Below are 128,623 nucleotides of genomic sequence, written 5' to 3' on the forward strand. Positions count from 1 at the left end.
ACCTCCACAGTCTCTACCCACTTCCCAGAGACCCCTGGGGGAGCCTTCTGGTCTACCAGGGGACCCTCTACCCTTGTGAACCTGAGACTGAATTTAATATCCAGTGAAAGGTGAAACATTTAACCTCTTGGTACCATTCTCTTTTAATCCACTAAAATCCAAAATAATATGGGACACCTGCTTCCCTCACAGGAGAGTGGTAAGAATGAACAGTATTTAGTTAGTGCTGTTAGCTTTCCGATGCACTTGGGAAATTTGGAACAAGGGACCCTGCATGGATATCAAAGGACTTTGGGGCTGTTCATTTATCTCTAGAACCAGGGGCACTGGAACACCAGCTTTTCTATTTGATACTTGAACTGGTGCCCAAAAGGGAAGAGGGCAAGACATGACTGAAGGATATAACCGAGGCAACCCTTCTGCTGACTGTCCATTCAACATCTGCCTGAGCGGAGGTGATTGCCGGGCCTCAGACTGTCGAGTCCATTATCATTAGTGCATTATTTGGTACCCAGTGCTTTGAAAGGACAGGTCAAGACACAAATGCCTTTGTTAACTGTGGAGAACCAACCGCCCAGCGCCCCCATTCCAGGCCATTGGGAAGTGAGTTGTGGGCACCTTGCTCTCTTCCCTACCCTGCCCCTAACACCGCACCCCTGATTCCCCCCGTCCCTCACTGAGGAATTCACAAACTGTTCCTGCTAGTTTAAGCAAAAAATGTTCCAGGAGGTACCAGGGCCATGGTCATTAATTTTGCTCCTTGACTAGAAGGTGAAAAGCTTTTTATTATGTAAATTATAAATGTCCTGAAGGGAAACTTTATCTCCCTCTCACCAATGAGCCCATCAGGCTGCCTGAATCAGGATTTTTTTTTATGTTTATTAGTCTAGGGGGGCCAGTTAGGATGTTTCATAGCTTCTAAGTGCTGACATTTATCTATTGCTTCCAAATAAGCCTAGTGGCAGGGAGCCACCAGCGGGTCACTAAATAGGGGGAGGGGCACCGTGTCCACAGACAGGCAGAGAGCAAAGGGAGAAAGACCTCAGGCAGAAGGCAGTGCGGGCCCCTGCCCTCCCCCGTGGCGCCCAACCCGTGCTGAGGGCTTTGTCTCTTTCTCCCAGGAGTTCCTGCATCTTCCTCCGGGGTAATTCCTTCTCTCCTGCCTCCTGGCTCTCTTGAGTAATGACACCCTGGGCCTTTGGGCACAGGGGACCCTCCCTGGGGCTGAGGACACCCAGCTCCCCCCCCCCACACCCACCAGTATTCGCAGCCACAGTACTTTGGTTCTTTGTTTGGGGGCCATTTAGACTGTTATAAGAACCCTGCAACTTTTTATTTGCCAGAAGAACAAGTCTACGCACCTTAATGGTACATTTTTATGTCATCTTGGTTGGACCATGATCCTCAGATATGTAGTCAAACATTATTCTGGATGTTTCTGTGAGGGTGCTTTCAGATGAGATTAACATTTAAATTGGTGGGCTTTGAGTAAAGCACACGGCCCTCCTGAGTGTGGGTGGGCCTCGCCCGGTCAGTCACCGGCCTGAAGACAATGAAAGACTGCCCTCCCCTGAGTGGGAACCCTGCAGCAGCCGGCCTTCTGGCTTGACCCGACCGCCATGCTGGCTCTGTTCTGGGTCCCCAGCCTGTGGGTCCAGTCTGCAGATTCGGGACTTGCAGCCTTCATAATCACATGAGCCAATTCCGCAGAATCCACGTCTCTGTCTGTGGAGATAAATGTAGATATAGATGTAGATGTGGGGGGTAGAGACACAGATGCAGACACAGACATAGATACACACAGAGATACAGTAGATAGAGATGCATACATATGGATGCAGACACAGACATAGGTGCACACAGGGATACAGTAGATAGAGATGCAGACATATGGATGCAGACACAGACATAGGTACACACAGAGATACAGTAGATAGAGATGCAGACATATGGATGCAGACACAGACATAGGTGCACACAGGGATACAGTAGATAGAGATGCAGACATATAGCTGTACACACAGATAGAGATGCACACAGAGATACAGTAGACAGAGATTCATACATATGGATGCAGACACAGACATAGGTGCACACAGAGATACAGTACAGAGAGATGGAGACACAGACCACCCTGTGGGTTCTGTTTTCTCTGTAAAACCCCAATGCACATGCCAACAATAGTGCCGATGATGAAAACCACTTGACTTCAAAAGACTAGGATGAAATGGTGATTGGGGCCTAAAAAACCTTGAGAAAGGGTAAACTTTGGCTTTCTTTCTTAATACAGCAACATCTTTTGATGTTCTGGGCTACAGAGTAAAGCAGAAAGCGGATGGAAAAGAAGCAAGGAGAGGGGAGACAGGCATTTCTTAAGTGCTTGAGATTCGAGGGCTGGCTCTGCATCCTCCAATGGCACAGAGGCCTGGCGCCAGGTGCAGGTGCAGCTGCCTGCTTTCCTGGGGCTCGCAGTCCAGCGAAGGCTTCAGCCATAACAAATAAAGTTGCCTACAAGTGTATGCTACAATGTCTGCTGAATCCATTACAGGAAACAAACCTGTTTTGTTTTCAAATGAAAGGTCAGTAAAGGCATCTCTGAGAAGACAGGATTTTATAGAAACTGAAAAACCAGTGACAGTTGCCAGAGTTGGGGGACAGCATTTGAGGTCAGGGGGCAGCTGAGGTGGGCCCATCGGCAGGAAGGACCTGGAGGAGGAGCGGAGGGGAGAGGGCTAGAGGGCCGGGCACGGAGGGAGGTGGCTGGTCACGCAGGCCTGGAAGAGGCACTTGTGTGTTCCCCTAGTCCAGTGAGAAGCCAGTGAAGTACTTTAAGCAGAGAAGTGACACTACACTAAATGATGTGTGTAAAAGTTATTTTGGCTGCCTCTGTGTGGAGAATGGACTGGGGAATACAGCTGTCAAGACCACATGATGGGCATTCTCTTTCTCCTCTCCTCTCTACCTGGACACCAGAAAACCCGCACCCACCTTCTCCCCCTTGGGGTGTTGCCTTTAGAGCTGGGAGATTCTTGCTTACAGGGAGATTTAAATGAAATACATAATTTAAAATGGGGAGATGGGAGAGAGAGAAAAGCCATTTGGCGCTGAATATCCATAGGATTTTGGGGGGCGGGGGAGTTATTGCTAATAAGTAAGAAGCTTACTTGGGGCTGCTTTTGTGTGTGTGTGTGGGAAGAGCTTTTGAGGATAAGAGAGCCAGAGAGATAGGAAAGGAGAATTTAACACTATTTCTGTGGATTATGACAGAATCTTGCCATATGCATCAAGAAAAGAAAGTTAAGGATGAACCGTTCCTTTACTACTGCTGGTTGCTGGACCATGCTTCCTTAGACCGGCCGTTCCTCTGATGTCGGCCTTTCGAGAACTGCTGTCACTTTACAAAGGGGAAGCGTCAGCACCCAACAGGCAAGAGCAACACTGGCCTGGACTTGGTTGTAGAAAAGCAGGGCCTCGGGACCTTCTCGTGGTGGTGGAGACAGAAAGCAGGGGAGGTGGCAGAGCTGATATGGTCCCCAAATATCTGTTCCCCCTTCTTCCATAGTAGTAATGTTTTTATCTCTGCATGTGGACACCCAGAACACAGACTCTCATTCTCAGGCTCTTCTGGAGTTGACAGTGACCATGTGACCACATCATGGCTAATGGGATGAGCGGAGGGAATAAAGGTAACTCCCAGAACACGCTCCAAAAGGAAATGGTGTGCTGGCCCCCGTTCCCCATCCCCACGGGCGGAACCCCGGGGACGGCAGTAAGGCGCCCAAGCGATCAGAGGAAGGCAGCACAGCGGGGTGTGAGCTGGATGTGGAAGGCACCAGGATCTTAGACGCTGTGGGCCCCCACACAGCTCCAGACCGCCGTGGTTCACGCCTGACTCATACATAAGAAAGGAAGAACTTCCATCTTATTTAAGCCATTATTTAAAACTATACTCTAAATCATACAGGTTGTTTCCTACACAGCCTCCAGCACCTTAAAATTCTCCCGTCCCCGCCCACCCCAGAGCTTCGGGGATAACAGAACAAAGGAAGCAGCTTCCTGCAGCCCTGTTCACAGTTCTGGGGGTCCGGGGTGTGGGGGTATGGGGGGTGTGGGGGGTGTGGGGGGGTGGGGGGCGGGGGCTCCGACTCGGGCTGTGCCCTGAAGTCCCAGGGAGCAGTGATTCTCAGAGCGAGCCCCTGTCCTGTAACTGCTCGGCTGCCATTCATTAAAAATTAAAACACACACATGCAACTTTTAAATATTTCCCCCCACTATTTGTTGTCAGAAAACAGTTTCAGCACTTTTTAGTGGCAGAAAGTTCCACTCAGCTCTGGAAACCTCTGCAAAAGACATTCCCACACAGTCCGCACTGTGAAATCCATCACACAGAACATGATACCTGAGGAAAAGGACCCCGGTTTTACTGCCAGCCCCACAAGTGACAGCACCGTCAGGCTGCCAAGCACTTTAATGCTCTGCACTTCTATTTTACATTTGGAAACGAGCAACTCTCCTAAAGAAATATTGTGAGGATTACAGCATCACGGAGAGTTAGGGTGAAAAAAGAAATCCAGGGCACCTGGTCCAAACTCCCACCCGATGCCTGTCTCCCCTTCTCCACTCCCTGGATAAGACGGTTGCCGTCTATTCTGCTCAGAGGCTACATTTCCAGGTGGAAAAGTCCTACTATTATTCAACTTAGTCTATCTGATACATAAAGCAGTAAACATTTGCTAAAAACAGCATCTTCATTCTGTCCCACTGCTTTTATGTGGAGAGGACATGAAAAGAAAATGCAGCATGGCCAAGTGAAGGGAGGACAGACTTAGAAGTCAGACAGATCTGGCTTTGAACTTCAGGTTCACCATTTATGTGACTTTGGGCAAGTCACTTAATGTCTTTAAGCCTCTGCTTCCTAAATTACTATAATACCTATTTTAGGGATCACGAATCAACATGAAGATACATAGCACTCGCACTTACCAATTAGTTCATAACTACATGGTTGTTGTTGCTGCCCTGGTCCTGTCACCTTAACATTGTCAGTGTTACAGTCATCCTAGGAATGGTATAGCTAGACTGCCTATCAGGGGTGTCAAACTCATTTTCACCGGGGGACACATCAGCCTTGCGGTTGTCCTAAAAGGGCCAATGTAGTTTTAGGACTGTATAAATGTAACTACTCCTTAACAGTTAAGCATGAGCTCAGCACTGCCACTGACTAGAAACAAGGTGCCAGGCTGGGTAAAACAAGGTGGAGGGCCGGATTCGGCCGTGGGCCTTGTGTTTGCCACCCGTGGCCTAGGTGCAAATCCCAGCTTTGCCACTCACTGTGTGACCTTGGATAAGTTACTTAACTTTTCTGTGCCTCCATTTTCTCCTCTGTAAATGAGGAATAATAATAATACATCATACGTTTGCTGTGAGGACTAAGTATATAAAAAAATATAAACTGCTTTGAACAGCGTGTTAGTAATAGTAAGCATCATGTAGATATCAACTCTGCTAGTATTGAGGAGTAACTACTTACAAAGTAGGAAGACCTGTTATCCAGGAAGGGAGTAGAACCCTTCACATGTTCTAAAATAAAATTAGACATGACTGCTTTAGAAAAACAGTTGCACAGTCAATTCTTAGCTACATGGTAAAGTGAAGAGAATCGTGACTGGATATTTGGGAACAATCCCTAAAAGAAAAGTCTCTTATACTTGTCCCGTGTAGTGAATTTGCTTCTCTAAACACGCATTTCATTTCCATAACACGAATTGTCCTCAGCGTGAGGCAGTAGCATAGGGAATGGGAGACGGTCTGGGGTGTAAAGTGGGTACCTGGAAGTTTAATGAGCTTAAGACTTTCAGAAATATTATTTTAAAGATTTAATTTATTTATTTATAGAGAAAGGATAAGGGAGAGAGAGAGGGAATGAAGCATCAATGTGACAGTGAAATATCAATTGCTTACCTCATGTTCATGCTCTGGCCAGGGACTAAACCTGCAACACCTGACCAGGAATTGAACTGGTGACCTTTTGCCTTGAGGGATGATGCCCAGCCAACTGAGCCACATTCACCAGGGAAAGATTTTCAGAAATATCTTAAATAAAAATGGTAGCAAATATTTATGTAAGGATCTGTCTGCTCCCCAGTGCCAAGTGAGCTGAAACCCTTGGGAGAAGGCATGGTTGATGGAGCACGGGAGTGGGAGCCTGGCTTCCTCCAGTCTGGGCCACATTCTCCCACCACCCGGCTGGCTAACTTCAGGTGTGTCCCTGAGCATCTCTGAGCCCCAGTCTCCTTAGGTGCAGACAACAAGGCTTAATTAGAAGAACTCTAAGATCCCTGCAGTTTCACACATCCCAAGATCCCATGTTAACCTGGCCAGACACACGATGGAAGGCAAGCAGCACTGCCTGGTCTTAGGGATAACTTTCTAGACTTCCATGTTCTACTGAGTAATCTCAACATGTTATTTTATGTAGAGATCTGTAAATGAAAGGATATGGTATCAGTCACGATAGGTCTGGTTATGCTGCAGTAACAAGTAATCCCAAATATCTGTGGCTCTTAAGGACTCAGTTTTGTTTTCATTTGCATGGCATGTCCATCTGGGGTCAGCTGCTGTACTGTTCCATGTCTTCAATCCAGGACCCAGGCTGATGGAGCAGTTTCTATCTGAGCATTGCTATTCTTCCAGCAGAGGGAAGAGAAACATCTCAAACAGGCTGGCTCTTAAAACTACTGGAAGAAGTTACACACATCAATTCTGTCCATCCACATTTTATTGGCCAAAGATCACATGGTTTCTCCTGACTTCAATAAAGACAGGATGAATTATCAATCCACCCCACAGGGAAAAACAGGATGGAGAAAGAAAATGGAATATATGGCAAACACTGGTACAATCTATTGCAATTGTCAGAACAGGAAAACAATTTGCTCCTAAAAGGAAGAAGAAACCCCTCTTGTTGAGAGGAAATAGCCTTCCAAGAGTGCTTGCAACCCAAGTGCCCAAATATAAGAATACTTCTATGAAAACACTAGCTAAGGAAGCAGTTTCTCCTTGTTACTTTGTGAGAAAATAAATGCCAAACAAATAAGGAAAAAAACAAGGAGAGGGGTGCCATTAGGGATGGGTAGAGAGAGAAGGAGCTGGGGAAACCCAGTCTTGGAGAGATGGCACCCTTTTCTGCAGCTCCAGGCGGTTCCAGCTAATGACTGCGTGCAAGCAGAATGTGAGTGCAAAGGATGCCAGCAAGTACATAAAAGGCAGAGAGGAAGAAGGATCAACATGTTTTGCTGCCATTTCCAGGAAAGGGATGGTGTCCCCAGTCGCCTCCCACAGTAGATGACCAGAAAAAAAGCAAACACAAATAACACTCATTGAAAAGCCGAGTCGTGACTACTGTGTTTCACAGCACATCCCCCCTCAAATCCTGGCTGCAAACCAGCCCAGCCACTTGGAGCAGCGCTGGCAGCTTGCTCTCTCTTGGCACGAGGTATGTGTGGCAGCTGGATGGCTTGTAGTCAGTGCAGTTTTGCAGCTGGTGGTAGTAGCAATTGGCAAAAACTGACTGTCCAGATGGGCATTAAATTTTCTTTAATGTTTATAATATGTCAAAAGAGAATAATTCTGTGTCAAAGTGGCTTAGAAGAACTTTTACTCAGGAGCTTACAGAAATTTCTTTTTGACAAGATGGAGGTTGCTTTACTTCAGTCAGATCTGTGGGCTTCTGTGGGCCTCATTCCCTTACGTTAGGTCAGGGCATTCCTCCACAGTGGGAGCTCCTTTAGCCAAAAGGGGTTGGGGAGGCTCCAACCTATTCCCTTTCTCAGGTTCTGTACAATTTGTGGATCATTAGCTGACATTTAGCAGTATGATCACAAGATTTGAACTGAGGGTCTAAAATGAAGATAATGTTTTATTCTGGGATTTTTATGATCCTCAAAGGGAACAGTGCTGTTCAGGTATCATTAAAATTAGGGGTAAAGTCATATAAGAGTGAGCACCAAGCAAGACATTTTCAGACATACAAAACAGGGAAGGGATTAATATCCTAAATATACAACTAGCGATAAATCCATGAGAAGAGCAAACCAACAACCTATTTTAAAAATGTGCTGAGGGTATAATACACACTTCATAGAAGAGAAGGCTCAGATGGCCTGTACATTATGAAAGATCAACCTCATTAATGATCAAGGTAGAACAAGGCACATTTCTCACCAAACATACTGGGGACAAACTAAAGACTGTCAGCATCAAAGGTGGCGAGCATGTGAAGAAACAAGTGCCCTCATACTTGATATACTGTTGGGGGGAGTAGCTAAATACACAAAGCAGTATGGCTGCCTTGGAGGATCATTTCTCAGTATCTTCAAATTAAAACACAAGCCCTATGACCCAGAAAATCCTCTTCATATCCACTGCCTCCTCCTGCCTCTATGCAAGAACACTCACAGATGCACACCAGAAGTCCGTGCACTGACACCCATCACAGCAGAATGGCTGCAGGTATGCTCCTTGGACCACCAGCATTAACATTCCTGAGAGCTTGTTAGATATGTTAGAAATGGGGTGGTTATCCCCTCCCAGCACTGCTGGGTCAGAGTGTGTAGGGTTGTGGCCCAGGTCTCTATTTTAACAAGCCCCTCTGGTGATTCCGATGCTCACTAAACCTTGTGAAGTACTGCATCTAACATTGTTTGTAGTGGAGGAAAAATGCAAATAATCTAAATGCCCATCATGTGTCATGGCTTATTTATATTTTAGAAAATTAGGCCACAGTTTGAAAGAATGGGGCAGATATGTGCTGATCCAAAAAAATATCCAAGATGAACATTACAGAACTAAATGTATAGTATAATTGTATTTGTTTTTTTAAAAACTACAGAACAATGTCATATATTCCATAGACACATATTTCTACATATATGCATATGTATATGCATATGTGGAAACATTAAACAAAATGTGTGCTCAAACCAACTGAGCTAGAGCTTCATCCTGATATGCCAAGGTTGTGGGTTCTATCCTTGGTCAGGGCACATATAAGAAACAACCAATGAATGCATGAATAAGTGAAACAATAAATTGATCTCTCTCTCTCTCAAGTCAATCAATAATTTTTTTTAAAAAGTTGTGTGAAGGATACATATCAGTTGATAACAGTGGTTATGCTGAGAAGGATATCAGGGTTGGGACAGCAGTCAAGGAAAACTTAGGTCTCTGTCTGTCATTCGAATTTTATAGGAAGAGCTTACACATGTACTATGTGCGAAACTATACTTTTGGCTGCAGACCTGGGTTCTAGATACTGCTTGGTCACCATCTACCTGTGTTACTGTGAGGAACTGCCAGCCTTGTGGATTTCCATTTCCTCACCTGGCAAAGGAGGAATAAAGCCTGTTACTCCCAGTGTCCTTTTATGCAGGTTTATCATGTGAAGTCTTGCCAGAGTCATCTGAGTGCAAAAATCAGGCCTCTTAATAAATCTGACCACAGAAATAAAAAGCACCCACATCTCTGTCTCTTGAGGAACTAGTTAATAATTACTTCCATATGTCATCTTAGGACAAATAACTTGCACAGGATTTCCTGTGTTTAAATATCATTGTGAGATAGTTCATCCAACATGGTAGAGGAGTAAGTGGAAGCTACACTAACCTCCCAGTACCAATTTGGAATCACAACTAAATTGTAGAGAAATCATCCAGAATAACCAACTGAATACTAGCTGGAGAGAAGCCTTATAACCATGGACAGACAGAAGAAACCACTTCACCATAACAGGACTGGTAGGGAGTGCAGAGGAGACATGAGAGGCAGGCTGGGCTCCTACAGGTATCAGCTGAAGTACCAGAGGGAAATTTCAGTGGCCAGGGAGTTCCCCCTGAGAAGTATGAAGTCTAAACCCCAAGCTGAGCTCCCCAACCTACAGCACCAGAGCCAGAAAGGAACCCAGATAACATCCAGATGTGAAAAGCAGGGATCCTATGGGCCTGGGAGAGACTGCTAGAGATGCAGAGAGCCTCTTAAAAGGCCAAAGCACAAGATTTTGTTTGCAGCCACTTACCCTGGGTGCCATCAAAAGGAGTGTGGAGTGGACTAGAGACACTTGAGGAGAGTCTGGGGTTGGTGGCTTTGGAGAAAGAACTGAAGGGACAGCTGCCAAGATCCCTGTGCTGAGTCATCCCACATACTGCAGGAGCCATTAGTCTTAGGCAGAGTGCTCCTTTATGAATGGTATCAGGCTGATGGGAAGCAATACCCCACCCACAGGAATTACTCTGACCCACCTGGTGGTGCTTAAGCCAGGCTGCTAATTACAACTTGATTAGATCAGTAAGATCCATTGAAGGCTGATTAGTTTAACAATTAAGGCGGAAAGTACAAAGCAGCCAAAATGAGAAGACAAAAAGAAAAAGAGTCAAATGAAAGAACAAATGCATTTTCCAGAAGAATTAGATGAAATAGAGGCAAGCAATTTATCAGCTAGGAAGTTTAAAGTAATGAATATAAGGATATTCAACAGCATGAAAAAGACATAGAAACCATAAAAAAGACCAGTCAGGAATAAAGAATGCAATATCTGAAATAAATAATAAACTAGAAGGAATAAACAGTAGGTTTGACAAGGTAGAGGACAGAATCAGTGTTTTAGAAGACAAGGTAGAAAAAAACACCCAGGCAGAGCAGCAAAAGAAAAAAAATTTTTAAAAGATGAGGAGAGCTTAAGAGACATTTTGGACAACATGAAGCATAATAATATCTGTATAATGGGAATATGAGGAGAGGAAAGTGAGCAAGGTATTGAGAACCTACTTGAAGAAATAAAGACTGAAAACTTCCCTAATCTGCTGAAGGAGAAAGACACACAAGTCCAGGAAGCTCAGAGAGTCCCAAATAAGTTGGACTCAAAGAGAACTATACCAAGACATATCATAATTAAAATGACAATGCATAAAGATAAGGAGAGGATCCTAAAAGCCACAACAGAAAAGCAGGAAGTTACCTACAAGGCAGTGCCAATTAGACTGGCAGCTGATTACTTAACAGAAACATTTCAGGCCAGAAGGGAATGGCATGAAATATTCAAGGTGATGAAAAACAAGGAACTACAACCAAGGCTACCTTACCCAGCAAGGCTATCATTTAAAACTGAAGGAGAAATAGAGAGCTTCCCAGAGAAAAAAAAGCTAAAAGAGTTTGTTAATACCAAACCAGTACTGTCATAGTTGGGGATTTGGACACCCCATTGACTTCAATGGATAGATCTTGCAGGCAGAAAATCAACAAGGAGACACCAGCCATAAAGGACACACTAGATCAAATGAATTTAATTGATATCTTCAGAATATTTCACCCCAAAGCAGCAGAATATACATACTTTTCAAGTGCACATGGAATGTTTTCTAGGATAGATCACATGTTAGGACATAAAACTAGTCTTAATAAATATAAGAAGACTGAAATCATATCAAGCATCTTCTCTGACAACAATACTATGAAACTAAAAATCAATCACAAGAACACTGAAAAATACACAAAGACATGGAAGCTAAATAACATGTTATTAAACAATAAATACGTTAACAATGAGATCAAGGAAAAAGTCAAAAGATACCATGAAACCAATGAAAATGAGGACCTAATTCAAAATCTGTAGGACACTGGGAAAGCAATCCTAAAAGGGAAATTCGTAGCATTACAGGCCTATCTTAAAAAAACAACAACAACAAAAAAAAAAACAAGAAAAAGCTCAAATAAATTATCTAACTTCATTCTTAAAGGAACTCGAAAAAGAAGAACAAGCAAAGCCCAAAATGAGTAGAAGGAAGGAACTAATAAAGATTAGAGCAGAAATAAAAGAAATAGAGTATAAAAAAATAGAAAAGATCAATGAATCCAAGAGTTCTTTGAAAAGATAAGCAAGATTGACAAACCTTTAAACACACTCAAGAAAAAAAGAGATCTTTTTAATGTATTGCTGGGTGCAGTTTGCCAATATTTTGTTGAGGATTTTAGCATCTACGTTTATCAGTGACATTGGCCTGTTTCTTTCTTTGTTGTGTCTCTATCTGGTTTTGGGATTAGAATGATGCTGGCTTCATAAAAAGAGTTTGGGAATCTTCCCTCTCTTTGGATTTTTTTTGGAATAGTCTGAGAAGGATAGGGGTTAGCTCTTCCTTAAAAGGTTTCTAAAATTCTCCTGTGTAACCATCTGGTCCAAAGCTTTTGTGTGTCGGGAGTTTTTTTATTACTGCTTCGATTTCATCAGCTGGTACTGGTCCATTCAGGTTTTCTGCTTCTTCTTCATTCAGTTTTGGGAGATTATATTTTTCTAGAAATTTTTGTCCATTTCATCTGGGTTTTTAAATCTCTTGGCAGATAGTTTTTGTAGTAATTGGAAGACACAAATAAGTGGAAGCATATACAGAGTTCATGGATTGGAAGAATTAACATCATCAAAATGTCCATATATCCAAAGTAATTTATAGATTTAACACAATCCCTATTAAAATACCAATGACATATTTCACAGATATAGAACCAACATTTCAAAAATTTATATGGAGCCATAAACCACCCCGAATAGCTGCTGCAATTCTGAGAAAGAACAAAGTAGGAGGGATCACACTACCTGATATAAAACTATATTACAAGGCCACTGTAATCACAACAGTCTGGTACTGGCATAAGAACAGACACATAGATCAATGGAACAGAACAGAGAGCCCAGAAATAAACCCAAGTCTCTGTGGTCAATTAATATTTGACAAAGGGTGCAGAAGCATAAAATAAAGTAAAAATAGCCTCTTCAACAAATGGTGTTGGGAGAGCTGGACAGCTACATGCAAAAAATGAAACTCTATCACCAACTTACACCATACGCAAAAATAAATTCAATGTGGATAAAAGACGTAAATATAAGTCATGACACCATTAAAGTCCTAGAGGAGAACATAAGCAGGAAAATCTTAGAGACTCCACGCAGCAATATTTTTACCGGTATGTCCCCTAGAACAAGGGACATAAAGGAAAGAATAAGCAAATGGGCTCTCATAAAAAATCAAAAACTTCTGAATGGCTAAAGAAAACCACATTAAAATGAAAAGAGAACCAACCATATGGGAAAACATATTTGCCAATGATACCTTGGGCAAGGGTTTACCTCCAAAATAAATAAAGAACCCAACACAACTCCACCCCAGGAGGACAAACAACTTAATTAAAAAATGGACAAAGGACTTGAATAGATACTTCTCCAAGGACATACAAAGGGCCCAGAGACATATGAAAAGATGCTCAGCATAACTAGCCATCAGAGAGATGCAAAATAAAACCACAATGAGATAACTTCTCACACCTGTCAAGTGGCAATCATCAATAAATTAACAAGTGTTGGTAAAGATGTGGAGAAAGGGAAAAAGTTTTGCACTGTTGGTGAGAATGCAGACTGGTACAACCACTGTGGAAAGCAGTATGGAAATATTTCAAAAAAATTAAAAATGAATCTGTGTTTTGACCCGGTGGTCCCATTTCTGAGAATATATCCAAAGGAACCCAAACACTAATTTGAAAGAACGCAAGTACCCCTGTGTTCACTGCAACATTGTTTACAATCACCAAGATATGGAAGCAGCCCAAGTGTTTATCAATAAATGAATAGATAAAACACTATGGGGCATTTACACAATGGAATACTACTCAGCCATAAAAAAGAAGAAAATTTTACCCTTTGCAACAGTATGGATGAACCTGGATTACATTATGCTAAGTGAGATAAGCCAGTCAGAGAAAGACAAATACCATATGATTTCACTCATTACATGGAATCTAATGAACAAATTCAACTAACAAGCAAAACAGAGACAGACTCATAGATGGAGAGCAGATGACAGATAGTGGAGGAGGGGAGGCTAGAATGTGGAGGGACTGGGCAAAAATGGAAAAGGACTCATGGACCTGGATAACAGTGTGGTGATTGCTGTGGGGAGGGGAGTATAAGGAAACTAATTGGTAATGGAAAAAATACAGTAGGGTGTCCAAACTTTTGGCATCTCTGCATCACAATGGGAGAAGAGTTACCTTGGGCCATACATTAAATACACTGTGACATGTAATCATAAAAAAAAATCTCATAATGTTTTAAGTAAATACACGATTTGTGTTGGTCTGCATTCACAGCCATCCTGGACTGCATGCATCCCATGGGCCACAGTTTGGGTACCCCTGGATTAAATTTTTAAAAATTTAACCAACAAACAAATAAATATTGTGGCTATAAGAACTCTTTATTTAAAAAAAATTTATTTATTTTTGAGAGAGGGGAAGGGAAGGAGAAAGAGAGGGAGAGAAACATTGATGTGAGAAACATCAATTGGCTGCTCTCATATGCTCCTCAATCAGGTAATGAACCCACAACCCACAAGGCACATACCTTGACAGGGAATCGGACCTGCAATCCTCCGTCAGTTTTTTGGGATGATGCCCAACCAACTGAGCCACATCAGTCAGGGCAAGCAGCTCTTTGTTTTTTTAAGTAAAAGTTTAGAAACTTGATAAAACAAATTGTTCCTCAAAATGTTCCATGAGCTTGGATCTAATTGAATCTTCAGGACCCTGGTTCCAGGATGATGAGTGTGTGAATGTAAATCCTACGACTGCCCCATCAAGTCAGAATGTGTTGCTTCAGATGATAATCACAAATGTGGGGAGTGTGTAATTGCATTGGGCACACAGATGGTGTGAGACTGAAGAACTACAGTGATAGTATCATGGTTTGAAGCCAACAGAGAAACTACATATTTATGTCAATCACTCTGTGTTTCTTCAGTTTTACATATCATCTTAAAAAATTAAGGAATAAACAAATGACTTCTGGTCAAGACAGTGGCATAGGCAGACATGGCTTGTCTCTTCACAGAAATACATCAAAACTACAACTAAAATAGAGAACAATCATCACTTAGAGTCAGCAGAAATCAAGTTGAATGGAAGTCTGACAACTACAGAATTAAAGAAACCACATCCATCCAGACTGGTAGGTGGGGTGCAGATGCAGAACAACCTTGTCTCACATCCACGTTGGTGAATAAAAATTTGGGAGGGATATCTCATTAGCGAGGAGTCCCAGCCCCCTACCAGGTCCCCCAACCCAGGGTTCCAGTGCCAGGAAGCTAAGTCCCCACAACTTCTGGCTGCAAAAACTAGCAAGGATTAGGTTGGTGGAAGAAAATTCTGGAGCCCCAAGAAGTTCCTCTTAAAGAACCCACACATGGACTCACCTACTCAGACTCACTCCCTCTGAGCTCCAGCACTGGGGTAGCAGCTTAAAAGGCTAGAAGTAGCATGAAGGGAGAAACTGAAGAGTCTGGCATCAAGGAGAGCAGAGGCCATTGTCCCTTTTCTAAACCCTCCCCGCAAAGAGTTGGCAAGCTACTGCTATGTCTAAGACTCCATCAACCTGGCTAACACTGTTTGACCTGCCTTGGAGATCCCCAAAGACTCTGTCCCACCCAACTTATGAGCCCACCCAAACTGCTTTTCCATATAAATGGCTGGTCTTGGCTCATGCTTCACAACTTCCTAAATCTTCTCAAACAAGCAACAATTGGCCTCACCCAGCTTCAGGCCTGGCACTAGTAGCAGCCAGCCTAGATTCACAGCTTGGCTTCATCTGGGAATCTCCAAGTCCAGCACAAGTAACAGCCATCTCAGATTACTTTACAGCTCAGGCGGAGTGGCCCCAGGTATAACACAGGTGGGGACTGATCTTAGCCTGCACCACCTGGGAAATCCAGGGTCTGAGTACCCAGTGAACAGTTATAGACCATGTCAGAGCACCAGACCACCCTGCCCCTGCACAGCTGATTCTCCACAGAGGGCAGAGGCTGGTGGTAAGTGGCCACAGCCAGCCCATGCAACTGACTGGCTTGGGTAAACCCCTCCCATTGATCTGCCAACAGCAACCAAGGCTCAACTACAAGAGGAGGGTGTTTTCAGCCTACATGAAGGGTGCAGCTTGGGTGACAGGGGAGGCTGTGCCACTGGACCCTATAGGACACTCAGTACATTAGGCTACACTACCAAGACACAGAGTCAAAGCAGCCCTACCTAGTACATAGAAACAAACACAGGGAGGCTGCCAAAACAAAGAGACAAAGAAACATGACCCAAATGAAAGAGCAAATCAAAAGTCCAAAAAAAGAGCTAAACAAAACGGAGAACAGCAATCTATCAAATTCAGAGTTCAAAACACTGGTTACAAGGATGCTCAAGGAACTTAGTGAGGACCTCAACAGCTTAAAAAAGATCCATTCAGAAATGAGGGATACATTAATTGAAAGAAAGAACAATTTACATGGAAATAGCAATACAGTGGATGAAGCTGAGAACCAAATCAATGATTTGGAACATAAAGAAGCAAAAAAAAAAAAAAAAAAAAACAATCAGAACAAGAAGAATAAAAAAGCATCCAAAAATATAAAGACAGTATAAGCAGACTCTGGGACAACTTCAACAGATCCAGCCTTCACATCATAGGACTGCCAGAAGGAGAAGACAAAGAGCAAGAAATTGGAAATCTATTTTAAAAATAATGAAAGAGAATTTCCCTAATTTGGTGAAGGAAATAGACATGCCAGTCCAGGAAGCAGGCAGTCCCAAACAAGATGGATGCAAAGAGGCCCACTCCATGACACATCATAATTAAAATGCCAAAGCTTAAAGATAAAGAGAGAACCTTAAAAGCAGCAAGAGAAAAGCAGAGAGTTACCTACAAAGGAGTTCCCATAAGACTGTCAGCTGATTTCTCAAAAGAAACTTTGTAGGCTAGAAGGGATTGGCAAGAAATATTCAAAGTCATGAAATGCAGAGACCTATAGCCAAGATTGCTCTACTTAGCAAAGCTATTGTTCAGAATCAAAGGGCAGATAAAGAGCTTCTCAGACAAGAAAAAAACTAAAGGAGTTCATCATCATCACATCATTATTATATGAAATGTTAAAGGGACTTATTTAAGAAAAAGAACAAGATCAAAACTATGAAAAATAAAATGGCAATAAATACATATCTATCAACAATTGAATCTCAAAAACAGACTAAGCAAACAAGAAGAACAGAGACAGAATCATGGATACAGAGAGCATTTTGATGGTTGCCAGATAGGAGTGGGTGTGGGGAGTGGCTGAAGAAGTGAGGGAATCAGGAAGTACAAATAGGTAGTTACAAAATGGTCATGGGGATGCAAAGTGCAGTATAGGAAATGGAGTAGCCAAAGAACTTATACACAGGACCCACGGGCATGAACAATGGTGTGAGGATTGTCTGCAGGAGTGGAGAGTGCTGAGTGGAGGCGGGCAATGGGAGAAAAATCAGGAAACTATAATAGCATAATCAATAAAATATAATTTAAAAAATTAAGAAAGAGTAGTTTGTACCATGTATGAATCTGGATTGGTTTTGACCCAGATATAAAGAAATCTGAATAAACCAGAATTCATCTGGGAATAGATATAAAAACTTTGATTAAATAAGAATTAAAAAGAAAACAAAATTTATACTGTAAAGCAAAGAATATGGCAAAGCTAATTACAAAGTTCAAACAGCTCTGCCCCATAAGAGAAAGTCTGCTTTCTTGATCAAATGCAGTATTCAAACATAGCAGTGAACCAGAAAGTGCTTTCAAGACCATTAACAGCCCTGTCATTTTATAACCAGTTAATGATAAATTTGGGACTAGAATCCAGTTTTCCTGTCTCAGGGCTCCTTCCTGAACGTAAACAGAACAAGCACAGATTCCTTTAGCACCTTTTATACAGTAGATGAGTCAGCCCAATTTTATACAGAAATGATTTTAGAAAAACAGAGTTAAATGCTTTTCATTATATATCTTTAAAATAAATTTTAAAAGGATTCATAAGGAAAACATCCTTTTATAAACATATATACAGTATACCTTTTATTATAATTTAGTAATTTTTGATATGGAATGATTTTCTAATAATCTTTTTTAAAAAATGATGATACAGTATGCTGATTATTCACGCGCCATCTGGATCCATCCTGCACATTGTCCTGCCCTGCTCTGGCCTGGGAAGCTGACCTCCACAGTGGGCCCCCTTGCCTGCAGACTTCTGTTGAGTTTGTCCAGCGGGAATAAAGCAGGAGAGATGAGTGTTTGGAGAAGGAGAGGCTAGGAGAGTGCTACCCATCTCTACCCTGGCTCCCATTCCCACTCTGCCTCCTCACTGTCTTGCTGGCAGTAGTTACCTGGCTGTCCCCTATTCCAAGGCTCCAAGCTCTCTCTGGACTTAGGTAACAGTGATCCCCGACTCCCTTAACACCCCTCCATAATTAGTCATGTCATGAAACCCTTTTCAGTCAATGCCATAAATGTATCATCAGTATCCTGCCAGAACCCTGACAGCTTGCTGCAAAGAGTAATAAGAAATCTGCAGGTTTCTGTGAATACTGGTATAAAGCCACCAACTGGCAAACGGAGTCCCGTGCCATCCTGGAACAGATCCTAGTCAGGGCCAGGTCAGGTCTTGTACTATTTGAGTCTGCCTCTGTGCATGATCTGCCCACCCTGTTGGGAGGGGTTACCTACCGTGGACCTGGGCATCCTGTGACTTCCTGCTGGGTGTGCACAGAATGCAAGGCCCTGGCCACTCTTGAACCAGGTGAGTTGGATGAGATAATATCACTCTCCAGGACAAAGAGCAGCTTTGCTAACCACTGGCTACAAATACAGCAGCGGGTTCCCGAGCTCAGTGTTCCTCACCTGCACACAAACCCACGGGACCGAGGACCCAAGGGGAACTGACACAAACACACCTGTCCTGCTGCTTGCAGGGCTGAGTCTGACCCAGGAGTCTCGCATCTTCTTCAGAATCCATGAAACAGGAACAGGCTCATGTATGAATTTGGAAGTAGGGCAAAATCTCAAATCCCGACATCCTCCTCCACAACACTGCAGCCACACCAGCTTCTTCCTTTCCGTTCCTCAGGTGCCCAGCCAAGTCCTGTCTCCAGGACTTTGTCCTCGCTGCTCCCTTCACACAGCAGGCTCAGGCCCAAGGTCTTCACGCGCACGGGATGCGCTCCCACCTTCTCGAGCCTCAGATGTCTGTCAGCTCCTCAGAGGGGCTTCCCACACACCCCACCCAAACTCGCTCTCTCCCATCACCCATTTTATTTTCTTCTTCACTTTTATTTTATTTTATTTTGTTTTATTTTATTGTTCAAGTGCAGTTTTCTGCCCTTTCCCCCATCCCATTCTTTGCATTTCTTACTATCTCACATTGTCTCTCAGCTGCCTTTAATGACTACCCTTCCTCCACTAAAATGAAAGCTCCAGGAAAAATGGGGCCTTTTTGGTCTGTTCTCTATCTTCCCAGAACTTAGTACAGTTCCTGGTTCAGAGAAGAAGCGGATATTTGATGAATAAGTAAATAACCAAATGAATAAGTGAGTTTTTACAATGATACCCTTTCGTGTGTGATATCACACACTCTTTAATTTTCAAGTGCCCCATCTGTACAATGGGGGTAAGAAAAAATATGCTTGTGTCAGATTTATATATCATATCATATAATTGTGCATTTGTATATAACAGTTTCATCTTATGATGTTATATATAACTAAATGAGAGAACATAAAACTATGAAAACTATAAAGTATAATGTCATTCTTATAAAATGCAAGGTTTCATTGCAACATAAATTAACATATGTGCGGTCCACTTTAATATTTCCTGCTATGTAATATCATTTCAAGAGATCATACAGCAGTCACTAGGTGCAGGCTGAACTCAAAAGGGGGGCGCTGGGAAAGTGAAGACATGAGAGAGGCATTTCTCAGCACATCCAGTCTTAAGTCATAACACATCAGTGTCTTCTAACCAAGAAGCACCGCTAAGGGCCCATCCAGTTCTGAGCCACCACAATTACGGAGACATCCTGCAGAGGTGACAACACTCCTGTGGTTTCCCGGGCTTCACCCTCACTAACGAGGTCGACTCCACCGACCCTGCAGGAAAACCAGGCTCATTGCTGGGTGCTCCATCATCAGCAGCATCAGTTTGGAGGGTTTGCACTCTCCCCTCCCCCAGGCATGACTTGCAGTTTGTACTGAGTTTGCAGAGCCTCCTGCAATGTGGGTGATCTACATCCTTAAAGCTACAAAAGAAATCTAATGAGATCTTATCAGGTGGGAGGGAAAAGGAGGCTTTTTTATGTAGCTCCCCACAAACTGAGGATTTCATCAAGGGTCTTTACAGAAGAAATAATGGCACCTTCCACAGCCTCCTTCCGGCTCCCCCCTCACCTCTCCCCAACCCTCCACTACCCACTTATGTTCCCTGTGTGCAGCTGCCTGGACTCTCACATGTTTTTGGTGAACCTATCCCGGGATGCGGCAGCCTAAAGGTTTGAACAGATAGACCATTCCTTAGGAGCCTCATGCAATGCTGAGAGTAATCTCAAAATTTCCAGCACCAGTGACTTCATGAATACAAGGCTTTATGGTCAGACTGGAGAAATTCCTGTGAAAATCTAAAGTAAATTCTGGCTAAAAAAACCTTTCCTCATTCACTAAATGCCCAGGTTGGAGTATTTATTGAATAAACACTGCCAGGGCACACACTCTGTGCCAGGCCATGTCCAAACGGATAGACACTACTAAAACATCATTAAATTATGAATCATAAACTTTGTTTTATCCTCCCCAAAAACCCCCTCATGCAAGCACTATTGCTTCCCCCTTCTACAAATGAAAAAAACTGAGGCACAATGAAGTTACATAACCTGCCTCAGTTGCAGAGATGACAAAGCAGCAGACCTGGGTTCTGACCCCAGGCACCCCGGCTTCGGGGACTCTCAGCCATCGTGCCACATGCCACTGAGCTTACACCTGAAGTCTCTCACTACGCTGACACTCATGATTCAGCTCCACCAGGGCCTTCGTTTCCTTTAGACACATCCTGGCATGTCTAATATTCGTAACACAGATGGATTGTTTGGCCAGATTCTCTCCACTCTCTATCTCATAAGCTGACTTACTAAGTAAGTGTGGGATGTAGGAGAGGGATTTTATTGCCACTTGATGCTCAGAGGTATTGAAAGCTATCCCTTTCCAGGGCCCAGAGGAGGCTGCCTGCCATTTATTTTTACTGGAAGAAAACTTACTGCGGATGCCTTAAAAAATGTCCCTGGTGGGTCCAGGCACGTGAAACCTGGAATCCAGTGCACCTTCTGTTATGACAGCTCTGTGTCATCATGGGACCTTCAACGACCCTGTGCCACTCGTGTCAGCTCTTCCTTGTCGCTCACCTTCCCCGTTCCCACTCACCAGCACTCAGACCTGCTCAGGCCCCGCCCAAGGCCTCCCTGACCCGGACGCGCAGTCCCGGTGACGCTATCTCCTAAGGACAGCTTTGTGCGTGGTCTGAGGCCCCACCACGTGCCTCAGTGTCACTCCTGGTGAAGCAGCCCACATCCAGAACCTGAATACAGTCAGTTTAGCTTCTCTTCCTGTGCAGCTCCCCTCACGCCTTGATTCCCATCGCTCCACAACGCAGACACAACCTGGGCAGGACCTACATGAAACCCTCCTTAAAATGTCGAGTAGCTGGAAATGCTGTTGATGCGACGCTAGCACTGTAAGTGCAAATTTGAATTTAAAATTTCATGCAGCTAAAAAAAGTGATTCTTGAAACAGCACAATTTTAACAATATTAAGAGCTTCACTTTGTACAAAAATTTTGAAAGAACATACACCCTGCCCCCCACCAAATAAACTTTTTGTGAAGATTACCTAACAAAGTTGACAGGCTGAATAAATTGTAAACAGAACTGCCATGGCCTTACCACATTAGCTTATGGACAGAAACCTCCAGCATCCTTTGGCATGAGTTGTGTGGCCTTGAACTAGGGCAGATCAGAATTCCATAAGGGCATTGGGATGTATCTTTCAATTAAATGAGCAGGATTATTGTTATACTTTAATAGTTTTGTTCCTGCTAACCAATTTAGGTATCATAGCTATATAGGTAATCACAACATACTAAATTGTAGCTTTAATATGAAATTCAGTATTGCATTCTCTACTTCAAGTTTAAGTATTTCTCAGAGAAAGATAATGTGTCCATGTACAAAATGGTGCTTCTGCAGCCTCTGTGGCCCTGTACTTAAGTGTTGACTTGATGGTTAATGACACGTCTGCTAAGTGTGCCGATTGTAAAGAAAGTACTTCCTATTATTCAATAATACGTCCTGTTTAATTGCTCTATTATTGAATAAAAATCCCTAAAGAATTTTCACTTCCAGCAATGGTTTCTGACTTTCTTTTGGTGTCTAGACAATAATGATTGACTGAAATGTATGGGGACCAACATAAGACAAGACCTTTAAAATATTTAATATTTGTAGTTATTGGAGTAGGGGGAGGGAAGAGGAAACAAACCAATATTGCAGGTTGGTACTAAGTTTCCAGATCAATACAATTTTGATGTATATAGGATTTAGTTATCAAAATACCCAATGTATAATAGTTGTATTTGACTGAGATGACAATGCTAGAGCCAGAGGTGAGAAGTGTGTAAAGTCCAAATGATTTTCTACAACAATTAAAAATTAAAATTTTTAATCTTTATGAAACAACAAGTTCTAGAAAATTAGATTTTTTCCACACTGGGTCCCAGCCAGCAGCCCTGGAAACTCAGGGTTCAGAGGCCCTTGGAGCCCGGCCCCTCATTCAGCATCTTTGCTCTCAGATCCTAAATACCAAGAGGGGGGTCAGCCTGCATTTGAATTCCCATGATACAGCCCTACCGCCTCTGACAGAGCTGGGTCAGAAATGTCACCCATTGGTATTCATTCAACCCAACCCTGCAGGACAATGAAAGGACTGTACTCATTAACATTTGCATCATCTAATTTTAAAACCTCCAGGTAAGTATTGCCCAAATTTTATTTTGATGAATTGAAGGGATATTTCCAAAACTAAGGAATTTCTCAATGAATTGACAATATTAAAGTTTTTGTTTAACCTGAAACGTGTACGTGTGTGTGTGTGTGTGCGACATTTGGCCCATTATCCGGCTTGGTAAGCAGATGGTATGTGGTGCATACAGTGGAGAGCCTTGTGTTTCACTCGGTGTATTTGCAATGGAGCTCGACCTCTGAAGGGATGGAAAGAAGTTGTAAAACATCAGGACGAATTATGTCGATTCCAGGATATAGTCTGATAGTTGTGGATTCTTAAAAACCAACATAAGTCCTATATAAAAGATTGCATTGTTATTTGGTTCATATATTTGCATGCAATTCTTAATACCAAGATCTTATGCTGCCATAAGAATACTATATACTCCCCTCCCCCACAAACAATCAGAATTAAATGGGCAGCAGTCTAAAGCGTTCTTCTACATCTTCAGCATCACCAATCCAGTTGAAAATGCACTTTGCGTATATCCTGCGTTGGCTGAGTACTGGGCACCCAGTGACTTCTTCCTTGGACTGCAGACATCATTCCTTCTCTCGATAGAAAGTGTGAGTGTGTATAAACCCGAAATCTTAACAGCATGTCACAGGACCACAGATAGAGTGGGAAGGAATTTAGGAGATAATCTGGTGCAATCTCCCTATTGCAGTGATGCAAACACTGCAGCTTAGAGGAAACGTAACAGCCCAATATCCCACAGTGAGTAGACGGCAAAGCTGAGGCCCAAAGCCAGAAATGGTTTCAGAACATTTTGTGCTGCTACTGACACTACTTTTTAGTGCCTTCGTGTCTGAGTAGCCAAATATACCTGGATCCTCAGTATATTTCTTCCCTTTTAAAAACAGCACATATTCATTCCTCCCAGTGAAATAAAATTCTCCTGAGCCCCAACACAGCTGTGACCTCTTTGTGCAGTATCCCTGCATCCACCACTTTAAAAGCTCACCACCCACACAAAGACAGAGTTCATTCTTCTCTGCATATCTGTGAAGGGGAGGACACAGCCCTGTGTGTCTTTACCTCAATATTCTCAGATAAATTCAGGTTACCACAAAGGGTATTCTGGCCACTGTCTGCAATTTCACTCACAGCTATAGGCTGAATAGAAAAGGGATCAACTACCCACATTTGAAATATTCATAATTATACACTGTGTCCTACAAGGAGCACCTGGCTGGCCCCAGATGCACACACAGGGAAAACCCAGAGGGCTGTGGGCTGCTCCTTGGCTGTGAACCCAACCCCTTAGTGGTGGAACACTGGGGTTCTGAATAGCCAGACCCAATGCAAGCTCGCCATGAGTGTGCAGAGAGAAAGAGCTGACATCCTCTCAACCCTCAGACTACCATGTGCCGGAGATCCTGGACAAGCCTGGACCATGAGTTTATTTCCTGCTCTGAGGTCTGATGGGGAATGAAAGGTGTGTGCATCAGTGACCTGGAATTTAACTGGACACAAATGTCAAGATGAGCACTTGAAGATACTATTGAGTCATACAAGTCAACTTCAGGACACCAGAAATCTGAGGAGGATAGAGACCATGGCCCAGGACCTGACCCGGGCCTCTGCAGTGCGCGCTTCAGACGCACGCCCCACCCCTTCCTACATTAGACATTAGACACGCCGCTGAGTGCAGCGCTGGTTATGACATTATAGGAGGCTCCACACAAAAATGTCAGCAGCACCCAGTTCGCTCATGGAACTGCGAACTGTGCATTAGCTGCCGATTTAAATTAATTTTGCTTCTTGAACCATGAAAAACAGTTCTTTGAACAAGAATTCATGATAAATACACATATGTAAAAGGACTTTAATCAAAATTATTTAAAATACATAAAACATGGGTTAAGACTCTCAGCCTCATTAATTTCTTATGGTAGCAAAGAACACGAACAAATGCTAAATGAGAAAAGTGTAAGTCATAATTTAAATGTATTACGCATGGCCATTTAGCTCACTAAATGACAAGATTCTCTGTGAATTCCAGGCCACAGAACATTTCTGCACTTCCCAGTGATGGAGCAATGGTCATGATATTCTTGTTGGGAAGAAATGTTTTATATCATTTAGATCTTAAAAGAATACCACCTACAATTAAAACAGTAGAATTAGAATAATGAAATCATCATGTAACACTTGGACTTCCGCTTTTAGAGCACTTAGCTCCTGTTTTTCCTGCAGAGTCCCAAAGAGCAGGGGTCACTTTGTCAAGCCATGGCAGCACATGGTAAGGGTTTAGTAAATATCAGTGAGCAAATGGCTATCGGTCCCTTTGGGAAAAATACAGATGAGCCATTGCCATAAACACTTGCCATGGTGTTGTGGGACCCTTTTCCTAGAGACCAAGTCCCTTTCTCCAGGTCTGGAAGTGTAACACAGGGAAGGAAAAAACATTCAATCGTAACAGCAAGAAGAAAACAGAATAAAAAAAAACAAGAATAGGGTAAGCAGCCTCTGGGACAACTTCAAATATACCAATATTTGACTCAAGGGGTATCAGAAGGAGAAGAGAAAGAGTGAGAAACTGGAAATCTATTTGAAAAAACAATGAAAGAAAATTGCCCTAATTTGTTGAAGGAAATAGAGATGCAAGTCCAGGGAGCACAGAGAGTCCCAAACAAGCCAGACCCAAAGAAGCCAACACCAACACACATCATAATTAAAATGCCAGAGGTTAAAGATAAATAGAGAATCTTAGTAGCAGCAAGAGAAAAGCAGATAGTTACCTACAATGGAGTTCCCATAAGACTATCAGTGATTTCTCAAAAGACACTTTGCAGGCTAGACAGGACTGGCAGGAAGTACTCAAAGGGATGAAAAGCAAGGACCTACAACCTACATTGCTCTATCTGGCACAGATCTCACTTAGAATTGAAGGGCAGATAAAGTGCTTCCCAGACAAGGTAGAACTAAAGAAGTTCATCATCACCAAGCCCTTATTATATGAAATGTTACAGGGACTTATTTAAGAAAAAGAAGAATATCAAAACTATGAATATTAAAATGACAATAAATTCACAACTATCAACAATTGAATCTAAAAAACAAACTAAGCAAACAAGCAAAACAGAAACAGCATCATAGATAATGGAGATCACTTGAAGGGTTGTGAGTTGGGAGAAGGAAAGGGGAGAATGGGGGGAGAGGTGCAGGGATTAAGAAGTACAAATAGGTAGTTACAGAATAGATGCAGAATGTAAAGAAGAGTATAGGAAATGGAGAAGCCAAAGATCTTATATACATGAACCATGGACATGAACTAAAGGGGGGATTCCTGGAGGGAAAGTGGGGTACTGGGTGGAAGGAGACAAAGGGGGAAAATTGGGACAACTGCAATAGCAAAATCAATAAAATATTTTTAAAGAGAGCTGCCCTTGCTGAGATTAGCTTGCTGTGTTCCAGTAAGCACCTCCCTGGCTCCAAGTGGGTGATATTTCACTGACTATGACTACAACCTTCAACCTGCCAGGTGGGCTGGCAGGCTGGAGACCTGGGGAAAAGTCGATGGTACAGTGCACGTCTGAAGGTGCTCTTCCGGCAGAATTCCTTCTTTAAGGGAAGGCTTTTTCAGGCTTTTTCTGCTAAAGCTTTCCTTTGATTGGGCAAAGCCCACCCACATTATGCAAGGGAATGTGATTTACTCAAAGCTTACTGACAATCTAATTAAAAAATACTTCATAAAATAAAACATTTAGAATAATGTTTGACAAAATATCTTGATATGGTGGCCTAGCCAAATTGACACCAAAAATTAACTGTCATGCTCACATAAAGTTTTCTGGGAGAGTATGGCAATTCCAAAACAGATGCAAAAATGGCTTAAGAGAGTTTGCAAAAGCACCTGGCTTGGGTGTTTACAGTGGCGAGGGGCTGTGGCCAGGGCAAGGTTCTCACACACAGGCCGCAGTTTGTGTAGTTTGCACCTGCCTCAAGCACCAAAGGAGGCAGCATCAGATTTTCTTCTCACGAGTTCTAGATGTGGGGTGGGAGGGGAAAGGTGGATGGAGCTTGAGAGATGTCAGCAACTTCACATTTAAAAAAAAACAGACTCCGTTATGAAGGAAGTGCAAATTTTACTCATTGAATAGGCAAGGAAATGTAATAGTAGAGGTAGTGAACCATGGGGAAGAAATAGTAACCACAGTTGGTTTAAGTCCTAATGGGCTAAAACTGCAGACACCTGCCTCTTGAACACGAAGTCCGTCTGGAGCCACACCGCCAGGCGCACTGGGGAGGAACCCCAGACATCAGGGCAACTGGCACGTGGCCGGCAGCACATCTCTAGGTCTAGAGAGGAGCTCAGCCTTATTTCCCTAACACATCGGGGCTTCTCGCTCTCTCCACATTGGGAGCAAATTCAAAGGAGCAACCACCTCAAAGGCAGTATATTTATTTCTAGGTGAGGAAGAATAAGAAATAAAAACAGAAGAAACAGAAAAATAATCTCCACCCAGTGGGATTACCCAGAAAGGTCCAAACTAGTCTGTAACTTTGCAGAGAACCGTTTTGCACTAGATGTTACTTAAGGCGAAATACCGGTGTTAAATTTCGGTGTCCTCCCCTCCTGGTGTCTAGGGCACCTGAGAGCACTCGGGGCTCCTTTAAACCATCTCAAGACACTAATTCCGCCTTCGAGGGAGCCAGCAGGGTGGTGAACTCAAACAAGCCTCTAAATTAAGCCATGAGTCTTATTTTCCCAGCAAAGCAAGTTCAGAATGTACCATATAATTCTCCAGGCTTGACATACATCCATTAAAGGGGATGCCCACTGAGTGTGGGATTACAAAAAGAAATTACAGATTTTCTAATAAATGCTTCAAACTGCCAAGGAAATCTGGTTCTCAGGATATTTTTTTCCTTTGTGGCTGAAAATAAACATGTTCATTGCTTTATAGTTTCCTGGAATGATGACATTCTCATGTAATTGCAAATTCTTGTGACAGGCCAACAACTTCTATTGACTGCAGTGATCTAGGAAACGCATTTGTATAATGGCCCGGGGTGGCCCCTGGCAGTGGACACAAGCAATCATCACAAGGTCTTTTTTGCTAAGAGGGAGCCCTTGGTCATGTACTTTTCTATCAGATTACAATTGAAACCTTTGCTCAGTCTTAAAAGGTACCTCTCTGAGTTCACACGAACAGACATTGACAGTAAAACAAAGACTAACACAGCACTGCCTTCCTTCTTATTTAAGAGAAGGCCAACTGAAATATGCACTGCTGTACTGAAGTCATAGTTACACGGGGAATAAATTTTCATAAGTTAGCTAAATTCTCTGAGCAAAAACTTTATTGATGTTCACTCAAGTAAAATTTCAAGACTAGAACTATGAAGTTGAAGTGAAACATTCTGCAAGACATATCAGTATGCCAAAGAATCTAAACTTCCCAAATGTACTGGACAATTCTATAAGGGTTCCTGACAATTATCTGGGCTTTAAGTAATAATTTCACAGAGAAGATGCTTCCATCACCCACATCCGCACACGTAATTCCAACCCATGTTTCTCTCTTGGACCTGACTGATGCTAGAGCCTGGGGCTTTGTTACACATCAGCAGAACTGTTCGAGAGCAGGTTAGCTGGTCCTGCAGCACCTTTGGGATGCAATTCCTCGCCTCTCGTAGCAGGCCCAGCACTTCACTAGCCAGGTCGTGTTGTAAATCACCAAGTTATTGGTCCGGTGGCCTGTGGGCGAGCAGGGTATATGCTCATTGTGCTGCGAAAGACTTTGCACCATGTTCAGCCAGGAAGGCCATGCCCTTGGCAGGGAGGAGTGAAACACTTCTGTGGGCCCCTAGAACTCAGATGAATCTGGGGACTCAAGATCGTTGAGTGCATCTTCCAACGTGTCACCATTCCAAGTCTCAGGGTCCCACTCTTTCCCAGTCAAGGCCCTAACTTCAGTGTAGCCAACCTCCCAAGGTTGAGAACTGAATCTGTGTTGATGCTCCACTGCTTTTATAATTAAGTTCAGGACCTGATCCTTAGCCTCTTCTGCCCTTAATTATAGGATATGAGAGTGTCATTGTATGCTAGCTACCCTGTAGCCTTTGGGGGGCATAATTACCCTCAAACTTGTCTTGCTCCAATGTATCAATGGCTCCCAGCAACAGCTATCTGAATCCCAAATCCTTATAGTTAGGCCTCTCACAGGCCTGAGACACTCCTCCACCAGTGCATTCTGGTCTACACACGCAGATCCCCTGCTTACCACCAGGTAAAGTTTATGAACTGCACCAAAACTGTATACCAGGGACTGTCACTATTCCATCTACTGCCAGTGACAGAAGTCCTCTCTGCCAACCAGCAGCATGTGATTCAACCCCAAAATTCCTGTTGTGGATTGTGTCCTTGGGAAACCAACTCTGAGACTCTGGGATTGCACGTGGAGATCTTTGGAGGAGCACTCTCAGAAACAATACATAAAGGAAGCAGGATTAGGCAGAGGGACTTTAAATGCAATGGAGTTGCAATAGGGGCCTCCACTGGTCCACTGGTGAATGGTGGAGCTGTGAAGCTCCCTCAGAGTTGCCCTGACAGACACACAAGGAGGCCAGGGCTTTTTACTACACATCAACCAGTCCTTGTGCAGGCTCTCTCCCTTTGTCTGGAGGCAAGCCCCTGGACGAAACTCACCTGCGAGCTGTCAGCAACCTGTTGTCCAAGCAGCTGGGAAATGAGGGCTTCTGGAAAGAGGGATGTGAGTGGTTCACCACAGTGTCCACTACAGCATCAGGGAGGGAGTCGTAGCCAGAGCATAATTAGGACACACAGAACTCATATGCCCAGTTGACTAGAATTGCTGGAGAAGTTTGATATTCATTTGAACAAAAACAAGAAAAATTAATACTTAATGCTATTCATTTTAGTTTTCCAACTACATAAAGAAGTGTCAAAGTTCACTGCCCAGCACTACTAATTCTTGCATGTTCCCTAACTTGAGTTCTGCATGCTGCTTCATTCACCACTTAGTTAGAGCATACTCTGGGGTGTTTTCACAGATCTCAAATGAGAATGATTTGCATTATATATCACCAGAGACTTTTCTTTCTGTAAGGGCCTCTGAAATCTTATAGACAAGTTGTAGTGCTTTTACCCATAATCTGTAGATATTATTTCTAATTACATTTTTATGAAGTTTTAGCTATTAACAGCAGCAATCCACATGACTGGAGTTAGTGCTGCCCAGGCACCAACAGTGCAATGGCGACATCCTGAACAGTGCTGTGTGACACCCGACTTCGGGTTGTGTCATGGCCGTGGGTGTGAACACCGTCTCAGTTCTCATCTGGGACGACAGTCCGCCTCCCGCCGTGTTTGAAGTCTACAATGGCGAGTCCAGAACATTGGAAGAGGGTGCTACTTACACCAGGTTCCAGTTGCCGCATCACATTTTTGGCTTTTAAGTTATTTACATATATTCCCACCAGCCCTAAAGATCATTTCCTTTTATATTTTTCTGATTTGGCAGTGATACAGTTTCTCCAGATATTAAAATGCCTAACCAGATTCTGAGGATCACAAAACCATCTGAGCCTACGGTGACAAACCCTAAAATGACCCTCCCCATGACATCTATTTAATACACATTTACCATATTTTATCCATTTAAAGGTACATTTCCAGTGTCTTTGAAATCACGGAATATCTTCCAGTTGGGGTCAGTCAGATGTCAGTCTGAAAACAGTCTTGCTGCTGGAACACTGTACTAGTTTTCTATTGCTGCTGAACAAATTGCAACTAACTTACTGCCTTAAAACAATACAGATTTACCATCTTAGAATCCTGGGGTTCCAAGTCTGAAGTGGATCCCACTGGGCTAACATCAAGGTGTCGCTGGGACTATGTTCGTATGTCGGGGGGAGGGCGCAGTGAGGAACCCGGCCTCGCCTTTTCCAGTTTCCAAAGGCTGCCCTCTTTCCTTGGCTCATGGAAAAGTCACCAGGGCAATATGGCTTTAGCCGCTCTTTAAACCATTACATTTCATTTGCAAATGTATTTAAATGATTCCAGACTACACAACATCCTGCACCTTCAGAGCCAGCAACAACAGGTCAAGTTCTTCTCACACTGCATCACTCTGACCTATTCTGCATTTAAGACCCTTGTGATTAGGCTGTAGCCACACAAATAATCAAAGATAACCTCTATACAGTCTTAAGGTTGGCTGATTGGTGACCTTAATTCCACCTGCAACCATACTTCCCTTTGCATGTAACCTGTGCACAGGCTCCAGGGATTAGGGTGTGGATATCTTGGGGGAGGGGCATTGTTCTGCCTACCACACATATTTTTATCAAACCTTGCAGAACTGGTGGCAAAAGTTTGGGAGGAAATCTCAGAGACAATAGTAAAACATACTTTTAATATATTCTGTCACAGAGGATAGTAATTTACTTAAAAAAGACATTTTGAGTATCAATGGCTATATTTTGAAAGAGACTCAGAAAGGTCAGACTCTGACAGTGAAGAAGTTTGGGGAACACCTCGTCTAATTTATTTCATTCATCCATTCAACTTTACCTAAGCAAAAGAATAGTATATGATTAAAAACTACATCTGAGAAGTCTAAAACTAATCTTTAAGTATAAAATAAAAACTCTAAGTGTTAAGAGGTACTGAATCATTGAGCTATGTAACTGGAAGAAATTTTTCTTTCTTAATGGCAAAAAAAAGTAAGGAAACAGCCCAGAATCAATGGCATCCTCAATGGCTAAAACACAGTACACTGTCACAGTCAATTTAAAATTTTTCATATTTAAATAAACATATAAATTATACAAATATGCAAATACATTTAAATTTTTTCAAGGATATAGTTTTGCTTGTATCATTGTGATGATAGTGCCATTACCACTAATGCAAAACTGGAATTGTAAGCACTGCAAACTTTTATTCCATGCAAGGAATTTGATTCCTGCGTAAGAATAATGGTCAAAACATTATGAAAAGGTAATGTGAACACAAGCCTGCAGATAAGGATCATAAACATAAGGGCTCTCATGATCATCTGTAACAGGGAGAACAAAAACAGTGTCTTGAAGACACTAGCTTAAAGGCTTGTTGATTTTGTCTATCTTTTCAAAGGACCAGCTCCTGGATTTATTGATCCTTAGAATTGTTCTTTTAGTCTCTATGTCATTTAATTCTGCTCTGACCTTGGTTATTTTCTTCCTTCTACTTGCTCTGGGCTGTCTTAGTTGTTGTTCCTCCAGTTCTTGTAGATGTAGGGTTAGGTTGCTCATTTAAAATTTTCTACCTTTTTTAGGTAGGCCTGTATCACTATGAACTTCCCTCTCAGGACTGCCTTCGCTGTGTCCCATAAGTTTTGGATTGTTGTGAGTTCATTTTCATTTGTTTCCAGAAACTTTTAGATTTCTTAACCTATTCATTGGAAAACAGTATGGAATTTCCTCAGAAAACTAAAAATGGAACTGCCTTTTGACCCAGCAATTCCACTGCTGTGATTATATCCTAAGAACCCTGAAACACCAATCCAAAAGAACCTATGCACCCCAATGTTCGTAACAGCACAATTTACAATAGCCAAGTGCTGGAAGCAACCTAGGTGCCCATCAGTAAATGACTGGATCACAAAACTATGGTACATTTACATGATGGAATACTATGCAACAGAAAGAAAAGAAGGAGCTCTTTTTTCTTTGTGACCCGACCCTTTGTGACAGCATGGATGGAACTGGAGAGCATTATGCTAAGTGAAATAAACCAGACAGTGAAAGACAAATACCATACGATCTCACCTATAAGTAGAACCTAATCAACAAAAGAAAAAAGCAAACAAAATATAACCAGAGACATTGAAGTTAAGAACAAACTGACAGAGGGGAGGTGGGAGGGGATAATGGGGAGGGGGGATGGGAGAAGGGTTTTCAGGAACGACTATAAAGGACACATGGACAAAACCAAGGGAGGGAGGTGGGAATGGCTGGGGTTGGGGGGAGTGGTAGGGGGAAAGTAGAGACAACTGTATTTGAACAACAATAAAAAACTAATTTAAAAAGTATTTAAAAACAAAAACAAAAAAACATATATCAGAGTACAAATAAATAAAGTTGGGATACAAAGAAAAGGTTAAATAAAAGACAGTAGCTTATTTTTCTCTCATATAATAGGAAAGGGTCCTGGAAGGAATGTGGCTTTTTTTTTATTCAGGGACCAGGTTCTTTCTAGCTTGTTGCTCAGCCCTCCCCAAGGATCTCTCTGTTTTGGCATGAGGCAGGGGCTATATATTTGTACTCTGGAGGAAGGGAGGGAAAAAGAAGAATTCTTGGGAAAGGGATTTTTTAAGTACAAATTTTAACAGGACATACTCTATGACCAGAATATAATAAAATTAAAAGAAAATAATTAAAGAATGACCAAAATCATCTTAACACCTTGGAAATCTAAAAAATACTCTCTTAAATAAACTCTGAATATTAAAAAGAGAAATTAGGAACTCTTTAGATAACAAAACCCTGTGAGATACAGGAAGATCTTTGCAGAGGAAAATTTGTTGCCTGAAATGTTTTGTTTTTACAGGAAAAAGGCTAAAAATAAAAGAATTAAGTGGTCCTTATTTAAAAAAGCTGGGAAAATAACCATAAAATAAACCTAAAGAAACTAGAAATTATAAAAATACTATATGTAACTTCATCAAAAACAAATTTGAAAATCTAGAGGAAATAGATGATTTCCTAACTGAATACAAATCACTGAAATCAACCTAAAAAGAAGTAAAATTTGAATATGGTAACTACCACAGAAGAGAGGTATCATTTTGAAAAAGTCACCAGAGCAATATGGTTTCATCTCATCTTTAAACAATTATAGTTGCAAACTTATTCAAATTATTCCAGACTATAGCAAAAAATGGAAAGTTGTGGAGTTTATTTCATAAAGAAGCATAACCTTAATATAAAAACCTATTAATAAGAGTAATACAAGATTTTTTAACTATGTGTCAGTTTTACTATGACTATACATACAATTCTAAACATAATATTAGCAAAAATAGAATCAATGTGCCAAAGGAGTAGTTAACATGACTGAAGGTGATATATTTGAGGAATGTGAAGTGGTTTAACAGTAGTAAATCTATCATATTAAAGGAAAATTATTAAAATTATTAATAAATGCCAAATGCTATTGGATATGATTTAGAACTCATCTCCAATTATAAGAACTCTAAGATAATAAAAATAAAAGAAACATACAACACAGAGTGTTTATTAAATAAAAAACAAGAGCATATATTATCCCAAATGGTAAAACATTGCAACCATCTTAACCAAAATTAGAAACTTAGCAGATGTGCTCAGTATCTTCATTATTATTTAATACTGTCTTGGGGATTTTTGAAGAAAATAAAACAGCTGGCATAGAAATGGAAGATATTGTATAAAACTATGTATTTTGTTGGTAATATAAATGTACAACCAGGAAGCTTTTGAGAAATGGAAGTGAAAAAATAGACTTTAGAATTAACAAAATTGGTAAGATGGCTGGATATAAGATAAATATCTAAATATCAGTCTATTTTCTCCATTCAGGTACACAGAAATAAAAAATGTTGTATTTACAGCAGCAATGATACAATACTAAGGATAAATTTTCCAAGAAAGACACAGAACATTAAGACAATGGCAAGATTTCAGATAAGGTCTGACTAGTGGAAGAACATTCTAGTCTCTTTGTTGATAAGACTTAACTTCTTTAAAATGTTAATTATATAAATACATTCCATTCTAACTAGAATTTCAACAGGGCTTTGTTTGGGGGACATAGGAAAAGGGGTTAGATGATTCTATGTTAAAGTATTTTTGAAGGGCTTTGTAAAAAATATTTTTAAGTTGTATATAGCATAAAACACCTGAAAGACAAAAGACAAATGACTGATATAGAAAAACAGGTTTGCATCAGCTCAATATACAAAGATATCTCACAATTTAATTTTTAAAAAGTAAAAATTCTAATAAATGGAAAAGGATATACATAGGCAATACTTAAATATAATTTTTAAATAAACATATTCTCTAAAGTCATCCAAATTGCCAACCAATAGATTCACAAATAGAAAAATGCAAATTAAAATAATAACGATGAGGAAGGTACGCCAGGCAAGTGGAGAGGGAGGAAGATGAGAGAGAGAGGACAGGGCCTGGACAGGAGTAAGTGGATGGAAAGTGAATAAAAAAAATCTTTACAAAAATAGACTTGTGGTCAAGATGGAGGCATAGGTAAATACACTTCAACTCTGCACACAACTATAGCAAAAAAATACAACTAGACTACAAGACAAATATCACCCAGATTGTCAAAAAATCAACCTGTGTGGAAGCACAACAACCAAGGATTTAAAGAAGCCACAATCGTCCAGATGGGTAGGAGGGGCAGAGACACTGAAAGGCGTGGAGATGCGTGGAGGTGCAAAGTGATGCAGAGAGGCACGGAGACGGGAACTGGTGGTCTGCCCTCCATATATGGTAGATGAAAAACGGGAGGGACACCTCAAGAGCAAGGGATACCAGCCCCAGCCCAGACCACTCAGCCCAGGGTTCTGGCACCAAGAAGGTAAGTCCCTATAACTTCTGGCTGTAAAAACCAGTGGGGGTTAGAGCAGCAGAAGAAACTGAGGGAGTCTCAAGAGATTCCTTCTAAAGGGCCCCCAACAGACTTAGGACTCACACAGACCCACATCCTCTGGGACTGGGCACCAAGATAACAGCTGGAAGTGTACCAGAACCATATGGGGAGAAAGTGAAGTGTGAGTGCCTAGAGATAGCTTCCTCCCATGCAAAATTCCAGAGGCCAGGCAGCAGCATTTGTGCCCTCTGTAAGCCCTCCCCCACACAGAGCAACAGAGCTAGTGACATGGGTTGCCCTGCCCTAGTGATTGCCTGAGGCTCCACCCCATACAAGTGAACAGGTACGCTTTTCTACAATAGGCCACACTACTAAGACAGGGAGTCAAAGCAGCTCCACCTAATGCATAGAAACAAACACAGGGAGGCTGCCAAAATGAGGAGACCAAGAAATATGGCCCAAATGAAAGAACAGCTCAGAACTCCAGAAAAAGAACTAAGTGACAAAGGGATAGTCATCCTATCAGATACAGAGTTCAAAACACTGGTAATCAGGATACTCACAGAAATGATTGAGTAGGGATGCAAAATAAAGGAAGAAATGAAGGCTATACAAAGTAAAATAAAGCAAAATACACCAACAATGAAGGGAAGGAAACTAGGACTCAAATCAACAATTTGGAACAAAAGAAAGAAACATTCCTTTATTTGAATGAAGAAACACAAATTCAAAAAACTGAGGAGAGACTTAGGAACCTCTGGGGCAACTTTCATGTTCCAATATCCAAATAGTAGGGGTGCCAAAAAAAAAAAGAGAGAGAGAGAAAGAGCAATAAATTGGGAACTTATTTGAAAAAATAATGAAAGAAAACTTCCCCAATCTAGTGAAGGAAACAAACACATAAGTCCAGGAAGCTCAGAGAGTCCCAAACAACTTGGACCCAAAGATGAACACACCAAGGCACATCCTAGATAAACTGCCCAAGACTAAAGATAAAGAGAGAATCTTAAAGCAGCAAGAGAAGAGAGTTACCTACAAAGGATTTCCCACAAGACTATCAGCTGATTTCTCAAAAGAAGCCACACAGGCAAGAAGGGGCTGGAAAGAACTATTCAAAGTCATGAAAGGCAAGGGCCTACATCCAAGATTGCTCTATCCAGCAAAGCTATCATTTAGAATGGAAGGGCAGATAAAATGCTTCCCAGACAAGGTCAAGTTAAAGGAGTTCATCATCACCAAACCTTTATTACATGAAATATTAAAATGTTTCTTAGATGAAATGTTTTTATCTAAGAAAAAGAAGATAAAAACAACAGTAAAATGACAACAAACTCACAACCATCAACTGGAACTAAAACAAACAAACAAACTAAGCAAACAACTAGAACAGGAACAGAATCACAGAAATGGAGATCACAGGGAGTGCTATCAGTGGAGAATAGGAGAAAAGGTACAGGGAATGAGAAGCATAATTGGTAGGTACAAAATAGACAGGGGGAGGTTAAGAATAGTGTGGGAAATGGAGAAGCCAGAGAATTTATATGTACAAGCCAGGGACATGAATTAGGGGAGGAATGCTGGGAGGAGAGGGGGTTCAGGGCAGAGGTGCATAAAGTGGAGTAAAAAGAATGGGATAATTGTAATAGCATAATCAATAAAATATACTTTAAAATGTTTTAAAAAACTAAAGAGAATTATAACACTTACTGACTGCAGGGGCACATGTAAAAGACACTCGCAAATACTGAGAGGTATGAATGTAATGTGTTTCAGTCCTTTTGGAAAGTAACATGGTAACTTCCATAAAATTTAAACTATATAACATACTTTTTGACCCTGTAATCCCAACTTCTTGGAACCTATCCCATGGAAATAAAACTACCATCAGTAAGTTAGGACACAGGTATAATGATGTTTACTGAAGCACTCACTACTCATGGTAGAAAAATAGAAACAAAGTGGTTGAATAAATTATGGCCTATTCACAATAGAAATATTAAATAGGCATTAAAAATATATAACTAGTGTATATCAATTAATTTGGAAGGGTTTCCATAATATCCTGATTTATTTTTGCATGTGCATATATACGTCGGTACATAATTGTATGAAAATGGTGGAAAAATGAAAGGCAACATAGCATTTGTTAACATAGTTTATTAGAATGAGGCGAAAAGGGATGTGGAAGCCCAGCATCCCTTTTCTTGGAGAAAGAGAAAAAGAAAAAGAGAAAATTTATACATTTATGTAGAGTTTTAAGCCTATATGTGGGTGTACAATTTTAAAAAAACAGGGAAATTTAAATGTCACCTATTAGATTGTGATTGAAAAACCATGCAACTGAATCAAGACCCAGGGGAAAGACAACATTATAAAGCACCACAATTTAGTCACTATGGTAACTTGCAAAGTATTTTTGCAGAGCTGTTCTCACTGCTCCCACACGTACAATCAAAACAAATATGCTAAACACTAAAATTTAAAGAGAATTGGTCATTTTATGTGTTGTATTAACACATTTAATAGTGTCATTGTACATAATATGAAATTTATGTTAAATCCATATAACATTATACAGTCAAGTCCATCCATTTTTGTTTACTTTGATGACTGTAGTTTTCAAAGGACTAATAATATAAAGAAAAATTTTTGATGCTACAGTACAAGATTAAGAGGGAGACTATAAGCAAATATAAGGTGTCCTTTTCAAACAAATATGTACACATATGTATGTATATATATGAGTATATTTTATATACTATATGTGATACTATATTTGTATATACTGTCAATTGTTTAAAAATCACATCACTTATGTGAGTTAATTTCAATAGAAGATAATTATAGATAAAAATGTTTTCCATGATGAATTTTGCCTTTTTTCTTCATACAATTTTATGTGTAAAAACATACTTCATTATGAATTTTGTTGAGAAAGAAAAACCTAGAATTAAAAATGGTTGAAGATGAAATTTTGGAAAAATAATTTTTCTGTTATACTTGATTGTTACCAATTTTCACAAATCCTTGAAATATGAAGTCCCAAAGCAATTGTACAAGAATGTCTCACAAAGTGGTAGATCTTTTGGTAAATTTAGAAATAATTGATACTAGATTTTAAAATACAATGAGTATTATTTCTCACAAGAGACTTACTTCTAGCCAACTACATTTGCTATTCCCTTTGTCTGAAAGTCCCTGTCTCATTCTTCAAACTTTACCTCCTCTCTCAAGAAGTTTTCTTCCTCCATCAGAGAATTATTTTGCTCTTACGATCTACTTACCACCGGTGCTACAATGGGTGGTTGGCATATTCTTTTCCCTACTTGGCTGGGAGCTCCTTGAGGACAAAGACCAAGGCTGTCCTCTCTGTCCCTCCAATTCGACCACATGCATGCCTCCCCACAGCCCTTATGCATTGCTTATTTCCCACCTCGGTCCTCTTGCTCACGTTCTCATTCTTTAATATTCTCACCTTTCTCAGTAATCTGTTTCCTGCATAAGTGATTGCATTTCCCTCTGATAGTTTCTTATCTCTACAATCCATTTATGCCCAGCATACACACTTGTCTCCTTCTTGTGTCCATGCATGGCTTCAAATTGCTCTCTAACTCCTCTGTGTGTGTATATGTTGTATCAAAGCAAGATTCTAAACAGAAACCATGGGGACTATTTTCTAAATTTTCAAATAGCCTAGTACCAAACATAAGTAATTTAACCTTCAATTCTGGTTACATTAAGAAACATGTCTTTTCTCCTTCTCTGTGGAGTCTCACTATATTCTCAAACATATTATTAAATTTATAATTTTCTGATTTGTATTTAATAGAGGGATTAGGGAACATACACATGAAGACAATGATTTCAAAATGCCTCTGGACTCACACAGTGGCTAGAGACAGCCCTTGTTCCTAATTGCCACACTCATACATGGAATTAACATCTCCCACTGCCTGCAAGTGTATCTATACCCAAAGTTCCCTTAGAAACATGACGAGACTGTTAGAAATGGAAATAATACATGACGTTGAAAAAAATAACAAATTAGGCAAGACATGAATAAAGGCTTAATTCTTGTCTAGTCTTCCAGAGAAACCCTCTGAGAGCTCATGGTGCAAACTGTCTGCAGATAAATGAGGAAGGGGGACATGTACTTGAAAAGTAACTGACAGAAACATAAAACATATATCAATGTTTATTGTCAATAGAAAAACAATAAAATCCCCACGAACAAACTAGAGAACAGAAGGGATAAAAGTATTTTGGAGTTTAGTTCAGTGCATTATTGAGCCATCTTGCCCTTGTGAACCTTCACCACAAAATCTTATCCGTTCTTCAGAGCTGGGCATCATTTGAGTACAGTGACAACTAAAACTGTAAGCCAATTTTTTGATACAGACATTTTCATTTTAAAAATATAAAGTCCAGTCTTTAAGAATTGCATAGAGCCCATGAATGAAGGGAGGGTCTGCATGACTAATGGATCGATATTCCCTCCTAAACATGTGGCATTGACATCAAGAACTCACAAGCACTCCGACCAAGACCTGAAACCAGCTGTAATGTGAATCTGGGAAAAGAAGCAGAGAAAATTCCTGGGTTGCATTAAATGTCAGCCTCTTTCCAGAGCTAGTGTTTTAACAGATACTCGTTATGTGTGCGCTGCACTTCGTTATCGTTTTTTTCTCTGTAAGGTTAGTTCAAAGTGTAGGACCAAAACCTCACAGAAAGGGGCGACACAAGGAGTAAGATCTGCATCTCTAGTTATCCCACGTGGAGATCACTTTTCCACACCCTGATGTTCAAGAAAACCAGTACCCTGGCTGATGTACCTTAGGAAAAGAGAAATCTCTGAGTTTCATCATTGAAAATAACAGACATACTAAAAACTGTAAAATTCCAGATGAATAAGAATGGATATTAATCTTATTAATATTATCTGTGTGAATACGAACTGATAGAAAAGTTGGGAGCTGGCAAATTTTTAATATATATCCAAGCCTGCCTAAAGGAACTGGGTGCTTTTATTCATAAGAGTGGGCTAGTTATGTTTGCAGAGAAGAACCGACATTCCCAATCAAGTCCATAGACATTAAAAAAGAGAGAGAAAGAGGGAGAGCAAGCATTGTGGCCAAAGCAAGTATTTCTCATTTGAGGGGAGAAAGGAGTCATGGACCCAAAGGGTCCAACCTTACGTGATAACAGCCACATCTCTCTTTCTCTGCGGTGGAAGATCTTGCTGTCTTTAATGAAGCCAATCAGAGGTTGGTAACTACTTGCTATTCTGACTTTTCCCGGTAGACAATTCAGCCTTTCTCACTCAGTTAAAAACATTGATATCTGTCACATTTTGAAGCTATTTTAATAATCCATTCATGTGACCATTTTTGCAGGCATTTTACCATCTTGAAGGCGGGACCTTGGGGTCAGACTGATCTGAGGTAACAGGCTGGCTCCACCATTCAAAGCTATGTGGGCCTGAGAAAGTCACGTAACTTCAGTTGAGCATCAGATTCCTTAGCAGAGGAAAGGTCATCCTAAAACTTTCAACCTGTACTGCTGCACAATGCCCAACCCAATCCCTGCTGTAAATGGGAGGTGATGAAATTGTTTCTCCAAGATGATATTTATTAGAGAATAAGGGACCCTTGGACCTGAATACTTTTGTAAGGTGTCTCTTCCCTACTTGCTAGGCTGTGTAAAATATGACTGCTGGACATAAGATGGCCAGAGCTGAGGGCTTGCCTGGTTTATTCCAGCTGTCCTCCTGCCTTGATTTCTTCCCCTACCAGCACTCTGTCCTGTCCCCCATCGTTGCTCAAAAGCCATTTTATTAATGAGACCTTCTCCAGCCATTGTTTTCAAAAATGCAAACAGGTCCCACCCCCCATGCTCCTTACTCTGCTTTATACTTCTGTGTGGTACTGAGCATCACCTGACAATGTTTCTACTTGTTTATCTGCAGGCGGCCACTAGGAAGCAAGCCCCCTGAGGGCAGGCACCTTGTCTCATTCACTCCTCCGTCTCTTGGAAGGCCACCTGACACAGTAGATCCTCAGTCTATCTAGTTATCAAGTAAATACTTTTCTGAGAGGAATAAGCTGCCTCCTGCCAGGTAATGATCTGGAAACAATGGAAGATGCATCTCTCCCCAATCCCCTGCTGGATCTCCTCCAAGGAGGAGACCTCTGCTCACCGCCCGGCTGAAAATGACAACGTGAAGTCTGAGAAACGTCTGTCCGTCCCCCCTGTCAGTGGGCTGTCTACAACACATCATCATTCATCTTTCTCTCACTTGTTTGGGTAAGTGCTTGCTCTCTTAATTTCACATCTTTAAGAAAAAACACCGTGTCCATACAGTTTTCTACTGCACAATCTTCTAGGTAATGATTTTGCTTTGTGGAAAACAAGCAGCCCTCTTCATTTGGCCTGGAAGACAATCTTTATGTTGTAGAAATGGTGTACATGTTGTGAGATAGCTTCCATTTCTTCCAGAGATTTATGTTTAAAAAAAAGATACAAAAGAACATGTGGAGGTGATGATTAAAAATAAATTTTTGTTACTGCCATTTAAAAATATTGTGGATGTTTGTCACAGTGACAATAAAAACAATGACTATACCAGGATAATTCAGGAAAAGTAGAATTTTACCTAAATTATTTAAAACAGTTCTTCCAAGTTGCTACCTTCCTATGTATCATATTAAATAATAAACTTAAAAATGTCAATAGTAGTCAAAATATACTCATTCAATGGACTTATGTCCAACTGAAATCTTTGGATTTAAAACACATAAACTGTGTACCTCAAATCTATACAATTTTATTAACCAAGGTCACCTTAATAGATCCAATAAAATATATATAATAAATGTAATATAATATTTTTATATAGTAAATGTATTTACATACATAAAAAGTAATGTATTTTTAACACTCTCAAACTGTATACTACTTTAAATTGATGTCATTGAATTACAGTTAAGAGTCTACTGTGCTGACCTTCTGAGTGTTGAGTGCACTTGTTTTAACTTTAAACAATCAACTCCAGGTCAGTCATTTCTGTTAGTCAATGTCCAGACTGTAATGGATAATTGAAGATTTCAGATCACATACTCATAAACTGATTAATTATGATTGACACAGTCCATACTGCTAAAGTCTGAATCAATGGAAAATTTACTCATATTACAAAATTTGTTCATGCAGCAGTTTTCTTTTGTTAAGTATTGTCCTTAAAAAAAAAATCAGCTTATACCAAAACGCCTTTCCTGGCTCAGAAAACAAGCAGTAAATATTTAATAGCCTTTTAAATGTCTAATCCTTTGCAAAGTAAACTGTATTAAATTGCAAGAGCACTGCTTTAAGCCCTCATTGACAAACTCTACACTGTGGGGTCTAAAGTAGCACTCCCTCTTTTTTAGCTTCTCAAAAACCTGACCACTAAATATTCCAAAAAAACAAGTAAAATATAGCTGAATGCTACATTTTATTTTATTAAATATCAGAATCATAACCACAACCATAGCAACAGAGCATTATTGATATATAGTATATATTAATCATAAGCTACAACAATCATTTCTAATGAGAAATATAATATTGAATAGTTATAAAAGGCATACTTTCAATTCCATTTTCAATCTATGCTCATTAGTAAAAGCAAAGGCTAAATCTTATTTAAGTGGAATGAACCACAATATGCAAAATGAATGAATCAATAATACTGTAGGTGGAATTCCACAAGATAAGCATATATTTACTCTAAGAGCTACATATTTCTCTAAGTATAAAGCTACATATTTCACTGTCTGAGTAAGAATACCTGAAATTTCATGCTTTTGAGTCCTTTAATTCTTTTTTTATTTACAAAAAAGCCACACATCCAAAATGCTATTTTAAAATCAAAGAAATCTGTTCTGAATCTCATTTTACTATTTAATAGAGCAGCTGAAAAATGACTTAAAGACGTGGCCATATGGTGTGAAAATACAGAATCAAGGAAAGAATGAGATACTGTAAACATGTGAGAAGCAATAAAAGGAGGCAACTCTGAGCTCAGTTAATGAAAGCTGATGGAGACTGTCTTTTATTGATGACATTTAAGGACACTGACTCACTGGTGTTTTCCAAAACACAAATTCCGCATTTTAAGTGTTTGAGAGATTCAGCTAAGTCTCCTTCCCTCAGCCTGAGATTGTTTGTACAGAAAGACTCCACAGAATAAATTACTGAACTTTCCAGCACAGCTCAATTAACTGAATGAAGTAGGGAGAGAAAAGCTCCAATCTGGTGGCCACAGAACAGAACTTGGCTTCATTTTTTCTTGAAGAGTTTACAAGTGGATCATGGGGCATTTAACAGACAGCCTAGGGTTCCAGCCAAGATGGAAGCATAGGTAGATAAACTTCACCTCCTCGCACAACCAAAAGAAGGAAACAACTGATTTAAAAACAAAAAAACAACCAGAACTGCCAGAAAATTGAACTGTAAGGAAGTTCAACAACCAAGGAGTTAAAAAAGAAATATTCATCCAGACCGGTAGGAGGGGCAGAGATGGGCAGCTGGGGTGGAGAGGATGCATGGCAAGGCAGTGGCTGGAAGACATGGCAGTGCCATATTTGTATGTGGACAAACTGGGAGGAACCACTGGGAAGCGAGACAGACCATGCAACCCAGGGTTCCAGAGTGGGCAAAATAAAGCCTCAGAACCTCTGGCTGTAAGACCTGTGAGGGTTGTGGTGGTGGGAGAAATTGTCAGTCCCTTGAAAGCAGGATAAGAGCTGAGTAAGTGGCATTGTTCCCTCTCTGACCACTACCCGGCATACAGCCCCACAACTCAGAGAAGTAGGTGGCCCCATCCTGGCGAATACCTAAGGCTCCTCTGCCCCTTACAGTGTGACAGGTGTACTGAGACAAAGAAATATGGTCCAAATGAAAGAATAGATCAAAACTGCAAAAAACAGAACTAAGCAACAAGGAGACAGACAACCTATCAGATGCAGAGTTCAAAACACTGGTAATCAGGATACTTACAGAAATGATTTAGTACAGACTCAAAATAAAGGGAGAAGTGAGGGCTATACAAAGTGAAATAAAGAAAAATATACAGGAACCAACAGCGAAGGGAAGGAAACCAGGACTCAAATCAACAATTTGGAACTAAAGGAAGAAATAAACATTCCTTTATTTGAATGAAGAAACAATTCAAAAAAAAATGAGGAGAGGCTTTGGAACCTCTGGGACAACTTTAAACATTCCAACACCCAAATCATAGGAGTGCCAGAAGCAGAAGAAGAAGAGCAAGAAATTGAAAACTTATTTGAAAAAATAATGAAAGAAACTTTCCCAATCTGGCCAAGGAAATAAGACATACAAGTCTAGGAAGCTGAGAATCCCAAACAAGTTGGACCCAAAGAGGAATACACCAAGGCACACCATAATTAAACTGCCCAAGATTAAAGATAAAGAGAGAATCTTAAAAGCAGCAAGAGGAAGAAGAGTTACCTACAAAGGAGTGCCCATAAGACTATCAGCTGATTTCTCAAAAGAAGCCACACAGGCAAGAAGGAACTGGAAAGAACTATTCAAAATCATGAAAAGCAAAGACCTACATCCAAGATTGCTTTATCCAGCAAAGCTATCATTTAGAATGAAAGCACAAATAAAGTGCTTCCTAGATAAGGTCAAGTTAAAGGAGTTCATCATCACCAAGCTCTTATTATATGAAATGTTAAAGGACTTACCTAAGCAAAAGAAGATCAAAACTATGAACAGTAAAATGACAACAAATTCACAACCATCAACAATTGAACCTAAAAATAAAACAAAACAAACTAAGCAAGCAACTAGAACAAGAGCAGAATCACAGAAATGGAGATCACGTGGAGTGTTATCAGTGGGGAGGGGGAGTGGGTAGAACAGGGGAAAACATACAGGGAATAAGAAGCATAAATGGTAGGCACAAAATAGACAGGGGAGGTTAAGAAGAGTATAGAAACTGCAGAAGCCAAAGAACTTATATGTGTAACCCATGGACATGAACTAAGGTGAGGAGGGAATGCTGGAGGGAATAGGGATACCAGACAGAAGGGAATAAAGGGGAGAAAAAAGAATGGGACAACTGTAATAGCATCACCAATAAACTATACTTTAAAAAAACCAGATGGCCACCCTGGCTGGCGTAGCTCAGTGGATTGAGTGCGGGCTGTGAACCAAAGCATCGCAGGTTCAATTCCCAGTCAGGGCACATGCCTGGGTTGCAGGCCACGACCCCCAGCAACCGCACATTGATGTTTCTCTCTCTCTCTCTTTCTCCCTCCCTTCCCTCTCTAAAAATAAATAAATAAAATCTTTAAAAAAAAAACAGACAGCCTAAATTTGAGAGTAATGGCATCAGGACGAGGTGTGAGGCACTCGGACACATAGTTTGCCCTCTGCTGACACTGCCGTGGAAAGGTAAGAGTCAGGTGTTTGCATTCTGGAGCCATTTTATTACCTGTCTTTATGAAGAATTTTGGTGGCTCTACCCCATTCCCCCAGCCTCACACATCAGCTGAGCCAAATTTTCTGTTCCCTAGTTCCTTCTTTTGAATGTACTTTCTCATGTAACTCAGTGTCATGCAACAAAACCTCAAGTCAGCTGAGAAATGATTAAACTATCTTCTACCTAGAGAGTTATCTAGTCCTGACCCAACGCTGCACTCTGAGTTCAGTTTTTTGTACATTAATTAATTCAACAAAGATGTTCTGACGCCAGGCATTGGAATTACCAAGGTGAGTGAAACAGCCTCTGTTCTCAAAGAGCTCACAGCCTAGTGGGGAAAACAGCCTGGAGAACTAAAGTTATAATAAATTAGTTAAATACTTCAGTCAAGGTATGCAGAGTTTTCAGAAAGGACTTCCAAATTGGGCAAGTGCCACAGGTTCCAGTGAGCTACAGTTTACCCATGTCCACGGAGCAGTTTTAGATTTACCTTCTTAGGAAACATGCAGATGTTTTAAAGGCATCTGAGACATTACCATCATTTCCTTGACAGTGAAGTGTGATGCCCCCCACCCATCTTCTCCTCTTCATTGCAGTGTGTGGCTGGAGGGGGGAGAGAGCGAGCAGAAGTGGACGGCTCTGAGGCCGACTTGCAGAACAAAGGGCAGAACAAAGGGCTTGGGCTCTCTGCTCCTTGGCTCTCCCAAACCACTTGGTGACAAGACAACAATAAAGGAGGAGTAATGCTAACAATGCTAGGATTTGCTTACACATTAACAACTGACTGTTGCCCTCAACCATACATGATCCCACAGTTAAATAAAGTCAGTAGCTGTGGAAGCTGGGAAAACCACAACTTAAAGGCTTGGAAGCCCCACATTGCACCAATGGCATTTTCTTACAAATAGATGACATCCTCATCAGGAGCAAACACTGAAAACACAGTGAGTGACTGTGAGATAGGAGGGGTGGGCGTGGGAGCAAGGAAAGAGATGTTCGCCATGACTGAGAAGAAATCCTGACCCACCAACCTGACACCCCCCAAATCACGAGGCCTCCTTTCGGCCTGGTGCTCCCTTCTGCCTGGGGACTCTGGCCCCGTTCCAATGGCACTGCCCTCATGTGCTACATTGAGAATAAAACAAAGGATACCATTCATCATATTTTTCAACAACTGGTTTCTTTTCTTAGTTTGGAAGAAAAACTTGGCAATCATAAAGCTAAGTTTTTTTACATTTTTATATATTTTCTTCCCAGTGTCAAAATAAACTGAAAAAGAAAAAAAATGCCCACTGGTAAGAAAAGAAAAATACACAAAACCCTTCAAAGCGCAGTAGGCCACACACTGCCATCCGACTGACACCAAAACGTGGAATGCAACGCTCTCAAGTTCTCCCAACCCCAAGAGCCCACTGCCTTCTGCTTCTGTAATATGTGGCTACTTAGGGAAATTCAAATAGGCTCCCAGTGTTAACTACGCTGCATATTTACTTTAATCAAAGTGACATTTGCCAGATGGTGTCATCCAGAAAACCTCATCTGAAATAAGGAGTATAAGAGGACTTGGTTGTACATTCCAGAGAAAATTGGATACAGGTGTTTCCCCCATTTTGAGATGACTCAGTTTACAAAAATACGGAACTATGAGACATACACATTTATGGTGCAAAAGGCCGCCACCCTCATCCCCCTGGATATGGATACCTGGCACCCAGAATAAGGACCAAGCTTCCACATGAAGGTATAAATGAATAATAGCCACATCTCTCCATTTTCAGATGCACCCTAACAGTCTCGGGGTGTTAATTTTGAGCCTAATGTTTTGTGGTTCCCAGACCCTCTCTCTGCCTGGGAGGAAGAAAGTCGAAAAAGAATTTGAAGCCAGAAGCTGGTCTGAGGCGCCTCTGAAAATCAGCAGACCTATAAGAACTAATTCAATGACTATACACACCGACCCCTACACTGTAAATAAAACAGCTTCATCCAAGGAGGTTGAAACGTAATTATGGCATTTACTTTAGCAGTTAAATAATTGCGATATGGACTATGAAAGAAAGGACAGGCTTTATGGAGCACATAGCCTAACCTAGTGGTCTTAAAAGAATTTTCCGAGGAAATGATGTGTCGCTCCAGAAACTTGAGAGCAATGGGTAAAAGCACGAGCTTCGGAAAGGACAGACCCACATAAAAACCTGGACCTGCAACTTACCAACTGTACGACCTCAAGGAAGTTACTTAACCTGAGCCCAGGTTTCTGCACCTGAACAGCTGGGATAATACCAATCTCAGATAAAGGGTGTGAGGATTAAATAAGATAATGTATGAGTTAGCACATGGGTTCTGTGAGGCCTGAAATTATAAAATTTTTAGTACCATCTTTAAGAAAAGTAATCATGGTGACAGATACTAACAACCTATTGTGGTGATCATTTTGCAATACATACAAATATAAAATCATTACAGGGTATACTTGAAACAAACATGCTATTGTGTCAATTATGCCCCAATTGAAAATAAATCAATATATACAGAAAAATAAAAAATGATTTGATCAATAAATTTAGATTGAGAAAATAAATCACAACACATTTTTGAAAGTACACAAATACTATCATTATTGTAATTCCTGAGAAATAACATGACATTTTTATTAATTATCTCCAGAATACTTTCCATGCATTTTCCATACTTTTACGGCTGCATGCTCTTTCATCACCTACTCAAACGATCACCTACCCAAATGGCAATGACGTCATTTTATGTAGTGAGAACACAAAGCTAATTCATTCCTCTTTCTAGAATGGTTGATAGAAATCTGTGTTTAATTATTAATGTTTCATATGCAACTTCCCAACATACAACTTCACACGGAGACATACATGCTCTGTAGTTCTACCAGAGATTCTTCCCCCAAAACATGAATTTTAATCAATTCTATTCCATTTTATTGTCATAAAAATAAATAATCTGGTGTACTTGTAACTATATATGCTATATCAACACAGACATTCCTTCAGGACAGCAGTTCTGTTTTAGATGGACATTATTAAGAACTACATCCTTTGCTTAAAATTTATGCTACTAATAACTGGAAAGATGTTCCACACACTCCATTCCTCTGGAACCGCGTTTTCCCTCCACACTTTATTTCTAGTGCTGGGCCCCAGAGGACACACTCATTCGTGATAATCCTCTGGCCCAGCTTCGTGTGTCACAACACCGAGGGTGAGAGGAGGGTTCCTGGAAGCCATCCCTACCCTGCAAGAGTAGGCAAGTCTTAACTACACATGGAAGTGACTATGAACCACATAAATATATCCCACTAAATCCTAATTATCCCCAAGTCAATTTTCCCTTTAACTGCATCCAGAAACGCCCATAGCCATTCCCAGAACCAGCTACATAATTTGCGGGGCCCAGTGGAAATGACAATGGGGATCCTCTTCTTTAAGAGCCTTCAGAATTTCAGTGGCAGCAGGCTGCTGAACCAAGTTCAGGACCCGGTGCTGTTGCACAGGTGCGAGTCCATGAGGCTGACCCTGGCCACTCCAGCACCACCAGTCATGCAGGGAAGAAAATGAAGAAGTCCAAGTAGGAAGAGACAGCAGTTTCAACAGATTCTGGCTAAAATATCTTACATTTGCAAGTTTTGCGAACCATACAATGATATGAGCTTATTACAAGGGTCTGTCCCAGGCCTTACAAGAGTTTCATGGAAGTGAGGGCACCTACGGCTTACATTTCATTAGCATCATGGTAAATCTGTCCCACTGAATACAGTGAGCACTCAATAAATACCCGTAACTAAAGCCTTATCCTCAGGGACTATACAGTCTAGCCAGCAAGACAAATAAGAGAGCAATAAAACCCTGTCACAACCTAATGTCTCAAGTCCTAAAAACACAATTGCATAAAATGTGAAGATGTCAACTCAAAATAAAAGAAATAATCCAAGTGACTCTACGCACTCCACCAGCCAGAAGTTCTGGGGTACTACTGGCTTGCACAATCCAAATCTCTCCTGGTCCTGGCTGCAGTTTTGGCACCATCTGGTGGCAATTTTCCTTGCTGACTTAAATACTGATGGGGACCATTTTGGGTCCTATGGCTGACTTGGCTCTTTCAAGACAGTGGGACTGATTCCAGGAATCTCCCAATTAGTTGCAGCAAGTTTTGTGGCTCGACCCAGAAAAATTCATCTGGGAGAAATCTGTGGGGATTCAGCCTCCACTTCCTCACTTGATGAAACAGAGTTGTGTCTAACAGAATGAAAGCACTAGCCTGCAGAGGAGGCACTGATAGTCCAGGGGAGGAAGCTCTGGAGCTGATGGATCTTCCAGGCACAGGAAAGAATCAATGCGCAATCACTCAGTAGATGATAATTGTGCAAAAGACAGATCAGAAAGACATTTTAAGTGAGGAAAGATTACAGAAGTATTGCAGAGGTCCAGGGTCTAGAAGAAGTTTCAGGATTCTGAGGTAAGCCAGCTTCCGTAGAAGGGGAGGGTCAACCAATTAGTTGTCCAGCTTCTAACTGGATCACAAGAAACCAGAGACAAAAGCCAACTGAGACTAGGAGGAGAGGCCTACCATCCTGAGGATGTGGGCCCAAGGGATGTTCAAGGTTAGGGCAATGGTAGAAATCTCCAGGATATGGGATATATAGTAGGAAGCTCCTAGCTGACCCAGTAGGCTAAAAGAACTTGGGGAATTTTATTACTTCATAGTCACCTACTCTATCGGGTTGTGAAAATCACATGCTAGGACCTGATACTTGGTTGGAATTTAATTAAAAATAGCTACAATTCATGATGTTGAAAGGGTTCACAGAAGACTTCTTTCCTTATATCTTGCTATTTTATCTTCCTTTTATCCACATAAAACATAGGAGCAGTATCAGAAAGGAAGATAAACTACTAAACATAATTTCAGGGTAGACAGAAAGCAATACTTGTCAATTGCCAAAAATTATTTACACGTGCTTTATAACAAGGGGTCATTGCTAAACTACATCAATAACAATGATTACTCTGCCCAAAGCAGCTTGTCTTCATGAAGATGCAGGTACCTAAGAGGTTAGGAAATAGTGACTGGTTGCAGATTGGGCTTCCTAAGAAAAAGTTAACAGGATGATGCATGAAAGGTTTTGGAAAGAAGGTTTGGGGAAGAAGGTTTGGTAGGCTGGGCTCCTGCCACCAGCTGAATAGCATCATCCAGCTGGCAGGTGCAGATGGGTGCAGAAGGGAAGATAAGTAACTATTATAATACTGAAAAGACTGTAATTCTTTAAATTTTACAATTATATTAGTCTACCTTTCAAATGGTGAAAACTCCAACCGATGGCTGACTATACACCCCAGTCTTACCACAAGTCAACACTCAGACGCCCAACTCACTGCACGAAGAGCAAGGCTGTGAAAGGGAAGATAGAATAGAACTCGACAGGAAGAAAACAATGAGATGAATAATATGCTAGTGAGAAGAAAAGGCGAGTGATCATCAACGGGCTGTTTCCATTAGTAACTACACCCACACTGAATATGTTCTGCCTTATTCTCATCTCCTTCGGTTTAGTCTGCTGATAGGTTCACTTCTGACAGGATCCAGGAGGGAAAACAGAAAGCATAAAGTATTTAAAAAGAGATAATATTGTAAAAAATTGGCCAACAGTTGTTGGGGAACTAAAGGAACAAGGAGAGAACATGGTGCCCCAGAGATATAACTGCAGGAAGCACTGAGCCCGAGGCTGAAGGGACAAGGAGAGGAGGCTGGGCTCTCAGAGCCTAGAAGCTTAGAGGAGAGGCCTGGCAGCACTGGGTCTCAGACCTCTGAGGTGGTAAAACTGCCAAGGCTGGTGCTTCTGAGAGGCATGACAAGGCTAGCTCTGAAAGAGTCAAAAAAAATAAAAATAAATTTAAAAAAAAATGCTGGAGCCTGGAACCAACACCCACCACCAGGTTAACTGCTATTGCTTAGGTGGGGCTGCCAGAAACAAGCAGCAAACAGGAAGGAGCAAGCCCTCTCCTCCTCCAGCCCAACAGCCTCCCCACCCAGCACCCAACACTGGCAGAGCCTAATGGGGCACCAGCTGGCAAAGAAGAAACAGAGTTTGCAGAGTCCCACAGGCATAAAGCAGCGGACAGAAGGGTAGGCATGGGGCTAGAGGACAATAGCTGGACAATGCACACGCTACACAGTTACAATGAGAAACTCGTCCCATGTTTAGGTCTCTGGCTCACATCTTAATTCACAATAAACTAAATTGCCTCAAAATATTTCAAATAGGGACAAAGGAAATGACAGAGTAATCCAACATCAGGCTGAGGTCCACCAGAGCCACACTTAGCAGGCTCTCTCCTTACAGCTGAGAGGAGCAATCTAAGAGACTGCTGTTAGTGTCTGAATTGTTCTTACCTATGAAAAATGGGCTCCTTCGAGGCCATGTGCAGGCCTGCTTAAAACAATAAGCTTTTCTAACCCCCGAGCACGACATACTCCCGGAGCACGGTCTGGATGCTTATCAAACAAGTTCCTGGGCCGTTCTCTGAAGTTTCTGGGCAAGTACAAACAACAGAGTCAAATAAATGCCTTTTAAAAGCGAGGCCGTGGAGCACGTACCCTGTCAGTGAGATCCTCGGATCCCCACAGAGTAAACAGTAACATGAGAATATTTATACTAAACAAAACTGTATATCAAGCCTGCGTTGGCTCAGCCAGAGGGAATGATAAATTCCTCTCGGATCCCTCACAGAGTGGTCCTTTGTGGACCACGGACGCCACTTCCAAGACAGGACAAACCAATTACAAGCAAGGCTTTTCATTATGTTGAGGAATGAAAATATTACCCCCCATTTCGTTTTATTTTGCAGTTACATTTTACTTAGCCTGCCCCACTCCCTTAGGTTGGAGCAGTTCTCATTCACTATTGAGTCGGGCCCAAATTCACGTTGGAAACACACGACACCACCCCCAACAAAACCAGTAACAGAAGCCCCTGTCACCCTCGTAGCCTAGCGTTTTGCTTTCCTTGTCCCTCTTCTAAGAAACTAAAAATAAAGTTTCAAGTCGAGTAGAGCAGAAACACTGAAGGGGTGATCACAAGTAAGCTCTCTTTGCCCACATCCATTTGCCTTACTCACAACCCGCACAAGTCATGAGCAAAGTCATCTGGCAGGAGACAGAGGTTAAACGAGCTATGAAGCCACGTTCCATACAATGTCCACTTTGTGGTCCCGTAGAAAAAAATACTGCAGAAACATTGGCAGAAACTGTTGGTTTGCTTCTAAGAGGCCAATATGAGGAAAGGGTACATATGAGTCAGGGTTATTTCTTAAGTTGATTTTGTCAGATTTTCTCAACCTAATTTGATAATCCTTAGTTGTTATTGATCTATCCCAGCTACTTCTGCCAGCTCAGGCATAGAAAATGTTAATGATATGGTGCCTGTCCACGGGTTCAACCTACAGTGACTGACTGCTAGCTCAGATTTTCTGAAGAACTGTGTTGGAGCAACGGAGGAGCGCAGGAGAGAAAGACGATAGAAAAGAGCAGAGAAATTAGAGTATGAATAAGAGGTAAGACGTGATTGTACTCATTTTGAAAGTTCTTTATAACAAAAATAGTAAATTACTGCTTTTTGATCAAAGGCCAAATTTAAGCAGCTCTATTTTAAACCATTAACTAAATCTCCTATGTAGTTCCAAAGTCCATCATAATAGATTAAAAAGGGAAAAACAGGTCTTACATGTTTTTATATTTAATAGATGTAAGAAATTTGCCAAAGCTTTATTTAGAAAGTATGGGCTTAGTGAAATTATCTTATTCAGATGTTTGTTTTTTGTCTTTTTTTAAACTTTTGTGGAATTAATATATACTTTTGAATAATTGTGGTCAAAGACACATAATGTAAAGTTTACCATTTTAACCATTTTTAAATATAAAGTTCATTGTCATTAAGTATTCACACTGTTGTGCAACCATCACCACCATCTCCAGAATATTTTTTACCTTTCAAAATTGAAACCCTGTACCTATTAAATAGATGATCCTGTTTTAAACGGGCCTTGCGCAAAGCCAGAACCCTGGAATGCAGTGAAAGGAACCTGGGAGGCTAATTCAGGTAACTGGCAAATGAATCAAATGCTCTTACAACCCCACACAACTCAGTGTACCATGTGCTTTTACGTCTCATCTGTTGAACACTGATGCCCGTAACTCGAGAATAGATATGGAAAGGGTATTAGCAATATGTTTCCTTTTCACGTTTCAGCTTACAAAGTACTTCCCTCTAGTTCCCTAGAATACAGCCTGTGGTTGAGGCGAGAAATCTTCTCTCTCTTCTATAGGTGATGGAACTATGGCTACAAGTAAGGTCAGAGCAGAGACTGGAACCCAAGGCCGCCAATCCACTGTCCCGTGCTTGTTCCGCGAGGCTCCACGGCCTCCGCCAAAGCCGCAGAAGAACCAGGCGCCACCGTGTCTCCGCTCTCGCAGCTCTCGCCACCACAGCAAGTAAACTTCCTTGTGCCTGAAAACCAAACCTAGTCCAGCATTTCTATATCTTTTAGGTATTTACGTTGACAGCAAAAAGAAAACACCAAAGAAGCATAATTCTGGAATAAAATTAATACAATCAAATTCAAGAGTCAAATGTAAGTGAAACAATATTAAGCTAGATTACTAGATCCTATAAAAATATTTGAGTCCAATCTCTTTTTCATTTTTAATTCCTTAAAATAAATTCCCATTATGTGCTCTTATTTGGAAAGACCATAATCTTTCTTGCTAAACAAAATCAACGAAAAAATTCATTTCTTTGTGCTTTGTGATTAAAAAGTACCTTGTACTAAAGCAATTTAAATACTAAAGATTTACATAAAATTGCCAGATAAAACAAGTGGCTTCTTTCAGTTCATAAGGTGACTACATATTTTAATTTCTTTCAAATAAAATTCTTCCACTGATACTCTTCTCTTTGCTCAAAAGCAATATATTCCCTAAATTTTCAGAGTTTCCATTTAAATTCCAAAAAGGATAAGCCATGCCCAACACCACCATCCCATCTCCCTATATAAACATTAAGAAATTAGAAAAATTGGGTTTTTGGAGTTATTTCTGGAATAAACAACAGGTCTTCCCAAAAGTGGGATGGCAAAAAAAAATCATGCTTTGAAAGAATAATTTTATTTTATAATTCTTTTCACTTTTTAGTCACTTAGTACTTGATTTTTTAAAGTACATGTTAGAAAATGATGACTTGACAAATGAAAATTGAATACAGAACTTGGGAATAAAGACTTCGGGGAAACCAAGGGAATCGAGTCCAGTTTTGGTTTTGCTCACAGTAATTAAAGGTGGTTCAGCAACCATGGCCATATTACCCAGCTGACTCAGGAAGGCTTCTAATGCACCCAAGTGCATAAACTTGATACAGAACATGTTCTTAGGGAGTTTTAATGACGAGAAATATCACAGGGCAATTACGAATGATCTATAAAGACGGGTTATTGAACAAAGAATGTTTCTAATTTTCCAGTATGAAGCTAAAACCAAGCTTTTTGTATCTTCCCCTCATCTTCAATGGCCAAAAATTAATTTTGTAATGGTTGATGTTCTTCCTTAAAATGTCCATGAATCCTTAAACTGGATCACATGAAAACACCTCCCCGTATCTTCCAGAATTCTCCAATACTTCCCTTTATAGCATATTCAGCACAGTTCTTGCACTCTTGGGGTGTAAATCCAATCAATGCTCTCCCTACAGTACCAATTCCTTGATCACCCGCCAACTTTTTAACTTGAGCTTCTATGTAATGAGGAGATACATAAGAAAAGCGGTTGCCAAGGACACTGTAAGCCATGTATCGTGAATCTTCTGAGGTTTCTGTAGCTTCTTGGTCTTCAAAATTCTCTACATTGCACGCTATCTCAATTTTCCCTTCATGGGGAAAAGCCATCGCTTGGACGCCCTTCAGTCCATTTGCATTGGAGCCCCGAATGGCACTGGCAATCTCTTTTCCCAAAGCCAAGTCTTGAGAGTCTATGGTGACATTGCAGTTCATCACATATGGGCTGGCGCCGATGCCTAAATCATTGAAAATGTTAATCAACCAAAGCAAAAAACTCCTTCTGAATTTCTATTCTTTAGCCAATTTTAATCTAAGGAGCTAGCTTTACTTGGTTTTATTTTAAAATAATACAGATGCATCTCATTATCAACTCCAGAATTTCATAAAGGTTTTATATATGAGGTCTGTCCAGAAGGTATCCAGCCATGTAATATGAAAAATAGAGATATTTATTGAAAAAAATACAGGATACAAGAAACACTGTATATAGGACAATGCTGCCTCAGTCCCCTTCAAAGTAGGCACCTTGGGACCTCACACAGTTCTCCCATTTTCCATCAGCTGCCCCTTCATAGTATCCTGAATCTCACTGGCAGTCTAAAATCTTTCCCCCTTCAAAGGTGATCTTAGTTCTGGGAAAAGTCAGAAGTCACAGGGTGCCAAATCTGGACTGTAGGGAGACTGCGTCACCTGGGTGGTTTGATGTTTCACCAAAAAACTCTGCACGAGATGGGATGCATGAGTGGGCACACTGTCATGATGAAGCTGCCAGTCACTGCCTGCTTATAGTTTCGGCCTTCTGAATCATCTGAATAGTTTCCACAAAGGAGTGTTCAAACTGAACACAAAATCTGATGCAAATTCATTGTAATACTCACTCAGTCATTTTGAATGCAACAACCACACACTATACATGCTCACTCAACAGCGTCTACTGCCCCCACTGACTAGTACAGCGAAGTCATCATTGTTCACGCATGCACATTCCAGTCCACTCGCCTTGGCTGCCAGGCTACATCGATGTCACACAGATTGTTCTCATCATATTAACAATGGTTGTACTTTTTCCGGACAGACTTCGTATATGTATATATGTTTTATAATAGAGTTACTTGAGCTACAAGCAGAAACTTTTATCTACTCTGAAAGTATCTGAAGGTTGTTTTTTCCTACAATAATTGAGAAGATTCAGACTTTCCAAAATAGAAACAGAAAAAGGAAAGCACACTTTAGTATTAAATATCAACAGCAGCAAAAAGCCTTGGCCTTTCACTCATTTCCAAGGATTATCTCCACAAGAGTTGGAATTCAGCATCAGGCGTAAGGGTGTAGAAAACAGGAATAAATCCCACTCTGTAGCCATCCCTTCCTCTCCAAACACACACCTGTTATCACTGAGTTAGGTTAACACCCAATTCAAATAAATCTCAACAAGAGTCTTGGATAGGGACGGAGGTCACTAAAGAGTGACAAACAGTCTTGAAACTGGGGAGGGAGAAGACCTCTGCGCCTCGTGAGAATGTGGGCTTGGCGGGGTCTGGAGCACTGTGCGAACCATCTTTGGCCTGCCCTGCCGGAGGCACCTCTTTCTATCACCCCAGCTTCTCCAGGGCCTGGGGCTGCCGATGCCACTGAAAGCCCTGTTACTTTAGAGCCCAGGGGCAAATGTCCTTCTTTTTCTTGCCTCAAAAGTGGTGCAGCTCATGTTACATAAATAGCCCTGCTCTAATTATAGTTTATATTATAAGATGAACAACTTGGTTAAATTAGCATTGGTATAAAAAGCTTAGGTTTGCAGTTTCTTCATTTTGGGGCAACCTTCCATTTCTGAAAGCAAAGTTGATTAGGGATTGATGGGAGACAAAAGGCTGACCTCATCTTCAGCATATGACAATTCCTTCACTGCTATTTCAACATTATGTTACTGTCATAGCTTTTTCTTGCTACTTTCAAGCTTATTGCTCATGATGTCAGTATCCTTCTGGGTTCACTTTCGCCTAGACAGCCGTGGTTTTGGGGGCTTTGCTGCCTTAGCCTAGGCACTCTCATACTAATAGATGTTTTACAGAAAATCAGCACATGAAAATCACATTTCATTTGTTCCCACACATGTACACATAATGAAACATTTCAACTCCCGAGGCTGGGCCTCTTTCTACTGGGAATTCTGCAGAAATGAATCAGATTACAGTATTTCTCCATAATGCTGATTTCATAAAAATTAAATTTCCTAACAGTCAATACATCTCTATCTCATAATCTCATACACCAATCACTTACTCTAAATATCTTTGAGAAGTGTATCAGTTTTAACATTTCACAGAGTACATTGGAAAACAATTTTTTGTCAATGCTAATGTCATTCATTAATGGAAAACATCCAAGCATGGTTTTTCTCTCTCCTGCACCCCTCAACAGGTAATGTTACAAATAGTCCCATTTCCTCAAATCTGAATACATACGCTATTCTGATTCCAAAAGTGACCTCATCTTTGCCATCACTCCAACAATCTCACTCATGTTTTGCTGAAGAGCATGAACGTATACTGGGTTACAGTAAGCACAACTATTCAAAATACATAGTGGGCCTGTTGCTATTTTAGAACTTTGATATGCCCAATCAAGACTCAGATATTCACATGCAATCTGTCGGCTTGAGGGGGCAAACCACACGGACCCAAGGCTCTTCCTCCCCGCACTACAACGCCATCGCCCACTCCAACCCTACAGCCACAGGGCGCTTCCTGAACCCCACACCCAGCACACTCGGAGGCACCTTTGACCACACGCACAGTAACTGTCCCTTTTTTAGTAGGATTTCCAAAGGTGATCATTCTTGTTAGTAAATGAATGCACTGCCTAAGTTAAATTATTGAAGATGGACAAAGTTTAGATCTTAAGCCCAGAGCACAAGAGTCTGATAAAGGATACACTTGTCCCAACACTGATGTGCTTAATTTTAAAAATAACCCTATTTTTAAAATGCCTTCAAAAGCATACTTAAAAGTTAATTTTTTTAGAAAAATAAAATTAAACATCAGAAGTAACTTTTCTCTTTTAAATAAAATAAGAGAAATTAATTAATTAAAATTAACACAGAATGATTTTTCATGTATACCATTGCTATATGTATTTTAATTCTATCAAACTTTAATTACACAAATTTAATTTGTTTCATTGCTATATCTTATGTGAGCAGTGAATAGACAGAAACGACCAATAAATCTGAGAAGTTTTCTGACCTAATCAGGCAGTAGTTTCCTTCCAGAGGGATTATGAGGCCACGACCCATTTCTCCCTTGGAAGGAAGGGCAGGAGGGAGGCAAGGTGGGAGGGAGGGAGGGAGGAAGCAAGTAAAGGAGGAAAAGAAAACTACTTTCTACCCAAAGGCATGCCTCCCCAACTTCCCCCATTTGCTCTGCCCCAGTCCCGCACCAGGATGTGGGTCCAAGTCTAATGAATCAGACTCTGCATTCAAACCCAGTAGTTGCGTTGACCTTATTCAAATGCTGAATTTGATTCTTTATGCTAATTTAAACTTAGCAAAAATTTTTAAATAAGGAAGATAATTAATCCCAGCAAATTGTATTTCTAGGTAAATGTCGTATAATTAAAGTAATTCCATTTTTTGCTTTAAAATCAGAAACCTGATGTGAAGGTTTGTTTCTCAGTTTGCGGTTCCGTCCGCTCCCGCCGCCTGCAGGTTGGCACTCGCTGCTCCAGCGGCAGCATCTCCTCCTCTCTGCAAAACTCAAATGCCAATTTTATTCCCACGCAACTGTCACAACGCCCTGAAGCAAGCTAAAAACAAGGAAAAAATCTTTGGTATGATATCACTTTCCATGTGCTCTTTAATGAAAAATTTATCATTCTAAATATTGGTGTTTACTCCTCGTTAAACACTTTTTTTATCAAAAAGAAAAAGAAACTGAGATCCAGTTCCTATTATTTCACAGGGAAATACAACAGGCCTGATGTTTTCCTAACAATGCTGCTATTTTCTTGTATGGAAACACGGTATTTATCGTATACTGTACACTGGTGACTCAGATATTGTAGAGACCTTATGGTGAACTGATATAGATGTAAACTCTTTATGCCAGATTGTTTAAGCAGGAAAAAAAATGCACTTAATTAACATCTGATGTGTAGCTTTTGCAAACACAAATGCAATATTTGTGTTTGAGCACTGGCAGTAATGACTGTGAACTATGCTATTAATGTCTGGTTTAAAGATGCTTGTGGTAGGACCACGTCTGGAATAACACAAATAAAAAACTGCATTCAGACAAAACAATAGTGAAGAGCCCATTAGAACAATGAAAAAACAGCACTCAGAAGAAACACATGTCCTTTTTTTCCCTTTAGGTCAAAATTATTCTCAAAAATAGTTCCAAGTACCATCATCTTCAATCAATTAAATGTGAAGCAATTCTATATATTTTCCTCCATAGAAAGAGTCTCATTTCAGCAGGTCAGAAGCTGCTTAGGGATGTCTTTAGAAATTCTGCTTGTTATACTAAGCTCTTCTTTGGTGGCTATATTAAAAAACACATGAGCAGAGAGCTGAGGTGGGGTTTTGGTGTATCTGGCATTTTTATATCTGATGAGAGAACTTCGAATTTGTGGATTACATTATGGTTTGAATAACTAGAGAGATTCTTGTGGACCAATGTGCAACTCCCTCACTAAATGTGTTTTTACTGAAAACCCGCTGAGTGTCAGGAACCATGCAGGTTGCTGGGTATAAAAACATGAAGAAGGTTAAAATAAGATACAACCTAGCTTACAAGTGGTCTTTGCTTCAGAGTAACAAAGTCAGCAAGGAATCAGACTTGGAAGTCAGGCTCAAAAATATAGTTATTACACCAAAAGCAATTAGTCATCATTATATATTGGTACTTTAAATTCTTTTTAGAACATGTGCTAAAAAGAAACCACAGCTGAACAGGACATTTGATGACTAAAGTCGTAAAACTCAAACAAAATTGCTAAGTCCCACGCTCCCGTGGCAGGAAGAATGCAGGACTCCTCCATGCACGCGGCCAGGTCTACAGGGAAGAAAGTTAAGCAAGAACCATGCGGCCCAGCGCTGGGAGTGGCACCCAGCGATCTGAACTCAGGTTCCACCTCTTCGGGACATTGCCTTGGCTCAGCTGTTCTGCCAAATGGCTATGATGTTTTCTTGCCCTGCAAGAAATTACGAGTCTCCATTTCTCAACTTTGAAAATCCTTCAGAACGGCTCTAATTTATTGAGAGGAAATTGCCTAAGTAGGTACACACTAACATTGCCATGGAATGAAGCCAGCCCAGGGGAAGGAAGCCTCAGATAACTTGCCTGCTCCCACATTTTCCGTAGTAGAACAGTGTCCCTCACTAGTTCAGCGCCTTGGTCCTTCGTGTGTCCTTTACAGGTTACATATTTAATTACACGTTGAGACTTTCACTTCCCATCATCCCAATGGGATTTACCATCAAACAGAAAATTATGAAAGTAAGTTCCTTAAAACTTAAAAGACTCATTCTAGAACAGGCTATTATTTTTCAAAGACTAAATAAGAGTTTTGATGTGGAGTAAATTGTATTATTCAATGTCAGGAAAAGTGCCTGATGATGCTGTACTTCTTATTTACAGAGAGAGAAGTAGTAGGGGGCAGCTCTCAGTAACCCATTTATTTAAGTAACTAAACAGAAGTCCCTGATTCCAAGATGTACCAATTACCTCCATCTATGATTCCTAAAGCACCATATGAAACTGTGTAGTTCAAAGAACTGTCCCTGTATTTTTAAACAATGATGCATATAGTATATGCAGACCATTCACATAACATATCAGCCAGCAGTGTTTAAATTATCCCATAAATGTTTAGGGTTTTTAAATATATATGTATAAAGTATTTATTTATAGGTCTAAAAGTATCAACTATTACCGCTTTGCCCTAATTTATGTTCCCCACGAGCTGGCCAACTACAACTTTTAAAAGGAATTTGGTTTAAAAGATTTTGTCTGTTTGGCACTGACTGAGAGTGTTAGTCATTTCTGAGCTCACTTTTTTTTTCTCTTCTGTTTATAATATTCGTAGGGAACTTCAAAACAGAAACCTGTTCCCCTATAAATCTGCTTCCTCTCGGGCACTGTGGAGATTAATTTGTCACTGGAAAGTCAGCTGGAAGTGTCCAGTTGATAGCACCAATCGTTTCTATTTAATTTTTTTCTTGGGAAAAGAAATAAACAGCAACAATGTGCTGAGGCTTTTCTGTTTTGATGGGAGAAGTGGAAAAACTTGTTGAGAAACACTGATATAACTTTAAAAAAGTTAGAAAAATAGAAAGCCATTAAATTTTAAAATAAGGGAATTCACCATTGTTGGAAACTAAGTGCATTAAAAAATTAGATGACTAACATTTATATCCTAACGACAGAGGTGTTTGTTATAAATTCTACCTCAAGAGATAGTACTTTAAAAATGAAAGCATTTTAAGGGAGAATTTGGACAAGTAAGGCAACCTAAGATTTGGGGTGATCACATACCTTAAACTTGAATTCCAATCCAGTTAGTGAAATACTAGAAACAAATTGTTTATCCACATCCCTTAGTCACTATTCCACCTTGAAACATTTCGTTTTTCTGCTATTAGCACCTGTTTTGAGCCTATTAGATGAAGGGCCTCTGGACGAACATATGCCTAACCTTAGGAACTCTTAATTACATTTTTATGGGTTTTGCACAAACTAAGGCTCCTACCACTTGTCAGGAGATACTGTCCAAAAAGACACATGCAGAAATAGCAGCTATGCTTTTTTCTTCTCATCTTAAATCTCCCATGGATTTCAGTCTGAACAAATACATAGAAACACAGCTTTTATCAAACTGACCACTGATAAACATTGATAATTGTTCTTCCTGAGCCCTGGCCAGGGTCGCTCCATGACTTGAGCACCAGCCAGGTGCCCAGTTAGGGGTGCATGAGAGGCAAATGGTCGATGTTTCTCTCACACATCAATATTTCTCTCCCTCTCTTTCTCCTTCCCTTCCCCTCTCTCTAAAAATAAATAAATGGAATCTTTAAAACAATAACTACCCTTCTTCATGAAAGATAATAGACAATCACAAGCTCAATTTAGAGAAACCATGAAAATATGTTGGAAGCATTACAAAATTTAAAATGTTTTTCTTATAAATATATGAGAGCAATAAAATATATGCATATGCATTTTACAACATTGAGATAATACTGTTCGTACTACTTTATGTTCTTTGGCCTTGACCCTGGCTCCTCCCTCTGCCTGAAAGGCTTGTCCGCATCTGCACATGGCTAATGGCCTCCACTCCCTGCCTGGGCTCCAAAGCTGCCGCCACCGTCACCGTGAGGCCTGCCTGCTTCAGATTACACCATTTCAAATCTCAGCTCGCCCTGTCCCAGAAGTCATGATTTTTTTTTTTTGGCTATAGCACTTATCATTTTCTAACATGCTATGTAATTTATTATTTATTAAATTTATTGTTTATTGTCTATCTCCTCACCCCCCTGCCCAGTGGAATATAAATTCTTTGAGGACATATAAATTCTATTTTGCCTACTGATCATAATGCCTAGTGCATACTGAGTGCTTAACAAATATTTGTTGCATTAATTAACTACAAATTCTCTCTACACTGTATCATATTTTCCATGTCTCCAACAACTCTTCCACAATACCATGCTTAATTGCTTGCATAACCATCTTTCGTTTAGGTTTATTTAATCATTCTCAACTATTGAACATCTATAATGTTTCCAGTATTTGCTATTGTAAGTCATGCTCTGATAAATATACTTGTACATAAGTACATGTGCCTTTTGTTATTTCTTTAGGATTTATCACTAGAAATGGAACCTCTGTCAGAAGGCTATATATGTTTTTAGAGCTTTTGGTGCATATCACCAACTCACTTCTAAAGGCTTTAAGCCAACTGACAGTACCATTAGCAGTAAGAATGCCTGTAACTACATCTTTACCTGTCTCAAATATTGCCTTTAAAAGTCCATCTTTAAACATTTTTGTGCCAGTTTTGAAGATTTGGTCTTTAACTCAAATACACTTTTTATATAAGGTTCAAGTTCTTCTCAAACACCAACCCATTCATTCTCACAGCACTGTAACAATGAGAAGTGGGTTTTTTGGGGGGCTTGCCTCACCTAATGCTAAAGCCAGCTCTGCCGTAATCTAACACCAGGATCCCCATTTCTAATTCCTGTCCACTGACCGATCTCAGTCACCGGGCACTGCGCTGGCTGGGTCTGTGGTATAATCCCTTCGGTCTTCAGTGAGGCTCTAATTAGAAACCAGGAACTAGATTTCTGAGAATTTAGTCACAAAACTTAGACTTCTACACTTGTGAGACAAATCATGGGAAAATACGTTAGGTTCAAATTGGCAGGGAGCAATCAGTTTCTTCCTTTTTTCCATAACTACATACTGAGACACCCTTATAATCACTTTTTTAAATACCTCCTCTCTGCAGAGGAGAAAAAGATGGGCCTTTAGTACTGCGTTCGGCACTTAGCAGACATTATTTCAATTTCACACTCTCATGAGGGAGGTACGACTACTATGTCCGTTTCATAGATATGGGAACTGAGGCTTGAAATTAAGGAACTTAATGGTCACACAGCCAATAAACAGGAAGGCCAGGATTCAAGCACAGCCTCAAAGCCTGTGATTTTTTTCCAGGGCTCTCCTCTACTCAATTATAGACACCATTTGTTTGAAGGCAGATTCTGTAGCAGGGGTTAGTGACTGAAGGCTTTGGTGCAACTGCAGCCAAGCTGTGCTGTGAGGAAAGGTGTTTCTTATGCCTGCCCACCTCTTGGGTATCCAGTATTTTTGTCACTGCTAAGGTATTAACTTACTAACTGACTACCAAAACATTACTGAACATGGCTGAAGTTGCAACGCCTGCAGAAGATACTTGAGAACGAAAGAATGAAAGCTCAAATAAATGGCACCAGGGTGGTGAAGGGCTGGCAGCGGGGCTGGAGCTTTGGGGAGGGGTGCTGCTGCCTGCTCCTATGGTGAGCCCCCCACACAGGGGAGGCTGGAGTAGCAGAGAGGCTGGAACTGATGAGATCCAGGGGAAGGGAGACCATTCTGGGTGTGTGTTCCCTCTGTTCTAGAAGCCTGCTGTCTAGAGAAGCTTTTCCCCAGCTGCCTGTAGAACTAATTTCCAGCTATATGTATCAACTTGACCACACTGGTCAAGTTCTGAGCAACTTTCCTACCAGCTAAAAGTGACCTCTACCCCTCAAGTGTCCCCACCACACCCCAGATACAAGCTCACACCTGGCACAGCAGCAGGCCTCTGGGATTCTACCCCAGGGTCGGGAATTACAGCCACTCTTATCATCAACGTCTGTGCTGCAAGGCTCATTGTGTATCTTGAATATCACTCTGCAAGAGACTTTCACTGAATATCTGAGAAGGGCTTCTAACCTCTCTGGTCAGCTTATGAAATCCTAGGGGAGAGTAAGAGCTGAGAGAGAGCCTCACTCAATTCGCTACGGAGTCCCAGCTGTAACCTACATTATACAGGAAGGTTCAAATTAAAGGGATCTCAGGATTCTATTATCAAGTTTAAAAACAAAAGCAGAACAAAACGACACTGAGAACCTGTTAAACCACATCTCCGGGCAGGCGTGGCTCCCAGGTCAGGCTCCAGAGCACTGAAATCCCTCCTTGTGAACCAGCCCAGCTGCTTCCTTCTCTGGACGAGCGTGCGCTTCCCGGGCAGGTCAGCCTCCCCAAAGAGAAACACACTGCTGCCCGGAACGTGCAGGACCAGACTCTCGGCGAGGCCTGTGGGTAGTGGGAGATTTTACAAAGTTACATTAACATCATCCCAGTAGGAGAAAATAAAGCACATAACTTTTTTATCATGGTAAATATAGTTAACACAAAATTTACCATTTTAAAAATTCTAAGGGTAAAATTCAGTGGCATTAAGTACGTTCCCATCATTGCGTTACCACTGAAGCATATAATTCATACTCAGTTTATGCATCAAGGTTTGAGCATAATTTATTTTCCCGTGAAGTTAGTCTCATAATAAAAGTTTGTCTTTGTACAAGGATGCTTAGAATTTCTAAGCCATTACAAATCTAATTTCACAAGGGAAATTACAAATACCTACCTGAAATGTTATTTCCTTGAGTATAAAGACTGTAGTGTAGTGTCTCTATTTCTAAATATAAATTAGATTTTGGTTGTCTTTTTATGGTATGAGAATAATGAAAAATAATTTTCTTGCTTCATTAGAGAACAAAAATTAAGCGTGATTCCTTCCATCATGAGTTTGTAGGGAAGAGATAATGGAAGAGGAGTATCGTTAAAATATACACGGATTTCTGGTAAGCAGGGACGTACAGGTCCAGGGAGGTGCTTTAGACTTTTCAGAAGTCAGAACAGTGCAGGAGGCTTGCGGAGGGGAGATACAGTTAGCACGGACTGAGTGCGTTGTGCTAGGCGCTCTCCCTAGTTCATCTGCTCTTCACCTCTCCATCTATTCTGTGGGTTAGTTTCTTTTCTTTCTTTTTCCTTTACTTCCTTTCCTTTTCTATTTCTCTCTTTATCTTCCTCTTTTTCCCTTTGGTTTTACTGAAGTATTTGAAAGCAGTTTCCGAAACCAGTGAATGGGAGGAAAAGGAGTGTCAGGGTAGGGGAACAGGTTTAGATATAAAGAGACAGAAATAATGAACAAAATAAAGTAACAAACAAAACAGAACCACAGGCAAGGAAACATGGAACAGACTGAGAGTGACCAGAGGGGACGGGGATGATGGGGGAAAAAAGGGGAAGGGACTGGATGAAGAACATGTATGAATGACCCAGGGACATGGACAACAGTGTAGGGATTGAGTGGGGGGTGGGATGGGCTGAGGAGGGCAAAAGGGGGAAATTGGGACAGCTGTAATAGAATAACAATTTAAAAATGATTCAATAATAAAAAAAGAAAGAAAACAAGCCCTGGTTGGCGTAGCTCAGTGGATTGAGCGCGGGCTGGGAACCAAAGTGTCCCAGGTTCGATTCCCAGCCAGGGTACATGCCTGGGTTGCAGGCCATAAGCCCCAGCAACCGCACATTGATGTTTTATTCTCTCTCTCTCTCTCTCTCTCTCTCTCTCTCTCTCTCCCTTCCTTCCCTCTCTAAAAATAAATAAATAAAATCTTAAAAAAAATTTTTTTTAAAAGATTAAAAAAAAAGAAAACAATTAATGAACCGTGTGAACCATATGCAGATCCAGATTTATATAAACCCATCATAGAAAGACATTTGCCTGGATTATACACTGGGTATTACATGGTACCAAAGAATTAGCATTTAATTCATGTAATTCTATGCCTCAGATTTAGTCAGAAGAATACTTACTAGCAAGCTATTTTATTTGTGATATAAATTCCATATTCAAAAAGGCTTGTTTCAATTTTATCATTTTATTTTCACAATTAATCTATGCAGCAATCATTCCATGTAATTTCAAATGCTCACATCATGCAAATAAATAGGCCTTTTAAAGAAGATAAAAATTCTGAGTACTTCAAGCTCAGGCCTGTGAGAAACAAACATTATTTAAAGCAACAGCTCTGTGTTCATTTCCTATGAAGGTATGTCTCCCTCCTACAGTGGAGCCAAGCATTTCCCGAGCAGGGACTTGGTGCATTTTCAACGATTACCAAGAAACTAGAACTACTGAACTAATCCTTGCTTTATAACTGTGCTTTCCCTCCACTGACAGTCATTTCTTCCTCTCTTGTGTTTGTGTAGTATTTTACAGCTTTTATTGGCTATAACATCAAATCTAATCTATTTAGATTACATAGTTAATCACGCACTTCTGTTTCTCCATCTAGGCTTCAAGCTCCCTGAACAATTAAGGTTTGTTAAGTTGAATGAATTGAGTTTGGTTCCTGAGCATTTTGCAGATGTTGGGCTCCGCAAACCTGGAACAGCAGTGCCTCCAAAACCTACAAGTGAGAGTAAGGAGGTCACTCCGCTGACAAAAAGGGGCCCGGGTTTAACACCAGTGGGCGTACAATGTACCTTGGTGAGGAACCATGGGATCAGTCTTCCACCATGTTCATTGTGTTTTGTGAGCTGTCCTCAGAACAGAAAGCCCATCCACAGCCGTCAAAGCCACCTGTATCGGTGGCTACCTGAGCCAGTCGGTACTGTCAGATAGGACAAGCATCTGAATTATCTTGTGCTGGAAGAGTATAATGCTCTATGCCACCTTGAAATAGGCAAAGCAGAACTCTGCAGCTTCCTAAATTGTTTTTTATTAAAAGAATAATACTTTTTAGTTTTTCTTCTATTTTTGACAAGTTTTCCCAACCACTATTAGTAATAGTCCTGGTCTTCCCATTTTCACTAGACTTAGTCTGAAAAGGCTGATTCGATAACAGTATTTTTAAAATATATTTTAACTTTCATGATTGGCTGACCTTATTTACTAAACAATGATTTAGCTATTTCTATACAGGTATATTTATCATTTTCTGTCAGCGTTAGACTCTTCTATGAGTTTGATTATTCCTCTTTGCAAAAGGAGGATCAAAGCAATGAGACATTTTTTTGTGTGATAAGAAGTTTAAGCTTCATATTTTTAACTAAATGTTTTTCTCTGAGCCTATAACAGACATAGATGTGACCACAACAGAGTATTTTGTTGAGGATATACAATAAAGTAGTCTGCGAAGACAGTATTTAAGAACCTGCCTCCCACTAACACACTTCATGTCTATAGTGGTATTGAATATCCTTTTCCCTTCTGCTTTTGTTCTTGTAGGAGCAATTTAGGACTACTGGTGTGAATGGAGTTGAAATTTAGCTGTTAAACAGAATTGCATTTCAGCAGCTCAAGAAACATAACTGGTAAGGTAATTTTTGTTACATTTTTCCATGATAGCCAAAATGCACAACTAGGAAAAAACCTCAAACCTGTCATTCCCTTTTCTCTACAACAGATAAATTGTCTTTCCTCTTGCCCACGTACAGTATAAATGTATGGCTTATTTATTTTAAAGCAGAACTCTAATTAAATACCCCAAAGAATATCAGATCTTTTCATAATTACATAGCAATCAAAAGAGTATTTTCAAACCCATCACCTCATACTCAATAAGAAGTAGAGGTAAAAAAGCACAGAATTTAAAAATTAAACTGGGTGCTAGACTTGAAATCTTACAAGCATCCTCTAGTTTTAGTACAGCTCTCTTAATATAGCCAAGATTTGTGTTTACTTGATTTTTTTATTTAGTATTTTTTAATGAGAAGAGGGAAAAAAAAGATTCTCTACCAGAAGTCACAAAAATTTCTCAGATGGTAAAACAGATAGCCCTAAAAGTTTTTGCCTAAATTCATACATATCCCTAAAATAAAGCTGGCCGATTAATCTTGCTACAGTACTTTGAAAAAGAAGACATGTGAAAATACAGTACAGTACTGTGATGCTGTACTGCCTCTAATTAAGTGCAGACTGGGAAAAATTTATTCTTAGTTTAGTCTATGGAAGGGGGGTGGAAATCTCTCTTTGCAATTCAAAATTATTTTAAAGATAGAGCATTTCTTTTCCAATGTCTTCATTAAACAGAGTTGTTAAGAATTGTCTCCCAACCATCTCCAAAGAGCAAAAAGCTACCCAGTATTCACCCCATATGCTCGGCTTTGAAGTGTGAAGCTGTGACCATCCCTCTAGTCTCTTAAGCCACCATCAAAGCCATCTCATTACGCCCAGCACTGCGAGTTAGAGCACCGGGCCCTAACCGCTCCAACACAAACACTGCATTAACAAAGCGACCGCAATATTCCTCCCCCACATGGCTAGAACTTGAAGAAATTTTTACCATATGTACTCATGCACGAGATACGAAAATTTATTGTGCTAGAACATCGAGAAGTACATTAAACATGCTGACTAGAACTGGATGTTATTCTAAGGGACTGAAAAAAAAAATAAAATGCAGCTGATCTTTATGAAGAAAGAACAGAAATGTTAGGCTGAAAAACAAGATCAAGTACACTTCCTAAATTGCATTTCTACTGACACGTTCTGTGGCCTGTTCTTTCTTGAGGTAGCAGAAAACAGTTTAAGGGGGGGAGCCAAACCCTACAGCACATCACTGGATGCTACTCTTTACTTTGTCATGTTTCACTTCTAAAAGACAAATAAGCTTACGAATGATATGCTCACAAAAGCATCTATGATTCAAAAATAACAGGACTTGCTAAAAAAGAGAAATTTCATTTTTGTCACTGAGTTGTCAATTTATCATCAGCATAGTGGTGAAAAATAAAATGCAAAGAAAAAACGTGTTACATATTATGAAAACAAGGTCAAGAGGAAATGAGGATAAGCACTAGATTAATTTTCATGTAAAATTAATCTCTAAAAATTAGTTTCAAATACTTGTATGTAATAATTTCATTCCTTTCTTTTGGCTCTAGGGAAATTCTTGCATTTGTGCCCAAGAAAGATTATTCAAGAATGTTCACTGCTGCATTATTTGTAGGAAGAAAAAGGAGAAACTACTAAACGTCCACAAATAGGGAACTACAGAAAATATAATATACTCAGACTATGATAACTCCACGGCAGTCAAAAGAAATGAACTAGAACTAGATGCACTACCATGCAGAGATTTCCAAGATATCTTGCTGAATCAAAAAGTGCTAGTATTACAACATTTATATTATGAACGCATACAAGTAATACACTGGATTTATCAACATAAACATATTTTGGGTTGGCCAAAAAGTCTGTATGGTTTTTTCCATAAAAGACACATTTTTCATTTTCACCAATAACTGTATTGATTTGTACATTTTGAGTATATCAGGTATCTCCTGCATGGTAGAACATTGATTGTTCTCAACTAATGTCTCAATCAGATCACTGTCAATTTCAACTGGTTTACCCAACAATGGAGCATCATCCAGCAAGAAATCTCCAGCACAAAACTTCACAAACCACTTCTGACACGTTCAATCACTCAGAACATATTTTATTCCATCTACAATATTAAATGGCTACACAGAAATTCACCAATTTTGATAAGGTTTTTTAAATGCTCACTGATATGATAGCTGTCACAATGCAATCTAACAAAATTGTTTTGAATGAAGTCAAAGACAACTAAGTGCTACTAGAGCCATCTTACAGAAAAAAAAGAAATGAAATCTTTGGCCAACCCAATACATATAAATAAAATCGTGGGGAAAATTTTAAATTCGGTATGAACCTACTACACTCATACCATAACTTGGCATGGGTTGGTTCAGGAAACCATTGAATGGGGAAATAGTACAGGTGAACTTTATCCTCTCCTGTAATACTTGAAATTAAAGAAAGAGAGAGAGAGAATTAATAAAAATTCCAGGCCAGGTGTAATAAATAAACAATTGTGAGAATTCTTTGTTCTACTGCTGTCTTGATTGAAAACTATGAGTAAGTTTCTCAAGCAAAATATAACCAAAGACACTGAAATAGAGGACAGACCGACAGTGACCAGAGGGGAGAGAAGAGGGAATTTCAGGGGAGAATGGGAAGGGTTTACAGGAACAAATTTAAAGGACACACGGACAAAAACTAGGGGGAGGGTGGTAATGGGAGTGAAGTGGGGAGGGTTGGGTGGGTGGGCTGGAATGGGAGTAAAAGGGAGAAAACTGTACTTACACAATGATTAAAATAAAATTTTAAAAAAGAAAACTATGAGTAAGTTTCTTAATGTTTCTATGTCTAGTTTCCAGCTACAGAAGGAAAAAATTCACCTACCCTCTCTCCTCATATAAATATTAGAATTAAGTGCCCCCAAATTCTTAATATACCATGTACTTTCATAGAGATATAGGAATCTATGAAAATGTATGATAATTAATAATTTGGGGCATATCATATATATAATATATTCATAACATTTATATATGTATAATCTTCATATCCAATACTCCTAGAATCTTGTTATTTCCTTTATGAGGTCTGCCTGAAGAAAGTCCAACCATTGTTAATATAATGAGAATGGTTTACACGACATCAATGTAACCTGGGAGCCAAGGAGAGTGGACTAGGATGCACATGTGTGAACAGTGATGACTTCACTGTACTAGTCAGTGAGGGTGGTTGGCATCATTGAGTGAGCGTGTGTACTATGGCCATCGCTTTCAAAATGACTGAGTAGAGCAATGAATCTGCATTAAATTTTACACTAAGCTTAAACATTCCCCTATGGAAACTATTCAGGTTATCTAGAAGGCTGCAGCTATGGGCAACTGGTGACTGGCAGCTTCATCACAACAATACACCCACTCACACATCACATCTCGTGCAGTTTTTTGGCAAAACATCAAATGACCCAGGTGACTTGGCCCCTCTATTGTCCAGATTTGGCACCCTGCAACTTCTGGCTTTTCTCAAAACTAAAATCACCTTTGAAAGGGAAGAGATTTCAGACCATCAATGAGATTGGACTCAGGAAAATTAAATACAGGATAAGTGATGGCAATTGGAAAAACTGTGTGAAGTCCCAAGGTGCCTAGTTTGAAGGAGACTGAGGTGTCATTGTCCTGCATACAATTTTTTTGTATCTTATATCTTCTTCAATGAATGTCTCTAGACTTCAAGATGGTGGCTTAGGTAGACATGGCTTGCCTCTTCACACAACCACAATAAAACTATAACTAAAATATAAAACAATCATCACTCAGAACTGATAGAAATTGAGTTGAATGGAAGTCTGACAACTATGGAATTAAAGAAACCACATCCATTCAGACTGGTAGGAAAGACACAGATACAGAAGAGATTGGTCCCACATCCATGTTGGTGTATAAAAATTCAGGAGGGATATATCAGGAGCAAGGAGACCCAGTCCCATATCAGGACCCCAGTCCAGGGTTCCAGTGCCAGGAAAATAAGTCCCCCCAACTTCTGGCTGCAAAAACCAGTGGGGATTAGGTTGGTGGTAGAAACTTATGGAGTCCCAAGCAGTTCCTCTTAAATAACCCACACATGGACTCACCTACTCAGACTCACTCCCTTTGGTCTCCAGCACTGGGGAGGTGGCTTGAGGGGAACCAATGGCATGCAGGGGCAGGCTGAGATGTCTGGCATCAAAGAGAGCAAAGGCCATTGTCCCTTTTCTGGGCCCTCCCCCAATGGAGCCCACAGACTAGTGCCATTACCTGAGATTCCATCAACTTGGCTAATACTGTCCAATCTGCCTTGGAGATCCCCAAAGACTGTGCTCCACCCAACTTATGATCCCACCCAAGCTGCTTTTCTATATGAATGTCTGGTTTTGGATCATGCTTCATAACTTCCTAAACACTGTCAAACAATCAACAGCTGGCCTCAGTGAGCCCCAGGCCCAGAACTAGCATCCTAGATTCACATCTTGGCTTTGCCTGGAAATCTCCAAGCCCAGCACAAGTAGCAGCCATCTCAGGTTGCTTTATAACGCAGGCAGGATGGCCCTGGTCAAAACATAGGTAGGGGCTGACCTTGGCCTGCACCACCTGGGAAATCCCAAGAACAGTGCACCTGGTGGATAGCTACAGACCACTTTGGAGCACCACCACCCTGCCCCTGCACAGATGAGCCTTCCACAGAGGATGGAGGTTGGTGGTCAGTGGTCACAGCCAAACCTTGCAGCTAACTGGCCTGAGTAAATCCCTCCCATTGATCTACCAATAGCAACCAAGGCTCAACTACAAGAGGAGAGTGTACTGAGACCACACGAAGGGTGTATCTTGAGTACCGAGCTTGGGAGATGGAGGAGGCTGTGCCATTGGACCCTATAGGACACCTACTACATCAGGCTACACTAGCAAGACAGGATGTCAGTTATAACAGCTCTGCCTAATACACAGAAACAAACACAGGGAGGCTGCCAAAATGAGGAGACAAAGAAACATAGCCCAAATGAAAGACCAGTTCAAAACTCAAGAAAAAGAGCTAAATAAAATGGAGATAAGAAATCTATCAGTTGCAGGGTTCAAAACACTGGTTATAAGGATGCTTAAGGAACTTAGTGAGGACCTCAACAGCTTAGAAAAGATCCATTCAGAAATGAAGGATACATTAATTGAAATAAAGAACAATTTACAGGGAAGCAACAGTAGAGTGGGTGAAGCCGACAATCAAATCAATGATTTGGAACATAAGGAAGCAAAAAAACACCATCAGAACAACAAGAAGAAAAGAAAATCCAAAAAAACGAGGACTGTGTAACCAGCCTGTGGGACAACTTTAAGCAGTCCAACATTTGCTTCATAGGGGTGCCAAAAGAGCAAGAGCAAGAAATTGGAAATCTATTTGAAAAAACAATGAAAGAAAACTTCCCTAATTTGGTGAAGGAAATAGACATACACGTCCAGAAAGCACAGAGTTCCAAACAAGGTGAATGCAGAGAGGCCCACTCCAAGATGCATCATAATTAAAATGCCAAAGATTAAAGATAAAGAAATGGGTGGGGTTGTGGGAGAATGGATGAGAGGTGAGGGGATTAAGAAGTACAAATTGGTAGCTACAGAATAGCACTGGGGATATAAAATACAGCATGGGAAAAGGAAGAGCCAAAGAACTTACACACATGACCCATGGGCATGAACAAAGGTAGGGGCATTGCCTGAGGAAGGGGGGTTGCTGGGTGGAGGGGGGACAAAAACTCAGGACAGCTGTAATAGCATTATCAATAAAATATAATCTAAAAATAAAAATAAATAAATAAATCTCTATTTTTCATAGCACATGACTGGATACCTTCTGGACAGACCTCATGGTATATAGCATATACTTCATAGAAATGTATATATGAAGAGTTTGTTCTTTGTAGGGCATATGCTAATATAAATGCCACCTTGTACAGACATGATTATTATTCATTTGGAGAATTATCCTTACCTGGGTGACCTACCACAATTAACGCATTGTATTCAGTCCCTTCTTTAATTCTATCCTATGGTGCTAATTGTTTCAGGTGCAGATGCCATGGCCCCCGCTTCCTAGGGGGAAGGTACTCTACTATGCATCTCCAATAGCTACAATAGCATCTACTATCTGGAAACGTGCACAAATACCTCTTCATTTATCTTCCCAGTATTTCTCTGAAATACACACTGGCATACTATATATTATTTTTCAAATCAAGAAGCAATAAGGGAGGAGCAGTCTGCTATAGAACTTAGAATTTTAGAGCTGAAAGCACTTCAGAGATCCCCTGTGCAAGTGGTTTTCAAACATCTTGTCATGTAATCCCTTTCTTAAACAGCACCTTATTGAAAGCACCTTGATAATATGAGAGAAAGCAGAGTGATCCACTCTCTTTATGGTGGGAGGGAATAGCCTGGGTCCTGGTCAGCACCCTCCTCCATAAGGCCACAGAGAATGGCTAAAAATGGTGACCACTGTCCTCTGGTGGGAGGCAGAGAACCAGGGACTCCACACATGGGCATTATTTCTCATAACCATCTTCACAGGATGATATCATTCTCCACTGTACAAATACAAAATCAGAAAGACTATAAAAGGGACTAAAATTTTTCTCTTAAAGTCAGCTGGCAATTAAATGGCAGATGTGGAATATGAACTCAGGTTTATTTACCTCCAAAATGTTTATTTTGCCCACTTACCATTTGGCTCCCCTGCTAGCCACTCAACGTGATGTCATTGTTTATAGTCCACGCTGATCAGTAACTAATGAGCACATACATCCATATGTAACGGGTGGGCGGGATTAGGATTGGGCCTGTCACTTCCATATAGTGCTCCCCTTTTGTAAGGACCTCTCATTCTCTTTTAGAGGGGCTATTGGGAAGCTGGGGCTTCCCCAAAGAGTAGCTCAGATAGGACACAGCAAAGCATTGGGGAGAGCCAGAAGTCCTTCTGCCAGCCAATGCATCAGCAATGTCTAAACAGCCTTCAGTATAAAGCCCACTCCCCACAACAATGAGGAATTAACTTAACCCTTCCACCCAATCAGTGCTCCCCAAATGGCACACAGATAGTGTGCATGAGCTAGTTCGGTTTCCTTGTGTATATTCAGCAACCACACATCTTTCTGGCCACTGGCCACGGACAACATTCAATCACTTCTCAGCAGTCTCAAACCTCACCCAGGCTCTCACCATCATCCCCCCACTCAAACAGGTCAAGTCCTGCCATGTGTCTGTCTTCCCGCAGGTCCTCTCTTCTTTGGCAACTCTCAGCGGATGTCCACACACCCCATGCCCACCTCAGTAAATATCCTTTCGCAGAAAAACTGTTCATTGCCCACTACTGACACTCCTCCCACATAGGAAGAGTTCTGCTGGTCTTGCTGGCAGTTATGGGTTAAATTGTGTCCCCTCCCCCCAGCCCCACCAAATTCGTTTGTTGAAGTCATAGCCCCCAGGCTATTTGTACACTCAGCCTCCACTGGAGAACTTCCTACTGTGACTTTATTTGTAAAGAGGGTCAATGCAGATACTGGTTAAGATAAGGTCATAAAGGAGTGAGGTGGAGTCCTAACCCAATTTGACTGGTGTCCTTATAAAAAGGGGAAGTTTGGACACAGGCAGTATACAGGGAGAAGGCCGTGTGAACACAGTGACTTTTATAAGACACCAACATGGAACAGATCCTTCCCTCACAGCCCTCAGAGGGAACCAACACGGCTGACACCCTGAGCTTGGACTTCATGTCTCCAGAACTGTGTTGTACATAAATTTCTCTTTTTAAACCACCCAATCTGTGGCACTTGGTTACTGCAATTCAAATGAATGCCCTGCTCTCTCCCAGCATTCATTCCGGGGTGGGAAGTTCAGGAGAGAAGCTGCGTTTGCACGGCCTTCTCTTTCCTCCTTCTTAGGGGCTACCTGTCAGCAGGAAACACATTCCGGTCTACCCCTCCCTGCCACGAGCTTTTCAGCTTAGGCCTGTGCTGTCCAGCGCTGCCTGTAACTGGCAGGGTAAGTCTGTCTACTGTCCAGTTGGATAAGCCCAGCTGTCTATATTACTTTTATCAGTAATAAAGTTAGTATGAGGGGGGACCCCAAAAATGGAATATTATAAAAAATTGTGTATTTATTCTTACATGTTTAAACTTCAGTTGCCTTCAAAATACTCTCCATTTGATGCAACACACCTACCAAGATGTTTTTCTCACTGCTCAAAACAGTCTGAACTTGTAGATTTCCATGCCTTTTAGTGCTTCTGCCATTTTTTTGTTTTACCTCTTCCACATCAGCAAAATGTTTCCCTTTAAGGACTTTTTTTCCACGGGGCAAGATCCAGTGAATACGGAGAATGGGGCACAGGGGTCATGCTGTTTTTGGTCAAAAACTGCTAAACATTCAGCGAGGGGTGGGCAGGTGTACTTGCAAACCACCCATCAAGAAATGGACAAATGTATTAAGAGTCTTTGAAAAAAAAGTCACTGAAACCAAACACAGCCTCTCACAACAATGCCTGCTGGCACACTGATACAGATGGGTTCCTAGAACATTCATCTAACGGGGAAAACCCGTACTACATGGGGCCACCCTTCAGAAGATAATTCCATTTGGGGGGGTCCCTGCTCATAAATATCTCCATTTCTCATCTGCCTTTCTCTACTGTTGAATTGGTTCGAAATCTGGGGGAGGAGGAAGTGCACTATTTTTAGTGGCCCAGTCCCCATCTTCCACAGGGCAGGCAGTGAGGTGACCTCCTTCCTTCTCTATTCTAGTGCTATGAAAAAAATGTGGCGCCCTGCCCTCCCAAGTCTTCTCCACGCGGTTGTCAAAAGTTCAAACATGAACACTGTTACTTCCTCATTCTCACTATGGCAATTCTATGCCCCTGAAGGTAGCAGATAACACAGACTGTCCAGGAAACTGTCACACATAGGCTATTGGGGAAAGAAACACCCAACAATTACTACCTTGAGATGTTATCTTACTATATATTTCAGTTAATTAAAATTGGAGAATGACTTGTTTAAAATATATAATTTAAGGGTCAAACAATAAATGATATTTAATATAATTAACAATGGTGTTAAAAGCATATTTTGTCGCCATCCCTGTTGTCACGTGCTCTGGGCTCCGCCCTGACCACAGGTGACTGTCAGAGGGGCTGGCGGGTGCCTGAGGGTGTGAGAGATTTGGGTGATCCACTTCATCTCACAGGCCCATCTAGCATCACTATGTCATTTCTTCAGAATTTTCTAATTCTAGTGGCCTTGACACTGGAAGGCACAACAAATACTAGGAAGCAGAGATAAAAAGAAAAAGGAACTCAAGAAAATATCACCTAGGTCAGGGTGCCTGGGCTGGAAAAGTTCGTGTGGGGTCAATCACCTGTTACAAATCCTCTGTTAGGTCCACATTCTCTAAAACACCATCTGTCATCATATAAAATCAACTTCTTGGGGCTGTAGATAAATACTCAAGATCAGAAGAAATAGCCCCTAAACTCTGAGTGCCCCTAAGGTTTCCTTGACAGTAAGGGGTGGATGTTAATTAACAGCTCCCACTATAATCCCTGGCTTAATCCTAAGCATTCTAAGAAACCCTTTCCCTGGGTGAAGTGGTAGTAGGGAGATGGGCCTCCCAATTTTTAACTGTAAATCTTATAAGTGGCTTCTGAACTAGGACAGAATTACAAGACACGCACATCCAGGCAGCAAGATTCCATGCACTTCATTTATTCATTCCAATCAAAGATTCTTACAGTACATTTATTTTTGTCAATAGTTTCAATACACGCTATTCGGTATACTTCAAGAGTGAAATAGGGAAGGAGGGGAAACTAATACAAGGGTGTGCTATCAAGCTAGTCATTGTTGTGAGCAACTGGGGCTTGATGTTGCTGGATTGGGCCTTAGAATTACCCATGTTAGGCACAGAAGGCCGGAGCATTTATCTACCAGCTCTGGTCCAGAGTTGCCCTGTGGTGTTCTAACTTGTTTGGACTTCAGATGACTGCAGAGCCAAAATAAGAGAAAAGAGTGTGGCTTTTTCAAGCATGATTGCGTTCATCTCTAACTGCCAGAAGAATAAGTGGGTGTATTCCAGTTTTCCCATTTGTCCTTTCCTTCCTCATTAGCACCTCAGTCTCCCAGCGGTAGATGCAGTCCTGTTCATTTGTTAAGCCCGTAGCCATGTCCATTTATGAACAACCTGGTAATGTTCCTCCATAGATAAAATGTACTAAAGTCACTAGAAATCGATCTTAATATTTTAAGTACTCTCCCAATGCACTATCCCTTGTTTTTTCCACTTTTTATAGGGTGGCAGTATCATACAATGCTCCAACTCAGGGCTATGTCCTCAAACTATATTAGCATGTGCTTGTAAAATCAACCATTGTGTTTACGTTATGGCAACGAGGGCAGTACTGATGCTGGAGGGAACTGTATTAGAACCCAGCATCTAAACTGACTAATCTCAACCACATCCAAGGCTGTTTTATGAGACAATCCCCATAGCAATTGGGGAATCAGAGTAGAAAATTCCTGAATGAAAAGTTGTCCCTGATTGCCAGATCAGCCCATGCCTTGACAGACTGTAATAAGTCATCAAAGGGTCTCAAGACTGTCACACAAGTGTTGACGTGATGTGAATTCGTCATGGCACATGTCCTCCAAGTCATGAAAATACTCAAAGAAAATCTAACAAGGCTGGTAATTCTAATCAAATTCATTAATGGTGTACATATTTTAAGATAAATCAAAAACTAAAAATCAATCAGGCAGAAGCTATTTCTTTATAGATATAACTAACCTAGCTAGTACTTTACCTTTCTAAATATTACCTATTTATATAGCACTGTAAATACATTATTTCATTGGATTAATGGCATAAAAAACAAGTTTCCGTATCATTTAAAAATTCATAGCTACAGTCCAGACTTTTAAAAAAGCTAAATATTATGAACTTACAAGTTAGGTAAGCTCATTTTCACTGGCAAATCACAGGAGGAATTTTTAAACACCTTCCACCCTGACCCCTCGCCGCCATGTTCACACTATCCGTCTATGAAGGTTTGTATGTGAATGGGAAACGGGCTCATGTTTCAGAAACACTGGTCCCCGCATGAAGACGCCGAGGAAGGAAGCAGTGGAGCACACACAGGATGCACTATGACCCACAGGGATCCTTCGGAGACACTGTCTATGAAGGAGTATATAAGTCCAGAAAACGAGACTAAGTATCTTAAAAACTGAGTTAGATGTTAGACAAAAGAATGATGTCCCTATGAATTAACCATTGATTCCAGATTAGGTGAATTCACTGTTCTGGAAGGATCCAAGGTAATTAAAAGTCATAAGGAAGAATTAAAGAAGTAGGCACTCCCGAGTAAAGGTGCAGAGTGTGGATCCCTATGTTACTTTCATGTCTCCCAAAAACCCCAGGAAAGAAAGATGGTAAAGAGATATATTTGTTAAAGCACTGACTAATTCAAACAAATAGAGAAGAAAGAGGAGGTCACAGTGTTGGAACCTGAAGGGCAGATATTAAGAGTGGTGGTTACTTCACAGACTCAAGACAGCAGGAGAAACAGCGGCAACCTGACTTTTACCACGGGTACCCGAAAGTCCCCAGAACTGGCAACCTCACTTTGGGAGGGAAGGTAAAGGCACAGATGCAAACGGGGAGACTGGTGGGAGGTCCGTTTAAGCAGCAGTTGGATCCCCTCTTCCTCCACATAGACAGGAAACTGCCCTGCCCCCATGGCCTCTGGGGCAGAAGAACAAGAGGTAAAACCCAAGGGACCTGGGTTCGAGGATACTGGGCATGGCTGAGGGCGGGGTGCTTAATGAAAAGAGGGGCATTAAGAGAGTATTTACAGACTACATGCTGAGACTTTTTCAGCCCTCCTCCACAACTTAGCTCCTACCACACAGCTATGTCTACACTCCAGGCTGAAGACTGGAAGGTCCTTCTCTGGGGAACCTGAACAGCCCAAGAGGAAAGACAAAAAAAAAAAAAAATACAGACTTTAAGCGGTCTCCAATGAAACAACCCAGTCGGATCAGCCTACAGCTAACATACCCCATCTACACACTCAGAGCATCCATTCAGTCTTAGTGTTCACTCTCAGAGGAGGGTGCCAACCACAGACCACCAGACTTCTGAGGAAAGCCTTTAAAACATGGAAAAGCAGCCTTGGGGGGAGGGGGGGTTAGGGGCTGGAGAACACACTGTACAGGAAGAAGAAAATGTCAGAACTTATCCACTGATACTGCATACATGAGACAAGACCAGGGTGTTATTTAAAATAATAAAAGAAACAATTAGAGAGTAAATGAAAAGCACTTGGAAACTGATCCAGAAGAAATGAAAAACTTACTGAAGGTTTGGGACATAAAGTAGAGAAAATTTGCCAGAAAGTGGTATAAAAATATAAGGCGATGGAAAAAAAAAAAGAGAAAATAAATATAGAGAAGCAGTATCAGAGTTCCCATATCCAAATGAATGGGGCTTCTAGAAAAAAACTGAGCACAGGAAAGAAATCATCAGTGGAATAATTCAAGAGACATGTCCAGCTCTGAAGAACAAGAGTTTCCAGGATTCGAAGGGCCTACCAAGACTCCAGCACAATGAATGAAAACAGACCCACACAGAGGAACACCACAGGGATGTCAGAACTGTGGGAACAAAGTGAAGGTCTTCCAAGACTCCAGAGAAAAATGACAGTTTGCACACAAAGATCGGGAATCATAATGGCTTCATAAGTCTCCACAGCAACATAAAAGTAAGAATTCAATGATACAGTGTCTTCAAAATAAAGATAAATTATTTCTAACCTAGAATTCTATACCTAGCCAAGCTAACAATTAAATGTGAAGGTAGAATAGCAACCTTTTTAGACCTGCAAGGCGTCAAACATGTACTTCCCCCCTTTTTGGAAAGCTATCAGGAGACGGACTGCACCAAAACAAGGGCATAAATTTTAAGACGGAGACGAACAGACAGACAGACAGACAGACAGACAGAGATCATAGGATTCGGGAACCAGGGAACCCGCACAGAGAAAGACACAGGGAACGCCCAGCAGATCCCAGGATAACAGTCATGCTGAACGACCCGAGGATACACAGTCCTAACGGAACAGTTCAGAGAGTTTTAGAAGATATTCTTCAAGAAGATGACATTTATAGAACACTCAGCACATGGGATGTTGTACCTGAATGCATGGAGAAATTTTAACACAGACTTTGGGGTTAAACCAGTAATAAGGAGATAAAAAACTAAGTAATAAATCAAAAAGATATTGAACATCTCCAGAAAAAAAAAGATTTGCCCAAAAGGTAAAATAATAATAACATTTTTAATAATTCATTGTGAATAATGTTTACCTAGTCATAATAATGTAACTACTAAGTACTGATCCAAATTTTGATGTAACTATCAGGTTGGCCAAAAAGTCCACTTAGTTTTTTCTGTAAAATAAGAGACACATTTTTCATTTGCACCAATAACTTTATTACTTTGGATATTTTGAGTATGTCAGCTATCTCCTGCTATTGGCTTCTAGTGGGTAGAGGCCAGGGGTGCTGCTAAATATCTTCCAATACATAAGATAGCCCAACAGCAAAGAATTATATGGCCAAAATGTCAATAGTACCAGAAACTTCACAAACCACTTTTCACATGTTCAATCAGCCACAGCACCTTCTCCATACACTGCACTAATCCTTTTTTTTTGTTTCAATTGTTTTTACTTTTCTTCAAGTAATAAAGCATAATATGCCAAAAATGTTGCATATTTTCTTCCATCTTCAATATTATAATGGCTGTATAAAAATTCACCAATTGTGATGTTTTTTTTAAAATGCATGCTGATATGACAGCTGTCACATACAATCTAAAAAATTGTTTCAAATGAAGTTAAAGACAACTACACACTACTAGAGCCATCATACAGAAAAAACTAAATGAACTTTATGGCCATCCCAATATATTGAGAGAAAGAAGAACTGGGAGGTGAGAGTGTGTGTGTAAGTGTGAATGTGTGTGTGTTTGTGTTGGGGATGAGCAGTTGGGTAACAGACAGCTAAGTTCTCATCTTCTGCAATAAGAAGTCAATACACAATGCCTAAAACTCAAAAACTAAGAAGTCCCATTGATATTTAGGTATCTGGCGTTGATACTAAATAATAAAATGAAAGAGCTGAAAGTTCTTGGCTTGGGGGAGAAGGAGGTTGAAGTTTGTGTATGGTGGAGGAGAAAGGTGGGCTGTGTGGGAACTTAAGTTTGGGGGACTCACCCTGCAGAACAGTTGGCTTTCAGCCTCGGGCATGTATCATTCTGATAACAACCAGCAGGAAAGGAAGGATGAAAGAAGGAGAGAGCGAAGGAATGAGGAAGGGAAAAGGGGAGAAGAGGAAAAAATTACAGACATAGTAGAGATAGAAATGAGAGGTAGCCCAAGTGATCACATGCGGTTTTTATAGAAAATAAAAAACTAAAGTCTAAAACATTCTTTAAAAAACTGTAGGACTTAAGTGAATATGAAGTAGGTGTATGTGTCTCCTTGCTCTCAACTGTATATTCAACTGCCAAATGGCAGCATGGAAAAAGAAAGTACTCATGCTTTCCCCCCAGATCTCCTTCTTTCCACCATTTGTCAGTGATGAGACATTTATATGCCGCTGTTTTGCTCCCCATCCCTAACATTCTAAGCAGGCTCTCCATTCTCTACTATGTCAGGCCACCGTCAGCTTTCCAAACTGATCTGCCTGCATCCTGTCCATTCTCCATCATGGAGGCAGAGTGATCTTTCTAAACTCCAAAGCCAATCAGACCACTTTCTTGCTTAAAACTCCTCAATGGTGTGTATTGCTTTATAATAGGCTTTGAACTCCTTCACCTGGCAGTAAGACCTCATGATCTGACCTCTAACTACCTCTTGAGTTTCATTTCCTAACATCCCCAGGAATGGGTTCCCCCCCCCCCACCATCTCCAAGTTCTGGCCAGCCACACCGAGGTCTTCGCCGGTCTTGAAGCCCCGGCTGCTCTCACCTCTGAGCCTCTGCTTGCTGTGCCCTTTATTCTAAAAATTCTTAAACTAAAATGATATGCAAAATTATGTGTGAATGTGTCTATGTATGTATACAAGAAAGCATATGCATAAAAACTTGCAAATGATTTTGACAGTATTTATAAGTCCCCTGAACACCAATTTTAGACCCCACTTTAAGAACCCCTTCCTTAAGATATAAGCAAGTTTATAGCTGATATCAAAAAGTTCCAAAACATATTATTCAGTTTTTGCACACAAAGCATATATGAGTTGTTAATATAATAGTCAATATTAGTTATCAATATCAACTATCTTCTGTGTCACTGGACTTTTCTCCATTGCCCTTCTTCCCAAAGAAAGTTAGTTAAATCATTAACTAAGGTTGCTGTCCCTGAGAAGGGGTCACCCTAGTGAAAAGTGCCCCTTCACTGTTTGGACAACAGCCAGACCCTAGAATGTGAATACTTTTGCCTTATAAGAATGTCTGAGCATGTTGTTACAAAAAAAAAATTGGATGATATTAGATGAACAGCTGTGCAGAAAGGGGAATGTAAAAATAAAAACTGCATGTTGGAGCATCAAAATAGTAACCATGTACAGTACGTGACTGTTTTTAATCAGATGAAGATTGAAGCTATTACATTTCAAATCAAATGTTATAAATTAGTTCAAGAATGCAGCTGAGCTCTCATTTAATTAGAAATGTCCATGTTTAAATCATGAGGTACAGTAGCTGCCAATGAAGCAAAAGGGCAAGGGAAGGGAGAAGCACTGTGTCCAGACCCTGCGATCGTCAACTGTCTCCTCCGCAGGATGAACATCTGGGGTGGACTAGTCCTGATGTAATGAAGAACTTCATGTACTAGCTAATTTGAGATTTAATGTAATTGGACATAACTGTTTTGAAGACAATTAAAATCATTATTCTGGTCTGGACAATTCTGAACTCTTCATTTTGGTGTGAGACATATTTTTCCCCCATGTTGAATTTTAACTCTTTCTTGGATAAAAAGTGAAGCAAATGTTGGGCCAAGATGCTGCTGGGAAGCAATCCTTGGATTGTCAGGTCGTATTAAAATGCAGCACCACAGTGAGGTTCTCCTTTGGAAACAAGTCTCGTTTCCTATTCCTAGTGCTTGATGTAGCTCAGCCAGAGTCCAAATCTACATCCCAAATGTTAGACAATTCACCATTAAATAAAAATGAGGCACCATCATAGAGGGATTTCTGAGGTCATACAGAGAAGAATGCAATTATCCTAAGGCGGACTTTTCCCCAAAGGTTATAAGCCTCTGCATGTCGTAATTAACCGTGGTGCAGCGAGACAGTCCAGGCAAAAGGTCTTTCTTTTCTCCCAATTTGCCTAATTCAAAAACACCTCAAGTGACATAGCTCAAATTTTCCAAATTAAACTTACCCCTGGGGCTGAAATCAAGCATGTGACAGTTCAGTTCTAAAGAAAATCTTAAAGAGAGTCGTGCATAGGGAAAAAAGGGGGGGAAAAGTCAGAGGAAAAAGGGTTAGGAGTTAACATTTAAGTGGTTTTTCAACCTCATCATTACCCCTGCTCAAGAAAATAAGACACAGATGGGCAAAATACACCATCATTCTGCCCTGAAGAGTCGAAAGAACTCATTAGAAACGACTGTTGTTCCCTCCTGACCCATCCTGCATTTGTAAAGGACAAAGTGATTGATTGGCTGCATCCCACAGCAGTTAGGGCCCCATGGTGTCAGGAGGTGGAAGGTGGAAGAATGAGTCACAAAGACACGATGTGCCACTGCGACCCATGAAAACTTCTCATTGATACAAATGTTCAAGGTCGACTTTTCCCAGGGAGTTGAGGAGTGATGGCTTTGTCACGAGCTGTTCTGGTCTGTAAAAATGGTTTCCATTAGGAGAGAACACACCACCCCCAACTTTCTCTTACTTCTGGCCACAGCTCCACACTCTTCCACTCCAACACCAGCGAGAGGATAAATGGGAATCAGGTCCACTGCTCCCAAACAAGGGTGGATTCCCTCCTGAACCTCCATATCGATAGACTGGAAGGCCTCCAAGCAGGCAGCCAGAACAGAATTGCCTCAAAAGGTAACAGTGTAAAAAAATAATCATTAAACTTTCAAACACAGCTCAAGAAGCGGCTATATTTTACTGTCCCACTGGTTGTTTTTCTTTTGTAATCTGTAATATTTTTTCAGGCATAATAAAGAACAATAAAAGATCTAACATTTCCCCTTGTCCCACCTCCCTACTGTCCTAAAGTTTCACATTTTTTTCCAGCTCTTTATTCCCCAAAGTGGAGGAATTATACAATGTTTATTAGTTTTAAACACCTTTGTATTTTTTTTACAATTGCTTACTCTAAACCTCTTCAATTCTATCAAGTTAGCTAGATACAATTCCTTGTTATTTTCAGAATGTTATGAATTTATATTAAAATATATACACAACCATAAAGTTTTAAAAGCATGAGTATTTCAGTTTTGCTCTTGTCCAGTAGATTTTTTGTTAAATTGTTTTATCTAAATACATATTATAGACACCTCAGAGTTTCACGTTACGACTCTGAGATTTTATTAGCAGCATAGTATGGCCACTTTAATGACAGGTAAACAGCAGAGAAGCAAATTTCACATCTCACAATTAACATTCAAGACACTGTGCCTTCTGTTTGTTGGGAGTTATCAGCAACTCTTTGTTCTTCAAACAAACACATCCTTCAGAAAAAAGACAATCTGCTGGGTTAAAATAAAGTTTATTTTTAAATATTTTAAACCATTTACTAAGAAATATTAATACGAGTTTTTGTTTAAACAACTCTGATCCTTCAAATTCAGGTTGTTCCACTAAAACCTGACAACATGATACACGGAGCCCATTTCATTTCAACCCATGAAGCAACTCAAGACTTTGGGCTCCCAACACAAAACACAACTGCTTAGCGTGTTGGTCCTGTGCCACCTCATCGCTGGAGTCAAGGCTGGCTTCAACGCCACTGCTCCAGGGGTGCAAACCTGAAGATCATTCTGGGAAAGAAAGATATTAACTCCTGGGCCCCAAGATTCATTTTAATGAAGAGGAAATGGGAAATGTTCAGATGTGTATGTTCAGAAAAATGATAAATATAGTTTTCAGATAGACTCTCCATATAATGGATTATTCAGATTTGAAGAGTAAATCAATGATGAAAGAGCATTCAGGTCTATCTGAAACCTCCCCTTTTCATAGACATTTATGTAGAGAAAGAAACTGAAATCTCACCTAATTCATCAATAGAAGCTGCTATTGTAATGACTGATCTGTTGTAGTCTTGATCAGAAAATATATTGAGCACTGATACTTCAGGATGTTTCCTCCCTATAAAAAACATATATATATAATATGTTTTATTACATATATAATTTATATATAAATTATATATAGTCTCATATAGTATTAAAACATATAATGTATTTTATATACTATTGAATTATATATAATATGTAATATTATTGCATATTGATATATTTTATATGTTGTATACACTACATGTATTAAATTCAATATAAAACTCCTGGAGTGTGACCTCTGAAGTGGCATTGGCTAATCATAAAATTCATGGGTAGCAATGTCTGCTTCTTGCAGTGTCTTTCTATATAACTAGATGGCTCATCTCAGCCTTTGGTATCTCTTAACTCAGTCTAAGATGGTATCCTCTTCTTTCAATTGCCACATCATATCACTCTAAATTCTGTTCCTTATCAATCTCATCTTCTAGACCTTATCAAGTTTTCCTTCCTAAACCCAGAAATCAAACCGCATGAAAATCTGACATCTGGAAAAGCTAGGATAGGCCAATTAGTGCCTAAAGCAGAGGTTTCTGGGATGCATGCACCTGTCTATTAGAAACTGTTCTGACGCCACCACCTCCTTTTCAAGGGCCACCAACAGCCTTCAGATGTTAATGACTTCCAGCTTTCAGTGGCTTGTGACTCACTTGAATGTGTAACCTCAAGGAGCAAGCTGCCATGCCCTATGTGGCAGCCACACAGAACCCCGAAGTTATTTTTGAAGTTTACAAGCCTGGTTCAGCCCCTTTAAAAGTCCCCCTTAAGCCTGCAAAAGCTAATTCAAAGTGAAGGACAAAAGTTTTCAAGCGGTCATTAAACCTTTCTTCTATGCCATTATACCTTTGTCGCCCTGTCCCCTGGCAGCTTAACAATTAATCTTTTCAGAAGAGAGGAAAAATAAGTTACATTCAGGAACTACGGAGCTTACGGCAGCCCTATGTTATTAACTTTAATAATATGAAAGGATAAACTATGTCACTTGCTCATAGCCAAACGAGCATCTATACAGACCTGCCCTGGTGTAGGTCTAGAATTTATAACTCGGGTTTCTTTACCTAAGACTTTTTAGACCATTTAAATGTTTTCACATTACTTAATTAGAAAAATTATAGGTAATGCGGTTTTATTCCACTTACTTAAAAATAAATGCCTTTAAGTATTTGTAAAACAATAGGTCATTTTCCTAACTAGTGCTACCTTCCCTGCATTTTCATAACTATAAAAAATAAAGCAAGAACGAGATCATACAACCTCCTTTTAAATGTATTTTTCAACATACTCTAGCTCCTAGAAGAGATGATTTTATTTTTTTCATCCTAAATTTCTTCTGAAAAGCTTTTATTCTCAGTTTCATATGACCCAATTGAATCAAATGCTGAAAGAATGAAACACTTTCTCCTGCAATTTCTAAAGCACGCACATAGAAAAAAATTACTGCTGGCAGGAAGAGCTGTCAGTCTGAATCTCAGCAGAAGTAAATTGTTTGGTATTTGTAATGGAGTATAATAGCTATAATTCCATTTGAGCTGCTGCCACTAATAAGCTGATAAAAACTGTGAGTTGAGACCCAGGCATCCATCAGTGTGTGGCTTCCCCAAATGTCTCTGCACATTCATTCAATCACAGAGACAGGTAACCCAATCCCATTACATGTACTGTGTCTGACAATGAGGGCCCAAATGGGCTCTTCCCACAAAGACAATGCAAAAGCACAGCTGTATACTGACTCCAGAGGGTTTTTCTTATCAGCATTATCAGGAATTTTCATAGACATTTCTAGCTCCTGCAAAGCTGCAAGACAGTAATTTAAATGTGCTCAATCATTAGCTAAAGGAAACACTTCTTTCTCATGAAAAGCAATAACTAAATCAAAAATGACAATCAGAAATTAAAATCTACTGTCCAAAGTGCTTTGGGACTATGGTCCCAATGCTCACCTATTGCCAAAAAAAAAAAACTTCATTTAATATCAAGGCTTTCTATTTAAACAATATGAAGTCTGTAAATACACTGTGTTTTGTGTATGTGAGTAAAAACAAATGATGTCTAGAACTGTCTCATTATATGAACATTTCAACAAGGGTGAAAAAAAGGAAAGTACTCTCTCTCATGGTAAATACTGGCCCAGGGAGTAAGGAGGCTTGAGTTCCAGTCTTCTGAATTGCTAAGTGATCTAACCCAAATCACTTAAATGCAATTGCCTAAAAGTCTTTTCACAGAGAAAATGTAGTAGAAATAATAATGCTGTAATGATAGCTAGCATGGGCTTTGCTGGCAGGAGTTCTTTGAGAAGTAGTTGGTGAATGGCAAGTTTATTTTTTATGTAACCTGCTGAATAAAAAGCATAATGCCCAGTTCTGCTCATTCTATTAATGACCAAATAAACAGCCTATGAGGGGAATCTTTAACCTTTATGTAACTATGCCCTCCTCAGGAGCCTGTCAATATCCTGAACAGTGGCTATTTCAGACAATCACTTTCCAATGTCAAGAACAGTGTTGCTGAGCGCACATAGGCATTTGGAAAAGACCATACGAGCACATCTGCCTGACTGCTCTACCTCAGTATCCCGGAGTCCTGCAGAAGCTGTAACAGCCGGAGAACAAGGGGTAAACTATGAAGACAGGGAAGTGTTCTATGGATACTGTCTGCAGAGTATAAAAATTACTATAGTACCAAAACACTATATAGCTGTTGCTCCTACCATTTTTTCCAAGAAGAGCTGCTTTTGCTATGTTCTCAACAATGTGTTTTCTTCTGGCTTCTGAAATGTTTAGTAAACAGGCAGCCAAACGGAGACCCAATCTGGAGGAAGACATGCTGATTTTTTCTAGAATAGGAGAAAAAGGAATCTTCATTTTGGTCTCTACAATTCATTCATATGTTCCTGTCTATTCACCATTAAAAATCATAGCTCTTTGGAAACCAGTTAGTCATAATACTAACATGTCACTCTTCATTCCTAGGGAACACCTAAATGATAAAATCCTCAGATTGACTCATCAAGAAACTGTGTATATGTGCCATGTACATATGAACTTCTTAATGACACTAGAAAATATCTTTCAAGTTACTCAGACTGAAATCTGTGCTATAAGTGAAACTTTTTCATTAAAATGTTATTCCCTCTGAAGCATAGTCTTTCTTAGTTGATCTCTGTTTTCCAGGTCTTTTCTATGTAACAAATAAGCATGATCTTTCTGTTAAATGAGACTTACTGGGAAAATGGAAAAAAAAAAAGGGAGAATGAGGGAGATTATTTAACATGCTCATTCTTACAGAAACATTTTTTCCTCCAGCAAAAAGAAATAAAGGGACTCATTTGAGGGTCTTAAATGGTAACTATTTGACTAAGTTCCTCTTCTTGCACTTTGATCTCCAAAGTTTCTAAATCAGTTTCAAATCTTTTCACAGGACTCCGTACCTTGAACTGAAAGCTGACATGGACTCTAATATGTTACTCAATAATGCCAAAAATGTGACTGATTCTTTCATTGAAAATCAATTAATTGCACACATTTTGGAGGTTGCTTTGATTCTCTGTAGTATTCTAGAAAGGCATTTTTCAACTATTTTTCCTTACCTCAAATGATATGAATTGAACAAATCGAATTCAAAATACTGAAAGAATTCCCATCTTCAAGATCAGGCCATCATATTTTGGCCTTTTCAATATCACACCTAAAAAATGAAATGTAGCCCTCATGAATTCGTTCAACAAATACTTGACAAAGATCATTTTGTGTCAGGTAATGTCCTCCACGTGGGGGATCTTTCAGTGAACGGCGTCCAGCTCAGACCAACATTAAGCTTTTGAGCTTAAGGAAATGTGCTGGGTACGAATAACTGCACTCGATGCATAAACGCACTAGCTTCCATTCACTAGGATCACTGGCCTAATCATATTAATCTGGGAGTACGGGGCTCACGGTTAGTTCGGGTTTTCATATTGTGACCATCATCGCGTTGAAAATTCATAAAAAATACAGTCATTAGGTTTTCCTAAACATTAATAACATTGTTGTAATAAAGCAGCTCAGACCTCGGGTTTTTATGTAAACAAAAAATTGCTTTACACAAGGGGTGTAGGCGTCTTCTGGCTTTCATTTGTTTTCGGTGTGTTTATGTAGCTTAATTGTCTCATCAGGCACTTTCCCAACATAATTACGCTTTTTAACAAATGGTGTTTATGGCAACCCCTAACAATGCAAAAGAAAGGATTAGTTTCATCTTCTCGTTCCACATTTTGATTCCCTGTGGACAGCTAAATCATACAAAGATGGTGTTAGGAAAATCTACCTTCACAGCAAACAATCAGCGGCAGCACCAGGTTTTTGGAGAGCATTAACGCTTTAGTCAAAAAGGTAAGAGTTTCTCTCCCTCTTACAAAATGACCTAGAGCAAGACCTTCGAACACTTTTGAGAGTGTGGGATCCTAGACCGCCCACCCCTTCAAGCATCCATCGGTGACTTCCGGCGACACACCAAAAACCTGCCTTGCCCCGGAGGTACCAGCTGGGCCAGAGCGGAGTGGAGCAGTTTGCGATGGTTCTGCCAAATCACCAGCCTCCTGCGCACGAACCACAATTAACACTTTTAGGGTCCAGCAGAGATTCGCTGAGCAGTCGGAAGCGCGTGCTAGGGCTGGAACCAGTGGCTGGGACTACTCGGCGCCGCCCCGCCCCGGTGTGGAGAGTCCCAGGGCCGTGTGGGCCGAAGGCTTATCCGAGGGACTTGGCAAAGGCGCCAGAGGATTCCGCAGCCGCCCCCACGGGGTCCGCCAGGAGCACATCTACGAGAGGTGAAGCCTGGGACCGACTCGAACCTGTGGCCGCTCCACGGTTTAGGAGAACTAACCTGTGCGCTCGGAGGGGCGGCAGGATTGGAGGGTATAGCGCCGCAGTCGCTGCGCCGGACCTGCGCCTGCGCGTAGTTTTAAACCGACAGCCCCGCCTCCCGGGTGCCCCAGGCACGCTCCGCGCAGCGTTCTCTCCCCTGACCCTGACCCTGACCCTGAGTCTGGCACCGGCCAGTACCCTGCGTGCTCGCTTTCCCCGAAACTTTTACGTTCTTTGTAGAGTTGACTCTTCCCTTCTGCTTTTATCTTGGAACTCTTCACAGTTTTCTCCGTGAAAGTAAATCAATGACTTTCTAAAAGGGCATTAGGATCCAAGGATGAGGTCGTTACCAACGTTGATCATACACCAGCAGGGGGCTCTTCTCTCTGGTTTACAGGCGCACGTACACGCACCTCTTTGGTAAACTCCCTCCTGAGAAATACTCGCGCGGTGCTTGTGAATACGAGCTGGACCCACCCCACAACAAAAGCAGTACTTGCACATGACCATTTAGTCAGTGACAACCAACATGAACCAAGCATTAAGCATTTCCCTTTTTTTCTAGGCCAGTGAACTTCAAGAACACATTTCTCTTCCAAAAAATCAAGACCTGCTTTTTTTATGTAGCAATGATTAAATGTCACCATTTTGATCCAATTTCGTTCCTAAACTGAAATAATCACTAAATAACTACTTTGACAGAATAAATTAATTTTTAAATCTATTTTTTATTTTCTAATTATACTTTTTAAACACAGACTTGAGGAAATTAACATTTATGTGGACATTTGGTTTCTAGCCTAATGTGGCATAAAAATAAGTAACATAATGAGTGTTAAAAAAAATCAAGTTCATGATGCTTCTCACATCATCATCATTGTACTTAGATGTCACAACAGTATTATACGCGATTGTGTCAGATCCAGCCTTCCCCATCTCAGAGTGTTGGCAGGTAGGAGGGTTGTTGGCAAGAGGAGGGGTGTTAACCTCAGGATCCTGGATCCATTCCAAGGCTGGTAATTACATTCTGCCAGCCAAAATTCATCCCATAATTTTAATTGGATAAATCCTTTCTGGCCTAAGCTACTGCTCTGCCTGTCAAACTGTTGCCACATTTCACCCCAGAGGTGTCTGTGTTTTAGTTGCAAGAATCAGTCCCTTTGAGGTTGGCTTATCAGTTTAAATCCTCAAGTGCTTTGGGATCCTATGGAATTAAATATATATTTAAGTATTTTTTTTCTACTGAATCTGCATAGAAATGTATAAAATAGATTTATAGTCATGTTAATACCTAAAAACCAATACCCATCTAATGTCAGCAGATACTCTTGAGGGCTTTTTAATCAGATCGATGTTCTAATTTTCTCTTCTTTCCTTTTGAGAGCTTTTATCACCTATTGCTTTGGCTTTCAATTTCCAAACAGTACTTCAGTGTCCAAAGTTGACTTCCATGAAGGATGATGGAACTGAAGCCTCTGTATTCCATCATTGCAAACAATCCTGTGATGGGGCTACTTGCTGAAATGAAAGAGTAGTAGCATTACGTCCGGTATTATGGTATCCCTGCAGGAAAACCTGTGACAACTCGGGGCTTTGTGGTTCTGGCTGTAGCCAATGCCAGAACTAAGGCTTTTCCCCTGCTTCTCCCTTACAGGGCTCACTGGACATCAAGTAAAATAACATTTCTGAAAGCATAAACACCAGGAGTTAGTAAACCTTAGTCCCTTTCTCCACTCCACTCTTATCAAACACACATGGTGAGAAAGCAGGGCCCAGACGTTCTTCATGAAGGGGCAGCGCCTGGCCCTGCCTATGGACTGGCGGCATGTCTTTTGGGAAAAGGCAAGAAGACACATATCGACAACTCTGGTGAGAAGTTTAACAATAAGATGGAAAGTGATTATCCTGTTCCCCTCAAGAGTAGAAAGGTACCCTTGGTGTTAGTTGAGCTCTACCACATGTAACCCTGCCCATGTTGTGACTTAGAAGAGCTGTAGGTCATGGTGACAATGTATGCACATCAGCCTCTCACTTTTATTTTACTTAGCATGCTCTGGAGGGATTTCTCAGGCTTTTTGGGTGAATGTGCTACGATGACTCCTTGTTTCCCCCTCCAAGCCCATGTTCAGGGCATCGATTCCTTTGCTCATTATGGTTCCTGTCCAGAAACAGAAGCACTGGAAGAGAGCGCAGCTAAAAGTCCAGTGTCAGTTCTTCCAATGACAACTGTTTCCTGACACTCCCATCGGTGTCCCAGGAGACAAAGAGGACACATTTCTGTACCCTTTATTTTATTTTTTTCAAGCAGAGAGAACACTGCTCTTGTAGGGACCTGCTCTGGCCTGCCGGAGCTGAGGTGGTAGCAGGGAAAGGTTGTGCTCTAGTGTGGCTCCAAGGCTCTGCTGGAACCCAGAGCCCCGGTGCAGCTCAAGCAGAGCTGCGACTAGGGTGAGTAAGTGAGAGATTCACCTTGGGAGCAAAATTTAAGTGGGTGACAAAATACTCAATAAATTCAGTACCTTAAAATTTCAAAGTTAATGCACAATTAGAAATCCATAGTGAACACAAAAGCAAAACTGTAAATAAAGACAGGCCCCTACCCTGCACTTGCCAACTTAGTCTCCCTCCTCTCACTCTGACCCTGCCTGGTGGTTGTGGCCCCTTCGTGCCAGCCGGCTTCTGATCGCAGGGCTGAGAGGAGACCGCACCACAAGGCTCTGCCTGCATCCTCTCTGCGCCCCCAAATGGTCAACAGAACCTGAAATGTCAAGGGCAGAAGCTTCCAGGCCAGTGGATATGTATAATTTACAGTGTGTTCAAGAGTTTCCATTTAAATGCAATTTGGCCAAGTTATCTTACAAGAAGGCAAATCTTTATTAAAACAAGCAAATAATTAACTCTATTAACCTAATACATTTCATCACCCATTAATCTGATACTTTTCAGAATGTGGTAACTAGAAAGTTTCCTATTGTGCTATGGAATTTTGAAATACTACTTAAAGAACATTTTAATTAATGCTATGGATATTTGCTATTTGCTATTTTCCTGTTCTAGCATCTACTTGTGTTCTGGAAAACATGGCTAGAGAATTTCCCCCCAAAAGACAGAAGTCTAATTCCTAATGCAGTTTTTGTCATTGAAGATTCCACTTTCACCATATTCTTGGACTATGTCAGATTTAATTCTATTTCTTCCCTCCTTATGGAACATGAAAATATTTTATTTCTTTCATGTAAATGTAGTCTGATACATGAAAGATGTTTAAAAGTGAATTTGTTTGTCATTTCAGCATGAGTTCAGTGCAGAAGTGGTTTTAATTATTTGTATTAAGTTATTTGAATCACGTGACATTATGAAATATGTGTTTTGTTTAGTCATTTTCTACAATAGCAAATGAGTTTCACTGCCGCCATTTTAGTTTGGAGTTGGGAAATGGTATTCATTTATTTTAAATGAGGAAAAGGAGCTTGATGTCCAGAAAAAAGTTATAGTGACTAACAGAAATACCTCCGTTGCCCATTCATCTCTGCCTTAATTATGGGAAATGATCTCTAAGCAATTATTGTCTTAATGAAAAAGGAAAAACACCCACAAAAATTTTAAGAATTAACCTTTTTCATACCTTAAAATTTGGGAAATATCTTTCCCTTGACACAACATAATCTGGATTCTTCCTCTGTAGCCAGCTGATCTCTTTATCATGAAACGCCAGTCGTTTAGAATGTAAGCATAGTTATTAGCTTAAATTGAGATCACTTGTTATGCATTCTATTCATTCACCCTTGAAATACCTCATGTAACTAGCCAAAAGTTAAAAGTCTATGATGTGCCCACCCCTTAATTCATTCCTCGCCTTTTTATGTCTTCCATGTGGCCGTACAGTGTGCATTCCCTTCCTACTGGGCCTCAGCGCCGAATGGAATGAAGTGTCTCGTAGAGCTTCTCTCCAAAGCTGGTTTTTGAATAGCTATTAATTGTACTGCAGATGAAAAGGAATTCCTAAAACTGACTTTGACTCTTTGCTGAAAATTTGTTTTAACTTACAGGACTACATTAAGTTCATTTCTAAAACTATCGTAATTCACAAAATGTATCTTACCATATCCAGAAAAAAATGTTGGGAATGGAATGTTTTAGAAACATTTCCCCTAAGTAACATGAACTTCATGAGATCCTTATTAACAAATAGTTACTTGAAAATGTTAACAAGTGGGGAGTAAGTACCAAATTGCATTCAGGACAAGGACACAGATTGTGACAGGGCAGTGATACCCGGTCACACTCAGGGCACTTGTAGGCACTTCTGTATTGCTGATACTTAATGTCCCATGTATATGCAAGTGAATGGCAACTCTCACTGACACCAAGAGGGTAACTCTCGTATGAACAGGCATCAGAGACCCTGAACAGACGCGTTCCTGCGGCTCCTGCATGTCCTAATTCACTTGTGTGTTCAGAGCTGTCCCTGCTTTGAAAAGGAGCCCTTCTAAGGAGAACCTCTTCCCTGCTTTCGGGCACGTCTCCAAGGCGTCCCTGCAGGACATTCAAACTGTAGGCTGGGTGAAGCTTTTCCTGCTGATTTGTTTGTCTTTTACTCTATATCTCAGTGTTGGGACTTTTTCAACGTAGTTTAGTTGCATTTAAATAGAAAATGTCTACTTTCTTATGAAGGGATGTGAAAAGATTAGTTTTTTGGTACTGTTGTTTTTAATGTTTTCTTTACCCTACCTTGTGCCTCTCAGGTATTATGCGAACTTTTTTTTAGCTTGAAGTTCTATGTTTTGGGAAAGAATGTGAAAGTAAAAATTTATAGAAGCTCAGGTCAGAAGGGACCTTAGAGATCATCGGGCACCTGACTGGAACCTTTGCTCAAACCGTGTCTGATCTGGGGTGGATGAGCAACAGAGGGGGAAGCAGAGTTTGTGATAAACGCTGGCGGTGGGGCAGGGGTGGCTGTGTCCTGCGTCCTACACTGTACCCCTGCTACTGCTGCTTCTGTGGCCCCTCTGCGAATCCTAAGGTGCCTTCGAAAACCACCAACTAGTTCAACCACTCTCGCAGGGATTGACACCCTTTTTATAACACTGTACGAGGTTATCATCTTTTGAAGCTTAACCCTCTATGTTGCAACAAGCCCATGGTGCTGTCTCAAAATGCAAGCACTGTGGAAGATCCACACTGCATTTTAAGTTATTAGATGGGCTTTAATAATAATTTTTGTAAAGGAAAATAAAGATGAATGGGTATTCATGTCTGAAACAATCCACCAAAGGTTTTAATTAATACTTGAGGAAATGTAGCTCAGAAACCATAGGATAATGATTTCGGGGAAGGAGGAAAAAGGGTTCAGAAAGGTGCAGTCAAATAGAGCAGACCATTGCAGTGAGACAACGGGCAGGGGAGAGAGTGGCTCAGTCACGGCGCCGCCAGCCCGTTCAGAGACCTGCACCCAGCCCGCCCTTCCCAGCACCTGTGTCACTTTGACAGCAGTGTTTTCATTGCTCCACTTGGGGCAAAGAGTGGCATTTTCCCTCATAGATTTCTGCTCTCTAATTTAGAGGTGGAGCCCATGTTTCTTTTATGTACCCTCCCTATCCAATTTTTTTTTTTAATCTCATGCCATGCCACTTTCTCTCTGGGCTTAAATTCTGAATTACAACGGAACTGGTCTGTAACAGTGGTTTCAGCTACCTCTATTTTACAGGGAATTTAAGTCACAAGTATAAACATGCTAAATGAAAAATATACAGTAAAAATATATTTTGTAAATTACAATCAACTTATATCAAATATTCACTTGATAGTTAACAAATTCTACACAAGTAAAATCCAGACAGTTGTTAATCTTTGGGTTTTCTTCATTTATTAATGTAAGACATAAAAGAGTCCATTGTTTTGTTCTCTTAAATCTAATATTTTTGAAGTAATTATTCAAATTATAAACATATGTTAAACTACTTAGATCTAATTAGATTGTCCAAAACTTATTGATAAAAGTACAAAGAGTAGATAAAGTTGAAAAAAATATTTCAAAAATTTATCCTGGGTGAACTTAAAGTAGTTATTGCCATGGGAATAAACCAATAGAAAGATTGTGTATTCTGTAGAATAACTTGATCTTCTTAAGTATTTCCAGCCTTAAAACAAACACCAAATATATTAATAGGAATATATTACATTTTATTAATTATAATGAAAATAAATCTGTGATAACACAATTTTTGTGTATAAAAAAGATATTTTCTTTATAGATACTGTGCTCTTTATTGATAGCTATAATATAAATTAAGAATATATAGTACTTAATATATCTAATAAATTGACTTTATGATCACAAAACACAGTTTAAAGGTTTTCAAAGGAAACCTAAAACATATCTCACCAACACTTTAAGGGTGTGAAACTCAGGCTGAAGGAGGTGAAGTGATTGCCTTACGTCTAACGTCATTCTTCCGTTTTAAATTTTAAATGCTGGAGGATGAAGTCCAAGTCACTAAGTGTGGTGGGTAGTAGCCACATTCTACTCTTGAAAGATTTTCCTTTTTTCTTTTCCCAACCTCCCCCTCACTCAAGTCTCATGACACACAGCGTACTGCTCAGCCAAGCGCGCTGGGGACTGCTCAATGTCTCCGGCTCGGTGTGCACTTCATTGAGTGGAGAACCCACTCAATAAACAAACCCCACCTCTGTGAAGCCTTCCTGAACTCTCTCACATTATTCAGAATTCATCATACTCTTTGTGTTCTCGTCACATCTTACACTTACCACTGAAACACTGATCAGTATTATTACAATAATATTATTGTAATATTATTCATAAATGTAATATTATTCATAAACTATGATTACCTCTCTCCCTAGTTAGAATGAACAAGATTAGGATAACTTTTCTCTTTGCAATCCCTAGAGCTTAGTTCAGCCTTGAGTCATAGCAGGCACTTTGCAAAACTCTGTTGAAGGAATAAATTGATAGACTGAGAGGTGGATAGTGCATAACTTAATGATTGTGTGAACTAATTAATAAATAAACAGACAAACCAAAAAAAAAGAGAGAATAGGTCAAGTTTCTAACCTTGGCAGTATTGATATCTTTGGCAAGATAATTCTTTGTTGTGGAGGTTGTCCTGTGCATCAGCAGCATCACTGACCTCTACCAGGCCATTGACGGTCTCCCCGCCACACTCCCAGTCGTGACAATCAAAAATGTCTTCAGACATTGCTAAATGTCCCTCAGGGGCAGAATCGCCCTTGGTTGAGAGCAGCTGGATGCAGCAATGTGTGGGGAGCTTAGAGATTAGAACTCCGGTCTCTGTCTCAGTCCAGTACTTTTTACATTATGACTTAACCTTGCTGAGATCCAAGTTCAATCCTTAGTCTCCACAGGAAATAGTCTTAAAACCTGAGATCAGTAACAGAGTTAACAGAAGTATAATTTATGAGATAAAGTATTAAAAAGTAACATTAGGAGTAAAAGTAAGCCTTCCTTATATCAACTAATCTGGTTCACATTGCTTTTTTAAAAAAGAAGAGCATTTATTTGTAGTCAATGTTATTAAATGGTATTTATTTGACCCTGCCTAAAAATAGCTCCTACAAGGCATATGGTTTTTTAAAAAAATTTCAAACACCACTTCATAGCACCATCTTGTGGATTTTAGTGGAATTCATTGATTTCGGTTTAAAATGCCTAGTTATTTCTCCAGAAAAGGATGAAAGGAAGAGATAGAAGCTATTAAAAATTAGGATATTCTTTACTTATTTAAATGTTCTACCACACTCTGAATTAGAACTTAGTGAAGTTTGACTTTGACTTGAGTATATGGTCAAGATTTCTATCTGGCTTCAACCACAGATTCCCCTTTAGTCTTCGGAAAATCAAGTAGTAATACACACACTTCATCAGCATGATGTCTGCGTCATGTACGGTCGGCAAAGTAGGGACATCATGCCCACGAGGAAGACCATCCCAATGAATTGGTTAATACTTGAATATTCACTTGGAATGTACAGACATAACTTGGAATTAAAATTTCCTTATATGCTGGGAGTATTGGAAGAGCAAAGTGTTGCAAAATTAGGGAAGACTATAAAAGCTGCTAATCCTATATAAAAAACAAATTAGAATCTTTAAGTTATTAAATTGAGAAATAGGGGAAAAGATGGACAATAATCTGAATATTTGTTTCTGTACCCTGATATCAAGCTTTAAAATGTTTAAGTACTGAGATTTTTTTACTGTAAAAGCATAATTGCAATTTTGTTTCATATTTCTTACATCCAAGAAGTTCATTCTGTGATGACATCTAGCTCCAGCCTCTGAAAGTTGTTCACATAATACTATACTGTTTGGCATTCGGCTGAAGTACATATTTACATACCTCTATTCTAAATCTGAAAGGAGAGTAAGATGGAAATGAAATGATGTAAAACATAATAACTTTGAGGTTTCTTTTTCTCAACACGTGAGTTTTGGGTTTTGACGTGAAAGAAGACAGTCAGCACCAACCACCAGGAGCATCACGTGTGAACGGCAGTGTGCGGAGCCGACGTGGGACTAGAGATGCGGAAGAAAGCACTTCTGTTAACAGAGTTCATTAAAATCTAATTTTGTAGACAAAATGTTTAATGGACTATGATTTTTTTTTGCGTTTTTCCCATCCCAATACAAAATCTCCTCCTCTCCTTCATGAGATAAACTTCCCACAGCCATATATTAAAAGGTTTTGTTCCTTGATCACCTCCTTTGTTCATTCCTTCAACATGAAAACACCAAGAATTGCCAACCAGGTTCAGCCTAAGGCAGTCTGGTCTCCAAGCTCCATCCTTCTCTCAGATAAGGTACCATTACTCTGTGAAAGGGGAGGAGGCAAGGTTGTTAAAAAGAGAACTTTCATGCAGGAATTATCCTAGGATTGTTTTGACCCTAAAGTAACTCTTTTATGTTACAGGACAGTGGACTACTTTTACAACCTGTGTGGTTTAAAATAGAGCCCCAGCGGGTAGATCAGAGCAGTGAAATCTAACGACCATGATGACAATAATTGTAATCGCATTTAACTCTCTTTAATCGACAGCGTCTCGGTAAGAAAGCAATCAGGGCTATGAATAACACATTTTTGGCTTTGAGTGGGTACCGAGATGTCCCTGATTACTCAGTGTAGTATAGTGGAAAGAACTTTGTTTCAGAGATCAAGAAGTCATATTTTTGTTCTAACCAAGTGGCTAATGTTAGATAAATGACTCAGGCTCTCGGTACCTCAGTTCCCGAATCTGTAATATGAGCGAGCTGCACAAGGTATTCTACAGTGTCCTTTGCAGCCTAATAGGTTAAGATTCTATGAATTGTCCTCTTGGGCAGGAGCACGGCCGGACCTTCGTGTTCACTTTTCATATTCCAAAAGGTGATTTGACTAGTGTTTCCCGCACAGTTTAGGGATCTAACAAGATCATCTTGAACTTCTCCTCCTGGTGATCAAAAGTAGAAGTACTACATGTTCAGTTTTTAAACTTTTCTTAATACCATTTATTTTCCATATATGCTACCTCTGCAGAAGGATTTTTTTACTTGTAAATACTTCCCTAAGATTTCAGAGGATGGCTCCTAATTCTACTATTCAAAAATCCGGGTTGCAATTCCCTGGACCTTTCATATTTCACAGACCGCAGTCATATATCCTTTAAAGAGTCTTTTTCTGAAGGGGGCCCGTGGGACATTGACTCCTCCCCGAGGGCTAAGTTTTCCACAAGCAAAGTAAGTTTGGATCTCGCCACGTGGTGTGTCGTCTTCTTAGATGTTTACAATAGCCATTATCATTTTAATGATGATAAAGTCAATTTTTATCTTATTTCCTGACTGTTTTTTAGTTTGGATGATTTTAGTTTGGTCAAACTAGCAGGATTTTTGGAGGGGTAGGGGGATGTGACCAGGGAATGGCTTTATTTTTCTAAACCTATCGTTTTAACCTGACCAGACACAGAAGCCATTCTGGGAAGGTATGATGCTCCTCTGGACCTTTTTGAGCTCCTTTGTTTTTTGTATTTAATTTCTTCCTAGAAACAAATAAGAACCTCTGACCTTTCTCTTTAACATGAGGCTGGCCACTTAACGGATGAATGAACTACCTTAGTCCAATAATTAGGTACTTTCAGCGATTCAGCTTTCTCCTGTTTTCATTACTGCAACTCCCATTTCACATTCAAAGGTAAACTGAAAACATTTGAGACAATTTTAGTAGGTTCCTCTGTGCTGCCGTGGTCAAACATGGTAATGAAAGTCCATGTTCAGTATTCACTGGGCTCAAAAGCACTTGAGTGTGAGAATTTATAAATATACACACACACACACACATATACACACACACACACACACAAGAGTTACCTATTTACAAGAACTGAGAAGATCAGTGCAAGGGCCTGGAACCTGCATCAGTAAGAAGTCAGAAGGGATAATTTTCTGCTTAATGTGAACTTCTTACCCTACACCGAACGCTCACCAAAACAAAACACTAACTTTGTAAAACCAGAGTCATGACACATCTTATGTTGAACACTAGGCAATAGTTGTGGCAAAGGTGATGAGTGAGTTAATCTCAAAGTTCAGCATGGTTTTAAATTTAACCTACAGACATACCATCATGAACAGTGCATGGGGGCAACCCATATAATTTATTTATTGGCAGTGAACAAAGTTATATTATCAAATATTCTGCTAAAAAGAATCATTCAAAGTATTTTTGTTTAATTAATTTTATTAATTTCTATATTTTAATGCCATAATATGGACCCACATATTTTAGAAATTTATGGCATTTGCTGATGACAACTTTGTTTCTATTGAATAATATTCACATTGTGTTTTTCTCTTAAAGTTATCTTGTAAACATTTATGCTATTTTTATCTTACTTACAAATTAAGCACATTTAAATTACTTTTAAATCTTACATGAGAAATACTTTTCTTAAGAAAAGCAGTAGGAATTAGACATCAAGTGCCCAAAATATTGAAAACATAATCCCTTTAAAAATATCCACCATCTCTTTTCTCCTTCTCCTTCTAATTGAAACTAGTTAGTTTTTTTTTTTTAACATGTCTTTGCCAATGTTCCTGCAAACTATTTTTGTTTGAAAATTTCAGGGTGGGGTAGTTTTTTAGATGAAGAAAACTGTATTTGCAATTACAGCTTATAAAGTAAAGAAAACCATAAACTCTATTTAGCATCAATTTGCCTCAGGGTCAAAATTAGATCTCCTCTTCCTATAATATTTGAATTATAAACTTCTCTTCTTGTGAGTGGACTTGAGAGGTCAGCTGGAACTGCAATGTCATGTAGGAACACTGGAGCTAAGGTGCAATTTGAAGTGAATAGGTCACTTAATTTCGACCTTATTCTGTTACAGTAATGATTTTTCAGCCTTAATACTGATGCCATTGTATAAGTTCTTAATGAAGTAACAAGACTGCCTTTAAAATTTTCTGATTAACACTATGAAAGATTGGAGTCATTTATTCTCATGTCAGGCTGTGTGGTGCCAGTGATGGTAACAGTTGCAAAGAAAGGTACTGGGGTCTACTGTGCTACAGGATACCTATTAGGTGCTATGAGAAAGTGAAGAAGGTACAGTGGAGAGATAGTTCCTGACCTGTAGGACTCTGTAATACATAGATTTTTTAGTTAAGCTTCCATGCCAAGTATTCACAAATCAATGTTAGTGAAAATACCCTTTGAGTAGGAAAGCATGGGGACTGGACTAGAACAATCACCCCTCACCAACTCTTGAATGCATCACATCACTTGCGGTAGTTCCTAAAGACAAACCGAGAATTCAAACGTATTGTACTTTAATTACTTTATATCAGACTGTTTGTTTATGAAGGCACAAGTCGCTGAGCTGAAAAAGACCTGAAAGAGTCCTCCGAAAAGGCAGCATACCTTGTTAAGGAATCAGACTTTGAGAGAAATGGAAAATCATTAATGGGTTTGCTATGGTCGAATGTTTGCATCCCCCCAAAATTCATATGTTGAAAACTTAATGCCCAAGGTGGTTAGAAGGCAGGCCTCTGGAGATAATAAGGTCATGAGGGTGGAGCCCTCATAAACGAGATTAGTGCCCTTGTAAAAGGATACAGAGAGAAGCCTGCAGCCTGCAGCCTGGAAGAGGGCCTTCACCAGAACCCACCACCCTGGCGCTCTGATCCTAAACTCCCGGCCTGCCGTCATTTATAAGCTGCCCCGCCTATGGTATTCTTTCATAGCAGCTGTTTGGACAAAGATGGTTGTTAGGCCAGACACCTAAGATATCTTGTGATTGAGCAATGAAAATCACATAAAAGGACTGTAAAGTAATAAATTCCAGCACCTGATAAAAGGGCTACCCCAAGTTTTTTCTGCAGATGGCCTGGAGTAGGTGAGTTATCAAGGTTTTAAAAAACCTTGGTTTTTTGGTTACCTTTCCAATAATCTCCTTGACTTCTTCAGCCCTCATCCAAGTAATTGTGAAGATATGCTGGGGATGACCTGGGCTTTAGGTGAAGATAAGTCTAGGTATACCTCCTTAGCTTTTCTCCAAGAACAAACCCGATGTCAGTGATATGGTACTGATTTCTATCATAATTTGTTGCATCCAGAACTAAAAGTAATTTTTGTCATGAAGACAAATATCTTTTTAATTTCCTTATCTATATATCGTTGAAGAGCAAGAAGAGCTGTATCTAAGATTAGACTGATAGCTACATACCGGGTAGTATAAATGTGTCTGATGTCACAACCTTAAGAGGAGGGGTGTGTGTGCTGATGTTTATATAAAATTTCAAACACAAAGATAGAGAAGAGTATAATGGATCCCATATACCTGGCTTCAACGAATATCAACATGCAGCCAATTCTATTTCATTTATACCTCATCCATTTCTCCTGTTTCCTCTACCCTACCCCTCAAAGTATAATTTTAAAGGAAAATCCAGCTATTATATTTCATCCATAAATTTAAGAGGAGATTTTTGACGTCAATAGATCTCTGGTCTTTCCAAGACTTGCATCTGCTTTGGAAAAGTTCATGTTCACCAAGTGGCCATCTGCCCTCAAGAACCCCTGATCCCAAACATGGTTCTGTTCTCTCAGCTATCTTCCATCTGTATACTTCCTGTAACACTCACTGATCAGTGGGATTACCTTCAGTTCACCTATGGTTACTAATGTTAATTTGGCAACTTGGTTTAAAAGGTGCCCAAGAGAATCACCATTCATTCATTCATTCATTCATTCAGCAAACAGTTGCTGTTCTAGATACCAAAGGTACAGTATTGAGTGAACTAGACAAAGAGTCTGCTCTCCAGGCTTATTTCCTAGAACTCTGACAAAAAGCAGCCACCACTGGGAAGACCAGCACTTCATATGAACACTGGTGTTCCCAACTCCACTTCACTCCCCTCTTGTGTAAATAAGGGTTAACAGTGTCACGTGTGCCGACTGCCACCCCGCTCCCCTCCCCACACGCCCTGCCCTGCGGATTGCTCCAGGGAGGTTTGGAAAAAATGTGAGTGACCATATTTTCATCTCAAAATGAAGTATTAATTTTAAAAAAAAGGAACCTGTGTCCAAAACTCATGGTTCCGAGAATAAAATTTCTAAATAATTACATGACAGCATTCAGAAAATATTTGTCTCTACACAAAATTACTGTATAATTTAGTAACTATGCTGTTTTATTTTAAAAAGAATAATTATGCAAAATTAGTTCCTTTATATATCAATCTCTAATTTAAAAAACTGATGTTTAAAGTTATAGAGGTTATCATTGCTTTTTGCAACATAAAATACTATCTAATTCAAATTCTTTTAGAAAACCATCTGTAGTACTGGGTACTTTGATTTTTTCTGCTGTTCCAAAATTGACCTTTTCTCTTGAAAGGTACTTGATAGAGAAAAACTCAGTATATAAGCACAGAGAATATACCTGTGGTGAAAAAAGTATAACAATAAGCAGTCACATAAAACTTTCCTCCTTTTAAAAGTTTAAACTGGCTTTAGTTGTTTATTTTTATTTTTCTAATAAAAAATTAATAGTAATATGCTATAATATAAGGCATTTTCTGCCATTGCTTCCTTGGAGATTGAGGATAGAACGCTTTCTAATTTTAAAGATTGAAAAGATTTAATAACTGGATGAATTATATTTTAAAATTCCCATTAATTTATTTTCAAATGAGGAAAACCCACAACTTTGAGAAACTGATTATTATGGGGGAAAAAAGCCTTGATTTGTAATTGTACCCAAATATGAAAGCCTACATTTTGTCAGCATAAAGATTACATTCTCTTCAAAAGGTTTGCAAATTCTCATAGGCACATAACTTAGAGAATGAAAAGATTGTAATTTGAAAAATTACAGATTTCATTGTTTTTTTGATGTGTGAAACCTATAAACAAATATCAAGAGATTGTATTGCAAGACTGAAAATCCTTGTTTAGTTTGTAAGGGACAGTGCCCTATGTGGCTTACAGCCCTGACTTAAAAGAAAAATGCAGAGTAATGCAAAAGACACTCTAATCACTGCATCTAATTACAAAGAAGAATAACTCAGTAAAAAATTTAAGTATCCTTGGGCAGGCGTGTGGTCTGGTGGTCAGAGCATGGGATTTCAAGTTGGTAGTCTAAATTTCTATTTTAAACACCACTTCTAAATTTTTCCATGACTTTGGGTATGACATTAACTTTATTTTTAAATATGAATTTGAGATTTGTGCTTGATAATTACAAAGTAGCCTTTTAATCCTCTATTAGAGGTATAAATCTAATACTATAAAAATTAACAGAGGGACAGGTGTTCTCTTGATGTCTTAGTGGTTAAAAAAACACGTGATAAAAAAGAAGGGCAGATGAATGTAAATTAATTTAGAAAATTTTTTTTGTACCCTTTGCCAGTAGCATAACTATACCCATGTGTTATTTCAAAATCAGTTCAGGGCACTATTTAACAATCAACTCACTGATACTGTAACTAATTCCAATAGCTTTCCTCTAAATTGCTCCTTCGCTTTTGAGGAAATGGTAGTCCTCAGTGGAGCCAGCGTTGCTCTTTTTATACTAATTGTTATTGTCACTCTAAGGAACTTGTACTCCACAGTGATGTGCCTGCTTTGTATTTTGTTTATGTGTAGTGTTTTTTAAGTGTTCCTCCAAGTGTAATAAGTATAGGCAAATTACCATGTAAGTTTTCTTTAAACTACTGCTAGATTTCTAGGGATGAACGTAGGTAAGTGATTCAAATTCTAACACACCTCTATAAATCAATTACCAAGGTAGTTTTCCCTGGGAATAATTAACATTTGAATCTGAGAAATGTGACCTGACTTACAGGATTGTTTTATTTCTTTTTCTTTCTTTTTAAACCGTTGCAGTACTCTATGGATTTTTCTATGTACGGTAATATTTTTGCATGCTTCTTTAGTCCTTAGCTAAAGAGTATGCTTTGTTGTTGGGAGAATCTAGCCAGTCTATTTGCCAAAATAGTCAGTATACAAATTAGAAAAAAAAAAGCAAAATCAGAATTTTGTGGGAATATTAATACGGCATGCTGGAGGTTGTACAACATGTGACCAAAATCTAAGAAACTTCAGTGCCTGATCTATTGCATATTTTCCAGGCAAAAAATTTTCTTTAAAAACAGCAACTAATCAAGATAATGCCTCATGAAGGAAAATAGAGATCATTATAAGGTAAAGTAAAATGGCTTAAGAGGACGTCTTGTTTTATGTTTCCCTGATTAGAAATGCAGTGTAAGAAAAAGTACTTAAAGCACTATTAAATGGCCCAAATATCAAGTGAGAAATCTCTGAGTTAAAGTTTCAAATCCCTAGAGGTTCAGGTTGGTCTCCAGGGATTAGATAGGAGGGAAATTAGAATTGACCTTTCATTAAATTTGTCCTTTAGGGAAGATGTGGGTTTTTTTTTAAATCCTTACCTGAGGACATTTTTTTTTTCATTGCTTTTTAGAGAGGAGGGTGGGGGTCGTGGGGCAGGAGGAATGGTTGGGAAGAGGGAGAGAAACATCAATGTGAAAGAGAAAAATGGATTGGTTGTCTTTCATAGGCTCCCCAACAGGGGATTGAACCTGCAAATTAAGTGTGTGCCCTGACCAGGAATTGAACCCAAATCCCTTTGGTATAAGGGGACAATGCTCCCACCAACTGAGCCACCTACATGACCAAGGCTCTAGGGGAGATCTGAAGATGGAATCCTTGTGGGATTGTTTGCATTACATTTAATAGCTTTGGAGAGTGACTCTAGATTCCCAAGTGAATATATGTTAAATAAAAAAGGAGGAAATCCAATTTACAACATTAAGTTCATGAAATTAAAGTTAGTTATTTTTTTAAACCTAAACATTTAGGAAAATAGTAGTAGTATCTATTCTAAATGGAGAATGTAATCCTAAATTAAGTACTCTATCAATTTCCTGCTTGGGCATATTCAATGCATCATGCTTTCAAAAATAATAACAAGAAAGAAATTTCTTTAATTTGTTACCTTGGCCATAAAACATTAAATCTTCCTAAATCAGACTCTGATTCTTCATGTTCTCTATAGGTTTTCAAATCCAACTCTACTTTATCTCCCTACCCCCTAAACCCACAATGGAAATAGATTAAAAACAACAACACTGCCTACACATGCGATGCTGTCCCTTTGAGAAGGACAAGGTGAAACAAAACTGTGGGAATAAATTCTGCTGTAACAGAATTAGGTACAGTGGGTCAACGTCTAGAATAGGAAATGCAGGATTTTCACCTTCATTCATTAGAAGACATTTTTCTAAGTACTAACAGTAATGATAAACTGTAATTCCTTGACTTATTTAGTTGATACTTGAACTTTCTCCAAAATTCATATTTCCTACCATTAGCCTCAGTTTCACCCATATTACAACATAAATTTTGCATTCCAATATGAAATCTACTCGAGTACCTTATACGGATATGGGACATTTGGTGTGTTGCAATAGAGCGAGAAACTTGGTGGGCAACTTTGGAAAAGAGAGTCCCTCTGTTGTTTCAATGTATTTCTCATCTGATAAAACTCAAATTTTACTTTTGACACAGCAAAGCTGTCTTTAAAAGGTTACATGGAATCAGAAATAATTATTTTAACAATGGATTTCTGTAGTTTTCATCTTGACTTTATTTTAACTTTGAAGTGTGCTACAATTTTTATGTTGGATTGCCAACCAAAGAAAAACAACAACAAAAAACTTTCAATAATTGTAACTTAGAAGCTACAAAATGGCAACATATGTATTAATTGCGTTAAATATGACATTCTCATTATTGACTAAGGTTTTGAAATGGTACCAAATATGGCTTTATTAACTCTCACAATCATTAATATTTATCATGATAAAATGTTATATAACAGGAGTAATTACTATTAGAGTTAGGCTCAACTGTGAGAGATAGGAAACGATAAATAACAGTGTTTAAAGAAGAGAGGTGTTTTTTCTCATATAACTTCCAGAAAGTGGGTCAGGACTGGCAATTATGGGTACACAGTCAGAATCTGGCTCTTACCATCCTCAATATTCAGTTTCTAATTCATGATTCAAGGTGGCTACTCTAAGTCCAACTGTTTGAATTCATAGCCCAGGTTAAAAATAAAATGAGGTACATCCTACCCAGAACAACTCACTGTAATTTTTATGACTATATGTGATCATGATTCCATTATATAGTTAGCATCTTCATGATTTTCAATCCTTTTACCATAATGTTATCTTTTAACATAATGTTTGATTATACATTATCTATGTTAAAAGATAATATCAGGAAAAGATAAAATCATTTCCAAAGAAATGTTGAGAAAAAAGAAAGAAGCTGGGAGGATCAGGCTTCCTAATTTCAAACTATATCATAAAACTATAGTAATCAAAACAGTATGGCACTGGCATAAAAAGCAGACACATAGATAAATAGAACAGAATAGAGAGCCCAGTAATTAATCTAAGTATATGTGGTTAATCAATTTAAGACAAAGGAACTAGGAATATACAATAGGGAAATAAGTGATCTCTTCAATAAATGTGTTCAGAAAAATAGATAGCCACATACAAAAAAATAAAATTTGACTACTGTCTTACACCAAACACAAAAATCAACTCAAAATGGATTAAAACTTTAAAATAAGACCTGAACCATGAAACTCCTAGAAGAAAACATAGGCAGTAAGCTCCTTAACATCAGTCTTGATGATGATTTTTTTTAATTTGACACCCCAAGCAAAGGCAACAAAAATGAAAATAAATAAATGGGACTACATTTAACTAAAAAGCTTCTGCACAGCCAAGAAAACAATCAACAAAATGGAAAGGCATCCTTTTAAATGAGAGAAAATTACAAATCATATATCTGATAAGGGGTTAATATCCAAAATATATAAAGAACTCACAAAACTCAAAAACAAACCCTCCTCAAACAGCCCTATTTATTATTGTTGTTGTTGTTGTTGTTGTTGATAATGCTATTATAGTTGTTCAAATTTTTCCCCCATTGCCCCCTTCCCTCCAGCCTGTCCCCATTACCATCATCAATCTCCACACCATTGTTTGTGTTCGTGGGTGATGCGTATATGCTCTTTGTATAATCCCTTCACCTTGTTTCAACCAGTCCCAACCTCCCTGCTCTCCTTTTACAGCCATCAGTCTGTTCCTTGTTTCTGTGCCTCTATTTCTGTTTTAGTTTTGTTCCTTAGGATACAGTTATAAGTGAGATCATATGATATCTGTTTTTCACTACCTGGCTTATTTTCCTTAGCATAATAGTGTCCAGTTTCATTCATGCTGTTGCAAAAGTAAGAATTCTTTTTCATTGCTGCATAGTATTCTGTTGTATGCCTGTACCACAGCTTTCTTATCCACTCATCCACTAATGACCACTTAAGGTGTTTCCAACACTTCACTATTATAAATAGCACTGCTATGAATATAGGGGTGCATAAATTCTTTTGAATTGGTGTTTTGAGGTTCTTAGGATATATTCCTAGCACTGGAATCACTGAGTCATAAGGCAGTTCCACTTTTAATATTTTTAGGAAACTCCATACTGTTTTCCACAGTGGCTACACTGGTCTGCATTCCCACCAACAAGGAACTAGGGTTCCTTTTTCTCCACATCCTCACCAGCACTCATTGTTTGTTGATTTATTAATGGTAGCCATTTTGAAAGATATAAGGTGGTATCTCATTGTGATCTTAATTTGCATCTCTCTGATTACTAGTGGTACACATAAAGGATTAGTTCCTTCACTATCTTAGAAAAAAGTGGCTTTAAAAAAAACTTTATCATGCCTAAGAATGGCCTTGGTAGTTGTTAAAAATGGAGACTCTCTCCTGCATCTGTGAATGCTTGGGTTTGGAGCAGAGAAGCACCAAGAATGATTTCCAGGGGTGTCCAACCCACAACCCGCAGGAAGCATGCAGCACAGGATGGCTGTGAATGAGGACCAACACAAGTCATAAATTTACTTAAAACCTTTTTTTGCTCATCAATTTTAATTAGTGTTTGTGTATTTAATGTGTGGCCCAAGACAACTCTTCTTCCAGTGTTGTCCAGAGACGCCAAAAGGTTGGACACCCCTAGTAGACAGTCCTTAGGTCCCCTTCTGAGAAAAACTGTTTCCGGTGATCAGGGCACCAGGTGGTGAGAGCAGGTGTTCTGTGATTAGCTTGCTTTTCTAACAGATTTAGCATATGGTTTAAGGCAAGATATTTTCCTTTCTACACCTTCTTCAGACACGTATAAAATGTGGATAATAACTACTTCTCCTTTATCATAAAACACTAAATGAGAATTTAGAGATCAAATATACTGCTTTTGTCCAGGTGAAAGCTTTGTAAATAATGGCCAAGAAAAAGAAAGTTGAAGTTGAAAAGGGAATAAAACCAAGAGAAAATATGTTTAGTGAAAGGCATAAAATTACGTTTGGAAGGAGGTGGAATATGAACAAAAGGAAAGGGGCTGAAGACCAGCAAAACCGAGATGCACCAGGAACATGTAACTGACTAGCAATCAAATACTAAATCTCACATGTTTATTTTGGGAATTCAGGAGTGAACAATCACACACTCAGAAAACAGAAGGAGTTAAAAGGAACAGTAGCAAAAGGTACAGGGAGAAAAGGAACGAAAACACAGATGAGGAAAAACTGACAAAGAGGAAGGCATATTTTGCGTAACTCCCTTAAGATGCATAAGAAAAGAAAATTCTGCTGAAGGAAAAAAACTAAGCAGAATTTCTGAAGGGAAGAACACAAAACTCAGAACCTAAAGAGCAATTTGTAGTGTGGAAGATTTTTCTGCTAAATCAGCAAATACCCACACGAGGATTTCAGTGATGGAAATTTGACCATAGAGTCACTAGGGGTGATGTAAGGCTCTCCCATTGACAAACGGCAGGATGAAAGACTGACTTTCAGGAATTGGCCAACTTAAAATAAACTTGAAAAAATATTTGTGAGAAGGGAAAAATGTCTGTCTATTAATGTCATTAAAACAGGATACAAAGATGTTTTGTGATTTTTAAGTGAACATATTATTTATAATAAATTAATAGGAAAAGATCATAGAAATGGTTATAGAAATCCTGAAAATATTAAATATGGAAAGAAAAATTATGTAAGTATAATAAAACATCTATAGCAAGGTAATTTGAGTTACTAGTTTGTGCTTTTCCTCTATCTTTCTCTTCCTCTATGTCAAGAGAGCCATGCTCTGGATTCCTTCTGTCAGGAAGTTTTGTAGCTGGTTTAGTTCAAAAGCACAAGTTGCATGCACTTAAGCTATTTCTCTCTTTTGTAAAAACCAAAATTCTCCAAAGAGAGGGCAGCCAGAAAGGGTGGTGGCTCAGTTGGTTGGTGTTGTCCTGCAAAGCGCAAGTTTGATTCCCTGTTAGGGGACTTTCCTGGGGTGTGGGTTCCATTGGGTCACATACAACAAGCAACTGATTGATATTCTCTGTCTCCTTCTCTTTCTCTCTCCCTTTCCCTCTTTCTAAAAATAAATAAATACAATCTTAAAAAGAGAGAGAGAAGGAGGGAGGAGAAGAGAGAGAGGCGTCAACCATGCCACCTGAGCTTTAAAATGTTCTAAAGGGCTTTCAAGGGTGAAAAGCACAGAGGTACTTAACAACTTTTAATAACACACATTTATTCAAGTTGTATTTGTGAAATTGGTTTTTCTTAAGCTATGAAACACAACTTGGAAATCTAATAAATGTACTGTACTTTATTTTACTGTGGGCTTTTAAAATTATGAAATATTGCATGCTTACAAAAGAATGTATGTATATGTACATGTATATTATACACATATACAACATGTATTGTTCAAAGAATAATAGAATAAACATTTATGTAGTGACCACCCAGCTTAAGAAAACAAACATAAGCTCTGGCCAGGTAGTTCAGTTGATTAGAGCATCCTTCTGATAGCCAAGGTTGCGGGTTCAATCCCCAGTCAGGGCACATACATGAATCAACCAATGAATGCATAAATATGTGGAAAAACAAATTAGTGTTTCTCCCTCTCTTTCTCTCTACTGCTCTCTCTCTCTCTCTCTCTCTCAAATCAGTAAATATATATATAATATATATACATATACATATATATATAAGCATTACCTTTCAAGCCCTTCACACCTCTACCTGATCACATCTTCTTTCCCACCACCTCTTCCAGGAATAACTATCTGTCATTGCATTTACAGTTCACTTGTTTCCCATCATAGTTTTATCTACAAATGAATGTGCATATTCCTGAGTTACATTGTTTAGTTTTATATGTCTTCAAACATATATCATATTTGCTTGTCTGCAATTTGCTTTTTTACTCAACATTTTATTTCTGAGGTTCACCTAAGTTATTCTATCTGGTTATAGTTCACTCATTTTTTTTCCCTGCAGGGTAATACTTTATAATTTGAATAAACAATCATTTATATATCCATCATTCTGTTGGTGGACATTGGGTTGTTTTCTGTTTTCTGTTTATTTTCTTTTACTATTATGAACAAGGCTGCTGTGAACATTCCTGAGCACATCTCTCAGTGTGTCCACACAGGAGTAGCTCAAGGACAAAGTGCCTAGGAGATAAAACCACATAGGAGTTGAATCACTGGGTTGTAAGTGATGCCAAATGGTGTTCCAGAGGGCCCATCACTTTAGATCCTCTCAAGCAAGGTGGTCTTCCTCCTCCCCCGCACTTGGTATAGTCAGACTTTTTCAACATCACCAATGTGTTTGGGAATAAAAATCCTTTATAAATCATTTTTATTTATTCTTTGATGCATGTTCAATTAATTCACAAGTTCAAGAGATTAAAACTCCTTACAAAGTTAACCTCCCTATTAACAAAAAATTAAGCCATTTAAACTAATATTTCAAACTATTTAAGATATCTAATTATCTGAGCCACTTTACACAAGTAACAAGGCAGATTAATAATTCAATAAGCAAAATCTAAGCATCATAACTCTAAGTCTAATGAGTCAAACTCATCTGTGTGTTAAATCAGGGCTCTCTTAAACATTCAAGCACTATTTACAAATTTACTGGTTCTTTTATACATTTCAAATTAAAACCTTAAGTCTAACACCAAATTATCTTAACTTTTCTGATTTAAATCAGATGCTAATCTACCAAATTCTATATATTCTCAAATACTTAAAATAACTAACACAACAGCAGTTATTACAGGGTTTATTCCTAACTCGTTATTGTTATGAGTTTGATTCAGTTCATCATTACAATTGACTTACCTAACTTGAGGGCATATTCTTACAGTCACAGGCAGCCTACACCAAAGGCTCCAAACTGCTGTTTGGGTCATTGCTGGACATTTGAGACCACAGTCAACATTACTTTGGGATCACTCCCCCAAAGTTATGGAGTTCTTAGTAGGACTCCTGCTTGCCCTGTTGATGTTCAGGTTATCTATTGCTACATTAAAATTTCTCCAAAACTTAGTGGCTTAAAACAACTATAATTTTACCATATCTGATGATTTTTACAAGTCATAAATTCATAGCTAGCACATTCTCCTGCTCCATATGGCTTTAACTAGGCAGCCATTTGGTGGTATTCAGCTGATGGCTGAGCTGGGCTACAGGGTCAAAGACAGTGTAACTCACTCATCTGTGTCTTGATGTGGATATCTAGAAGGCTGGGCTGAGGTGGGCCCCTCTCCATGTAGTCCTGCAGAGTAACCAGACTTCTCACATGGCTGCTCAGGGCTCTAAAAAGAGTGTTTCAAGAGGCCAAGCCCCTAGGCTTTTTACAACGTAACCCCAGAAGTTCCAGAGTATCACTTCCATCATATTCCATTAATCAAGCAAATCACTAAGTGCAGTCTAGATTCAAGAAGTGAAGAATTAGACTCTACTTTTCAATGAGAGGAGTATCAAAGAATTTGCATTCATCTTTAATCCACCACAGTTGAGTTCTGTTTGCTGGGTCAGCTGACAACTCTATTCATGTGGATCCTCTAGAATTTAGTTTCCCAATTTTATGTTCCTAGGCATCTTTCAAGCTTCACATTTTCCAAATTTTCACTGTAAACGTTTTCAAAATTTATTCATCTGGCTTGGGAAAATCAGATTCTGAACTTCCCACCCAGGTTGAAGCTCTTCTCTGAGTAAATGACCCATTAATTTAATTTAATTTAATTTTCCACCACTACCCCCAATCTGGCTTGTAGCACTTTATTTAAATTATTTTTATCTTACCCCCCAGTCATAATTGCACAACCATTATATTACACCCTTTATTGGGAAAGGTTAGAGGTTGCCAGATCCTAGAGTGTCAGCATCAGGTATGTAAGATATAGAGGGGATGTGAGTAGACTGGATGGAAGGCACAGGAGCTACTAACTAGTGAAACATTCCTATTCCCCAAGCAGGCAGCAGAGTCACTGGATGCAAAGGGCTGGTTGTGGGCTGGGGCAGTGGTTGCTTTAGTAGTAAGCAGAATGAGCCAATAACAATCCAGGTGTCTTGAGAGGCCTCTGCAGTAGTGGCCATACAATTCAGAGATGAGGAGGTTAGGGAGCTCCCATAATAAATTACTCTCCAGCTTTATTAACATAAGGCTCAGAGTTAAATTTAAAATAGCCTTAAAAATAGTGTAGTATTTTCTTCAGACCTGAGTTTTGGGACAAAGATTCACACCAGGCTCAGCTGGAGCTTTAATACTATTTGCCAATCCTCTTACCATCCTTTGGTGAAAACTCCCACTCTCACCCACCTACCATTCCAAGTACTTATTAATATACTTCTATTATCCTCAAGGTCTCTACTCTCACGTTTGCAACTGATGGGCTCGTTTCCTTCTTCTCAAAGAACTCCCAATTTCCTCTCCAGCTGTCTTGCAAACTCATCTACGTCCATATGCATTCTTCCCTCCAGTATCAGAGAAGGACATGGGAGCTGAGACAGCTTTCAGTTAATGTCACAAACCCTTAGATGAGAGGTTGAGGCTGTAGGGCAGGTTGCTGATCACACAGCAAGACATTCTGGGGGCACTTGGGAAGTCACAATGAAAGAATTTGGGAGTTAAGGAAGTGATCAGCAGGGCATCATCATTCACCTTGTACCCTAGGTACCATTCACAAAGAATGTGAATAATACTCCCTGAGTTTTGCAACACCAGGGCCCTGGAAGCAGTAATTAGAGCAATCAGAGGATGGGCATGTCGGGGAATCTTGGCACAAATAGAGATAAACAGAGGTAAACAGAGAAGTGAAACATAATGGAACTATTTCCTATGCTTCCTTAAAGGAGAGTTGGGACTTTGACTCTAACTTTAAAGCATCAGTGTCTTAGTTTGTGATAATAAAGCTCTGAGGCAAGTGTTCACTAGGTTTCCCAAGAGGTACTAAACCCTGAGACTCTTACTTTCTAAATATTCCTCCAGTTATTCTTCTCTTCCCTCTCCCCACCGTCACTGAAGTCCTTAGTTGAGGATCTCATTTTCTATTCCCTGGGCTTTTGCAGAAACCAAGGTCATTACTAGCCATACCCATACCGACTGAGTCCTTTGTTTTCCCACCATGTCAATTTATATTGCATTTTCTACCCACACCATGCTTTCTCATCCTATGTCTTTATACTTGTTCTCTTCTGCATGGTCCTTTCTGTGTTTGCCAAGTAACAACAAATCTTACTCATATTTCAAGACCCATTTTGAGTACCATTCTTCAATGCCTTTCTTGACTACCCCTTCTTTGATCTTACAAACATTATTATTCCTCATTTGTAACTCCACTACTTTGCCAAACTGATATCTCCCCAGATATGCTGCAAATTACTTGGGCCAAGAGTGATGACTTATACATGCTCCTATCCATAATGCTTCATATGTAGTAGGTTCTTACTAAGAGTGTGTTGAATGGATGATATAACGCATCAAATAACCCATCCATCTAATGAGTTTTTTACCAAAGGGATCTCAATATTTTTCCTGTTTCCTGTCTCATTAACATCAAAGGAAGATGGGCCCCCAATTTCCTTTCATGCTCGGTCACAAAGCCCTTACTCCCAGCTCTTTCATGCATCCAAGGGTGTCTATCAAATTCCATATTTATCTCCTCACTCTCTTTTTCACTGGCATTTTCCCTCTGCTATCAAGCCTGTTCAGGTTTTAATTATCCATCCACTGTGTCACTACCTTGACTCGGCTGTTTCTTGTAGATATTTTATCATTTCTGCCAGATCTTACTACTAATGTGAGTGGCAAAAGCATCTTGTTATTCTTCTACTTGTCTAGCAGGTATCAGATGGCACATACAAAGACATGTCAAAAACAAAAACAAAAATAAAACCCTTGAGAAAAGAATTATTTTCCTAATATACCATAATTTCACAAGGCCACTACACAAAAGACAAGCCAAATTTTAGAAATTGCTACTTGTTTTGACCCAATTGACATTTTGGACTAAAGTCTCCTTCCTTCTCAGGCTGTAACTTGTAGGTGGTGTCTTAGTTCTTTCAACCACGTATGTAAAGGCCAGAAGGATAGAGATAGTTCTTAATTTTTTAATAATAGACACTTTGAGAACTTCATGAAAGGTATTTAGACCCTCACTCCAGAAACATGCACAGTCATTTTTTCCTTAGTTTCAGATGTTCACAGATGCCCTGAAGCCCAACCATAACCTCGGTTTTTAAATCCCCTTATATAAAAATTTAGTAGTTATTAGAGATGGTTTAATGTTTTCTTTTTTTTGCTTATCTTTATTTTCTAATTCTCCTAAAATAAAGATGAATTATTTCTGTTAAAATATATCGACATTTTCTAAAAAACCACGCCATGGTATACAGCATACTTAAAAGACCTTGCAAAATAAATTATTATGTAGTGAACTTGCCAAAGACAGGCTTTGAATTAGAAATGGCTGTCATACAAAGCACTCAGTTTTCCCATCTGTAAAATGGAGCAATTAATATTAATCAGTCATTATCCTGTATAGCTTAACACTTGCATAATTCTAATAATTGTGATTTGCCCGTCCTCCCTCTGGGTAGTCTCTGTTATTTAGGTTGTAGTTTTGTTCCCTTGTCTTCAAGCAGACTTAATGCACAGACAGCTGTTTCTTCAGCTATTCTTGCTTTCTGTGAAGGAACACCTGCTTTGAATGTACCTAAGGAGTTATTCCTTTGTTTTTTGATAATTAAAGCACTTCTATGGTGATAGCTGACATCTGGATTCACTTTTAAAGGCTTTGCTATGTTTTCCTGGCTCCTGGGAGATGCGTGAACTACAATGCATGCGCTGGAGATGTGGCGATGTGCTTCATTTTGCAACAGCAGTTTTACTCCGGCTTTGTTGTTTCCCCACTGCAGTGAGTGAGAGCTGCCGCTCTGTTCCTGCAGCTCAGAGACTAAGGGAACTGAGCTGAGCTCCAGAAATTTAATATGCCATATAATGCCTGATTTAGTTTGATTCTGGCTTTGATTTGAACTGATAAACTCGCTTGAGACCACTCGGCAGAATCAATATCTAGGGATTAATTTTTTTTTTTATAAACTGGTTCTGAAATGATTTCCTTTGGGGAACATGAAAGTCTAAATTCACTCAAGTATTCCCAATAGTAATAGAGAAAGAGAGACTTGACAAAAGTATTCCAGTACTATGTATAATTTCCTCAGAAAAGCTATAATCCTCGAATTCTACTCAATTATAGCTCAATAAAGTTTTCTAGGATTTGCTTTCCAGAATTATTACATTATTACTGCCTCTTCCTTAACATTCCTCTTGGCCTGTTACCTTGGCCTTGCCTACCATAGGCCAATGAAGAAACACATCAGTCAGGGCTCAAAGTTGCAAGTAATACAACCTGGTTCTGGTGAAGTGAGCAGGAAAATTTAACAGAAGAAAAAACTCAGAGGCTGGAGGAACAGGTATGGACCTAAGCTTCTGGGAACAGTGCTTACAGCTACCCCATAGAACTGGCCTGATGAGAAAGCCAGGGCCACTGCTGACCAGTCCCAACAACACTGCTAGCAACCGCAGCCACTGCCCCTGCCCAGCAAGGCCAAGTCTACACTAGGAGTGTAACCTTTCACTGCCACCCCGAGACATCAGATGCCTTTATGGACAAACTGGTTTCAAAGCAGAAGCTTTCCTTCCTCAAGCTACTAACTTCCAAATTGAAACTTTACGTAGGTATGCTGAATGTGGAAGCCCAGGCCATTTGTCTGCATCCTCGCTTCAAGAGTCTGGAGTTTACTTTTCAGAGTTTACCTTGGGAAGCAGCACTTACAGTAAAACCGGACATAGCAAGCATGGTCAAAACATCCTGGGTAGAGAGAAAATATGAAAATGTTTACAACAGGCAGAATTAGTATTGTATTACATGATTTAGTATGCAACAAACTAGATATTTTAACCCTATTTTAGTGATAGGAAAACCGAGGTTCAAAGAAGTTGTTAGTAGCCCCAGGTCATTTGGTTGGTAAGATGGAGAACATGGATTCACACCCAGATTTTTTCCTTCAGAACTCTTTCTTGTCTCATAAAGTAAATCTGAATTTCCATTTTCTGAGCTCTAATTTGTATATGAGCAGTGGCGTACCAAGCAGTGGGTTGGAGGGGAAAGTGGAAGCACCAGCTGTGCCAGCAGGCAACAAGGGGTGTATTAGCTAGGAGAAAATTTAAAGACAATCATAAAACAGACTAAAATTTGGTCTACCTTATTATTTCTGTTATTATCACAATCATGTGATAGCAATTCCAAAGAATGTCAGCAATAAAGTATTCCTTCTCCCTGAGGTGTCCCCACTCCTCATTATACAAGTATATATATGAAGTCATCGACTTTATTTTCAAGTTTTTTTAACAGAAGCTTGTTTAGTACTTGTAATCAAAGTGCCATATACAGTTTTATGGCCTAGGTTAGGTCATACAAGGGGTCCATTTAACACATGATGCACTTAAGTCCCTACCTATTAGCATTATATCTAAGAAAAAAATGATTTCTGATTTTCATTTTAGAAGTAAACCTCTTCCAAGGTTGGCAGTGTGAGCAGGGCTCTTCTATCTTCTAGTGGTGGCAGAGTCTCTGGTAGTCAGGTAGAGCCTCCTTGGAGAGTGCCTTTGGTAGTAAAGACTGTCTGGGCACGGTGGCTGTTAGTGATGAGGAGGAATGAGGTGGATCCCAATAATTTATATGGGGGAGAGGAAAAGGTATTTAAATTGGCATGAGGAAGTTACTCTTCAGATGGATCCCCAGATGCACAGAATATGAGATCTTAAAGAATTACTTCACCCCGTTTACAAGTCTTACAAATTCTATCTCCTAAATACCTCTCAAATATGTCCTCTTTTCTCCTTGGTTATTCAGATACTAGTACTATTTAACCTAGATCACTGCAACATCCTGCTAGCTGGTCTTCCTTCCTGTCATTAGTTTCAGCTAATTCCAATCTGTTATCCATATAACTGGTTGGAGACACCCATCTGAGCATGAGTGAAAGCATAAAATTTCCTTGTTTAAATACTTGCATTGACTTTAATGTCCACAGGATGATAACAATGAAAACTCCTCTGCAAGATTCAAAAACTTCTTTAATATATGCCCCTTCCCTACCTTTTCATCCTTTACTGTTCTTTAACTCCAGTACTATAATATAGCTAACCTGAGCTACTCTCACTCAAAACATGTGATGCTCTTTCAGACCTTTCTGCTTTCGCATATATTGTTAATTCAGCAGACGTTACTCCCGTGTGTTGTCCTTTGACAAGTCTTCTCTCTTTCCCACACTCAAAGTACATTAAGTACTCCATGCACTGTGCTCTGTCCAATAATACTGGAAGGTTTATTTTCATATTCGGGCTTAAATTATATAAAAGTAATTGAATTTGGGTCTGGCTTCTCCTACTAGACTATAAACTGTTTTTTTAAGGTAGTGGCTATGTCTTTTATCTTTGCCACCCCAGCATTTAGTGCTGTTTTTGATGCAGATATTACACACTCAATATAAATTTTTAAATGAATGCCAGGGTCTACATGGCATACAAGATGTCAAGGAGGTGACAGTCTAGTGGAACAACAAGTCAAATTCATGGAACTGAAAACCAAAGCATAAGATGTGGCACAAGTGAGGTTTAAATGAAATGCTTGGTTATTTTAAGATAAAGATCTCAATTCCAGTTTCAGGGTGAGGTGGGGGTACAAAATTGAGAAGAGTCAAGAGAAAATATGGCATTTGAGATGGACTTTGGCAAAAAAAATTCAATACTGGAGATGCAGCCCATGTAAGGAATGGGTTAGGTCACAAACTGGTGAGGTAAAACGGCGGGAGTAATAGCAGATCGTGGAGTAATAACATTGAGCATGTAAAAGAGTACTGAAGAAAGCTGGAGAAGTTAGGCTCTCAGTGCTGGCTAAGGAGTCAGTATTTCACTTAGAAAGCAACTGTAGTGTAATTAGAGGCAGTAATTAGCAGGAGACAGACTATTAGAGCAACTATAATGATTCGAGTAAAGAAGAACAGGTCATATTTGACAGGAAGTGTAGTATAGATGGGCAGACAGACCTGGATCGCTTATTAGCGGTACGATCTTGGACATGTTCGTTCAACTCAAAAACCCAAGCTTCCTCATTTATTTCAAAAGATTGTTGTGATTGAATCTATGTAAAGAGATTAGCACAGCACTTGGCATGTACCAAGTGCTTGAATTAATCAGTGATATTTCAGCTGCAGCTGATAAAAATTCAACTCAAATCAGCGTAAGCAAATAAGGAAAATTATTAAAAGGCTACTGACAAAATCGATGGAACTGTAGAGAGCTCAAAAATAGAACTATACTAATATAGTCAAATGATCTTAGTCGTTTCAACAAATGGAACTGGAACAACTGTACATCCATATGCAAAAAAATTAATCTAGACATATAATCTTATACCCTATACAAAAATTAACTCAAAATCTATCATAAGCATAAATATATGAAATGTAAAACTGTAACAGTCCTAGAGGTTAGCATATGAGGAAATCTAGGTGACCTTGAGTTTGGCAATGACAAATAAATACAATACCCAATGCATAACCCATAAAAGAAAAATTAATAAGTTGGACTTCATTAAAATTAAAAGCTTCTGCTTTGTGAAAGACACTGTCAAAGGAATAAAAATACAACCTACTAAGAGAAAATTTTGCAAAACACATATCTGGTAAAGGACTGGTATCCAAAATATATACAGAACACTTAAAACTCAGCAATAAGAAACCAAACAGCCCAATTGAAAAGCAGGCCAAAGGTATGAGCAGATACTTCACCAGAAAAGATACACAGTTGATAATTATGCATATGAGAAAATATTCAACATGATGTCATCAGAGAATTACAAAATAAAACAACAATGAGATACCACTCCACATTTGTTAGAATCGCTAAATCCGAAACACTAATAAAATGCTGGTGAGGATGTGGAGGAAACAGAACTCTCACTCCTTGATGAGGAGAATGCAAAATGGGATATCTACTTTCAAAGACATCTTGGCAGTTTCTTACAAAACTAACTGTTCTCTTCCCACACACTCCAGCAATTTCACTGCTTGGTATTTACACAAGTGACTCAAAAACTTATGTCCACCCAAAAACCTGTACATGAGTGTTTATGGTAGCTTTATTCATAATTGTTAAAACTCAGAAGCAATCAAGATGTCCATCAGTGGGTGAATAGATAAAAAATATTGTGGTACAGCAATATGATAGAATAATATTCAGCAATAAAAATGAAATGAGCTATCGTGTCATTAAAAAAATCCTAGAGAGAACTTAAAAGCATATTGCTAAGCAAGAGAAGTCATTTTGAAAAACCAACCAGAAGGGACAAATATATGGAGACAGTAAAAAGATCAGAGGTTGCCAGGGGTTCAGGAGGAGGGACAGAGAGAGGGAGGTACAGAGGCTCTCTATTATTTCTACAACTGCACATGCATCCACAGTTGAATAATTTTTATCTTCTTGCCGCAGACAATAGTTTGACCAGTTGTTTTGCTATACTGTAACATAGGTCACCATATTTCAAAGCTTCAATATAATTTCTTTGGTGACGTAGAATCCCAGATTCCCCACACTTCCACCAGCCTCAGATATCAATCTAGGCCTTTGGAGGGAGAGGGAAATGTCATTATTCCTGAACATAAAGAAAACCTGCCTACCTATGAGATGTGAAAACAAAACAAGAAAGAAGTCAAATCCCCATTTTAGCCCCTTAAGCTCTGACCTACCTGTTTGTATATAGACTGCTTACTAGATTTTTAAATTAACTTTATTTTTAGAGCAGCCTTAGGTTAACAGAAAAATTGAGTGGAAAGTACAGAGAGTTCCTATATTTCCCCTATCTCTCTACCCTAGCTTCCCTAACCCTAACACCTTCCATTAGTTTGGTATATTTGTTATGACTAATTGACAAGGTAATATTGTTATGTTATTATTAACCAAAGTTCGTAGTTTATATTAGGGTTCACTTCTTGTGTTTTACATTTGGATTTTGTCAAAAGGATAATGTATCCACCGTTACCGAACAATTTCACTGCCCTAAGTATCTCTGGTGCTGTCATTTAAATTGTTTTTTCCTTGTGGGTAAGGTGTCAAGTTTTCTCTGAATGTTTTTAATATTTTTTCTTTGTCTTTAGTTTCTACACATTTAACTATGATGTGTATTGGCAGGGTTTTTGGGTTTATCTTTTTGGGGTTTGCTCAGATTTTTAAATCTGTAGGTTATGTTTCGTGCTAAATTTGAGAACTTTTCAGCCATTATTATTATTTATGTACTTTTTTCAGCCCTGCTCTCTTTCTACTCTCCTCCCAAATCTAACGACCCACATTAGATCTTTTGTGATCGTCTCATGAGCCCCTAAGGCTCTGTTTATCTTTTTTCAGTCTATTTTCTTTCTGCTATTCAGATTGGGTCATTTCTATTCATCTTCAGCTATTATTAAAGTCCAGTTATTTCCTCTATTCCCTAAAATTCTGCTGTTCAGCCTATCCACTTTTTTTTATTATTTAGTTTCTTCTTCATATCTTCTATTTCACTGTTGAGGTCTCCTATTTCTTCTTCGAGGCTATCTATTTTTAAAACTTGTTTCAAGTGAGTTTATAATTGCTTGTTGATGCATTTTCATCATGTGTGCTTTAAAATCTTTGTCAGATAATTCTAACATCTCACTGTTAGTATCTATGGGTTGTCTTTTTTTTTCATTCATTTTGAGATTTACCTTATTTTTGGTATAAATGGTTTTCCAATGAAACCTAGAAAAATGTTATGTTATGTTATCTTATGTTTTGTTATGTTATGTTATGTTATGTTATGTGACTCTCTATCTTATATTAACCTTTGGTTTAACTCACTTTCTCTGATACCACTCCAGCTGGAGAAGTAGAAGTCCAGAAGCCTGTTTTGACACTGAACAGGTGGAAGGCTCCTCATTACTGTCAGGTGGAGAAAGGTGTTCTGGCTGTCTCCCTGGCCTGCAATGACACTGTGGTAGGAGTGACTTTTATTATTGCTGGACAATGGTGAAAGTCCTGACTCTCCATATCGTACCCACTGACACTGGGAGGAAACGAAGGCTTGTTACTGGTGATGGAGATAAAAGTCCACGCCCTCCCCTTGGCCATCTCTGACACCACCTGGCAAGGGTATTAGGACACCTCCTTATAGCCTAAGGGTGGATGTCTTGGCTCCCCACTCAGCCTTTGCTTTTTGGGTGGGGCCACAGTTTTTTCTGTGATATTTGACTAAACTAAAGCCATTATCTCCTAAAGTTTTCTCTGGTGAGGCTTCCCCCTTTCCTGGTGCTTTGTCTAGATAGCAGACTTTCCTTGAGACTTGTGTTATTGGTGCCTATTGGAGTTTCTAAGTTGCTGAATTCTTTAGCTTCAGTTCTGCACTATTGCTGACAAAAATAAAAGCCAGGGTATTCATCACCTGTTGTTCCTTGAGTCCCAAGGTCCCTGGCCTGTCTGCTTTCTTTTTTCCCACCTTTCAGAATCATCTTACATTTGTTTTATAAATAATGTCTTAGTCAACTCCACTTCATCTCTTATTCCCCTTGTTCTTCAGTTCAAAGATCTGTGAATTCTGATGTGCCTGGAGGGGAACTTGGGTGTGGTTGTTTAAAATATGTCCACAAGAGTTATTTTTTAAAAGATTTGATTTATTTATTAGAGAAAGGGAAAGGGAGGGAAATAGAGAAGGAGTGAAACATCAATTGGTTGTCTCTCAAAGGCCCCCACCCAGGGACCTGGCCTGCCACAGGGCCGTGTGCCCTGACTGAGAATCATACGGTGGTCTTTCAGCTTTCTGGACGATGCCCACCATACTGAGCCCCCGCCGTTAGGGCTGTCTGCAAGTTTTGACACTCCTCCCTTCAAGAAGGGGAGTCTAAGTCTCTCCTTGAGAGTGGGCTGAATTTAGTGCCTAGTTTTTAATTAGTCCCCTTCCTCCTGAGCCCATTAATCTACTTTTTGTTTCTTTCAGAAACCATTTATATGAATGGACTCCTACAATATTAGGCCTCTTGTGACTAGCATTTTCTGCTTACCATAATGTTTTCAATATTAATCCCTGTTGTAGTATATATTAGTAGTTCATTCTCTTTTATTATTGAATAATATTTCATGGTATAAGCATACCACAGTTTATTTATTCATTCATGAGTTAATGGACATTTTGGTGTTTCCACTTTTGGACTATTGTGAATAGTGCTAATGTGAACATTTGTAAGCAAGTTGCTGTATGGATATATACCTAGGAGTGGAATATCCAGGACATATGAAAAATCTATGTCTAACATTTTGAAAAATTGTTAAAACTGAGGCAGCTGCATCATTTCTACTGGCAATGCATGAGGATTCCAATTTGTCCACATCATCACCAATGCTAGTTATTTTCTGTATTTTTGTATTACAGCCATCTGAGTAGGTGTGAAGGGGTATTGCTTGCGGTTTTGAACTGCATTTCCCTAGTGGCTAATGATGTTGAGTATCTTTCATGTCCCTGTGGTTCACTTGCATATCTTCTGTCAAATATCTATTCGGATCCTTCACCCATTTAAAAAATTGAGTTATTTGTCCTTTTACTATTGAATGGTAATATGCGTATATTTTGGAGGCAAGTCTCATGTCAGATACATGATTTCCAAGTATTTTCTCCCATTCTGTGGGTTGTTTTTTTACTTTCCATTCATGTTCTTTAACCCACTATATGGTTTCATTTAAATAAAGCCCAGTTTGCCTATTTTATTCTTTTGACTCATGTTTTTGATGCATGTATAAGAAAGCTTTGACTAATGTGGGCCATGAAGATTTACTCCTATTTTTTTGTTTTAAAAGTTGTATAGTTTTAGCTCATACATTTAGGTCTATGGTCCATTTTAATTTAGTTTTTATGTATGGTGTAAGGAAGGGGTCCAACTTTATTCCTTTGTATGTAGCAATCCAATTGTCCCAGAACTACTGGTTGAAAGACTTCTTTTTCCATTAAATTATCTTGGCATCTTGGTTGAAAATGAAATTATCACAAATTTAAGATTTATTTATTGACTTCAACTATTTTTCATTGGTCTATACATCCACTCTTATGCCAGTATAACACTGTCTCGATTACTGTAGCTTTGTAGTGAGTTTTCAAATGGGAGAATTGTGAGTCCTCCAATTTTGATCATCTTTTTTCAAGATTGTTTTGGCTACTCTGAGTCCCTTGCATTTTCATACACATTTTAGGATCAGCTTGTACATTTATACTTTTATGCAAAAAAATGCAGCTGGAATTGTGATCAAGATTGCATAAAATTTATAAATCAATTTGGAGAGAATTGCCATCTTAACAGTATTAAGTCTTCTGATTCCACATGATGCATGGGTCACCGGCCAGCAGTGATCATGGAACGCTGCGGATGGCTCATCGAAACGCGAGAAAAAACATGCACAGAGACAGAGCAGTTTCTGTGGAGAAGTAGGGACAGAACGGCCACCCCCTCTAGTGGGGAGCGCGCCAATTTACCATCTGGCTTTTATTGGGTTCGTTTTGCATAAGAATTCAGGTAAAGCACATCACTCATTGTGAGGAAGTAAGGATCAAACGATAGGTAACAAGGAACTCTGAGGGTCTATTTTGAGTCAGGGTCAAAGAGCTGTAAGACTTTAAGGAACAACTTCCTCCTTGGACCCTTCTCATTCAACTGAGAGCATTCTAAACAAAGAAGGTTTCACAGGAATTTACATGTTCTTTCTTAGTCCTGATCACCCTGGGAATCTGCCCTTTCCAGCACAGGGCAGCACCACCCTGTCATTGTTTCAGGCTTAGGTGGAGCAAGGGAAGTAAGGCAGCCAAGAGATTAAGAGATTTTCTTGCAGAGCAGGAGGACTCGGGCTTTGTCAAAGCCAAAGGGCGAGAGTCCATCACCCCCTTTTGCCGTAGCCCCCAAAGTCCTTCTTTTGGGGGCTTCCCACATGATTGTGCCTGTCTTAGGTCATTCCCCCCCTTGGGGAATCTTATCCGTCATTGGCTAACTGACCAAGCATTGGAGTCCAGGCAGGGTGAGGTATGAAGGAGCAGAAGCAGCGCTCCTGTCAGGAAGATAAGCTTGTCTTCTTGCTGGTTTACGGTTCCAAGGGCATTGCCTTAGCCTTAGCCTAGGTGGGGGTTACATCTTCTGATACCAGGCAGGGCAGTTCCCAACATCCACAAACATTGGATGTCTTTCCATTTATTTAGGAATGTGTTAAATTTCATTCAAAAATGTTTTGTAGCTTTCAGTACAGAAGTTCTTCACTTCTCTCATTAAATTCCATATGTATTTGATTAATTTTAAAGCTATTGTAAACAGAATTGTTTTAATTTCACTTTTAGATTGTTCATTGCTAGTGTGTATAATTACAATTGTGTATTGATCTGCAACCTTGCTGAACTCATTTATTATTTCTAATAGTATTTTGTAGA

At 39.7% G+C, this 128,623-nt stretch overlaps 1 protein-coding gene across 7 annotated transcripts; it reads right to left on the reverse strand.

Annotated features, from left to right (window-relative positions):
* Positions 1-1,319: 1,319 nt before the first annotated feature.
* On the reverse strand, positions 1,320-92,208 carry FTCDNL1 (formiminotransferase cyclodeaminase N-terminal like). Of its 7 annotated transcripts, XR_006786702.1 has the most exons (8): positions 92,144-92,208; positions 90,870-90,967; positions 89,991-90,116; positions 87,219-87,314; positions 85,885-86,037; positions 65,584-65,769; positions 59,578-59,731; positions 56,037-56,166 (listed from the first exon to the last, which is right to left on the reverse strand). XR_006786702.1 is itself a non-coding variant. In XM_045847622.1 (7 exons), exons 3-7 carry the CDS (start codon positions 90,103-90,105, stop codon positions 1,532-1,534), a joined length of 744 nt encoding a protein of 247 aa, XP_045703578.1. In that variant the 5' UTR covers positions 90,106-90,116; positions 90,870-90,967; positions 92,144-92,208; the 3' UTR covers positions 1,320-1,531. The 7 variants fall into 7 exon arrangements, 6 of the variants coding, with proteins under 6 accessions (XP_045703578.1, XP_045703577.1, XP_045703572.1 ...); XM_045847622.1 differs by lacking the exons at positions 56,037-56,166; positions 59,578-59,731 and adding an exon at positions 1,320-1,725; XM_045847616.1 differs by lacking the exon at positions 59,578-59,731 and having other exon boundaries at positions 54,795-56,166.
* Positions 92,209-128,623: the final 36,415 nt, after the last annotated feature.

The sequence above is a fragment of the Phyllostomus hastatus genome, unplaced genomic scaffold, assembly GCF_019186645.2.
Source record: "Phyllostomus hastatus isolate PE091 unplaced genomic scaffold, TTU_PhHast_1.1 phas_contig_57, whole genome shotgun sequence".
Classification (NCBI taxonomy): domain Eukaryota; kingdom Metazoa; phylum Chordata; class Mammalia; order Chiroptera; family Phyllostomidae; genus Phyllostomus; species Phyllostomus hastatus.

Coding starts and splice junctions, on each gene's coding strand:
- FTCDNL1 (XM_045847616.1), bottom strand. CDS start 90,105: ATGTCTTCCTCCAGATTGGGTCTCCGTTTGGCTGCCTGTTTACTAAAC. Junction 86,038..87,218: donor AGCTTCTATTGATGAATTAG/GTGAGATTTCAG, acceptor TTACCTTTTGAG/GCAATTCTGTTCTGGCTGCC. Junction 65,770..85,884: donor GTGTGGAGCTGTGGCCAGAA/GTAAGAGAAAGT, acceptor CACTACCCACAG/GCCTCGCCGAGAGTCTGGTC.